Raw genomic sequence first — 144179 nt, 5'->3', positions numbered from 1 at the left:
AGAGAACATATCATAGTGTATCAAAATGTGTGCCCTTGCTGCCTATCTTTTCCTGGGAATAGTTCAAAGTGCTGTCAGCCCCTTAGTGACTTAGGACTAGAAGACCTGAAGGAGCACCTTGTTCTCTCATATCTAATCTGCTAGCTGAAATCCTCTTCTCAGGTCCTGCTCTCTGGGCACCTACCTGCAGATGTGAGGCAGGTGGCAACCAGGTAACAAAAATAACTGGGAGTCACAATAATGGAATAAACAATAAATGTACAAAGAAACTGTGTCTGGCTGGATTTGTCAATAAAGAAGCAGAACTTCTTGCTTGTAGCCTTTTTTTGCATTTATTTTACGTGAAGTGAACACAAAATGTTTCAGTGTGGAATCTCTTTCGCAACTAACAACAACGCATTCCTTGCTGTGACGAGGGGGCGAGCTAGCCTGTTGCAGAGGCACCACGATGGGTCTCCTTCCTCAGTTGTGTTTACTCAAAAGCACATGGGTGTATCTATGAGCAATGGAAACCCTATTAATAACCCTTTTCACAGTGACAGTACTAGTTCTTTTCACAGGTTCCATGAGAACAGTTGTTCTCAATTAACCTGTGGAAGGAACTGGAAGTATTGTCTCTGTAAAAAGAGTTATTTACAGGGTTTCCATTATCCATAGATACATGCATATGCTTTTGAGTGAACCCAGCTGAGGAAGGTGATTCCATATTGAAGCATTTTGTGTTCACTTCAAGCAAAATAAATGTAAAGAAAAGGAGACTACAAACAAGAGGTTCTGTATCTTTATTAATAAATCCAGCCAGACACAGGTGGCAACCCGAGACAGGACTTTTTCAGTGGCAATCCTTTGCTGGGAGAGTGCCCACTCCCTTGGTCAACTTTCTTTTAGGCAAAATTCCCAAATATTTCTTTATACACAGGTGTTGAATTTAAAAGTTGATATTTTAACATTGCTTTTCAGTCCACTTTCTAGAAGGTGCCTAGCATCTGGCAGCCCTAGTTCCTAGCCTGAGAAGCTTGATCAGTATCAGTAAATGTATTATGACGATTTAAGGAACTGGCTGAGTTTTTTAATAATTTGTTTATTTGATTCGTTTAGGGTTTTATCATGTTTAACTTTTTAAACACCCAGACACAGGGTCTGTGGAAAGGTAATATATACCTTTTCTTTTAAATAAATAATAAATAAATTTTCTGTTAAATAAATAAATAATTTTAGTAGCTACTTATCTCTGGCAAAAAAAATGAATAATCTGAACATGGCTACTGTTTATAAAGTCCATTTCATATAATGCAGAAAATTTCCATTACACTGTCTGCCCTGTTTTGCCTATTGATGGATAATGATGTTCTATCCCTTTCCTTTATTCTTTTGCTCAAAATGCAGCTGCTCCAAGTGCTCAGAAGTCAAATGTCAGGGTTTTGCAGTTCCCTTTTAATGCTAGTGCACTTTCTGAGGCCCTCCTGCTATTCAAATATTCATGTTCCGAGGCTTTAAAAAAATGCTGCTGTTGCTGACAGTGTTTATTTTAGAAAAGATTTATTGAACAATAACTTCTACACATGCAAATAATAAATCACTGAAAGGATTACATTTCAGGAGCTAATATGCAAACAGCTAAATCACACATGGCAGAGGCCTACTGGATTAGCATATATTGCTCCTTTTACTAACAAGGCCAAATTCAGCACTCTTGTGAGTTTGGCAGGACTGAGTCCAAATTGAATCTCAGGCAAGGATCCAGTTAGGGCAAGTGGGAAAAAAGAGAAAGAGAGACTAGCTAAATAACACAAAGAGCCTCCTTCCATCCTTCATCCAGAGCAGCTCAAGTTATCTACATCCTGGCCCTTATAAAGGTCAATCTTGCTTGCTACTGTAAGCAAGGAGATCTTGTTTGAAATGGACCACCTTCTTACGTTCTCCTTACTGCCTCAGTAAATGCAGGGGCTGGGTGGGGGTGAAATTTGAGGAAGATGTGATGTCATGTCCAGATAATGCTGTAGGCTTCCTCCCCTAGGCCCATTCCACACACAGAGGATAATGCACTTTCAATGTGCTTTGGCAGCTGGATTTTCCTGTGCGGAACAGGAAAATCTACTTCAAAAGTGCATTGAAAGTGCATTATCCAATGTGTGCAGAATAGGTCCTAGTCTCTATGGAATTTACTATAGAGGAGACTATAGAGGAGACATTAGAGATATGGATCTGATCCAGAGTACCAGTTTAACAAGCAGCCCCAGTTCCTGTGGTTCTGCTAATTTGCAAATTGCTCTCCTAGCCAGAAAAAGCAGAAAAAAGGCACTTCCAGGCAAAGGGGAAAGCTTGTAATGAAAGTGAATGGAATGTGCCCAGAGGAAATGCACTCACCTAATGCTGGAATCAGGGGATCTGCTAGTATCCTGGCTACCCTGCCACACTGTAGGCTTCATAGTTAAGCAGCTTTCTGGAAGATGAGAACCTGACTGCTGTTCATAAATTTGTAACAAAACAAAATACATTTTGAGTGGGGTTTCCCTTGGAAAGTATTCAAGACAAGCTGTGGTGAATGCAGAATGAGTCAGTCCATCTCTTGATGGAAGTGAACTGGGGCAAAGCTCTGTTTTGAATAAACTCTATGAACTTCCAAGATAAATTCAGAGGAGAGGACCCTTTAAAGCCCTAGCTGAGGGACTTATATATCTTAAGGACTGCCTTTTCTACCTGAACCTGCCTGGCTGATTAGATTCTCTATTTCACAGTTCATTGTTGTTCTAGCAATAGATCAAAAACAACATGGGACAGAGTTTCATTTGTGTCTTTCTTCTGCACCTCATCTTCTCTCCCCTCCCCTCCATGAAGCCTGCCAATCTATATCACCTCACAGTGCAACTTCTGCATAGTTAACTCCAGTCTAAGATTGTTTATTTCAATGTACTTAGACATGTTGTTAGGTATGGCAGGACCCTGTCTTATGGTATGGCATGCTGTCCCCAACAACCAGTGTCACCCCTAACAGTCTAGGCTTGTGTCCGAGCCAGGCACTGTTAAAAAGTCTGCTAAGCCCCTGTTGGGCCAGACTCCATCTTCTTCTCAGCCACAGATTCAACATGACAGTTGCAGTCTGAGACACATATCACTTTCTTCTTTCCCCCATGCCACCCCAGTGTATTGTGTTTGCCTAGGGGCTCCTAGGCAATCTCCTTTGTCTAACACCTATGACTCACTCTTGGCCAATCTGCCCAGGGAAATTGCTCCCCCCACCTCCACAGACAGACCCATTGACATGATGTTTCCTTTGTATAGACCCATTAATGCCCATCTCTGGACCTGGCTAGGCCATTTCCCAACTTCCTAGCCATGGAAAATTCCATCATGTGCTCACCATGCCCCCATCAAGCCCCCATCATAAGCTCAGCATAACCCCCTTTCCCCAAAAAACTATAAAAAATCTGGCTTTGACATGTCAAAGCATGCTTCTGATTCAGGACCCATTCAGATCATGCTGCCTGCTGGCCATGTTGATTTGTTCTCTGACCTCTCTGCTCTACAAGACCGGTAAATATACCTACTGCAAGTCTCTTCCCCCTTTATTTTCCTATCCACTCGAATGCTTGTGTGCTAGACATATTTTTATTTTCCTTCCAATGAAGATTGTCATTATTTTACTATATAACTATCTGTTGTTTGCCTTGTCTTCTAAACTGTGTAATCACCTCAAAAACATTGGCAAATGATCCGAAATACTACGTTACCACACTTCTCACAAAGCAATTCCCCATTGCTAGATCTACATGAGTCTTGGGACACGTGTGTGAGTGTTTCTGGTAACAGTATTTGCACCACAAAGATTGTTTTAGGCAAACAAAACCATTCTTTACTGCAACAGATTTGACCCCTTGATTGGGACTTGCATCAATTTGTATTAGTGCATGAAGCTTTATTTGTCTATTATGGAAGGAAAGGTATGAGTGATGGAAAGACACAGCTGGCTTAAGGTGACCTCGTAGAGTTTTCAAAGCAAGAAGCAAACAGATGTGGATTGCAATTGACTGCCTCTGTGTGGTGACTGCAGTCTTCCTTGATATTCTCCCAGCTGAGCTCTAATCAGGGCTAAATACTTCTGAAATACTTCTGAAACAAGATCAGGCTAACTTGGGACATCAATTTATTAATGCATAATGCTTTAATTTTATATTATGCAAGGAGAGGTATTACATTAAAAATTTTTTTTCATGACAATCTGACTCTCAGAGAGTATGTGGGACACATACCTGCTCTGGAGCTACCTGATCAGGGCCCCCTCCCTCCCTCGGAAACACACATACACATAAACACACACAGACTGCCCTTACCTGTTGGTACCCCAAACCTCCTCCTTGGTTCCTCCCCCTCCCTCCCTCCCTCCCGAGCAAACACACACACACAGACATACAAGTCACCCTTCCCTTTCCCCCCATTTCCCCCCTTACCTGTTGGTTTCCCAACCTCTTCCTTGCTTCCTCCCCCTTCCCTCATACAGAAACACACACACACATAGACGTCCTCTCCTTCCCCCTCCTGTTTCCCCCGTTGGTTTCCCAACCTCCCCCTCTTTCTCCCTCCCAAGCAAACACACACACACACACACACAAATACATAGTCCCTTCCCCCCTCCTGCTTACCTGCTCCTCCGCAACTGCCTCAGCCCCTGTGGGTCATGCAGTGGCTACCTAGGCCCCTGGGGCCTATACGGCCACTGTGAAGGGTGAGGGTGGGCAGGGCAGCTGTCTTCTCAGCCCCTGCAGGTCATGCAGTGGTTATCTAGCCCCCTGGGGCTGGTGTGGCCACTGGTTGGGTCCGTCTGGCACACTTTGTGGACAGGAAGGACTACAGACGTCATGTCCATCTACGTTTCCATTTTACGAAGCATGCCAGAAGATGTGTCCCACATCAATAAAGGTATGAGAAGACATGGCAGCCAACATTCCTTGGTAGGAAATGAACACTTCTTTATATCTAGCACATGCCCCAATAAAAAAATACACACTAAAACACCCTTTGAATATTATTATTCATATATCTAATAGTGAAGTAGATCAAAAAATCACAAGGCAGGATCACCTTGGGTAAATTTTTCTGCAACCTTGGAGTACCATATCAATATAAAAAAACTATTTACTAAATTTTGGAGGTCAAAGTTTGCCCACTAGACCCTCAACTCCCCCAACAATGGGCTGATTTTCTGAGTTTTCATAGATTTCATGGAGGCTTTTCACTGAAGGAAGGGGTGTGATCAGTTTCACTGGATTATACCTTGATATTTTTGGGGTTCACAACCTGCTCCTAAGGATTTCAGATAAAAGAACTAATGCCAGCACAGCAGACCATCATGCTATGCTACCATTTTTAAAGACACAAGAATGATGTTACACACAGAAGTGGCAATAAAAATGTTTACAATTACATTAAGCACAGAATTTTCAAAATGAATAGAAGAGATGAGAAATTCTAGTAAATGGGATACACTGAAAATCTCAGAAAGGTTCACAGTCCTACCCTTACATACATTCAAGTTTAAATTGCAGAAATATTTCTGAGAAAGAAATAATATTGTAAGAGCCTGTGTGTTAGTTACTTTATCAACAGTGCTGTCCTAAATAGTTCCTAAATAGTTTCACCCCTCTAAACTCATTGCCTCAATTGGACTTTGAAGGGAATAACTCTTATTAGGACTGCAAAGTAAATCCAGGGGTTAATCTATGATATAAGTCAAACTTATTAGTTACCCCAAAAGCAGTGGTTCATAGAATATCATTTCTATTTCTCATTTTTTTCTTTTTGTCAGAGACATGAAAAGGAGACCAGCTAACCCAGGGGAGAAAAAAAACGTGAAGAGCTAGAAGAGACCACAATCCTTCAGATTTTCTTTGATGATGATGTCTGTCACAGCATCAAAGACAAACTTAACATTCTGTGTGTCTGTAGCACAGGTCATGTGAGCATATACCTCCTTATCATCTTTTCTTATGTTCAGATTTAGGAACTGGTTCTTGATGTAATTTCCTGCATCTTCAAAGGTATTTGATCCTAGTTGGGTAAAAAAAGGGGGGAATGTCCATAAAGTATGTCATATTTCTTGAAACCTCCTCCTTAGTCACAGACTCTATCTAGGTGTGCTCTTCAGATGGCCAGGTGTGGCTGATTCCCATGAAAGGCCCAGGTTTATCCTATAAAATTTCAGAAACTATTAGGGAAGCCAGTTTCAAGCTGGGAAATATCTAGCGATTTGGGAGTGGAGCCAAGAGAGGGCAGGCAGAATCTGGGGATGGGAGAGGAAGAGTATAATACCATACAGTTCATCCTTCAGAACAACCATTTTCCTTGGGGGAATTGATTTAGCCTGAAGGTCAGTTGTAATTTGGGGCGATAGGTTCTACCTGGAGGTTGGCAACACTGGAAACTACTCTAAAACCCCAGAGAAGTGGGATGCTTACACTTACCATTATATTCTGGAAAACAGACACTGAGATGCACTTTCGCTATCTTCTCTTGGAAGAGATCTTTCTTGTTTAGAAACAGCACGATAGAAGTGGTTGCAAAGTACTTGTGATTGCAGATGCTATTGAACAAGTGGAGGCTTTCATGCATTCTGTTCTGTGGAAGTGGGAGGGGGAAAGCACAGTGTATTGCCCTCTTTCATTCTCACTTTAATGCACTTCCCCCATCAAGGCAGCAGTCATTCATGGGGTCAACCTGGCCAGGTTATCAGAACAGGGGCTATGAACACTGCTCAAATACCATCAAAGGCTATACTAAATCCCTTTCAGAAAAGCGAGTCTTTATCCCGGCTCTTCACTTACCACTTCTTCATCTTCCACGAGGACCATGTCATAGGCACTGAGGGCAGCACAGAAGATGATGCAAGTCACCCCTTCAAAGCAGTGTATCCACTTCTTCCTCTCCGATCTTTGCCCTCCCACATCAAACATCCTAGGAAACAAAGGCCTGGCTTTTTTCATTGCACACCAGAAGGAGAACAACTAAAACCACAGCACTGGAGTATTACAAATGGATTTGGGCCTATTAACATAATATATCACTGATTTCAAAAAATGAGCATCATGTCTAGTTTGGTCCAGAATGCTAACCTGCGCAGTGTTACACTTTTCTAACTGGAAGTCAATGTGCTTTGGTGTAACTCTTCCTCAGACTATAGTCAATTTGGCAACTTATTAGACTGCCATTTACAGTGAAGGAAATTTCCCAACTTCCCTCAATTGCCTTTCCCTTTAAATGGCCAAAGATATCCTTTTTAAACATATGAAATCTGGCAATTTAGAGAATTTAGTAGTTTGCTTGTCATAAAGTTACTGAGCCATAGTGGAATAGCAATTATAGATTAAAAAAAAAAACTGCCAGGGGTCTTCAGAAGAGGGTGGGCATAGGAAGCTGAAAAAAAGGAAAAGCATGCCAACGTGGGTGGGATCTTTACAGATGCATACCTTCCCATCCTGATGGCTTGCTGACATACTTGGACTGTGCTCATTCTATAAAGATTGTAACAACTTATATTTGAAAAAGAATATATTGATGGTAGGAAGGTTTCTAATGAATTATTAGAGGATGACATAATGTGGATGCCTTGTCCATGTAAAAGCCTACTACGGTTTGGAAGACAAGGAGCGATAGCCCGGTTTGGATGCAGCCAGTGCTACCATAATAATATTTGGATATGGTTTACTCAGCTCCTTCGTACATCTCTAATGTAATTTCATTCACATTAGTTACTTTTCTGATCTTAACAAACATAATATGTTCAGATGAGACTTTGATAGCTTCTAAATGCAGTTTCTCAAACATGCTCTGCAATATTTAGCATCTTGGTATGCAAATATACATGAGACAGGGAGAGAGAGAGCAGCAAGGTGGCATTTAGAAGCAAGAAAGATCCATTTTAATCCTTGAGCTAGTCATGTGATTTTTAAAAGCAAAAAGGGTGTTTGGGAAAGCATAATTGTCCTATATGCTACCATGTCTAATGGTTCCAAAAGGTCACTAGCTGCAGAACGTAAAATGCCAAGCTGCGTATTAAATGTATGGAGGTGAGTAGGCCTTTGCTATGAATGCCATTCTTCACTCAGACATTAACTGCTCTAGTTCCAAGATTTGCTGTTGAATACTTGACAAGAGCAATTATCATGACTTTATGCACACCCAGAAGAAAACTGTTTGAACCTAACCTCAGAAAGCCCAGATAGTAACAGTGGCTGTTATCAGTATCAGAAAACAAGGAGTCTCTCTGGAATATGGGGATGTTAACGGCAGTACATTTGGGGAGTTAGCTGGTTAGATGAGGTCTTTTAATCAAGGCTCCAAAGATGTTCAACTTGCACATAAACTTAAACAATTGAATTGTTATTAGGGATGTGCTTTCAGATATATCTGAACTGGTTATAAATGTGAAAAATACCTTATTGATATTTTTCTAATAAATTCTGATCCTGATACCTGGGATTTTCTGGGATATCAATGAATGGGTCTCCCCAAATCCCAGGGCCTTTCCACATATCATAAATTTCACATCATACTCATTCCCTGCAGACATTATATTCTGGGTGCTCCGCATAACGTTGCCAACCTTCTTCATCTGGCCAGCAAACTACTCATGATATCCACCATTTTAAAGCGCAAGTTGGTGAATCCCCAAAAGTGGATTTACCAACCTAAAAAAGTGCTTCCCTCCAGTGGACAACCAGCAAACTACATGCAAAATAAATGTATGGAGATTAAGAAGTACTATCTTCCAGGGATGGGATTTTTTTTTTTAAGGTGAACTGCCTGGAGCAACGCATAGGCATACAAGTATGCAGGCAAAGCCAAAAATATTTTTTCCCAAAAGTTAAAATACAAAGCATGGGATTAACTGGGTGAATCAGAAATCTGCGTTTGGAGGTTCCCAAAACTTTTTGTTTTTCTCTCCCCCCCACACACACAGTCTGTATCTTCCTGAGCTTGGCACTAGCTTATCAGGTTGACTTATCTTAGATTATGCCATTTTTTAAATTGTGCTCATTACCTTTGCAAATTTGCATTCTTTGCTTGAATAGCTTTGTGTCAGGTTTGTTTCCCCCCTCCTTTTTTTTTTTTTTGCTGTAGATTCTTGGGTTAGACATTGGTTGTAGATTTTTGAGTTGTCCATTGTGTAGATTCTTTTGGTTGTACAGTACACATCAAATGGTACATTCTTTGATTTTACATTTGCTAGTCTTGTAAAAGTATTCCTGTTTGGTTTGGCTTGATTGATTCTTGAGTTATACATTGTCATGGATTAGAGGATTTGAGGAATCAAGGGAGGATGGTTGGAAGCACCTTGTTCAGAGGACCATCAGGCCCATAGGCCCAAAAGTCTCCATCACTTGAAATCTGGTGTTATTTAAAGGGCAGACACCAGTAGCAATTTGGGTGCCAGTAGTTTCAAAAACAGCCCCTGCATCCCCCATGGAAAGATTCCTCAGAGGAAATAATGGTGCCAAAAAACAACCCTGGATTTGAATACAAAACCAGTATTTAGAAGCCAAGAAACCTGGAGTGCTTATTTTTTTTGGCTCCCTCATAGTCTGGTTTGGAAAAATACAGACTTTTTTTTTTTTTGAGCTTCACTTTTCTAATTGGCATCAGTTGAAAGTCTGGCTGACCATTCTTTCCTTTCTTATAATGAGGACTAAGAAAAGTGGGCTGAGGTTTCTTTCATGGCTGCTAATTGTTAGGAGACAAACAACTGCTGTGAAAGAAGATCTGAGTCATCTTGGAAAATCTGAGTCATGAACCCAATATTTGGTTTAAAGGGAAATGCACTGCTGTCAGCCTGGGATTTTCTATCCATCTAAATAGTTTGTTGTCATCTGCAAACATTGCTGTCAAGTTGTTTCATTTTGTTCCAGACTATTTGCAGAAACTAAAACTGCACTGTTTCCAGTGCAAATATTTAGGCTTATCCTATTTACTTTTCTTCACTGTGAAAACTGTTGTTTATACTCTTCCTCTGCTTCTGATTTGTAACAGCTTCCTGTTCATTGCAAATCTTAGATACCTTTGATAAAGGAGATTTTGACTTCACCTTCGCTATTTTTTCAGAATTCTTAGAACAGTTAGGAAGTAGATATGTACTGATACTTATTCAGAAAACTGGGGTTAAAATTGCTCTTAAAATCATCATCCCATGGCCTAAAGTAAGCTTTCTCAAGCAGAATTTTTTTTTAATGGTCCTAGAAGGGTTTCTGAATGGGTGGGATTAATTAATTTATATATATATATGTGTGTGTGTGTGTGTCATACATTTAGCGGGTGATATGATCATATATGTCATGTTGCCCCTCCCTCTCCCAAAATGGCCTAGAGGGGATGGGAAGGGGAGGGACCCCAAGTAAGCGTGTTCACAGGTGGCATGTGAGCACAGTTGATAAGGAGGCTCAGGTTGGAAAAGGAGCCCTGACCTCTGGGAGGACCAGGTGAGACTATCATAGGAGACAGCAAGTTCAATCCATGGCTGGAGCCAGCAGATATAAGGAAATATCTTTCCAGTATTGTGGCAGGGAAAAATAGATTCCTGCCACACAAGTGAACCCTAAAATAGACAACAATGTAGAAGTCCTTGCATCCCTAAATGGGCACTGTTGGAACATCAGTGAGATAAATTCATGCTCTCTGTATGGCAGGGTATCATTTCCTTGGTAATTTGCTAACCTAATTCTATAAATCACATGCAAAGCAGTTTACAAATACTCATCTCCCTCAGCTTCCAAAATAAAGCAAAGGAAAAAAACCCCCACTTTTTAAATACGTATCTGTCCTTCTACCTAAAAGTCAATATGTCTCATGTTACTGTTGATACTACAGGCAAAACTGAGTTGCTCTCTTTGCTTTTCAGCATATGTCAACTGAGTGATGGAGAGTTCAAAGGTATTTGGACTTTCAAACTGATCTTGTTGCCTAAGCCCAAACCATGGTTTTATCCACGTTTCAATTTTTCCTGTATCAGTATGATGTTAGGTAAAGGTAAAGGTAAAGGTATCCCCTGTGCAAGCACCAGGTCATTTCTGACCCTTGGGGTGACGCCCTCCAGTGTTTTCATGGCAGACTCAATACGGGGTGGTTTGCCAGTGCCTTCCCCAGTCATTACCGTTTACCCCCCAGCAAGCTGGATACTCATTTTACCAACCTCGGAAGGATGGAAGGCTGAGTCAACCTTGAGCCGGCTGCTGGGATTGAACTCCCAGCCTCATGGGCAGAGCTTCAGACTGCATGTCTGCTGCCTTACCAGTCTGCGCCACAAGAATATGATGTTAGCACTTGCCAAAAACTCAGTTTCCTGCATCCAACAGCCTAACCTGTGTGCTGAGCAGCTTCTTCCATGACACTGAAAGTCCCACCCCCTCCCTCAATCTGTTTACAATAAAAAATGTTCTGAGATTACTTAAACTCAAATATATCAGGAGCCAAAACACGGGTATATGCTCCCCTGGGCATAATTAATGGGAGAAGGATCCTCCAGGAAACACCTGAGTGTATAGCTGACGTATATCTATAGGTGATTCTCTACACTTTGAAAAAAATTGATATTGGGTTCAAGTGAATGTTGAAGTTTAGAGAGGGAAAAGCCACAGAGGAAAATGTTTTTACCTTGAAAACGGGCAAATCATAAGCTGGTTCCTGTATTGCCTTGAATTTCATAAGATAATAAACTGTTTTTCTCCTCACACCACTTTCTTATTTTCTTGTTGGCATTTGTGGAAAGTGGTCAGCCACCCCCCCCCCCTTTTTTTGTATTGCCCTCCCTCTATCTGGCAGTAGTAGAAGAAGAAGAGTAAGAGTTGGTTTTTATACCCTGCTAAACCCTAAAGGAGAAAGCAGCTTACAACTAGGGTTGTGTGCTTCAGCCGCTGAAGAGGCTGTTCATGCCCAAAGCAGCAAGTGCCATGATGTGGAGGGGAGAGGTGGCAGTGGCAGCGCATGACCCAGTACCCACAAGCAGGTGCAGAGCTTTGCACCTGCATGTGTGTGCTGACTGGCGTGCCGGCGCCACCCCCCCCCCCATCATGTCACAGTGCTGGCTGCTTCGGGCATGAACGGCCCCTTTGGCGGCCGAAGCACACAACCCTACCACACCTACCTTCCCTTCCTTTCACTACAACAGTGAGCTGGTGAGGCTAAGAGAGCTCTGAGAGAACTGTGATTGGCCCAAGGCCACCTAGTTGGCTGCATGTGGAGAAGTGGGGAATCAAACCTGGCTCTCCAGATTAGAAGCTGCTGCTCTTAACCACTACACCATGCTGGTTCACCATCTGCTAGCAGGCTGAGCTGCTGTAGGGAAATGGCTCACTTGAAGGGCTTCAAGGAAACTGTTGATTTAGCTGTTTATAAAAACAGCTGACTTTATAAACCAGAACTCAGTTGGATTATGCAATACAAATAGTTCTTAAAAAAACAAACGTACAATATTGTATTAATATTTGGTATTTCCAGTTCTCCTTATAAGTCTTTTGGATGTTGACCATCTGAAAGGTAGTTCCACTGGGATCCTTTCCCAAGGCACATGTTGTACTGGGAGGCCTCCATGATTTCCCCAGCAGCACTGGCCCTGGGGAATCTCAACTTGCTGCATGTGATCACAGGTATAACAAAGCTATCTATGCTTTGCAAGCAGTGTCTGGGCTTCAGTCCCAGTTGTCTGAATTAGCCTGAAAATTCATTGAGGGGGGGAGGGAGGGGGAAGAACCAAGAAAAAGCTTTCAGTACCGGAAGTGTAAGTCCTTGAAAGAAAATTGAGTCTCAATAATCCCAGTCGTCTTGACTCGTGAACGAAGAACATCCTGCTCATTTGGTACGTAGTCAGGGGCAGTTAGTCTGTCCAAATCATTGAGATAACTGCAGAAATCAGACAGAGATGAATAAGAAACACTTTAGCAGGGAGGAAGTATCTAATTCTGGTTTGCATCTGTGGCAGAATAGGCCTGCTCTGGCCTGCAGGCCATATTCCATCCTGTCCTCCAAGGTTTTCCCAGCACCTGGGGTAGCTTTTCTTTCTCTCTCAGACAACTCACCACCACCACATGATTCTTGTAAGGAATTGACTACTGGGAGGGTCAGAACTCCCAGTTTCTCTCCTGAGATCTGAGGCCTTGCCTCTGTGCCTTCTGCTGTCCAGCACCTGGTTATCAAGGGTCTGTTTACTTCCTTGTGTACCCCTCAAGGAATAGCTTTTTGCCAGTTGTCTTGCCTCCCCCCTTGTGCTCCTTTTATAATAGATGCTGGAAGTCTATGTAGCACAGAGAACCACTAGCAACATCAAAAGTTATAAAGTATTTGTTAAAAAGAAAATGTTCACAAGCATATTTTCAAGTACAGCACTAGACTGAGCGATGGATTAAAAAAAACAGGTAAAATGTAATTTCTCTATCCCTTTCTCTATATGTGCCCCATCAGATGTTAAAATATAGGAAGGCTCCTTAGCTTAGAAAACTCAGATCCCTGCAGAATTTCCATTACTATGAATCTTTCTTCAGCTGTCGAGGTGAGCACATGGTCCATAGCTGCCTCCTTTAGACCTCAGTTAAGAGTTCTGTCTGCTCTGATGGATTCAACACAAATGAGCCCTTCGTCCTTACACCCCTGAGTTTTATCTCCTCTCTTTTCCCCATCTACTAACCATGTCAGGATGGGTCAGAGAAAATTTTCCTGGGGATTCTTTAAAAATTTCCTCCCTGAAGTCTCTATAGAATTGTATTCCTCCAAATCTCTGATCCCTGCTTGGATGGAGGAGGGAACTGTACCCTGAAAAGGTAAATAGCATTTTAGCTAACTACTTATCTTAAGAGACAATGCATTAACCAGAAATATGCACTGTTATGCAGGATCTTAATTTTAAATTGATGTCCATCTATAATTGCCCCTCTATTTTCAAATAAAGAAGTTGCAAAAATTAAAGTGCAAGTATATCATAATAGCAAATAACTAGTATTTTATATATATACAGTTTGAGAGTGAAGAAAACTGTTGTGAAAGCATTACAGAAAGCCAGCCTACTACTTACTAGGCAGCTGAATCATTGAGCTGGTATTCTGATGCCCTTTCAAAACAGGCCTGGATCCCTGGATCCTTCCACAGGCGCTTGATTATTCCAGCCAGTTCTGGAGACATGGTGCCATCCTCCATGGAATCTGCCATCGCAAAAAGCTGCTTTTCATCTTCCTGAAATTAGAACTGTAAAGCTGAGTCTTTCCTTTCATTTGCTTCAAAAATAATATGTAGTATTTGAATGAGCAAAGAAACTTGCATCTATCAAATTCGCCTAGTTACTTATGCATCTTGACTGCAATTAGCCATTCTTGGCAACTAACCTTCCCCCACCCCCTGCCTCTCTCTCTCTTTCTCTCTCTGTTTCTCTGTGTAATGGCTGAGGAAGTCTTGTTTCAATGTATCTGTCAAAGTGTTCATGCACATGGAAGCTTGTACTCAGAATTAAACTTCATTGGTCTTAAAGATGCCACTGGATTCACACTTTCTTCCACTGCTTCAGATCTGAATTGATTTCACTCAGTTCTTCAGGCTCCATTCTTCCTGAAAATAGTGGCTGCGGCAGGGAGGGTACATGCCTTACACTTTGTCCAATGAATTCAGAAACAAAAGAATTAATTGTGCTTCTGTGCTATCTCCCCATCTTTCTTTAGCAATCCCTTTAGTTATTATTCAAAGGTCCCATTGCTTCTCTGGCTGATTTCCTGTTCCAGATATATATTTAAAAAATGTGTGGGTCTTCTATGCTCATGGCATTATATTGACTTGATCTATGGGGAGGGCATTATTTGCTCATTTGGAGACATCCAAGGAGCCACATAGCCCTCACAATTCACTTTTGGTCAGCAAAACAGCATTTTTTTTGGGGGGGGGGGTAAGCCTTTTCTCCATGTGCATTACAGCTGTGATCTGAATCAGGCACTGCATATGCCAGAACTGAGAACAGCAAACAAGTGATATGTGACTGCTATACAGAATGTGGAACTCAACCTGTAGGAATCCTTTCCTTCACATCAGTCTAATGGGCAGCTTCCATGCCAATGCTAACAGCATCCATGGCTACACCTCAGCCATGGCTACACCCCTTCTTCCCTGACCAAGCTGTTCTTTATGGCAGTGCAGTGCTGGATTACATACTTACTTTCCTTTCTGCATTTCCATACTTGATCCCAAGGGTGCACATTGCCTTCACAATTGCCAGCATAGACTGCAGAGTATTGCTGTAAACCACAGATCGATACTCTCGGCATTCCTGGTCTGTGTAGCCATTTTTGTGGATGATCCTAGAGAGGGAGGGAGGTGAATTTCCCTTTGCTCCATTAATTATTATTTTATTTAAATTGATATATAAACCACTCTTCCAGATGCCCTCCCATAAGGCCTTCCTTGAAGGCCCCAGAGCCTCTCCCCATTTCCTACCTCCTTCCTACCCACCAGCTATCCTCTCCCCATCTTCAGTATTCTGCTCCACCCTACCACTAGCATCCTGTACCCAGGAAACCCATGGCCCAGATGTACAGTGCCAGTTGCCACGAGAGACCGAGTCACACAGTAAGGACCATAAATATTTTTCCATTGTAAAGATGCAACAAATAGCTGTGATTTATGGGAGCAAAAATTCTGTATTTGTAATTGCTTGGAATGTCCCAGTTGCAAAAGTAGATTTCCAAAACATTACAGGACATTTGGGGAGGGTATACTGAGGCACCTACTTCATTTGTTTCACAATTGTGCTTTTCCCTGATTCCCCAGCACCTGCAAACAAACAAAAAATGCATGTACATAAGAGACATATATACTGGTCACTTCTAGTGCCCTGGCAAACTCCCACCATTTTACTGGGAAAAGAAGAATGTAATAGTTCTGGGTCCCCTTGACAGAATGAAGAATTGCTTGAAATAACTATATTACAAACAGCAACCAAAGCATTTTGTACCACAGTTTTTAAGCCTTGTTCTAGAAATTCAGGCAGTATTAAAGCAATTCTTCAGCCCCCCTGTTTAGCATAAGGGGATGTCTCTAAATTCTCAGTTCTGCCTTCAAGGCACAAAAACAAGAGGTTTGCAGTAAAAGCTTGCAAAGGACAAGGAAAACCTTTGACAACTGCTGAATTTCTCATATTATGTTTTTCTCTGGAACCCAATTCCACCAAATTAGCGATCCCCAACCTGTGGGCCGCGGACCACATGTGGTCCTTCAACTAATTGGAGGTGGGCCCCGAAGGACGCCTTCTCCCCCCCCCCCCGGCCCTTTACAACACACTTCATTGTTGTGGTGTGTCTGTATCTTATTTTGAAGGGATGTTTAAACATTACCATAGCGATCAGAGAGCGTTAGGGCAGTGGTTGAGAGTAGAGGAGTAAACTACCCCCCCCCGGGCCTCAGTAAAAGGCGTTGAGTGGTCCCCGGCGTTGAGTGGTCCCTGGTGATAAAAAGGTTGGGGACCACTGGACCAAATGGCTACAATATAGAAGCTTATTGTTTTCTTTTATAACTCTAAACCTCATTCAAAAGAAATTCTCACTCCAAAGTCTTCCTCCTTGAAATAGTACTTCCCTGCCTAGCTGTTATTCCCCCTACTCCACAGTCAACCAATTAGGTTTAAACTTTTGGTTCTGGTCCAGTTCTGTTTATTTCCATTTTTTCTACACAGCCATTATAAAGGTAGCTAGACAGTAAGCAATATCCACAGTAGAAATAGTGAAGCTTCAAAAGTTTCCCATTGGTCCCCAATTACTGCCCCTGAGAACCAGAACAGGCATATTTAGAGATTGTGAGCTGGTTCCAATCCCACCCCTATCACCTCTTTCATCGAACCTTCCTGGACTTCATCCTCCAGACAGGTTCCTTCCTATATTGACTCCCCACCTTTATACTACTAGATGAGACTTGCATGGGTTAAAATCTAGCAGAAATTAAGATCATTTGTTCAATAGTTTATGTGTACTCTGACCTGGATGGCCCTGACTAGCCCAATCTCATAAGCTATCAGAAACTAAGCAGGGTTGGTTCTGGTTGGTATTTGGAAGGGAGACCAACAAGGAAGTCCAGGGCCTCTATATGACCGTTTACACACTGGGAACTTCACTGCCCCAGCTCCCATGCAGTAGCACAAATCAGTGGTGGATGAGGTGCACCAGGCCAAATGCTCCCCCATGTGGGTGCAGGAAAAGGTGGGGCAACCTGCCACGACTAAATCTCCAGCCTGCAGTCTGGCATGAAACCTCCAGTGTGTAAATGGTCTAAGAGGGCAGATTATGGCAAACTACCCCTGGATGTTTTTTACCTCTTGAAAACCTTACATGGTCACCACAAAAAGAAGAATTGATTTTTAATCCCATGTTTTTCACTACTCAAAGGAGTTGTGAAGCTGTTTATAAACAGCTTTCATTCATCTCCTCTCAAAAGATACCTTACGAGGTAGGTGGGTCCAAGAGAACTGTAACAGACTGCTATGTGAGAACAGCCCTAGAAGAACAGTGATTGGCTCAAGGTCACCCAGATGGCTGCATCCGGTAAAGTGGGAAATCAAATCCAATTGGAGTCTACTGCTCTTAACCCCTGCACCAAACTGGCTCTCTCTAAATCAACTTGACAGCACTTTCCACCATATAAATGGAGGCTCCTTGTACCTTCTGTTCCTCTTACTAATCCCTTGTGCAATTAGGTTTCTCAATAAAGGTACAATATCCAACCTCTGCCTGTTTATTTTTGGGGATCTTCCCAAATTAACATACAGTGCTGCCCAAATACAGGATCCTGGTACACACCTGGCAATAGATCCCTACTAAGAATTGCCCAGGGTACATCTGCAGGTGTGCATAACATGAAAGAGGGATGATCCTATAATTGAAATATACTCACATATAAACCATTCAGTTAACATAACCCTCTCATATATATATATAACAAAGGGTTGCCAAATTTTAATAAACCTTTTTGCACAGCTTGTCCCACTTCTCACATGTATCTGTATGCAGCTATTTTCTTCACAAGAATAACAAACCATACTTAGTTGATACAAATTTCTGGACTTGACTGTGTATCCTGTTTACAGTATTGTGTTAACAACATATGTGCTTCTACATGCATGGTGTTAGTCAAAGAATTCTAGAAATTGTTTTGGGTTATTTTGGAAAGAGATACAACTCTCAATTGAGTGTGTGAATTGCCTCTACTGAAAAATTCTGGGTTTGCCAAACGAAGATGTAGAGGATTAGATTGGGTTAGCTTTATAACCATTTAGGCTTTCAAAATCATCCTCAGGCACTACCACCCAGTCCCAGAATTCAACTTGTGTGTTGAATGTCCATCAGTAACACCTTGAGGAGATTTGGAAAGAGCAGAACAGCTGGTGCAAAAAGCATTGGCACCCTTTTTCCACTTCACCGTTCTTTCACTCAAAATCTCAGCTCAAGAATTCTTTCATTATATCCATTTGAACATGATGTGCAGTTTGCTCCTAATCGAAGCAAATAAAGACAAACATATGGAAAACACACCTTTAAACTCACAAAGACACAGAAAGCCAGAGATAAATTCAATGAACATGCAAATTTGGTTCAAGTGTCTATCTGCTGCTTCTCATGGATGATACCAATGCTGTCAACAATGAGCTTGTGCACCTGGAACTTGCAAATTTACAGCTGGTTTCTGGTATCTCTGAAATGCATTTTTGAATCTACAATAGGCTCTCTCTAATTCTTCTTTGCGGCAGAATACTTTTACTATGCCATATCCAGAACCCATGGAACCATATTCATGCAAAGTACAGGGAAGGCTGTGGGACCATATGAAAAATTATAAGCAAATGAAACCCTGCTTGCCACATCTGGAAAACAAAGCTAAACTACAGCAAGGGTTAGGCCCATAACTCACAAATTGTATACTTTGTTGCTTTATGAGAAATAAACGATGAAATTACTTAAATTCCTGTGAGCTGCAAATTTTCACATAGGTGCTTAGTCTCTTCTTAATTCAGTACTTTAGCCATGCAAACCAACCCTCTATTTATTTTATTTATTATTTAGAAGAAGATTTCTATGCTGCCCTTTCTCGCAAGCTGGCTCAGGGTGGTTGACAACATAATAACTAAAACATAATAGTTAAAATAACAATAAAAGAAAATAACATGTTTAGTTAAAAGCCAATAAAACTTGGCTTATGTCCAACTTGCTAATTCAAGTTGGGAACCAATAATTCAAGAAGCTATTTGGATGCAATCAAATGAATTTGTCTGTGTTCATATGCATGATTAAACTGCTGTCTTGTATACTTGGACAGCATATTTGCAGCTTGCACTTCCAGCCACTAATCTGTCACCAACTCCAATTTTAAAAGACAAATGCCATAAAGAAACAAAAATGTGATTTTTGAGTTGAAACCTTCTACTTAGGTGTCTCAGTGTGCCTTCAATGTTTGCCCATTGACCCATGTTTACTTCTTCATGCTGTTTATTGTGCCAATGCAAAAATACAGGCAATGTATTCTTTCTGATTTGGGTCTTTTCAAAGGCAGGTACCCAGGTTCAAAGGAGATAGATTGTAAAAGATTCCATGCTTTATACAAATTGGTCAATTTAATGACTTTACAACAATGCTGTGCATGGTTTTCCCCAGTCAATTAGATGATTCAGTTCTTGGATTACATGAAAGCAGCTACTATGAAAAAGCAAAAGCACAATGTTAAACTTGAGATAAACTACCAGGGAATAAGGCTCACCTTGCATGTGACTATGGAAGCTTGAACAAAATCTATTTACCTAACAAAAATATTGTGCAGGAGTGAAAGAAGAAGAGGTAGTTTTTATACCCCACTGTTCACTACTCAAGGGAGTCTCTATGTGGCTTACAACTGCCTTCCCTTCCTCTCCCCAGAACAGACACCTGGTGAGGTAGGTGGGACTGAGAGAGCTCTGAGAAATGTGACTGGTCTGAGGTCACCCAGCTGACTGCATGTGAAGCCTCCTTGGGGGAATCAACCTCTATTCTCTAGATCAGAGATTGCCACTCTTAACCGCCATGCTAGCTGGAAGATTACCTGGGGGAAACTGCCCCAAAAGTGAACCTCTCCCTTACCTCTTCAGGGAAGCTATTCCACAGAGCTGGAGCTATAAGGGGGAAAAGGCCTTGACTGTGGTTGATATCAGACTAGCCCAAGGACTCCCAGCTGGCTGCATGTAGAAGAGCAGGGAATCAAACCCGGCTCACCAGATTAGAAGCCACCACTCTTAACCACCACACCAAGCTGATGTAGTTTTTCCTCCACAGGGAGAAAAAAAACCCTAAGCCTTTTCAAATTTCTCCAATGATTTTTTTTTCTGGACTTTGTATACAAAGAATGTAGTGTGGAAGATCCTAGGGAACTAAGGCTTCACAAATACAAAAACAGGTAGCAGTCAGTATTTATGTATGGAGATTATCTAGAATGACTGAAGGCATAGCTTGATACCTTAAAGCAGTTAAAGATTAGGGCACCAAGTTTCATCTAAAGCAAACTATCAAGACAAGTGTGGAATTTCCTCCTTTGGCACCCCTTAAAAGGAATCTGAAGATAAGTCAAAACAATCGCAGTGAGATCGGTGGATTTTGTTAGGGGCCTTCCACACATCCTTAGCATGTATATCTACACACACATTGGAAAGCGCACACCAGTTTTTTAAAAATGTAAGCAGTCACACATATCTAGAAGCTGGTATGTCATGGCAGGATCTAAGGAACTGGGGGTGAACTGCAGCAAACTGAGCTGAGTGTCCCCTGCACAGCTACAAGGGCCACTCAGCTCGGACTTGGGCTGTGGTGGTGATGTTGACGGGTGTGGGCTCACCTGCAGAGCTACCATTTCCATGGCCCAGGTCTAATACAAGGGGTCCCTGTAGTAGCAACAGCCCTTCAGGAGACATTTGGCTCCACTTTGTTAGCTAATCTCCACCAGGAGCTGATTGGAGCAGCGGCTGATTCAGACCCTTCTGGCCACCCCATTTGCTTGCCCAAGCCTCACTGCAATGTAAGACCCTGCTCTCATTTATTGCAATTTGGCTTATGTAAGAAAGCTTCCAGGCGGCATCCTGAGAATTGATTAGATCAGTGATCCCCGACCTTTTTATCACCGGGGACCGGTCAATGCTTGACAATTTTACTGAGGCCTGGGGGGGTGGGGCGTAGTCTTTTGACGAGGAATGTCGCCACCACCTGAGCCCCAGCTCCACTTGCTTTCCTGCTGGCGCCCCTGACTTCCCACCGCCTGCTGGGGGGGGGTGGTGGTGGTGCCAGCAGCAGCGGTGCAGACCTGCACCAAGGGGGAGCCCCAGCCATGGCGGGCACTGGAGAGCACCAAAGGTGAGCCGGCAGCAGAGTGGCAGGGCAGCTCCCTAGGCAGCAGCCGGGGCCTGGTACCAACTGATCCACGGACCACTACCAGTTCCTGGACTGGAGGTTGGAGACTGCTGGATTATATGATTTGCACCTAGTAAATTCTTGACTAAATATTGTACCAAAGACTGTAACGCTGTGCTCCTTGATTTACAAATGGAATCGGTTTTCCTCTGTTCCGACCGGAATCATCTGCTAAGTGCTTGTTTCAGCACAGAGCAACAGCTAAGAAAATATTATAAATTTGGCCAACAGCAGCATCTGGTAATTAATTAACCAGAGAAACCCATTAAGCATTCACAGTCATTAGCTATTAACATAGTGTTTTAATATTTTTAGTTTCTGCACGATGTATGCCAAAATAGAATGGTTCTTATCATTAACCAAACAATACATTCCTGTCTCAAATTCAGTTCTTTTTCAACTCAGGAAAACAGATATTAACATCTTTAGTCTGGAGCATTTGATACTCAAGCTAATTAGTCCCTTTGGTTCTGGTAATATATAATTTATATATATTTATTATTATTATTAGTAATCATGCCCGTAGCAGGTATGTGCATGCAAAAGCTTCTAATGATCTATGTGCATGGGCTGGTAGCAAGCATTCCTTACCATCAAAGAGCTTGAGTAGCATTTATGTTCCACAGGTATCTGGCCCATAAGGAGCCCCAAGTTGCTATGGGTTGCAGCATATATATACAACAATTGGGATTCATGTAGTACAGTACTACTGCAGTCTACCAGTCACTCCAGAGCAATCTCACGCAGAGTACTGTATTCCATGACCCTGATCCAGATAGAATCATGTATTATGAGCTGAGCTCATAATCATATGGATCACAGCTGCCACATAGGATATGAGTCACAAGAATGATGCATGGCTTGGGAACTGCAGCTCATGAAGACGCACATGTTTTCCTTCCCCAAATATATATGCCTTGGTTTCACTCAGTCATTCATATCAGCAGTAATATAAGTGGCATGCACAAAAGTAAAATCTACTTTACAGATTTACAGATCTTTTAATAGCTAAATCCCTGTAAATAATTTCAAGATTTATGTAGTGGTTTCCTTTGTTAAAAGCTCACATATTTAAAATATTTACCTAGTAAGAGCAACTTGACTGTCCTGGCATCTCTCACAGCATCTTCCTGGAGCTTTTTTTCAAGTTCCCTTGACCTTTTGGCTGATTCTTTCGACTCAGAGCTGACTCCACTGCCCATGTTGTCAAATTCAGAGGGATTTGCTTATGGGCACAGCAAGTCGGGTGCTAATAGAAAAAAAGCGATCGTGGCAGAAATATTACTTATTAAGCTGAATAATTTCTTTTCCTCTCTGCAGGCTGCCTTTACACTCAGCTGTTGCTTTTTGCTCTGTCACATGTCCCAGGAGACAGGAATGGAGGGATTTTGTAGGTGCCTGTAAAGTTACCTGGCAATGATGTCAGACATGTAAATATCCCAAGCTGCTGTATTACTGTTTGGAAATCATGCTTCTGAAAACATTGCTCCCCCCCCCCCTTGACATTCACACTGGCAGTCTGGCACACTTTCTTTGAGAGGGCAAAAATGATTCAAAGTTGAGCACTTCTGTTCTCCCAGTGAGTAAAATGGAAAGAGTGAAGTGCCTTCTTCATCCAAAGGGTGTCAGGTACTGTCCAGCCAAATACGTGTAATTTTATTGCTTTGTAGTCATTTATGGTCTGTTGTCTTAATCCTGATCTCCACCCCAATATCTGGTCTTGATTTAACCGCATGGGGCTTTCTGCATGGGGCTCTGGGCAATTAATATGGGCTAGAAACCACTGGATTGTTTCTGTGAACACAAGGATTTTGTCTGCAGGTTGTGACTTTCTTATATGAGCTTGAGAGCCCTGTTGAATCAGACCAATGGTCCATCTAGTCCAGCATCCTGTCTCACACCGCTGCCATCCAGTCACTGTAGAGGGACAGGACATAGAGGCTGAGACCTTCCTTTTATGTGGCATTCTGGCACTGTGATTCAGAGGTTTACTGCCTCTGAAGGTGGAGGTTCACCTTTGGTCACTATGGTGAGTAGACACTGACAGACCTATCTTCCATTAATTGTACTAATCCCCTTAAAGCTGTCTATGCCTGTGGCCATCACTACATCCTCTGGCAGCAACTCCACATTTTATTCACTTGCCGTGTAAAGAAGTATTTCTTTTTGTTCATTCAGAAACTATTATCCATCAGCTTCATAGGATGGCCTTGAGTTCCTGGTACGTATTAAAGCTCTATTATATCTCCCCCCTCCCCCAGTCATTATTTTTCTAAACCTGCCTCCCCTTTCTTGCTGCTGGCCAAAATTATGCACCCTCCCCCGCCAATTCTGAACTTTGAGCTGCAGCGGAGCAAAGAAAGTCATTTTTCATGGGCAGGAAGCCTTCTGTCCCTTCTGGGGGATTCGAAGTCATGGTTTCCCTCCCCATTTCTCCTCACAGATGCCCCACAAAGGAGGTTAGGCTGAAAAAGAGTGGAGCAAAGGTGGGTCCCTGTGCAGTCTTTGGCTATGCCCAACACTCTGGCCATGCTGTCAACACTAGTTTTTCAAGTAAAGTCTTCTGGGTTGGGAAATCTTATGTTTGCTTACTTGACCAATTCAGATGCTGATACCTCAAGAATTATTAAAATAACACATACTAGAGGCATGTAGAGAACCGCCATGGGGGCATGCAGCTGCGATACTATATGAATGCAGCCCAAAGGCCTTCGGTCTTGAGCTACTGCTGACTGTCAAATAAGGGTAGCAATTGAGTCATGTGACCCAGGACAAAGACTTTCTCACCCTAGCCTACATAGTCCATTATTTCTTACCTAGAGCTGGCTTTTCCTGTTTGCTTCTGTGGTATTTTGGTGTAGATATAAACAAAGTATATCAAATAGGATGCGATTTATGATGCTGCTAAAGATTCTGCCCCCTGTTTCATATGAATTTGAGCATTAAAAATCTGCACTCTTCTTTGCTTTCTGTATCAGAGTTAGATAATGACTCTGGAGAGCTGGGTTTGATTCCCTGCTGGGTGACCTTGGGCTAGTCATAGCCCTGTTAGAGTTGTTCTCACAGAGCAATGCTGTCCCACCTACCTCATGAAGCATCTGTTGTGGGGGGATAAAGGGAAGGTGATTGTAACAAACAAACCCAAATACAGAGCCTTTATTGGTGTAACAGGAATGAAGAGTAAAACAAGAATAAAATACAGTAACAGTGCAGAACCAGGTTTGTAAAACAAAACAGTTACAGACAATCATTACAGCAGTTGTAGTGTTCATCCATTCCAAGTTGGCAACTAAAATCTGAATTAAGATCAGTGCGATTGCATGCATCTTACGGGGTCCTTCTCATTCAGTGCTATCCCAATCGGTGTTTGCCATCCAGATGGATATTACCTTTGCATAAGGAAACCCTCCAAAGTGGCCGACAATTCTCAAAACTAGGAGGGTCTAAGATGAAATCATCCAGTGTATCTGGAGTGGGACACCCATGCAGGCACTGCCTCTGGGAAACAGGAATTTTATTAAACCTGCCTTTTGTTAAGTTAGATGGAAAGATATTCACTCTGGCTAGCAAAAATGCTCTTCATGAAAGTTAATTGTCTAGTGCAAAAAGATAGGGATGTATTTCTCTATAGTCTGCTATTATTCCCCAGTGCTTTGGTGAACAGAAACTAACTGCCTCAGCTCTCAAAAATTGAATTTCCAATCTACGAATAACCTGCAGCAAGGCGATTATAAGCCATTAAGGGTAGTGAAAAAGTGGGGTATAAAAACCAACTCTTCTGCTTCCCCCATCTTCTACCTCCAAATCTCCCTTAACTCAGTGTTATTTTGATGGTTTGGTAAGGAGAGCTGCACCAAGCAGCTAGCCTGCAGATGGGTGGGAAGAAGCTTCCTTCCTCATTCTGTCTGCTTTTGGTAACACTAACGGTGTCCTGGCAGCAGTGTCCGATGTGTTGCTGAGTTTATCCTGGGAAATATTGCCTGTTTCTCCATGTAGCACCACATGGGATGATGCCAAAAGAGTTCTCATGGTGCCAGAAAGGAGGGGGCGGGGCAGCCTTCCATTCACCCACGGTAAAAGGCTATTGGCAGGGAGCCCAGCCTGCATACTGGGGCTCCCTGAGGTCGGGGGTCTCATTAAAGGAGACTGGCTGTGATCGAGCGTGGCTTACCCAGCTGGGTGGCCAGGGGCTTGTAGCTGAGCAACACACGAGACACTAAAGTGGTGGGCCTGGTGGGCCTCTAGGGTTGCTCCCCAGTGAAGTATTCCAAATGCAGAGGATCTGCTCTCCCAGCTGGGATGGAGGGGTTCCATGGTGTCCAAGGACCCTCGGGTGAAGCAGCCTGATAGCTAAGGGTTCAGGCTACTTACTGTGTCAGACCAACCCTTTTGGGAGGGTGGCATAATAAAGGCTGCGGCCATATTTGCGCCAAAAAACGAGTCGTATCTTCCTTGGCAGAAGTGCCACCCTGCTAATCAAATGACTCAGTGACAAATGAGCTGAAAAATAATTACATTTTTCAGTTCTCCCCCCTCCCCGGATTTGCATGTTCATTCATTATCTTGTTTTCTTATGCATCCTCCAAGAAAATTCCAGCTTGTTGTTCATTCCTATCTAGATGGAAGATGATGAAATCAGAGGCAAATTACTACGTGCTATCCTAAGCGGAGTTACAGCCTTCTAAGTTCATTGACTTCAAGCAGGGTGAAGCTGTTTAATTACATACTACAATACTCTCACACAGTGAAGTACTGTCACGTAGCAGCCAATTTATGGTAGCCTGTAAGGTTTTCAGTTGTGGACTTTCTTGGTGGTCTCCCATCGAAGGACTAACCAGCCTGTTCTGAGATCTGATGAGATTGGACAAGTCCTAGGCATACAATTATTGTACTAAATATTAGACCAGTGGTCCCCAACCCCCGGTCCGGGGACCGGTACCGAGTCGTGGATCAGTCGGTACCGGGCCGCAGCTCCTCCTCATCCTCCTCCCCAGCTGCTGCCTTGGGGGCTGCCCTGCCACTCTGCCACTGGCTCACCTTTGGTGCTCTCCTGCAGCCGCGATGGCTGGGGCTCCCCCTCCGCCTGGCACTGTGCAGCTGCTGTGCAGTGCCCCCCAGCAGGTGGCGGGAAGTCAGGGGCGCCGGTTGGAAAGTAAGTGGAGCAGGGGCTCAGGCGGTGGCGGCGACGTCCCTCAGCAAAAGACTACCCCCCCGGGCCTCAGTAAAATTGTCAAGCGTTGACCGGTCCCCAGTGATAAAAAAGTTGGGGACCACTGGGGACCACTGAACTAGACGGTTCATGTTTGTATCTCTCAGATTCAAAGCAGCAAATCAAGCAATAATCTCGGACCCACAAGAGGGGAGGGGGGGTGGCAATCCTGGTCCGGGAGGCTTTCGCCTACAGGGCTCTCCCGGGGCAAGAAATCGGGGGAGTGGAGTGTGTCGGTATTGAGTTGGGCTCGGTCGAGAGCTTGGCTATCTGGCTCGTATACCGTCCGCCCAACGCCCAGCCAGATGCCCTGCCCCGCCTGCTGGAGGCGGCGGCCGCCTGGGCGCTGCAGTTTCCCAGGCTTTTAATCCTGGGTGACTTCAATGTTCATGCGGACGCGCCGTCCTCAGGACTTGGCGGAGACCTGGTGTCTTCCATGGCAACGCTGGGGCTCTCACAATTTGTTACCGGCCCTACCCATCACGCCGGCCACACACTCGATCTGATTTTTGGTGCTGGGATAGAGGTGGTTCTGGATGCAGCCTTGGCTGTGCCGTGGTCAGACCACTACGCCCTGTGGGCTCGGCTCAGGATACCACCCCCTCCCCAGTTGGGCGGCGGGCGGATTTTTGCCCGCCCGCGGAGACTTATGGATCCGATTGGATTCCGGAATGCTCTGCGGGACCCGATGCCTCCTGGCGACTCACTAGCGGCTATGGTGGAGGACTGGCAGTCCCGCCTGACGGCTGCCATAGATGAGATCGCCCCTAAACGTCCTCTCTGCCCTCGACTCAAACGGGCCCCCTGGTACACAGGGGCGCTCCGGGAGAAGAAAAGGGAGGTGAGACGACTGGAGCGAGTGTGGCGGAAGACTCGTGACGAGGTTACAAGAACATCTTATCGCACGCTTATGAGGGCGTATGAGATGGCGGTGAAAGTGGCTAAACGAGAGTTTTTTGCCACGGAAATTGCGTCCGCAAGCTCTCGCCCGGCCCAATTATTCAGGGTAGTTAGATCACTCACCGCCCTTGAGGGGCGCCAAAATACTAGACAATTGGCACTTGGCTGCGAGGCATTTGCGAGCCATTTTGCGGATAAAGTCTTGTCACTCCGTTGCGACCTTCCCGCCACAATTAATACAGTAAATGAACTGGAGACCTGTTGGCCGCCTTTGGTAGTGAGGTTTGATGGCTTCAGGCAGCTCTCTCTTCCCGAAGTGGACAAGTTGCTGAGTTCGGTCAGGGCGACCACTTGCCCCCTTGATCCCTGCCCTTCCTGGCTCCTCAAGGGAGGCGGCCAGGGGATAGGAGGCCAGCTCAGAGACATCATCAACTCCTCCCTAAGTTCAGGGGAGTTTCCTGAGCGGCTAAAGGGGGCAGTGGTTCGCCCTCTTTAAAAAAATCAACGCTGGACCCGCAGGACCCTGCCAACTACCGCCCAGTGTCGCATCTGGCGTTCCTGGGCAAGGTGGTGGAGAGGGCTGCGGCTGACCAGCTCTCGGCATTCTTGGAGGAAACTTCGGCACTCGATCCATATCAGTCGGGCTTCCGTCCTGGCCACGGGGTGGAGACGGTGTTGGTCGCCCTTTTGGATGATCTCCGTCGCCAGCTGGACAGAGGCGGGTCGGCCGTGTTGGTCCTTTTGGATCTATCGGCGGCCTTTGACATCGTGGATCACGACCTCCTGATCCACCGCCTCGCCGGCACGGGGATACGGAGCACAGCCTTGCGCTGGATACGCTCCTTTCTCCAGAACCGGACCCAGAGGGTTGCGGTGGGGGAAGAGTTCTCGCGTCCCTACGGACTCCCCTGTGGGGTACCGCAGGGCGCAGTCCTCTCCCCCACGTTATTCAACATCTTTCTGCGCCCTCTGGCCCAGCTGGTACGGAGCTTTGGGCTGGGTTGCCACCAGTACGCTGATGACACCCAGCTCTATCTCCTCATGGACGGCCGCCCAGACTCCCCCCCGGAACCATTCGCCAGATGTTTGGAAGCAGTGACTGAATGGTTCGAGCAGAGTCGCCTGAAACTCAACCCCTCCAAGACGGAGGTCCTGTGGCTGGGAGGCAGAGGGCAGGACCAGGCAGCGCGCTTACCCACCCTGGCAGGAACGCAACTTACTATCGCGCTCCAGGCCAGGAATTTGGGGGTGACCATTGATACCTCCCTGACTATGGAGGCTCAGGTCAAGAGAGTAGCGGGTCAGGCGTTTTTCTATCTCCGCCAGGCCCGACTACTAGCGCCCTACCTGTCCCCTGACCACTTGGCTACAGTGATCCATGCGACAGTCACCTCCAGAATAGATTTCTGTAACTCGCTCTACGCCGGCCTACCCTTGTCTCTGATCCGGGAACTCCAGCTAGTGCAAAACGCAGCTGCTCGGGTCCTCACTGGCACACCTTGGAGGGCCCATATCCAGCCTGTGCTGAAGCAGCTGCATTGGTTGCCAATTGCTGCCCGGATCAGGTTCAAGGTTCTGGTTTTGACCTTTAAGGCTATACGCGGGTTGGGACCCACATACCTGAGGGACCGCCTACCGCCCTACATCCCCCGCAGGGCCTTACGCTCAGCGGGGGAGAATCTCCTGATCGTTCCTGGCCCTAGAGAAGCGCGCCTGGCCTCGACCAGGGCCAGGGCCTTTTTGGTCCTGGCCCCTACCTGGTGGAACGAGCTCCCGGGTGAGCTGCGGGCCCTGCAGGATTTACCAGCTTTCCGCAGGGCCTGCAAGATGGAGCTCTTCCGCCAGGTTTTTGGTTGAGGCCGGGGTCAGCGAATGAGTGCCAACATTCCCCCCCCCCAGACTTAGCATCTCCTCCCCACCCTCCCTGCCGCTCTGATAGCAGGGGTGGGAATAATAAGTTCCACCATGTTGGGATTGTTTAAAGTCTTTTAATGGGTATTTTAATGGGGATAGGACTGCTGTGACCCGCCACGAGCCTACGGGGAGTGGCGGGATATAAATCCAAATAATAATAATAATAATAATAATAATAAGTGGCAAACTCATAGACAATAGAGAATAATGAACAAATTAAAACAATACAACTGATCAAACAATATTAATATGCAAATATTCCAAGCATGGTATAGTGATTAAGAGTAGAGATGTGCGAAATACTTCAGATTTGGGTATTTTGGGGATTTATCTGTGCCAAATCAATAATCCCATCAGATTAAATCAGATAGATCACAGAAGCCCAGAACAATTCAGACCTGATTCAACTGATTCAATTTAGCTTTGAAAAGGATTCCACCAAATAGCTGATTCAGATGATCAGTTGTTTGTTGGGGTCTTTAAATGCCTCCTGGGAAGATGGAGCAAAAAGCTGCCAAACAGTTGATCCTCAGGATCAGCTGTTGGGGGACTATTTAAATGTCTCCCCCTCCTACCCAGACACTTCCCAGGCAGTAGAGGGTTGATCTTGACTTCTTGGGAAGGGTCTGGGGGGAGAACAGCTGCCAAATAGTTGATCCTGATAGATCAGCTGCTGAGACCCTTTAAATATTTCCCCCACCCTTCCCAGACAGCAGAGATCATGACTGCACTGTCTGGGAAAGGTCTACATGGGAAGAATGCATTCAAGGGGCCTCCAAACAGCTAATCAGTCAGGAACAGCTGTTTGGCAGCTCTCCTCCCCACAGACCCTTCCCAGGCAGTGGAAATTGAGCCTCTGCTATCTGGGAAGGGTCTGTGGGAGGGAACAGTCACTCTCCCGGAGCCTTTAGAAGAAGAAGAAGAAGAAGAAGAAGAAGAAGAAGAAGAAGAAGAAGAAGAAGAAGAAGAAGAAGAAGAAGAAGAAGAAGAAGAAGAAGAATTGGTTCTTATATGCTGCTTTTCCCTACCTGAAGGAGGCTCAAAGCGGCTTGCAGTCACCTTCCTTTTCCTCTCCCCACAACAGACACCCTGTGGGGTGGATGAGGCTGAGAGAGCACTGATATCACTGCTCGGTCAGAACAGTTACATGTGGGGGAGCGCAGAATCGAACCCAGCATGCCAGATTAGAAGTCCACACTCCTAACAACTACACCAAACTGGCTTTAAGAGCTGACCTGCAGTCTTTTGATGGGGAACCCCATCATCCCTGGTTTAACTACAGTATTTGCTGGCATATAAGACTACTTTCCCCCCCTGAAAAACATGCTTCCAAGTGGGGGGGGGGGTCGTCCTATACGCCGGGTGCACTTCAGTACTGTAATGTAATGTAACAAACTCTATATTTAGAGTGGAAATGTTGGGGGGTCGTCTTATACACCCAGTCATCTTATATGCCGGCAAATACGGTAACTTATTCATGTTGGAGTTTGAAAAGAAATGGCTATGTAACACCAATATTAAACCTTTTCATCATTTTATTATGGATAACTTTTTGGATGACTTTTTGTTTTGTTTTTAGGGATGTTACTTTACTGGACCAATTTGTGACTTGGGCTGACACTGTACATCTGTCCATTAAATTTGTTCATAATATGGATCCTATTTGAATAGCTTTTTTGGACATGTGGGTTAAACTTAACCTGGGCTGATTCTGCACTTACTTTGTTTATTCCATTGTCAATCCTGTTGAATTCAGATTGATTTGAACGTGGGTCTTCCTCTTCCCCCCCCCTCATTGAAACAGAAACGTGTCCTGCACATGGTTAGGGTAGTTCAGAAGGGGGGGGGGGAGCCAAGCACAGCCTCTTTCTTTTCTTGAAGGGGGGGAGGAGCCAAGCAGAGTGGGAGCCTCTTTCTTTTCTTGGGGGGGGGGGAGAGGATCGAAGAAGGCGGAGGAGGGAGAAAAAAATCCAAGACCGACAGAAGTTGAGAGAAATTAGGGGCTTCTCCTTTAAGGCAATCTTGTCATATGGGCAGCTTTGGCCAATCAGGAAATCTCTTCCACAGAGCAGAGCCCAGATTCAAAACAGCCTACTTTCTCAATCTGATTCTCAAAATATTGAGGGTTAAAAGCACTCTAAGATATCACACGATAAAGGTAGGGTCATGCCGGATCAATCCTGCTTATTGTAGAAGGAAAATTTAAATCGCCCAAAATCAAAATGGAAATCGCATTCTGTGTAGATGGCAGGGACTGAATCAACCTGGGATTGGAATAAAAGCTCCATGCAGTTTACACCCTGGATGGGTCATTGTCAGTTTCTGCTTTTAGAAAATCTACAGAACACAACATGTTATTGCATTTTAAATCTTTTCATTCCATCCAACCCTATGGGCAATTTCTAAGGTAGGGCCGTTCCCGGCCCTAGGGAAGCACGCCTAGCCTCGACCAGGGCCAGGGCCTTTTCGGTCCTGGCCCCCACCTGGTGGAATGAGCTCCCGGGTGAGCTGCGGGCCCTGCGGGACCCTTTAACGTTCCGCAGGGCCTGCAAGACGGAGCTCTTCCGCCAGGTCTATGGTTGAGGCTGGGGCTGCCGGGGTACATCGACTGCTCTCCCTCGGGCTTCCTGAACATCGTTGACCTCCTTCTCCTCCACCCCCCCTTCTTTAGGAATGGGGGTAGGAAGGGGATCTTATTATTGTGCTGCCATGTTGTGACATTTTAAAGTCTTTTAATGGGAGTTTTAATGGGTTTTTTAAGACATTGTAACCCGCCGCGAGCCATTTGGGAGTGGCGGGAAATAAATCGAAATAATAATAATAATAATAATAATAATAACAAAGCCATCAATACAAATAAGGAGGATTTTGAACATGCTTGCCAATTTTTAAAGAGGTCACAATTGTCCAGTGGAGGTTATACTACATACCAAAAAGAGAGCTAGCACTGTTTTCAGGGACTCACTTATGCAATATGGGAGCAAACTGCCACTTGACAGGATTGTTTGTTCTTTGGAATATTTTCCTTATGCCCACAGAGTAAAGAATGTTAGTCTATGTCATTGGCATTTGATTGCACATATTAAGGGATGTGATTAAAAGTCTTTATTTATGTAGAGAAGGATCAGAAGTACTAAGGAGTATTCCTCCTGGTAACATGGCTCTTGCATGTGACAATAGGTTACCTTCAGGTAGTTTTAAATGTGGTACGTGTCTAGTTTGTAATTACATGGTGGAGACTAAGGAATTTCAACATCCCACGAGGACTGATATACATATTGTTAGATCATTTAACAATTGTAATACAACTAGTGTGATTTATTGTATCTGGTGCCTATGTAAACTGTTGTATATAGGCATTTTAACTCACCCTTTAAAGAAGAGGATCTTTGAGCATGTTTTCAGTACCACAACCATATTTTGGATGCTCCTCTAATGGGACTTTTTATGTGCTGTCATCATTCATTGGATTAATTAAGATTCTGTGGACTGGAAAGCCTGAAGGAAGTGGGACTGTTTAAATTTAATTGTCAAAGAACACTTTGGCAAAAAGAGTCATGATTCAATTTCTTTTAGGACACATTATTTCCACACAGAAAACCTGTGATTTGTCTTACTTTTTGCAAAGTCTGTACATTTGATTATTTTTGTGAAGTCTATGAATCAGGTGTTTTTATGGTTTTTGTAAATGTTTTGATTATAAGGTTTAAGGGGTTGTACCTCTTTAAGGTGATTTATTAGATTTAGCTTGGGTTTCTATTTAATGAGGGCGCTATGCATGAAAAATTTTGGGGAACAGAATCAGAGGTAGCATTTGCTATGGAATCCCCCATTAACATTAATAATATTTCTAAGTTGAATGAAACTTTGATCTATTGGATAATTTAAGGTTATAGTATTTATTGACAGGTGTGTTACTCATTTGGGGTTGGAATATTATGGATGTGACATTAATAAGAGGTTACATTTTCAGATTAAAATATAGAAGAGTCACAGTGATATTAAGGTAGGAGCCATAAATAGAAATTGACTAATGGTTGACGCCATGGATTTTATGGTGGATTTTAGCTTTTATGTTTTATTCTTCTACTAGAATTAAAGCCCATTTTATTTGTGAATAAAATGGGTGCTAAGAGCCGGTCTTCTCTCGGCCCTGGGAGCGGCCTCACCGCAGCGAGGCAGCTCCCGGGGGCGAGAGAAGGGCGGCTCTGGCCCCCCCACCCTCCCCAAAGGGCAAAACGGCATTCTCTCGGCCCCGGGAGCGGCCTCGCCATGGCGAGGGCGCTCCCAGGGCCGAGAGAAGGCCGGGCTGGCCCCCCACCCTCCCTGAAGTGAAGAACGGCGTTCTCTCGGCCCCGGGAACAGCCTGACCGCAGCGAGGCCACTCCCGGGGCCGAGAGAAGGGCGGCTCTGGCTCCCCCACCCTCTGTGAAGCCCCAAACGGCGTTCTCTTGCCCCTGGGAGCGCTCCCGGGGGGGAGAGAAGGCCAGCTCCCACCCCCCCACCCTCGGCCAAGCCCCAAACAGCATTCTCTTGCCCCCGGGAGCGGCCTCGCTGTGGTGAGGCCGCTCCCGGGGCCGAGAGAAGGCCAGCTCCCACCCCCCCCCACTGTCAGCCAAGCCTGGGGCTTCGGGGGCGCTAGTCGTTAGAGGCGGTGGTCGCGAGTGGGGAAGACTCACCGTCGCCATGGTGGGAGGGAGAGGGAGCATTAGCGGCATGTCGGGGCAAGTGTGGCGATCCATGAGGTTTGCGGCCATGTGCTGGGTGTGTGAGCGTCGTGGGACGGCGTCAAGGAGGTCGGCGGCGTGGCGGGGGGTGAGGCCGCCATCTTGGGTGGAGTGACAGGGCCGAGTGGGTGGGTCATGTGGGTGGTGGAGTGGCTCGGCGTCGGAGAGGCTGCGCGGGGATCGGCCCTTTGGCATTGGTGACGTGGCGGATCGAGTCGCCGGCAGAGGAGGTCAGTGGCGGGCCACGGAGATCGGGGGAAGCAGCTTAGCATGGCGGCGGTCGGGGCGGCAGCAGGGCGGCGGGGCCATCTGTATCTGAGGCCGCGGGGAAGGAAGGGCAATGGTTCGTCAGCGGGAAAGGAGCAGGTCCTGCTCCTTTCCCGGCAGCGAACCATATGGGGACAGAGTGTGGGCAGGGAGTCCAGGGCGGGCCAAGTGGCCACTTGGCCCCTGAGTGGCTCTCGGAGAGGGCCAATCAGGAGCCGCTTTGCGGCTCCTGATTGGCCCTTTCCGAGTTTTTATCCCAGACGGGTCCCGCCCTAACTCCTCCCCACAAGCCCTTATTGCTTTATTTAGTCCGCGGCGCCCCGCACCGCGGGACATTTAAAGATTTTGGAATTACAGCCACTGATGAAGGTATCATCCTAAAAAATGAATATTTAATATTGGGCATTTTTGGAATTTTGGCATTTGCTACTACAATAAATAAGATTTGTAATTTGCACATTGTTTCTTTACTAGCTTTTTTCTTCATTTCCAGGTTCTTCAGCTAATGGGTCTTTCTGCCTTGAGGATCAGCTATTTGGCAGCTCGCCCCTGCACAGACTCTTCCCAGGCAGTGGAGATTGAGCCTCTACTACTAGGGAAAGGTCTGTGGGTGGGAAAAGTCACTCTCCCTGAGCCTTTAAGAGCTGACTGCCAGCTGAGATTGGGTGGGGTATGTGCAATGTGGACATGTCCATCTCATGTCTGTTCTCCCAACCCTTTAGGAGCTGGCTACCGGCTGATATTGGGCAGGGTTGGTGCAGGATGGACAGCCTGCCTGGGGCGAGGTTTAAAGACCCTGCCAAACAGCTGACCCTCTTAGTAAGGTGCTTGGTGAAGTGTTTTTTTCCTACTGTCCAGGAATGGCTGGCTGGAGGCATTTAAAGGGACCTATGTCCCTTTAACAGCTGATCCCCAGGGAGACTTCTCTCTACTATATGATAAGCTGTTTGGTGACTGATTCAGCTGAAGCAGTTTGGGTTTTTACAAATTGGATAAACATGAACTGATCAACTGAATCAGTGAGTTCAAGCTGTACTGAATCAGGAGAACCAAAATTCAAAAAGTACCATTTCCACCACCACCCCCCCCCCCAGTGGATATCCCTAGTTAATAGTGGCAGACTCTAATCTGGAGAACCAGGTTTGAGTCCTCATTCATCCACATGCAGCCAGCTGAATGCCCTTTGACATAGTTCTTGTAGGGCTGTTCTTGCAGAGTAGTTCTGTTAGAGCTCTCTCAGCCCCACCTACCTCACAGGGTGTCAGTTATGAGGAGAGGAAGGGAAAGGTATTTGTAAGGTGTTTGGGACTCCTTCAGATAGTGAGAAGTTGGATATAACACTTTTTCAAACATCTCCACCCACTCCCACACACATAGGTTAACATGTATCACTCAAGAAGATGAGTCAAGAGGAAGAACATAAAGCAGGGGATGATTGCTATCTTTCTTAGCAGGCTCTAAGCAGAGATTCAGATCCTCAGGAAAGGGTTCCAAATAACTGATCGAGGAACAATGTCAAATGATGAACTCCAAGGAGAGGCAAAATTCATAGGACCTAGCCGCACATGGCAATCTAAGCTGCTGCAGAAATACGGAGAGGATTTGGGGTTAGTTCAGAAATGCACTTTGGGGGCAGATTCTGGGTCTTATCATATCTCTGGTCTGATTAGATCAGTGTGGGTGTACCTCTGACCCTGCCTGTTCCCTCTGAGCTTTCAGCCTTCTTTTGGAGATGTCCCAAATCTCCTTTGGGAATACCCATGTGACAGGAAAAGAAGAGCTAGCCTTAGTGCCAGCACAGACAAAAGCTGGCAAAGTGGAAGTCTGAGGCAATAAAGGCTCATTAACAGCACAGACCTACGTGGTGTTAAATTAAGTCCACTGAATGTGCAGCTGTGTTTTGGGTGGCAGTAGTAGTTTATAAATATTTTTACTTTGTTTGCACGCTAGGTGGTGCTGGTGCCAGCAGGAGAAGGATGCTGGAAAGGGCTAACCAAAATGTACCTGCAAGACAATGAAATTTTGCCTGAACAAACTCTGTCTCCCTGAAACAGGTCAGGCTGTTCAACATCTATACACTTTGCAAAAATAATTCCATTTTAAAATGTAAATTCACCTGAAATCAAAGCTTTTTAAAATGGCAACAAAACAGCAAACCCTTGTCTATTGAAACAGTATTTGGGTGGCACTGTTTCCCCAAACAAGTGAAAAGATACCGGAAAGAAGGAATGCTTTTATAAATAAATGAGTAAATACATATTTTATTTCTATACTGCCCAATCCTTAGCTCAGGGATGTTAACAACAATTTTAAAAGACCCATAATAAACAACAGGTCCTTCTTAAAAACCATCTCCCATTATTTGACTTCGCGTGGGGATTGATCAGTTTTTGGAGGGGTTCCTGTCAGTGAATGTTTCCAGCGGGGAGGCCAGCATCTCATGATGCTATTGCCCAGTCCAAGCCTGGCAGGACAGCTTAGTTTTTCAGGCACTCTGGAACTATTTAAAATCACAGAGGGGCTGGAACTCTTCAGGCAGAATGTTCCCCCAGGCTGGGACCAAGGCTGAAAAAAACCCTGGCCCTTGGTTGGAGACAGTGTTATCTCTCTGGGGCTGGAGACCCTAAGTAGATTTAGACTGTTCTTTGGTTAGTCCTGATAAAACAGGGGTCCCAGTTCATTTAGGGCCTTGAACCCACAATCCAGATCCTTGAATCTGATTCAGTTTCCAATCTGGAGCCAGTGCAGCTAGGAGGTATGATATTTGCTCTCCATGGGGTTCTTGTTAGGAACTGAGCTGCTGCGTTCTGAACCAGTTGGAGTGTCTGGAGCAGACACCTCTAGGTAAGGGGACCTCATCTCGCCCTATGCCCCCCGCAGGGTTTTACGCTCTGCGGGTAAAATCTGCTTGTCATACCCGGCCCCCAGGAAGTACGTCTGGCCTCTATCTGGTGGAATGAGCCCCTCTACCTGGTCCTGGCCCCTACCTGGTAGAATGAGCTCCCGGAAGAGCTATGGGCCCTGCAGGAGCTTTCGGCATTTCACAGGGCCTGTAAGACGGAGCTCTTCCACCGGGTTTATGGTTGAGGCTGGTGCGCCAGGAAAGAGCTGAAACCCTCTGGGTCAGTCTTGGGCGGGTTAATGGTCAATGACCCCTTGCCCCCTTGGTGGAGAGTGGGGTGAGTTTTGTTATTTTTAGTCCGCCTTTTTGGATATCTTGGGAACTGTTGTAATTATATATTGTGTGATTTTACTGGGGCATTTTATTGGGGTTTTATGTGTGTTGTAACCTGCCATGAGCCTTTGGGGGTGGCGGGCTAGAAATCTAAAGATAATAATAATAATGATAATAATCAAAACAAGGAAGAGCTGGTTGGATTCGGAGCAACTTAGGTAGAGATAGTCTCAATTGCTTGAGATAATGCTTGTGAGTTAAAACCAGAATGATTCTTATAGCTGGAATGTTTTTATCTTTTATAATATTTAAGTTATCAATGATAATAATGATAATAATGATAATAATAAGGTGCAGGCATAATGGAAGAGTGCTTGATGAACAACATCTGTGACCTGGGCCTCCATGGATAGGGAGGTACCCAGATTCTTGCTGGTTGTTAAAGGTGTTAGATGGACCCCATCAAGGGTCACGAGCTCTCCAGATGTCAACCCAGCCTCAGGCCTCCATCTTAGCTGGATTCAACTTCAGCCGACTCCACTGAAGCCAAGCCACCCAGCCACAGCATGTAGATGTTGACAAATGGCCACCCATCAGCAGAAATAGCCGGGTGTCATCAGCGTAATGATGGCAGCACAGCCTAAAACTCTGGGCCAGCTGGGCAAGGGGGCATATGTAGATGTTAAATAGTATCAGGGAGAGAATAGCTCCCTGCAGGATCCTGTATATCAGAACCTGACGTTGAGCAATATTTTGGGATAAAATGAAGTATTTTAACTGAAAAGTATAGGGAAGAGCGTGCTGGTGGATGTTTCTTGTTCTATCTGGAGTTTTGTTGTTACATTTGAGAATTTGGGGGAAACATTAATCCCATATATAACGGCAGTGCAGGTAGTGTAGACACTCTGTATAAATATTTTTCTTTGTTCCATCCGAATAAAAACTTGAAGAAAGACATTGTGCAGTCATTTGAACATGATCACAGGCAGCAGCCCACCAGTGTTAACAGAACTGGGTTGCAAAACCAGTGCTTGCCAGTCATCAAGGTTGTGATCATAGAAGTCTCTATACATACTCCCATTTCCTCCCTTTGTGGTGCTTGGGGAGGGGGGGAGTCTCACCAAATTTCACCATTCACCAATGGCCATCATGGTATTGCTCCCTTTTTTGGTCACCAAAAGCCCCTCTTTCTTGAAAAGGAGATTTGGTGAACTGACACCTGAACCTTTCCTTTTCGGGGGGCCATGTTTGGCAGAACCCCTTCAAAGGCTGCTGGGGACTTCCTGGATTTTGGGATGAGAAGATGGGAGTGGGCAGGATTTGGATTCCTCAGCTGGGTATGGTATATGTCCTCCAAAAGTCTACTCACCCAAACAGCTTGTCACTTTGAGCGCTAGGGAGTTTTGACAGCCAACGCAGGCAGCTCACCACTATGGAGGTTAGGTTTTGCTGTGTGAGTTTGGATCACCCTTTGTCCCAATGCTTGGCTCAAGTTTCTCTCCAAACCAAATCACCCACATCACAACAGGGATGTATGCTTTTGTTTTGTTTTGTTTTGTTTTGCATAGTGTGGGCACCTCTTGATCCCCCCTCCAATTATGCTGGCATCAGGGAAAGTGGCTACTTAAGAGAATGGGCAAGATTTATAGAAGCACCCCCTGCCTTCCACCATTAATGCCCACTTGAAGAACACCATCTAATGAGTACTGACGCAGTTCATAAAGTTGAGGGCTCGTTGGAAAAAAAACTATACTGGTGCAAGTTTACCACATTAACTGTAAATGCAGCACACTAACGCTAGCTTGCTGCAGTATTACAGAATGCTACCCTTGGTCACTTCCAGGTTAGACCCAGAAGAACACAATTAAAAAGAAAACAACAACAACAAAAAACGATTTCTCTTGCTTCCTTTCCAAGGAGCTGCAGGTAGTGGAGCTTGCAACAAGAGGGCCCTTTCTGCACACATAGGATAATACACTTTCAATGTGCTTTGGCAGCTGGATGCTGGGGGAAGATGCCTTGTGTTTTGCCCTTCATGGGACACAATTTGTTAACTCTGTAGTTTAGCAACATTGCAAGTGTGCTGTCTGAGGCCTCATTCCATGAGATCTAAGAAGACACAAAGGGCAGGCCAATGAAAGAATGGTTGACCTTCTGCAGTAATTTTTTCAGCACTAGGTCTAATTATTATAATCTGAAAAAAAGAAGATTCTTCTGGGATTAGCTGACCTTTATTCTAGTTCCCCCCTAAACCATTGTATTTCCTTTGTATTTGTAGAAACAGGGTGTGCATGTGAGCCTTCAGTCAGGAAGTGTGTTAGGAGGTTTATAATAAATGAAAGCACATGATGCTCTCATCTGGAACATTCAATTCCCAACAGAGCAGCAAGGCAGTACAATCTCTCAGTTTCCACAGTGCTTTGTGGTACATAAAATGAGACATGAAAAATATAGCTTTGCTCGTACCTTTCCCTCAAATTACACAGTAACTTGACAAGAAACAGGAACAATTTCTTTGACTATACACTAAGGCTTAATTCACTCATCTCTCTGGAGTTTTGTCTCAGTTTCTACATTTTTGAAAAAATATTTTCCAATCATATTTAGCTAGTTTTGTGTGAACCAAATTTTGCTAGATACTCCAGATGATGAGCTTCATTCCACAGGAAATAAACCATTTCCATCACCTCCCCTGGGAAAAAGGGACCCTGCCTGCCAGAGCTGCAGGGGACAGCTGAGGCTGGCTGACCAAGCAATTCTTGGGTGTCAGCCTCCAGGTGAGAACTGGAGACACACTGAAGTCCACTCAGGGCTCACCTGGGTTCCCCTGGAGAGCACGGGAGTGTGTGGGATGCCAGCAACACTAGTGGTCTTGGGATGCCAGCCTCCAGGGGGGAGGCACCCCAAACACTATATCGGGGGGGGGGCAAATCCATGCCCTGGGGAAGCCTCTGAAAGCAAGGGGGTACAGTCACATGGACACCTTCCTCCCCCTCAGCAGGATTATCACAAGCACCAACCCTACTGTCCTCCAGTGGAGGTGCTCAGGGTGGCCTAAGTGCTTAATCCATGCTCCCATTATCACAGGCTTCTTGCCACAATATTCAGTGAACCCCTGCATTCACTTAGATATCATCCTACTGGGCTGGGATGTATTTTCTTCTCTGGAAAATGAACAATCTCAAGAGGAATTCCAGGGTGCCTTAATTAAGTTTCCTTATTGTTACTGTTCAAGACACTTCACACCCAGGCCCCAAGTGCCAATCCTTGTTTGCAGGACTATATTTTAACCTTACAGTGGAGGAAAATCACAGTTCCCATTTACCTAAGATTTATTTATTTATGTTTTGAAGGGAGATGGCACATCTCCAGATCCATGTGGTTGAACATAAGACAGAAGCACCTTGGGAGATTCATTGCAGCCTCCCCTCTTACAAGAGAAAAATTCAAACTCTCCAATAGTAGTGCAGATCTTGAAAATGGTCCAGTAGTGTGGAGGATCCTAAAGGTTCCTTCAAAGGCATGAAGACCCCAATGGCCTCCAGTGCAAATCCTACTAATTGCACTAATCATAATTAACTTGCAAGGAATTTCAGCCCCAAACATTCCATCACCAGTCCTCATTTATCCCATTCTACCTTCCATCTTGAAAGTGTTCTTCCACATGCTGTTTCTCTTTCCTGTGCTTTAGTCTCATTTACCTAAATTTCTTGCTGGCCTACTATACCGCTTACTGATTCCCATAGCATCCCCACCAAACTAGGGAATCCTTCCCTTTGACCCTCAAATCCCTTCACTATTCATATTTTCTGATCCCTACCAGGCAACACCAGTCTCTGCTCTGGTGGTGTTTCTCTGGCCTAGCCACACAGGGGGAACCCAGTGTTTTTGGTTTAAGATTACTACAATTGGACACTAGAATTATTGTACTGGTTGTTACAATATTGATCCATGAACTGTTCCATTATTTCATAATTCGGCCTTTTTGTACTGGGCATTTATTTATTTATTTTATTTGTTTATCACAGGGCATGTAAGTAAGTAATATAGCCAGGAGATACTAAGATTATCTGGCTGCCAGACAAGAGACATTTGGAGGTGGTTTGCCATTGCCTGCCCCATGTTATGACCCTGGTTTGACTTGGAGCTCACCCTTCCAAGTGCTAACCAAGGCCAACCCTAATTAGCTTCCAAGATCAAATGGGATTGGGCTCCTCAGGGAAGGTGGAAAATTTATGATGGTTCCTTGTCATGGACAGAGTGCAATGCTGACAGCTGCTTCAAGGTCAGCAATGAAGTGGATGGTTTGTCCTTGCACTCTGGAGAGCTTTTCCTTGACCAGTGCAACTGTGGAGCCATGCATGGTGGGCAACATTCAGTGGTTTATGGTCCACTGTGGGGAGATCGAGTACCAGAGAGCTATGTGGTGGAGCAACCAGTGAAAGAATATGTCTTTCTTGAGGGAAAAGGGTTGACCATCATCTCACAAATGAGGAGTGTGAGTTCTTCCTGAATCCTCCCCATTTGTCCTTTTGGGCGGTACTGGGACCATGGAAGCATGACTTCTTTGAGGCTGGTTTGCCTTAGTGCCCCAATCACTGTCTCAGAGCATGGGGAGCCTTTCTTGTAGGGGTCCCCTGCCACTTGTCTCTGCAGAGTGGGAATGGTTTCCCACAGCCTGCCACCCCTTCCTCTGGTGGCAACAAAGTACGGTGCATCCTTGGCAAGTGCCGCAGAATCTACTCCATACCCAAACTCCAGCAGCAGAGATCAAATCACAAGCAAGAGTAGTAGTGTATATAAACATGGGTCCTCTGGGAAAGCACTCAGCATGAGAACAGAGCTCTGAGTCCACTCCACTCCACATTCTAGTCTTAGTAGCAGAGAGAAGATCACAAGCAGAATACAAAACAATGAGTCTGCTGTGATAACTTTATGACTCTCTCTCTCTCAATTCATCAGCCAATAAAGAAGCAAAGCTGACAAATATATAGCCTTCTGGGCCCATAGAACACAATGAGAATGCTGTGATTGGTGACTGACAGTGCCTGTTAAAGTTTGGATGGTCCTTATTTGTGTTTCCAAGGCTAGAGAATTCTGCCTTCAAGTTTTGTAAACAGTTTAATTGATCAGCACCCATCTTCCTCTGCTTACAAACCACCACAAACAATGCTGAAATTTAGTGAAACGTGAACTGAACAGGGCCTGCAAGACAGCTCTTCTGCCAGGTATTCAGTGAGGATGGGACAATTAATATCGGAATAGCTAGAAAATTAGGCTAACTCCCCACTACATCTCCCCCAAGGCACAGGTGTGTGTGTGTGTGTGTGGAGGGAGGGCTTTATTGAGCTGAGGGGAGGGGAAGGAGGGGAGGGGGCCTACAGTATATTTTCATTGCCAGAGGGATCGTAATGATTGGAGATTAATGTGATTTTGTTGTGGGGTTTTTATTTTGTAACCTACCACGAGCCAGCTAGTCTGGGAGTGGCAGGCAATAAATCTAGTAATAACAATGATGATAATAAATTTTATATTGTGAATAGGGATAGGCATTGAGCAATTCACAACCTCATATTCATCAAGAATATGGCTGGTTCATGCCCCCTCAAACCTAGGTTCAGAAGAGGTGCCCCTCCCAAAATTTCCCAGGCCTTTGGTTTGATAAAGTTTGGGGTCCAGATAATTTAAACCTAGTCACTAAGTAGAGCAATCTGCCCCTCAGCTGTTAGTTAGAAATGACTCTGAACCATTAAAGCAGGCTGTTTCATTCTCCCCCTTTCCAGGGTAAACCTGACAGGCCAGTCAGACATTTCAGCCTGACAGCAGATGGGTGTGCATGCTCTGCATACCCTGTAATGCCTGTAATTTATTTCAGGCTGACAGTGGGGCATGCGCTTCTTCTCTGTGAGCCTGAAATGACTGCAAGAGATTTCAGTTTGTCAGTTCCAAGCCAGTCAGTTTAATGCTGGTCTTCTCAACCAGGGTTTTGTGAAACCCCGGGATTTCTCGATGGTCTGGAAGGGTTTCCCAAATTGGTGGAAGCTTAATGTGGTTTTGTTGTGGGATTTTTATTTTGTAACCTACCACGAGCCAGCTAGTCTGGGAGTGGCAGGCAATAAATCTAGTAATAACAATGATGATAATAAATTTTATATTGTGAATAGGGATGGGCATTGAGCAATTCACAACCTCATATTCATCAAGAATATGGCTGGTTCATGCCCCCTCAAACCTAGGTTCAGAGGAGGTGTTAGTAAACATTTATTGGGTGATATGACCATCTATTATCCTGTTGTCCCTGGGCAATGATTGGCCTGGAGGGGGTGGGAAGGGGGTGGATCCCGGGTGGGCATGAACACAGCTATATTCTGCATGGCATCATCATGAAGGCTCTGGAGTTTCTCAAAGCCTAAAGAATATTTCAGGTGTTTCTCAATGGTAAAAAAGTTGAGAAAGGCTGTCCCAAGGCAAACTACTAGCAACTATAATCACAGGATTATTATTAGGCACATAGAGGGGGGAAAACAGAATCAATATCAAAGTAGGGAATCCAAGCCAAACCAACCCTGTGGTGGTTAAAATCCCTAAGCTGCGGCTAAAATAGTGCGGCTAAAATAGAACCAGAATTTTTATTCTGACCCTGGTGCAATAATTATATTTTTAAAAATCCACAGAACAATCCCCAAACTTCAACATTCCACAAAACCAAATCAAGGGAAATTATTTTTTAAAGAATCAGACAGTAAAATACCTGAAGACTCTCATTACTACAACTTTCTCCCTGGCAGAACACGTGCACACAGAAAATAGACTTGATGTAATATTTTGAAACAAATGTTATCTGTCCTGAAGATGTCTGGTAGATAGAAAAGAAGATGGTCAAGTTTCCCAGGCAGGCAGCAGGCAGTAGAAATCTGAGGCAAACCAGGGCAGCAGAAATAGCAAGCAGTAACACATTCCAAAATCTAGCTCTGAAATGGAGCCAAGCCCCTTTTATCTACTTTTGTTAAAGCACAGAATAGTCTCGATGGAGCAGTCATATTGGGGTGATACTCCCCCCATGCCTTGTTGGCAGGGGAAAACAGCTTGGGGAGAGTAAGGAGACTTTCCGCTCCCCACCCCAATGTTTCATTTTTAAAATGCCATTCTCTGAAGCTGCTGTGGAGAACCTGTGTTCTCCAGACCCATTGAAATGTGTAGTTGGCCCTCCTAGAGGGATGTGAGGATTGTCATGGTTGGTCAGGCAGTGCAAGTGCTCCGTCTAATATCGGAAGCTATTGCCTGGGGCAGCTTCACTCTACTTGTGTTTCCAGAGTGCCTGAGAAATGGAAGGAAACAGTCCTGTCAGCCTCAAAATGGTAGCCCTGGATATTCTCAGATATTTGTAGGACTTTGGGGGAATCAGTGTTTGGTATTCTGGAATCCCAAATATCATTTTGACTGAGTGGAATAAGCCTGAAGAGGACTGATAAGCTATTTTTTGTTCATCCCTAATCTGTTCCTCTTTTAGCTATTGTTTAAATAAGGCTTTATCTGCCTTGAATTTTGTTTTAGCTGGTTGCTTGTGCAACTACGTGCCTATTCTGTTTTTCCCAGGCCCTGAGCTCAGCGAACAATTCCCTGCATGCAATTCCATCTCAGTCAATGTATTATCTGGAACAGCCCTTAATGCTGAAGTATTTCCTCTGCCAGGAGATCTCTGCCTCCAAGTGTTGTGTTCCTGTTTATGATTAAATTTACAGGTTTTCCACCTTTCCCTGAAACCAATTAGCACTGGTCTATGCCCCACTGGATACACTGAGAAAGAAGAATGAACAGTTTCTGTCCAAAAATCCTAAACCCTTCAGCCAAGGAATCTAAAATGGAAATAAAATAATAGAATGGAGGCTTGGAGCTGGGTGTAGTAGAGTCACTAGATGTGTCTATTGTATCTCATATAAGTATTTTTAGAACATCCAGGGCTGTTGTAAAAGTCATAATATATATGAAAAACATCTTGAGCACTTAGAAAGCATGGTGAAAAGTCAAACTGTTGCTGTAAAATAATAAACCTACAAAGCTGACAAATCTTTAGTATCACCAATAGCACATTATAATAGACCACTTTAGTGAGCAGTTTTTAAAATGTTAATTTTGTCAACCATACAGCATGTTTGAATGTAGCTGTAAAATTATAATTGCATATTTTTACTTGTAATGCATAAATATATATCATAATTAGACTGTAAAACATATATCTGAGATGTGCTACATATCAACTCATATGGTCCTGGATGTATGCAGTACATCTACTGAAGATATTGCCTTATGTTTTCACCAATCAATAAATATATTCCATACCTCTACCATCAATCCTGAGACCTTTCCAGGGAATATCTTTGGCAAGTGAGCTTGCCATTTTCAGCAGCTGTAATCACCTGGGATTTGAGCCATCTTCTTTGAGCAGTGTGTCGAATAGTCTCTCAGCTGAGCCATAACTGTGTTTGTGAGAGTTTCATTTCCTTCTGTCTTGTGGCTGGATTTGCACTTACATAGTAGGTGAAACCAATTTTCCTCTAGTGTAATGAATGGTTGGTTCAGGTAAATAAATGAATCTTTGGGGATGGAACTTTGGCTTCCATGGCAGGCATTGACAATGATCAGATAGACACTGAGGAACATCAAATTACAAGACTCTATTCAAAATAGGCACATGATATATGACTGTGTTCTTTCTTCATCTAAGTAAGTTGCATGCAAGAAGTGGGAATGACCTACCAAACAATCGTCCACTTGTTTGTCATGAGTGAGTAGGACATGAGCAGAAGCCAAGGCTGCTCAAGCAGTCCTAATTTTCTATAAGTCAAATTGCCTTTTGTTTACCTGCTTTTATAAATGCTTACCCACCCCTACCTGAGGAACTTGGTTTCTCTAGTTGTGATCTGGCCATGGCTTGTTCATTCTCATTCATTGAGACCATTAAATTAATAGCAGCTTTTGGTCTAGATTGAGGAGTCCATTGATGAATGTTCAGTGAAGTCTCCCTGTTAGAGACCAGGACATTGGAAGTTCATTTCAGCTCGTTATTGACCCCAGCTCCAAGGTACGGAGGATTGAAACTGAACTGAGAAACCCCTTCGAAAACACCAACATATATGCAAGGTAGAACAATAGCAATTTCCCACTAGTGTGCGCTATTGACCTATTTCAGTGCAAACTCACTGGATCCAGCAGTTGGGATCCAGCGTGCATTGGCCAGTCGTGATAGCAGGATTATGATCCTGCCTTGGACTTCAAGTTCATGTCCTTGGCAAGTCTATAAACACAACATCCCCCATTGGTCCAGATATTAGGATGGGGTTTCCCCACTTTCTTAGTTATTCTAACCCAATCCCCTTCCTCATTACACCCTTTGCCTTATATGGTGTTTTCCCATTCATGTCCCATGATCAAAGCATTGCCATTTTGTTGGTCAAAGCCGATCTTCATGCCTTCTTCTCCAGGATAATAGCTCGCTTGATCTAATCCAGCAACAAGCTAAACCACTACTCAACCCATCTTGTAAGGTTTACATGGAAATGTCAAACAATAGGAGCCCATATTAAATCCTACACATTGTGCATACCAGTCCATCTGTAACCACCAGAATCACAGTATTATCCAAAGAAGTCTGTAAGACAATTAATTTTCCTATTTTGGGGTCTATTTTATGTTTCTGATTGGTGTCAACTTTGCCATAAAATCACAGATACTAAAAAAAAAAGCCCATGAAATGCTGTTATGGGTAAACTATAGACCTCAGAATAAAACTGAGTAATTTATTCACGGAAAGCACATGAAAATGTTTGAGACTATATTAGTGAGCTCCCTTTGGACATCTAAAAGGAAGTGAGGATAAGGAAAACATTTAGTTAAATGCTTGTGAAACTTCTTGGGATCTACCATTAAATGGTAGAAAGTGATCTCATCCATGGATTGATAGGGATCATTCCTGGTATATATTGTTCAATGTTGACATTTTGGATTTTTTGAAAATTATTATTATAAGAAACTATATCTAACATTGAGTGGACTGGTCCCAAATGAAGGCCACCAAATGCAGTCTACCCAAGGAAAAGTTAGGGTCTCTTCAGACTCTGGAGAATTCACCAGTAATGCAGGACCTCTTCCCCCGCCCCCGCCCCCGCAGCAGTATGCTGAAGACTGAAAATACTCCAGAAGGGAGAGAATATTGAAAGCAGCTGTGTCAAGTTAAAAGAGAAATGAGTAAATCCTGCAGGAAGAGATTTTGAATAAAGGGAGGGTTTCACAAATTGTTTTCCTCTGCTGAGATTCCTTGTACCTGCCCCAGCACATAGTTTTTTGATGAAGCGCCCAAAGTTGCTTAAAGATACGGTGAACCTAAGGCTTTCAGGTCTCCCACTACAGCAGGGGATCTCCCAGTGGCAGCTGCCAATCTCTGCTACCACTTGGTGGGAGGGAAATTAATCTAAAACGGCTTTAACATTGACAGCATGATGCCATTGCTGGCTTGTGTGTTGGTAACCATCAGCTTCTTCACTGTTGTGTTACTATTACAAGCCTCTAGAATAATTGCCCTGGAAAACCCACAAACCTGTCCTTGTTTCTGAAGGGAGTGGTTCTTGGCCTTCTAGCACATACAGATCCCTTCTCTGGAACTAGGGTGCAGTCTGCACTGGGTTTTTTACCCAGTCCCAGATCGGCTAAATCCCTGCAGTCCACACTGAATTCTCTGAGCACTATCTCCTGTAATTGAGTCACTACAATAAGCCTGGAACCACTCCCTCTTTGAAAAGGGCATTAATCACCTCCTGAGACAAGCCAGTCATCCTTCTGTCCATTATAAAGCATGAAAAGCAAGGACTGAAAAAGCAGGTATAAGGCTGCACTTCAACAAACATCCTGCCTACATAATTTGGTAGCAAGAACTGAAAAATTATGAAAACGATGCAGACCAGAGAAATCTCTGATAATATCTTTTTTATTGTTATGTCAGATAACCACCCACTCCAGAAAAAGTATTTTTTTAAAAATCTAGATGGGCTATTGAAAGTTCTAAAAGGTCATCACCACACAAGAACTAGCTTGAAGAAAACTTCATACAACTCCAATAAACATGTTGCATAGACAGTGGGAAACTGCTATATAGGAAGCTGTATAATGAGTTCTCCAATATGCCTCAGTTGGGTGCAGTCCAAGTTTTTATCTACTTGAGTGGATGAGTACTTCATTACCTTTGCCTTCTCAGAATTCCAGAAAGCTAATTAGACTCTATTCCGTAAGACAGGATGCTACAGTCCAACCTGTCTCCATAGTCTACGTTTCTTCATCAAGAGCTCATTCCATGTTCAAATAACACTTACCAAAGACTTCCAGGAGCTCATCTACATCCACTAGCCTTTCATCACCAATCCAGCACCATCCCTTTAATGCAGGCATTACAGAAACCTGGTGGGATAATTCTCACAACTGGACTAATAGGATTGAGGGGTACAACTTATTTAAAAGGGAGAGACAAATGAAGAAGGGGGAGAAGTAGCACTATATGTTAAGAATATATATAATAATGAGGAAATATATGTGCATGAGATCCAAGACTTTGTGGATCCGGGGGAAAGGTAAAGGACCTAGGAGTGCAGGTTGTGTTTTCATCAGTTCTTCCTGTAAGTGGCTGTGACATAGGAAGGGAGAGAAAAATAATGCAAGTAAATGACTGGATAGGTCACGGGTGTTGTTGGGAAAGGTTTGGATTTCTGGATCATGGTTTAAGATGTCAATATGAGGGGCTACTATCAGGAGGGATGGAAAAAGTATTTTGGGAGAAGCCTTGCACACCTTGTGAAGAGGGCTTTAAACTAAATCCAAAGGGGGAGTGCGATGTACATTCAGAACCTACTGTGATGGCAAGAACTGAAGATTGCAAATCTACAGGGAATAGCACATAAGCAGGGAGCTACTAACTTACAAGGAAGTTCAAAACCCCAAAACATGGGGTACACAAAGGATGTTTTATGATGTACTAATGTACAGAGTATGGGATGTACTAATGCACAGAGTATGGGAAACGAGCAGAAGGAACTAGTAGTCCTAATAGATTCCTATGACCTAATAGGAATCACAGAAACTTAATGGGATAATACAATTTGGAATACTAGAATGGAGGGGTACAATCTATTCAAAAAGGACAGACAAGTAAAGAAGGGGGGGGGAGGTCTAGCAATATATGTTAAGAATCTTTATACTTGTGAAGAAATACAGGTACCTGAGCATGAAAGTTCAATTCAGTGCATTTGGGTAAATATAAAAGGAGTAGGAAATGAGAATGGTATTAGTGTGGGGGTCTGCTATAGACTACCAAGTCAGTCAGAGGATTTGGATGAGAAACTCCTAGACCAGATTACTAAATTCTCAAAGAGGAGAGAAACAGTGGTTGTGGGTGGCTTCAATTACCCAGATATCTGTTGGAAGACCAACTCTGCTAATAATGCAAACTCCATTAATTTCTTGACTTCTCTTGCCAACAGCTTCATTTCCTAGAAAGTAGCGAGTGCAGCCAGGGGGCCTGCTATTTTAGACTTGATTCTTATCAATAGGGATGAACAAGTAGATGAGATGGAAGTAGTGGGCACCCTTGGTAGTAGTGACCATTTGATTTTGGAATTTACAATTGTGGGAAAGAGAAAACCTTTACATAGTCAGACGTGTAGACTGGACTTTAGGAAAGCAAATTTTAACAGACTTAGAGGTATGTTGGGTAGAGTCCTGTAGTAAGAAAGACTTAAGGAGATGGGAGTCCAGGAGGGCTGGGAGTTTCTTAAAAGTGGAATACTGAAGGCTCAATCACAAACAATTATCTTAAGAAGAAAAGATGGAAGGAGTCTAAGGAAGCCAAGGTGGCTCCATAAGCAACTGTCAAATGATTTGAGGAATAAAAAAGAGTCATTTAGGAAATGGAAGGAAGGCCTTACTACTTACTAAGGGAATTTTAACAGACTTTAAGGTATGCTGGGTAGAGTTCCGTAGTCAGAAAAACCTAAAGAGATGGAAGTCCAAGGAGGTTGGTAGTTTTATGGATAATTATAATACAATTGATATAATAATAACAACTCTGTAATCATGATAATAATTATTATGGGGGAAGTACAGACATTTCTTAGTAGGCCACAGTTAAAATCAAAGATGCAATAGGCATATCAGAAAATCGCAAATACCTTCCAAAGACTCCTCCTCAGCTAGGATAGGGCAAAACATAGAGCAGCTAGCCTCTATCAGGTCATTTTCAGACCAGACCATCGTGTAGAACCAAGTAGGTAGAAAAGCAAGGGCAGTGAAGAATTCCACAACAGAATGGTGCTTGAGTCATATTATTGCCAAACAGCACTGGAGAATTATGCTTAATTTGTGGAATATGAATTTCAGCAATTTTTCAGAGCAGGGTTGTCAACTCTGGGTTGGGAAATTTGTGAAGATTTAGGGATGGAGCTAGGGGACGGGGAAGCGGGTTTCAGGACAGGATCGACTGAATCCCATGGCAGAGGGGTACTCAAGTTGTCAGGGTTGTCTTCCTGAAGACCGGGACTCATTGGGTGGAATGTGATGATGTTTGGGCTTGGTAGTGTCCCAATGAATAGTGGTAATAATAATAATATTCCACAAATTCCACAGGTATCGCATGGCATCTGTGTGTAGTCTCAATCATGTGGCTTTGAAGACAGAAGGGCCATTTAACAGACTATTCCCCTCAAAAAATACTATTATTTTATTACATTTCTATACTTCCCTTCTGAACTGGCTCATGGTAACTATGTGTTAAATGTAAAATATAACTGAGTTTTTTTATAAATTATTATTGCCCCAGTCTCAGCAAGCAGGCATGTGTAGAAGTCTTCAAAGAAGCCATAGATCTGCAAATTGAAGAATTATGTATTTTGGATATTTTGAAACACCCTATACGCTTCCAGTGTAGCCTACTTTCTCTTGCCTATCTACTCTACAGGAAAGGGAATTCTTAGGGGCTTTTTGCACGCCTTCAAAATAGCACAATGGTTGCCAATTGAAAACGCTACTGATTTGCTGTTTTGCACAACGTCGTCGACAATCTGCCACACACCTGAAACCAATCTGCAAAAAGCGCTTCCTTGTAGCGCTTTCAGGGAAATCCCCAAAAGTGGATTCACCCTCCGGAAAGCGATACACTCCTGCAACCAATCTGCAACACTAGCGAAAAAGACCTGTGCGTTAACATTGTTGTGGTTTCTACAAAGTCCCTCCCCCTGGCTCTCTTCTCTGATCTTCCGGCGAAGCGATCGCCATTTTTTTTTCTCCGAGCGAGCGGGGATAAACGCATCAGCGAGCCTCTTTCTGTTTAGAGGCTTCCCTGGCTTCAGTCCCTCCCCTTTAGTCACTAAGCACAAACCACAGAAAAGCCCGTTTGCTGATGTATTTTCCCTTTATTTTTTACACATTCATTCAGCCGAAAATCGGGCCCGTGAGGGGGGGGGGATTTTTTTTTTTCACTCGGAGGAAGCGTGGCAACGATCAAACGATCAAACGACAGCTCAAACACACTAGGCAGCTGGATGGGTCTCTCCGTTGCAACGAATCTACACAGATTCGTTGCAATGGGTCTGTTTTTTTTTTAAAAAAACCTTTCTTAAAGGGAAAGGGGCTGTTTGGGAGCATGCTAACGGCTGCCCATTGGCTGCTTGACGGCCAGGGGCGGGACGAGCTTGGCAATAGCGCTTCCTTTCTAGCGATTTCTGCCGAGACCGGAAGCCTGTGGGAAACGCTACAAAACGCAACTGGATTCCACTACAAAGGCAGGTATGCATAACGACGAATTCCACTATTTTAAATGACGATTTTTCATTCAGTGACCAATTTGCTACAAAGATCCCGGTGCGTAAAGCCCCCTAGTCTGAGGAAGAGTGCTTGCACTCGAAAGCTCACACCTTGAATAAATCTTTGTTGGTCTTAAAGGTGATACTGGACTCTGATTTTATTGTGCTAATTAAGATCAACATGGCTACCCATTTGAATCTTGACTCAAGCTAGTGATGGTGAGAAAAACTGTTTATTCCAATTTTAACAACATCCTCAATATTTCCAAAGTAAAGGTCACAAAATTAAGGTCTTCATCAATGACACTATTAAATACATAAACATAAATATAAACCATAATAAGTTCATATATAGCAGCATTCTTTCTCCATGCAGAACAAAAATATTTATAAAGAAATGTATTTAAAATACTAGAAATATAAGGAATATCGGAATCAGTTATTTATTGAACAATAAATCAACTCTATTCTGATACGGAAATATCTCAAAATGGTACTAACCTTAAAAATAAAAATGTATAAATGTCTATTTTATACAACAATGTATTTTGCATTAATATTAATGAATTTTAATAAATTGAATGTAATATCTACCTGAGTATTTAATATTTTAATATAAAACTTAAGGGTATTTCCTGAAATCTAATAAAGGTATGCAATTAAAATCCAAAACATATATTTATTATTCAATTATATACCCATAAACATAGATATGTGAAAGTGTACCTGGTTAGGCATTCTCCATACAGTGATGTTAGATTTTCCCAAACCGTGTTGTTATACATGTTCTATACCAGTAAATTTTAGCTGATCCCAAGAATGATTGGCATCCAGTAAATATTGTATTGATGCCTCAATAACAGAATTTTTTTATTTGGACAAGTGTTCTAATGTCCATGTCTTTAAAGCAGTGGTCCCCAACCTGCGGGCCGCGGCCCGGTGCCGGGCTGCAAAGGCCATGGCGCCGGGCCGCGGCTCCCTCTCCCCCCCCCCCCGCAGTAAAAAACTTCCCAGGCCGCAAGCTTGCGGCCCGGGAAGCTTCTTACTGCGGGAGGGCGGGGAGAGGGAATCAGGCCCGGCCGCGCCCGTGCGGGCACGGCCCGATGCATGGGTGCAGCCCGTGGGCATGGCCTGCGAGTGCGGCCCGATGCGTGGGTGCGGCCCGATGCGTGGGCGCGGCCCGCGGGTACGGCCCGATGCATGGGTGCGGCCCGCGAGTGCGGCCCGATGCGTGGGTGCAGCCCGCAGGCGTGGCCGATGCGTGGGCATGGCCCGCGCGGGCCGCGGGCCACGCACCAATGCCCTGCCGGTCCCCAACCTCAGAAAGGTTGGGGACCACTGCTTTAAAGGACATACGTTGTTGTTGTTAGGTGCGAAGTCATGTCCGACCCATTGCGACCCCATGGACAATGGACAATGGACAATGGATCGCTGCCTTGCCGTGGCAAGGGGGCTTGCGTAGTTCAGTGAAGTTATGAGCTATGCCGTGCAGGGCCACCCAAGACGGACAGGTCATAGTGAGAGCTCTGACAAAAGGTGATCCACTGGAGAAGGAACTGGCAAACCACTTCAATATCTTTGCCATGAAAACCCAATTAACAAGTTTAGACATGCCAATATACATATAGACATGCCAATATACACCTTTGGACAGGAACATCTGATTAAATAAATTATGTGTGATGTGATGCAATTTATGTATTTATCAAAATATTATGATTAATCAATAAATTGAGTCCCTTAGCCTCTTCCATGAATTTACAAGCCTGACATGTCGAGTATTTAAAGCAACCAGCCGGTAAATGATCCTCCCCAGTGGTTGTGGATTGGGAAATTAACTCTTTAATATTCTTCCTTCGCTTCCACATGAAAATGGGTTTAGATTCACAGCCTTTTAAATGGGAGATCATGTGTCAATGTTTTAAGATTGTATTTTTAATTTGATGTGAATATGCTGAAAAATCCAGTGCAAATACCATCTATTCAAAGTTGGGCATTCTTTAAAATTAGCAGTGTGTCTTGAATAGCTGATATAGCTCTAAACCTAGCTCTGGTAATGGCTTGTGAAGGATAATTACCTTATCTTAAGGAGGCACTGAGCTTCTCAGCAGCTAATTCAAAATCTTTGTTAGACTCATAGAATCATAGAGTTGGAAGGTACCTGCTGGGTCATCTAGTCCAACCCCCTGCACTATGCAGGATACTCACAACCCTATCGCTCATCCACTGTAACCTGCCACACCCTTGAACCTTCACAGAATCAGCCTCTCTGTCAGATGGCTACCTAACATCTGTTTAAAAATTTCTAAAGATGGAAAATCCACCACCTCCCAAGGTGTTCCACTGAGAAACCGCTCTAACTGTCAGGAATTTCTCCCAGATGTTTAGATGGAATTTCTTTAGCATTAATTTCATCCCATTGGTTCTGCTCCATTCCTCCGGGACAAGAAAGAACAACTCTGCTCCATCTTCTATATCAGTGGTCCCCAACCTTTTTACCACTGGGGACCGGGGGGGGGTAGTCTTTTGCCAAGGGACGTCGCCACTGCCTGAGCCCCTGCTCCACTTGATTTCTCACTGATGCACCTGACTTTCCGCCACCCACTGGGCAGCGCTGCTAGGAACAGCTGCGCAGTGCTACGCCGAGGGGGAAGCCCAGCCATGGCGGCCACCGGAGAGCACCAAATGTGAGCCGGCAGCAGAGTGGCAGGGCAGCGCCAGAGGCAGCAGCCGGGAAAGTGGACGAGGAGGAGCCGTGGCCCGGTACCACCTGATCTACGGACCGGTACCAGTCCTCAGACCAGGGGTTGGGGACCACTGCTCTATATGGCAGCCTTATAAATACTTGACAATCGTTATCAGATCCCCTCTCAGTCATCTCCTCTCCAGGCTAAACAGACCAAGCTTCCCCAACCTTTCTTCATATGTATTGATCTCCAAACCCCTCACCATCTTTGTTGCCCTCCTCTGGACATGCTCCAGTTTGTCTACATCCCTCCTCAACTGTGGTGCCCAAAACTGAACACAGTACTCCAAGTGAGGCCGAACCAGAGCAGAGTAAAGTGGTACCATCACCTTCCGTGATCTGGACACGATACTCCATTTGATACAGCCCAAATCCCATTTGCCTTTTTAGCCACCGAGTCACACTGTTGACTCATATTCAATGTGTGGTCTACTAAGACTCCTAGAGCTTTTCTGTACATATTACTACCAAGACAAATCTCCCCCATCCTATATTGGTATATATGGTTTTTCCTACCTAAATGCAGAACTTTACATTTGTCCCTATGGAATTTCATTTTATTCTGTTTAGACCAGTTCTCAAGCCTATTAAGATCATCCTGTATTCTGATTCTGTCTTCTGTTGTGTTTGCTACCCCTCCCAGTTTAATATCATCTCCCTCATCCAAATCATTTATAATATGTTGAACACATGCCCAGGACAGATCCCTCACTCTTCTCCAAGAGGATGCTGAATCATGTACAAGAATCCTTTGGGTATGATCTGTTAACTAGTTACCGATCCACCTGACAGAATTAGGATCCATACCGCATTTTAATAACTTGTCAACAAGAATATCATGTGGAACCTTATCAAAAGCTTTACTGAAATCCAGATAAACTGTGTCTACAGCATTCCCCTGATCCAGCAAGACAGTTACTTTCTCGAAAAAATAGATAATGTTGGTCTGACATGACTTGTTCTTGTGAAACCCATGCTGAGTCATATAAATCACAGCTCTCTGTTCCAGCTGCTCAAGGACTGAGTGTCTGATGATTTGTTCCAAAATTTTGCCAGCTACAGATGTCAAACTGATGGGTTGATAGTTCTCCGGATCCTCCTTTTTCCCTTTCTTGAAGATGTGGACAACATTTGCCTGCCTCCAATCATCTGGCATCTCATCTGTTCTCCAAGAAGTGTCAAAAAGAATGGACAGAGTTTCAGAGATTGCATCTGCAAGTTATTTTAGTATCCTTTTACCCTTTATTACATCTGCAAGTTCTTTTAGTACCCTAGTTAAAGGTACTTATTCAGCAATGCCTTAAAAATTGTTCTATCAGGAGGTTTTCTTTTAACTGTCTAGGATGATATGAATTAAACTCCAATAGGGTGTTACAATCTGTAGCTTTTTGATGAGTGGAAACATATAATTGGTTATCATGATTTTAATGTACATATATGTCAAAAATGTAATAGTAGTAGGGTGAGAACTGCATTCAAATTTGATAGTGTCATGTATAGAATTTGCTCATAAAATGAATTCTTGTAATATATCTGGATCCTTATAAAAATAAAAATGTCATCTAAAATGTAGTGGAAAACATAATATTGGCAAAATAAGGATTAGTATTTTCATGTTTAAGCAAGTTTGGTTTAAATTCATACATGAACAATGTCACCAAATTTGGGGAAAGGGTGGAGCCCATGGAAGCGCCATGTATCTTTAAATAAAGTTGTTCTGCAAACTGAAAGAATTTTTTTCTAGAATGATATCCAGAAGGTCTAATAGAAAATAAGTCGAAAGTTTTAATGTCCCTCTAATGTCCAAATATTTTCTGGCTACCTCCCTTGTTCATCCAATGGGATACTAGTGCATAGTGCCTTTAGATCCCAAGTAACCAGTAATGCCTGTTTTTCCACTTTTACATTCTTCATAAGTTTAATAAAATGTATGGACTCCTTCAAAATAATAGGTGTTTATGGAAAAAAGTTTTAAAATAAAGTCAATAAATTTAGAAAGTGGTTCTAATGCTGATCCTATCTCTGCAATGATAGGGCAGCCAGGGGGCATTTCCAAACTTTTATGATTTTTCAGTAACATGTAAAAATATGGGATCGCTGGAGATTTATTAATTAGATCATCAGCTTCCTGTTTAGAAATAAAATTTTAACCCATGCATGGCAATATGTATCAATTTAGTGAGTTCCTCTTAAAAATCAAGTGGTACCCTTTAATAAAATTTGTATCAGATGGTTGTCTTAAAGCTTCCTGCTCATAATCAGTAGTATTATCACTATGTCCCCTCCCTTATCTGCTGTCTTTATGGTAATAGAAGAGTAACTCCTTGATTTGGATGATGGCCTAAATTCCCCTAAAAAGAGGGATGCTAACTTGCATTTCTTTTCCCTGAGTTCAATATCCCTTTTAACTACCTTTTCAAATGTACTAATTTCTGGTATTTCTGTGTTGGGATTATATGTTGATCTAATTTAAATTTCTCCATATTCATGGTATTATTGTCATTGGAAAACATGTCCCTCGGCTTTAAAATCCTAGAAATTTAAATTTTTTAAATTCAAAATCCTGAATTTTGTTATGTTGGGGGTTTTAATGGGGGTTTAATGGGTTTTATCTGTTTAATTGTATGTTGAATTTTCTTTGAATTTTTATGTAACCCACCGCAAACCAGTTCTGGGAGTAGCGGACTAAAAATTGAATAAATAAACAAATAGTGATTTTAAAATAAATCTATTCTAGTTCTAAAAGCATTATACCTGTACATGTGTACAAAACTTAAACCTTTGGAGAGAACAGACTCTTCAGAAAAGGGAAGAGGTCTGAAAAATTGTAAATTTTTTTGGGGGTGGGCAGAAATGAAACAAAATCTGGACAATATTTGTCTAGTTGCTGGAGCATTCTTATAGGTTAAGGAGGGCATAGCATGTAAGTTTCATCTCCTTAAGAGCTGGGCATCTCAGTGTTGCTGCTGGTTAAAGTGACAGGATCCAAGCTAACACTTTTAGATTTGAATTTTGAATTTTTGTCTTTTATCCAAGGATATACATTGTCAGTCTGATAGTCGTGTAACTTGTGATTAAATTTGAGTTTTTTATCTTATTTTAAACTATCCACAAACTATTTCAATTTCTTATCTAAATTTTCAATTTTTTCCACAAAATTCTCTGGGGTCTCACTCTTAAGCAACCTGGCTGAGGGGCCTTCACCAGTTGATAGATCTGCAAAATGACACATCATCATGTCAGCAGGAGAATATAGTTTATTCTCATCATAGGAGGTTTTTTTTGTTCTTGATTTAATCAGTGTTGCATTCTGAACACAAAAGATAAGACTAGAGATAGGATTCAAAATACTGTTGGGAAAGTTGAGGGTGGGATAGGGTGATAATACTTATCCATGTATTAATTACTGGAATGGGAGGTACCTGAATTACACATACTTGAAAATCATTTTCACCTGCCTAGAAATTATCTCCTAATACCAAGTAGGTAGGTATTTGTTATTACTCTGTAGTGAAAGGAATGTACTCCGCACATTGTTTACACTCTCAGCATATAGATGATTTATCATTTTCTGTCGCAAAGGTTATGAGGCTTAAGGTTCTCCGGGTATTTTGGGCCATAATGTCTTTGGGTATCTGCAGTATTCCTTTTCTGAAGTGAAAACTTCTGGAGTTTAAACCTGACTGAACATTATGCCTTTGTTCCTCTAACTGAATCCTAGATTTTGGGGAAGTGAGAACAATAATTTGATAATGATTATTCACTGGAAATCATTCTGTACATGCTCAGAGGCATGAACCCCTTTATAGAGGTGAGTTATAGCAAGGTGGTTTACAGCTAATGATTAAAACTAGACACAGGACTAAATGAAACTGGGCATTCATTTTTCTGCCCTCTCTCCTTCTGATGGCCTCCTCTGTTGTCAATTGCCACCCCTTTAACAGAGGCATTATGGGATACTATTTATCTCCATGCTGTGAAGAGCTTCCACTGTTTATTTCTGCATATTAATTTATTACAAGGAGAAGTCATTTTTCCAGGCATCTTTGCAACCCAGGATACCCACAACAAATTGATGAGGAAACACCCAAGTACATAATAATAAGCTCACTCCAGTGTTCTCCCCAATATTCTCTCTTGATGCTGTGAGTAGTATGTAAGGAGTAAAGTTAAAGGTAAAGGGGTCACCGGGTCATGTCTGACCCTTGGGGTGACACCCTCTAGCGCTGTCAGGGTTCGAAGGGTCCGCTCCTCTTCTTTGCTCAGCCACGGTGTCGGCAGACAGGAAGGCAGGTCAGAATAACACTTGAGGCAGATAGTCGACGTCTCAGAATGGAGTCCACCGGGAAACCCGGGCTGAAACTCCCGGGTTCGTGATAGTTTCTTGCACTATCCCGAACCCCCCCTCCTCACTGATGCCGACCTCTCCCATTAAGTAGCTTTCCTCCCTCGCATCCCCCGCCCACCGAACCCTTAAAGGAGAAGCTCCGGCATCTTGCATCCGTCGTTTCAATCTTGGGCGGCTCCTTGCCCGGCCAAGACCGCTCCTCACTCCTCTCCGGTCCTCCAAGCGCAAACACTGCTCCTCGTTGGGGACTCCCCCCGCCGAGAACTCCCCCAGACCCGACTTTGCAGGGTTGGATAAAGGTCCAGGTGATACGCCTCTCGTTGGTGAGTCCCCGGGTAGGAGCGGCGAAGTCGGAGAAACCCCGACAAGCGCTTTCATGGCAGACTCAATATGGGATGGTTTGCCATTCCCTTCTCCAGTCATTACCATTTACCGCCCAGCAAGTTGGGTACTCATTTTACTGACCTCGGAAGGATGGAAGGCTGAGTCAACCTTGAGCCGGCTGCTGGGATTGAACTCCCAGCCTCATGGGCAGAGCTTCAGACTGCATGCCTGCTGCCTTACCACTCTGCCCCACAAGAGGCTCTTATGTAAGGAGTACATTCCATCAAAGTGAAAGCTCCCTCTTGCCCCACCTGCCAACTCTCCCCCAGAAGTAGGCATGTTGTGAATTTCCTGCAATATCTTGTATTGTGCAAGGGGATTGAGTTAGATGATCCTGGAGGTCCCTTTCAACTCTCTGATTCTAGGAGCTCTGTGAACTCATCCCAGCTTTCCATAGCATACAGCAAATGTGGCTTTCCAAATGTGTCAATGGGGCAGGAGGGCCTGCTCTCTAAATGAGAGAGGGGACTCCCTGCAGGCCTATGATGTGTGTTTTCTGTTGCTGCTAGGCCTTTTGTGAAATGGAGAACACCCCCTGAACAGAGGAAGCACCAGTGGTGCTGAGATGGAAGGCAGTCAAACGGCAGTACGGGAAGAAGATGCTGTGTTCCTTCCCCCATGGTAAAAAAACTTTTCACCACATCATGTGGAGAAGAGGAGGACAATTCTGCTGTTGCAAATGGACCCCCATTTTATCAATTAACTAAGCCTTTATGAGCTTTTTTTAGTTTGTTCAATACTGGGCATTGTGGTCTCTAGAAACACATAAAGATATACATAAAACTCTCAATTATGAATTTACCATGAACCTTGAGAAGGAAAGTCTCTTCTGCATTTAAAAAAGAAGAAGAATCCTATAATAGATTGTTTGCAATAGAGAGTGATTCAAATGCAGGCCTGAACTTGGCTTGGAAATCCCACCACTTCCTCAGCCAGAACCCTTAAGGATGAGACGTGCTGACATAAAAGACAGAATAGATAACAGACCAGCCCCTATGGAAGAATGTTTTCCGTAGCTGGTACAAGCCACAGAATAGACACTCAGTAATGTGGCTCTCTTAAAACGATGGGCTTTAGTATAGAACATTATAGTGTCACAGATTTTGATTATAGCTGCTCCTCAGCCAGATTTTGACTGGGCTTTTCAATAAAAGAATTCCTTTGGTCTCACATTGAACAAAACAATACATGGACATACAAAGCTGCCTTATGAGACCTTCTGCAGCCCAAGCAGATGCTCTACTACTGACCTGTGGCTTCTTCCCTACTCACAGTAGAGTTATCATTGTTCCTTCCAATGCAAAGTTTCTTCCATCTAACTCTACAGAAATCATTAGAGTGACTCTGCATAGGATAGCCCTGCCACCAAGCAAGCTTACGGAGTAAGTTTCATTGAATAAAATGAAAATACTTAGGATTTCACTATTCCTATGTCAGGCACCACAGGGCAAGTCAGCTGTATTTCTAGCAGAGCGACTGTAGCCCTGACACAGTTTTGCAAAAGCTGGCTGGAGAACAGGAATACACACGGGCATGTTCTTCATGCATACCCTTTATAAATGCAATACAAGGATGGTTGACTCCATTTTTAGATGGCATGGCCTTACGATTTTAATCATGGGTATCAACACACACACACAACACACACACCCAAACCAGGAGTCATTTTCCTCCTGGCAGGAGAAAAACTATCTTGTCTGCTAATTTCTGCAGTTTCAAGCTTCTAGCAGACATACATGAGTAGGAGCCAGCCCCCCCCCCCCAATTATGACTAGGTGAGATGGTACGGGTGTGTAGGCTCAGGAATGTAGCTGTGTTGGTCTGAAACAACAGAATAAAGTTTGAGTCCAGTGTCACCTCTAAAGGCAACAACATTTTGTTTTGAGTATTAGAGGCAAAGGAACACAGTGGGCACTAGCCCATAGGACTATGTGAGCTGAGGGGAGTGAAGTTTGGCAATGTGTCCATGATGGCATTTTCTGCCTGCCACTTGTGGGGGGGGGAGGAGGGAAGCATCCTGGTGAGGAAGGTGCATGGTGCCCCCCACCCCATTCAGTCAAGCAAAGTCAGGGCCATTCCGCACCGGGATCCATGTAGCAAATTGTTTGCTGAACGAAAAATCGCCATTTTAAATAGTGGAATTCGGCGTAACGCATACCTGCCTTTGTAGTGGAATCCAGTTGCATTTCTATCGTTTCCCACAATGTTCCGGTCTCGGTAAAAATCGCTAGAAAGGAAGCGCTATTGCTGAGCTGTGTCCCGCCCCTGGCCGTCAAGCAGCCAATGGGTGGCCGTTATCATGCTCCCAAACAGCCCCTTTCCCTTTAAGGAAAGTTTTTTTTTTAAACACACCCGTTGCAACGAATATGTGTTGATTCGTTGCAACGGAGAGACCCATCCAGCTAGCAGGTGATGTTTGAGCTGCCGTTTCATCGTTGCCACGCTCCCCCCGAGTGAAACCCCCCCCCTCACGGGCGCGATTTTCGGCTGAAAACAGTGTGAAAAATAAAGTGAAAATAAACCAGCAAACGGGCCTCTGCGATGCTTGTGCTTGGTGACTTTAAACAGAGGGGCTGCAGCCAGGGAAGCCTCGCTGGGTAAATGAACCCTCGCCGGTGCGTTTATCTCCGCTCGCTCGGAGAAAAAAAAATGGCGATCACTTCGCCGGAAGATCAGAGGAGAGAGCCAGGGGGAGGGACTTTGCAGAAACCGCAACAATGGTAACACACAGAACTTTCCCGCTAGTGATGTAGATTGGTTGCAGGAGTGTAGCGCTTTCCAGAGGGTGAATCCACTTTTTGGGATTTCCCTGAAAGCGCTACAACAAAGTGATTTTTGCGGATTGGTTTCAGGAGTGTTGCAGATTGTCAACGACGTTGTACATAATGGCAAAACTGTAGCGATTTCAATTAGTAACCTTTGTGCTATTTTGGACGAATGCGGAACGGCCCTCAGTATTGCCTACTCAGATGGGCAGCTGATTGCTAGGCTCTCAGCAGAGGTTTCAGAGATCCAAAAACCTGTTCCTTTTAATTGGGCATGGCATGAATTGAACCTGGGAGCTTCTGCCTGCTAGGCAGAGGCTGTTCTACAGAGGCAAGGGCCGTCCCCTAAATAGGGACCCTATCCACTGAGGCAGCATTGTGCAGGTGAGCTGGGCCACCCTTCTCCCCCCACACTGTTTGGAGGTGGGGAGTGTATCCAGCTCTCTGCTCTGCTGTTGGGAGGCTGGGAAGGTGCCCAGTTTCCTCCCACATGGTTTGGAGGCCGGGAGTGTGGAGACTGGGAGGAGACAGGAGCAGACACACAGCCAGGTGAGAAGTGGTTCTGTATCGAGCCCTCCAGCCTCAGAGGAAGCCAGTGGGTCCAGTTCTCCCTCCCCTGCTGCTTGGAGTTTGGGAGGGCAATGGAAGGGGGTCCATCCAGGTGAGGAGGAATGCCACCGCACGCCCTCCAGCCAGGAAGACTTACCATCAGTGGGCTCTTTTCCTGCCCTGTTCACTGCCCAGAAGTGGCAATCAGGAGGAGGAGGAGGAGGAAGGTGGGGTAAGCCTCTTGATTGTGCATGTGAAGGTGCCTAGTGTGTTCCTTGTTTGTTTGTTTGTTTATTTATACATAATATTTGATTTATAGACCACCCCTCTCTGCAAGTGGGCTTGGGGTGGTTTACATCCTAAAAAATCCCAAAGTGCCAACTATTAAAAAAAATCCTGCCATTCTAAAAATGAAAAACGACCATCTCCCATCCCATCTATCTCCTGCATGGCTTGCAGGAATTGGCTGTAGGCCAGGTACATATGCCCAGCCACAAAGAGGGGGGGGACCCCTGACAGGTTCTTAGGCTGTCATGGCCTCAGCCAGAGGTCTGTGAACCCTAATCTAGGACAGCAACTCATTCCACCAGGCTGGAGTCAGAGCTGAAGAAACCCTGGCTCTTGTTGAGGCCAGATGACTTGAGGGCCAAGAATCACCAACAGATTAGCACTTGATGAACAAATTGCTTTTGAGGGGGGGGCATACTGGGAGAGTTGATCCCTCAGATCTTGCATATAAATCAGTCCATACCAGGACTTGGCTCTGAGAGACCCAGGTTAGCATCCCCATGGAAGCTTGCTAGGTGATCGTAGGCCAGTCACATACCTCCTGACAGAGTTGTTGCTGTGAGGGTAAAAGGGATAAAGGGAGAAATGGTGGTTGGCATCTGGTTGGGATCACTATCAGGGAGAAAAGCTGGGCACAAATATCTAAAGAAAGGAAGAACTTGAGACCTGAAAGGAGGATGCCAGAGCCATGCACTGAGAACAATGCCTGCAAGAGGCATAATCAACCATTGATCAGGTCCTGAACTCAAATAAGACTCTGCAAGGCCTGGAACTGATATGGCAGCAGCTGTGCATTGCCTCATGATGTCAACTCCCAGGCCAAGAAAGACAGTGGGGTTCTGACCCTCCACAAGAGACATTGTTCAGTAGTTATCACTTTAAAGACTTCTCACGGTTTTAAAAGTACAGCTTTATTTTTATCAGGCCACAGTCCAACCCGGTGTTTCTCCAGTTTTCTCAGCCGCTGTGTTAGCCTGTTTTGGAGTGCAGGTCCATTCTGCTCTGTTTTGGCCAGGCTCCTGGAATCAACATTCAGAGGATGTTTTTCGTGCAGCCTCTGTCCTACAGAACCTTTGTCATATATTCCTGGTGGAAAGAACTTTTGTTCTATAAACTGAAAAGCTGTTTCCTCAGCTCACCCCGGAATGCATATGTCTCCTATTGTGATGCAATGCACAAGCTATTAATCTCACATAATTGCTCGGCAATTGTCATCCCTTCCTTTTGGACAGAAACTGTATTCATACCAAAAGAACATGGGTAATAAACTAAACAATGATACAAAAAGCAGGTGGACAGTTGTTCATATGCAGGTCAGTGGCTGCACAAAAAAGCCATTTGGTCTAACGTACCAGGGATACCCTTGGATTATACCACCCTTGTGGCTATAGTTTTCATTAGTATGTTGGGGAGGAGGAATCAATGTAACCTTCTCCCTTGCCTGCTACATCAGGGGATGCTTTCTTGAATATGCACCCTCTGAATATGTGCCCTCCCACCGAAAAGCACTCTGCTCAGCAAATTCCAATTTGCAGGTCATCCACAGCCCCAGAGAGGTGTGCTTGGCCTCAGAGGATCAGCCCAGTGGAATAAGCCACCAACAGAGACCCAGGTCTTTATGGAACTTCCCAAGTTCCAAAGAGCCTGCAAAATGACACTCATCCGCCAGGCATTAAGAGCTGAAGCCCCGCCCCCCAACTCCTACTCCCACCATTCTGTGCCTGGCTGATACTGGGATACAACTGGAATATGGTCACAGGTGCAACAGGGGTTGATATTTTGATGGACTGTGCTTTTATTTTGGTTTTCTTGAACTGTTTTAAATTGATGAATTTTAAAATTTTAGCTAGGTTATTTATTGTATGGCATTTTTTACTGTCAAATTGTTGTAAGGCACCATGAGACTGTTTGGAGAGGGGCAGCCTAGCAGCTCGACAAACAAACAAACAGTAAAATTGTTTTCACCTTTGACAACAGAGCTGATCAAGCTAGCTTGTGGTGATAACTGGTTGCAGGAAAGTGACCTTGAAGATCTTATCACTTAATTTTGGTGGGTAGTGCTACTCCAAGGCTGCAAAACCGCGGTGGTGTCGTGTTTAAGAGCGGCAGCTTCTAATTTGGAGAGAAGGCTTTGATTCCCCACATGCAGCCAGCTGAGTGACCTTGGGCTCATCACAGTCCTTTTACAGCTGTTCTCACAGAACAGTTCTGTCAGAGCTCTCTCAGCCTTACCTGCCTCACTGGATGCCTGACAAGAAGAAGAAGAAGAGTTGGTTCTTATATGCCGCTTTTCTCTACCCGAAGGAGGCTCAAAGCGGCTTATGGTCGCCTTCCCTTTCCTCTCCCCACAACAGACACCCTGTGGGGTGGGCGAGGCTGAGAGAGCCCTGATGTCACTGCTAGGTCAGAACAGCTTTATCAATGCCATGGCAAGCCCAAGGTCACCCAGCTGGCTGCATGTGGGGGGGGGGGTGCAGAATTGAACCCGGCATGCCAGATTAGAAGTCCACACTCCTAACCACTACACCAAACATGCTTGAACCTTCTGCATAGAAACTGAGCCATGACCCTCCAGAAAAGCAACTGCAGTGAGTTTTGTTGGTAAAATTAGAGTTGTTTTGCTATTATCACCAGCTAGGTTTGCTAGGGTTTTTTTGCTGACCAAGTTCCTGCACCTTCCAAATAGGGTTTCCAGCACTGCTTCAGCAAATGCCAGGAAATTTGGGGATGGATGCCTGGGGAGAATGGAGTTTGGGAAGGATGTGGATACGATGTCACTTCTCAGTGATGCTCTAGGCCAGGGGTAGTCAACCTGTGGTCCTCCAAATGTTCATGAACTACAATTCCCATGAGTCCCTGCCAGTGTTTGCCCTTGTAGAGCATTTGGAAACTAAAACTGGTAGAAAACTGGCTGGTGTGAGTTGTAGAGACCATATTGATGGAGTAGGGGTTGAACTTTTCACTTTTGCTATGCTATGAAATGCTGCCATTCCTAAAGTGCCCATTCAATGATTAAACATTGTTTGTGACAATGCAAAGTTCTGTAATACCTTGTCTCTGTAACTCAGCGTCTGGAACTATGTCTTAATCAGAAGGCCTTGTGAGGAGGGTGTACTTGACCATCTCTTGAAATGCTGCCAAATAGTCCCAATGTTGATGTACCGGGCTGGCCCATTTCCAAGGCCAGTGGAAGTAGCTAGAATTGTTGATACTAAACCATTGGAGTTGGGTGGAGGGCTGGAGGAATGGAAAATTGCCTTTTTGGGCCTTTCCAGTGACTTTGCAAAATGGCAAAATGTGGTCCAGGGGGATGTACAAAGGGTGGAGACCTTAGGTTATTGGTTTGACCTGTAAAACTTCTCCTGCCTCCAATGAGAAGTTATATAATTTTATGTTACTCTATTGTTCTACACACAGGCTCTTTTGGGACCAACCCACCCATGTTATTTTGTTCTTCTGCAGTTAAATAAAATCATAAAAGATTTTCCAGTCTAGTGGTCATTCTATTCAGGTACTGCGCACTAAGCAAACGATCCCAAAAGGCCCAGACCAGGCCCTGGGCCATCAATATCATACCAATCTTGTTTTACCTAACCTGGTTTCCAATATGTTTCATGGTGCTGATATATCTAAAGTCATAGATGGCTTTGGGTCAGCAGGTTTTAAGGTTTACTTTCTTCCATCAGAAACTACCGAACCATTATGGTCATCTTTGGGACCTTGCTTTGTGTCTCCTACCACCCCTCATTTGAGGCAATATAGGTAACCTTTGTGGTGCCAAAATTATGGGATTTTCTCCCCAGGGAGATTAGTCCCCCCCCCTTTATTGTTAGCAAATGAAGACTTTTTTGTTCTTTTTGTTTTTTGTCTATATGTAGTATTTAAAAGTTGATTTTTAAGTTTCTGCTATCTTGAGGACATAAATTAGGTAGACAGGTGGTATAAAAACATTTTAAATAAATAAAGGATGTCACTCTTATACATGTGCTTTTCAAGCTGCTCAAAACATTGGTGAGACAGAACTTCCCTTTCAGAGGCCATGGCTATTTTCCTCTTAGCAGACTTCATACTAACAGATGTTCGGCTGACGGACCTATCACTCCTTGGCAGCTGAAATCAACCCACTATCATTGTTATCATGGTTTGTATACAAAGTAAACAGACTGTGTCTGTCTAGTGAATTTTGATTCTGTCATTCTTTCAAAGAGCTCAGAGAGGCACCTATACCCTTGAAACAACTCCATGAGGCAAGTAAGGCTGAGAGAGGGTGCTAGGGCTGCTAATTGTTTGGAGGGAAAATGTCTTGTATTTAATTGACGTGTAAAGATGTGTGATTTATCAAGCAATATTCTCCCTTCAGACCATAAACAGTTTAGGCTACTCATTTTCACACATTAAACCATTTAAGATGCTTTGGGCTAATCCTGCGTTGAGCAGGGGGTTGGACTAGATGGCCTGTATGGCCCCTTCCAACTCTATGATTTTATGACTCTATGATATTATATTATTAAAGGGAAGGGGCTTTCCCCCCTCCTTGTCCATTGGCAAACCTTGTGTGTGTGTCATCCAGTAAATTTCCTGGTAGCAAATGAAGATGAACTCCCAGATCCTAGTACAGTACCTAACCCATTAGTCACTGGCCCTCCAAGGCAGGAGCTCACTGTGAACTTTCCAAGAAAATTGAAAGGCCAGTCTGCCACTGATTTATGTAAAGACTTCCCTACCACTTACAAGGTAACAAAACCGGTAGGACTACGAATTGCTTGGAGAAAACATGTCCTGGCCCTTTAATAAAGGAATCTTCTAGGATGGTGTGACTTGCCTTCATGCCATGAAATGCCTCAGCTGCTCAATTCCATGCATTAAGCCTCTGTTAAAGGGAAATGATGTTTTTCTACAGGCACATTAGCAAGATTAACAATGCACATGTAAATTAAATATGATTGGGATGACCATCAAAGAGTTGCTGGGGGAAATGTTCTCCAGGTCACCTTGGAATTACTTTACTGCATTTGATCTGCCTCTGAACTTTAACATATTAACAGTTCCTAAGTGGAGACAGTCATATATGATTGCGTGCTGCAATGCATAACCAACAGTTCATGTTAAGGGTTGTTTTCTTCATATAGCTTCAAACCAACACTACTGTGATTGCCAAATGGGGGAACTTGATTCATCATCCCATGTTCTCTTTGACTGTCCAAAATATGAAGCAAAAAGATAAATTCCTGAAAAAATTGATTTTGAAACAGTCATCCTTTTCTAATAATGTAAGACTAAGATTGTTTTTGTGTAGTTTATGTCAACATAGTGTTGTTGAAACAGTGAGAACTGAACATGGAATCACTGACTGGTTCAAAATTGAGAAAGGAGTTCGGCAAGGCTGTATACTGTCGCCTTGCCTATTTAACTTGTATGCAGAGCACATCATGAGAAATGCAGGATTAGAGGAGTCACAAATTGGGATCAAGATTGCAGGGAGAAATATCAACAACCTCAGATATGCAGATGATACCACTCTAATGGCAGAAAGTGAAGAGGAACTAAAGAGCCTGTTGATGCGGGTGAAGGAGGAGAGTGCAAAAGTTGGCTTGAAACTCAACATCAAGAAAACAAAGATCATGGCATCCGCCCTCTCAATTCCTGGCAAATAGATGGGGAAGAAATGGAGATAGTGACAGATTTTATTTTCCTGGGCTCCAAGATCACTGCAGATGGGGACTGCAGCAAAGAAATTAAAAGACGCTTGCTCCTGGGGAGGAAAGCTATGGCAAATCTAGACAGCATCCTAAAAAGCAGAGACATCACCCTGCCAACAAAAGTGCGTTTAGTCAAGGCTATGGTCTTCCCAGTTGCAATGTATGGCTGCGAAAGTTGGACCATAAGGAAGGCCGAGCGTCAAAGAATTGAGGCTTTTGAACTCTGGTGCTGGAGAAGACTCTTGCGAGTCCCTTGGACTGCAAGGCGAACAAACCGGTCAGTCCTAGAGGAGATCAACCCTGACTGCTCTTTAAAGGCCAGATCCTGAAGATGAAACTCAAATACTTTGGCCACCTCATGAGAAGGAAGGACTCCCTGGAGAAGAGCCTAATGCTGGGAGCGATCGAGGGCAAAAGAAGAAGGGGACGACAGAGAATGAGGTGGCTGGATGGAGTCACTGAAGCAGTAGGTGCAAACTTAAATGGACTCCGGGGAATGGTAGAGGACAGGAAGGCCTGGAGGATCATTGTCCATGGAGTCGCGATGGGTCGGACACGACTTCGCACATAACAACAACAACAAGTGTTGTTGATGTAGCAAACCTGTTTTACTGGGTATTTTTATTTCTTGAATTTCTTTTGTGTTATTAAACCATAATAAAGCTATACAAACTGTACTGCATATTACACTCATACAATCCAATCTGATGAATGTTTACCCACTATAGTCAATGGGGTTTACTCTCAAGTAACTGTATCGGCTTGCTACCTAAATCATCTTTAAACACGGAATTGGATTTACTTCTATTATTTGTTCAGCACTGTCCTTTGCAATTCTACAATCCAAGTTTCAATAGAAATACTTCCACCTTGCCATCATATATGTACATTGCATCCAGATTCAAACCCTCAGTGGGCTTTTGCATCTTGAAAAAGTTACAGAGATAGGTAAAATGGCTTCTTCTACATGTATACAAGAGCCTCTTGTGGCGCAGAGTGGTAAGGCAGCAGACATACAGCCTGAAAGCTCTGCCTATGAAGCTGGGAGTTCAATCCCAGCAGCTGGCTCAAAGTTGACTCAGCCTTCCATCCTTCCGAGGTCAGTAAACTGAGCACCCAGCTTGTTGGGGGGGGGGGGGTAAATGGTAATGACTGGGGAAGGCACTGGCAAACCACCCCGTATTGAGTCTACTATGAAAACGCTAGAGGGTGTCACCCCAAGGGTCAGACATGACCCGGTGCTTGCACAGGGGATACCTTTACCTTTTTACATGTATACATGAAGCTGCTTGCATCAGACTACTGGTTTATGAATGTCAATACTGTCTACTTTGAATGGCAGCATCTCTACAGGGTCTCAGGTCAAGGTCTTTCAAATCACTTACTGTTTGATCTCTTTTACTGAATGTGCCAGGGATAAAATCTGGGACCTTTTCAATGGGGGGCTCCTGTACTACTGAGTCACATTTTGTTTTGGGGTTTTTTGCCCTAGGCCTTTGACTCTCTTCAGATTCTGAACACAACACCCCTACATGGAATGATAGTTGCTGGATTAATACTTTTGATAATGTTTTACACATTGTTGTGGTTAAGTTGCTACAGTGCTGGAACTTTATGAAGCCACCAGTTTGCTATTCTGAGTAATTGTAGATAAGCTTCTGGTAAGTTAATTAGCATTTTACTCAGCTGGGTAGGATAAATACATGAGAGGCAGCTCCTGGAGGAGATCATAATGAGGAAGATCTGGGTGTAAGATGTAAAGCGGCTGACTTAAAAACAGGTTAGAAGCAAGGTAAGTAAAAAATACAGGATCTGAAAGAGTAGTAAGTTACTTAATTAGAGGTGCCAAGACTTATATATCGTAGGCATTGTTGCATAAACACATGCTTTTGGGATCAGTTAGTTTCTCTCTTAATGGGGTTCTGGTGATGCTAAAATGGGAAAGAGAGAGCATGCTGTATAGATCTGACATTCTGTTTCACAATGGGAGAGATGATTTTGAAATGGGGGATATGGGAGTGAAACCTTTTCCCACCTGTGCTTTCCCTGTTCCAAATTTGCTTATGGCAAGGGATGTTCTCCCTTAGTCTTTCAGGTTCAAGGAATCCCTGTTGTAATCTATTGTTAAGGGCAGCAGCTTAGAACTGAACTCTCGTAGCCAAACAAAGATGGATGTGTTCCTTTCCATTGCTCCCGTCTTGGCTCTGCACTTCTTTCTCTTGAAACTGCTCATTATGCCTGAGTGCTCTTGCCTTCACATATGCGTATAATGCAAATAGTTTCTCCCTTGGGATGTCCAGTTGATCCTTCTTGAGAAATGCTTATCACACATGATGATCTGCAAACATGAAAAGAATCTCTGCTCTTGGTGTCATCAGGAATTTGTAGAGCTAATGTGGAAGGAAGAATATGATGTTTGAACTCTGCTTTAATTTGGGCAGTGCTACTTACTGATACATATCATGAGAGGCTAACTGCTTTGTCTTGGAGGATGCTTAATAAAAAGCCCTTATGTAATGTTTCTGTTGACCTTTTGTGGTATATGCTGGCCACCACTGTAATCTATAATCTATAACCATTAAAAAGCTGGTAAAGGGTGCTGGGAGGAGCTTTCACATTCCTGATTGGGCATCCATCCAACAAACGGCCAACCAGGAAGGATGTCCTACTCCTGGTAGCATTCCCCCCAACTTCTTCCATTTGAAAGAAGTTCCAGCTGGGTATGCAGGAGCTGGGAAGGAGGGCAGAGGGCCTAGAACTGTGGGATGAGGAGGGAGGATGGCTCTTGCTGCCCTAAGGAGCTCCAGCCATGGCCTTGCTGCTGGGGCAGTGAAAGGAGGGCTGGACTGTCTGCCAATTCCTGCTTGAAGACAAATAGTTTATTATTATTCTTCAGCTTGTATACTGCCCCTCTCTGTAAATGGGCTTGGGAAGTTTCACAACTGTAAGCTAAAACAATTAAAACAGCATAAAATACTAAAATGAACAAATAACTGTCAGCAACTAACAAGGGTCATTATTTCATATTCTGTTGCAAAATCTGCTTTCTTTTCTGCAGGAAATGGGAGAGCTTTGAATAAGGAATGTACCAGCTGAGTTATGTGTTTAATTGTGTTTGCTGGAATGTCAACGTTAGTCTTTTCATAAATGTTCATATTTTCTTCTTTCTCTTTTTTTGTATTTTATGGTAGTCTAAGACTGTAAGAAATCAATTAAAAAGTCAAGTTCTAAGACAATGAAGAGACAAAATTCAAGAAAAGTACAATCGCCTTGAATGTCTCTTTAACTCTACATTCTGGGCTTCCAATCTTTGGCATGAGGCCAAGTTTTCATTCCTCAGATACTATCTGAAAGGTGAGAGCTGGTTGTTTTGTTGTGTTGTAATTAAGGCTGTAAATGGCCTATTGCATCATTACATTCAATGAGGTGCCCAGTTGAGCATTATGACCTCCTGAATATAACAATGCCTTGGTATGCCCCTGGTGCACCCAATAAATGAGCTGACACAGCTCTTTAAGTGAGCTTCTTAAATGGGAGTGAAATTTAGGCCAGTGAATACGCACATGGCATATCTGACATCTTAACTTTCTTTTGGCCACTCAGACTTGTACAATGCCAAGAATATGGCACTCCATTACTTAACTACCAGATGATTACTGTGAGCCGCTTTGTCAAGTGCAACTTATGTGCAAGTTGCATCACAGCTCACAGTCTGGAGACTAGTCTGGAGACCATCTAATCTCTCTGTTGTGTGAGTGTAACTTTAGTTGTGGGATTTCTTGCTGCAGCATCTGTGAGTAAGGCAATGTCAAGGCTTCATTAGTACTGATTTGCCCCACTGTGGTTTCTACCCTGTGAGTGTGAGAAGAACCTGGATTAGAATCTTGTCTATTTTGTCCAAAGGTCAAGGAGCAGCCTATGTCATATATACAGCATATGACACTGAGGACATAAAGTGACCAACCAGATGATCTGGAAGACCAATGAACAGTGAACAGAGGCCATAATGCTGGAGGTTGAATTTTAGTGCTGGCCTCTGAATGGAGGATAGTCACCATGGCTAGTAGCTACTGGCAGATTTCTCCGTGAATCTGTCTAGTATCTATCTCTAATTCTACTGGCAGTGAATTCCACAATATAATTTAATTCAGTGAAAAGGTTTTCCTTTTCTTTATCCTGGTAAGTTCTGTGAGATGCAAAAGCCTGCACATGGCTAAGTGTTGCTGGGTTGGTCCTTTTTAAGGGCCTTACTTAGCTGTTGTGTTTCAGTAGTCTTTAGCTGGTGGATCCAGAGTGCTGCTTTTTATACTGATGGTAAAAGAACCAATGCAATGGGTAGGGTCGCAGACTAGGATCTGGGAGACAGAGGTTCGAATTCTCACTTGGCCACAGAAGCTTGCTGGGTGACCTTGGACCAGTAATGCACTCTCAGCCAAACCTTCCTCACTGGATGCTGAACAGATTTAGAGTCTAGTGGCACCTTTAACACCAACAAAGTTCTATTCAAGGTATGAGCTTTTGTGTGCACACAGACTTCCTCGGATGAATTCTTGTATGCAAGTGTGTGGGTAAATTAACATACAGCATAATGAAAAGAGTTGACAGATTCCAGATACAAATGGGGAAAACAGCAATTTGGATTTGTTTGTATTTGCTTGTGATTGAATTCCATGGGAAACGTCTTGGGTTCAATAAATATCTCTACATTAAGAGAATCTAGTTGCCCATTATTCTATTAATGTAGACGTATTCATTGAGTCTGTTAACTATTTTCATTATGCTTTATGTTAATTTAGAAGAAGAGTTGGTTCTTATATGCCTCTTTTCTCTACCCAAAGGAGTCTCAAAGCAGCTTACATTCACCTTCCCTTTCCTCTCCCCACAACAGACATCCTGTGAGGTAGGCAAGACTGGGAGCTCTCTAATATTACTGCTCGGTCAGAACAGCTCTACCAGTGCTGTGAGGAGCCCAAGGTCATCCTACTGGCTGCATGTGGGGAAGTGGGGAATCAAACCTGGCTCACCAGAGTAGAAGCCTGCACTCCTAACCACTGCACCAAACTATCTCTCTCACTTGCCTATAAGTATGAGCTGATTACTTCTGAGGAAGTGTGCATGCACATGAAAGCTCATATATACCTTGAATAAAACTTTGTTAGTCTTAAAGGTGCCACTAGACTCTAAATGTGTCCTGCTGCTTCAGACCAACATGGCTGCTCACTGGAATCTCACAGGATGCTTGTGAGGCTAAAAGAGAGAAGAAAAATGATGTAAGCCATTTTGAGTTCCCATTAGGGAAAATTTGGGGTATAAATGAAATAAAATGTAAGCAATTGGTATAGCCAAGTTCCAGGAATCCTTGACTTCTTGGAAGCATGTATATAATAAAGTATTTATATGTTCTTTTCCTTGCAGCTCAGAGTAGTTTACAGATCATAACTTAAAATACCCCAATTTAAAATTTAAACCTTACAGATTGAAAACCCCAAATAACCCCCTCCAGATACCTGCAGGTTAAACCCCATTAGAACCCTGGTAAATAAGTTGGCCTTCTAGCACCTCTGAAAAATATCTAAAGGTGGTCTTCTTCCCCCACCCTGCCTTTCTCCTCACTTCTTCCACTAATGTGCTATTGCATGGGAGGGTTTTTGGTGTTCTTTAGCTTCATGCAAGTAAAGTTCAACAGGCCTGCAGAAACTGAACTATCCCTAGAACATGACCTTGGGACCACCTGAAATTGTTAAGGCTTCTTGATACAACAAATGCTTCCAAGTGAAGGATTCCCTGAAGAGGGAAGGTTTTTGAAAATCATTGACTTGCTGAACACCTACTGTCTATGCATGAGAAACTCTGCCATGGGTTAGATGGCAATAAGACAGTAACAACTTTGTTCCAAAAAAGGTCCTATCATGGTTCAAGGTCACATAAACCTACCTGTGGCCTTCTATCAGAGTCCTTCATTCAATGATTAAGGTCCATTCCGCACAAGTTTAATGTAGCAGAAGGGTTGCAAATTGTAATCGCTATTAACATGCAGTTATGCACGACGTCGTACACAATCTGCCACACTCCTGAAACTCCTGAAATCCCAAAAAGTGGATTCACCCTCCGCAACACTAGCAAAAAAGACCTGTGCGTTAACATTGTTGCGGTTTCAATATTGACAGAAACAAGCAAACAAAAAACGGAGTGGGAATGATTTTTCACCACAACTTGGGGTGGGGCTGGGGTGGGGGTAGAGCTCTTATGACCTTGGCACCAGAAGATTACTGGGCAGAAGATGTTGGGCAGAAGATTACTGGGTATGATAGTTTTTCCAGCATGACTATGACCCAAGCATCTCAGCTATTGAGTATAACGCACATTAGTGCCAAGTCTTACAGATTAAAATCAATATGATATGACTAAATTCCCAACATCTGTCAAGCTGCACATTTTGATCTTAATTATAATTATAAAATAATGTTGTGGCAGATGTCCTTATATATACCTTTTCAGTTTATTACTTTTTATAATGAGTGTGACACTCTTCCCTAATACTTTCATCCCCAGGCTTTATTATGTGACTGCTGTCTAATTCATGTGATACTTTTTAATCATGTCCTTCCTCCATGAAGCCCTGTGAGGAAGGTTAAGCTGAGACAATGTGGGCTGGAGCATCTGGATAGGGTCTGCCACAGTGACACTTTTATCTGATACCAGGTGCCTTGCACGCCAACAAAAAAAAAGCCTTTTTCATTGGGGAGGGGGTAGGTGAGGAATGCCATGATTAGCCAATTGGATCCATCAGATCCAACCCACTGAACTTCATGGCAGAGTTGGGGAAGTGATCTTAGATTACTCTGTTCCAGCACTCCAGACACTGGACAATACTGGTTATGAAACGGTCAAAGAATGGAGCCAGCGTGGTATAGTGGTTTAACAGCAGCGGCTTCTAATCTGGTAAACTGGGTTTGACTCCCCAGCTGGCTGAACTTGGACTCCTCACAGCCCTGATAGTGCTCCTCTGACCGAGCAGCAATATCGGGGCTCTTTCAGCCCCACCTACTTCACAGGGTGCCTGTTGTGGGGAAAGGAAGGGAAGGCAATCTGTAAACCACTTTGAGACTCCTTTGGGCAGTGAAAAGCAGGGTATAAAAACCAACTCTCCTCCTCTTGATCTTTTTTTTTAAAAACTGTTCCTTCTCCATCAACAAATATCAGTCCAATTAAGCACGTGAAGCTTCTCCTGGCATGGAGGGCAGCTAGTAGGAAAATGTTGATCTCTATCAGGCTCTGGTAAAGCCACAGAAATACAACTGGTTAACAAGCAGGATATTCATATAAGGCAAAATAAGCACTCTGTCCTTGGGCATATTTAGGTGGCTGGTGGAAGTGGAGTAACTGAGGTCCAGTCAGCGCCCTGAGAGTCTGATATGAGTTTTGATTAGAACCATTTAAGTTTACAGGTGGCTTTTTTGGGCTGGGGGTATCTCTGGTATCTCATTAAAAAGAGGTGTGCAACTCTAAAGCAAGGATTGGCTTAGAAACCTTCAGGCATACTTTAGCTCTTCCCATCCCAGAGTCTTTAGCCCTGAGACTTTCTGCTAAACAAGCATATTCAGTTTCTATATAATTTAAGTATTTTGTTGCCATAAATCTTTAAAATACTACCCAGCTACTGCCAAATCTGTCTTCTCTCAGGCCTCTCAACTGTTTGAGAGTGAAATGGCCAAGCTCAGTTAAAAACTAATATAGTGAAGTCCCTATGTTTTGTATTAGGGCAGTTTTCAAAATTACTGTGCAAAAGAAGGCCCTTTGAGGGAAATTGTCAACTTCTACTTAACATCTGGAGAGTTTCCCGAAGGGCTTAAGGAGGCAGTGGTACATCCCCCTACTGAAAAAAAAACTGCTGGACCTGCGGGACCCCACAAACTACTGCCCAGTCTCACATCTTGTGTTTCTAAGGAAGGTAGTGGAACGGGCTGTGGTAGACCAGCTCCTAGCATTCTTGGAAGAAGCTTTGGCCCTTGACCCATACCAGTCTGGCTTCCATCCGGGCCATGGATCGGCGACTGCACTGGTCACCTTGATGGATGATATCATGTGCCATTTGGATCGGGGTGGTTCAGCCATTCTCATTCATTTTAGGTCTGTTGTCTGCATTTGATATGCTCGACCATGAGTTATTGGCCCAATTTATTTATTTTAGTGACCCTAACTTTCTCTCTAGTTTGAGGATGTGAATTGCATTGTGCTAGGCTCTTGTTTTTCATTTTCTTTCACAGTATGCCCCTTGTAGAGCATTATGTTCTGCGAATCAGAACAGATTGGTGGTTCCTGGCCCACAGGAAGTATGCCTGGCCTGCTTATGAGGCTTATCTGTTTTGGATCACTGAAACTAGCCTGCCAATTGAACAGAGCTTCTGCTGTACCTCAGAGGGGTCTTGCTACTGCCATTCAGGAATGGGATACAATTTTAAAAGACAGCAACTTTGGTTGTCTTGTCCCCTCAAAATAAAAATACAGGGGAGAGGAAATGGAAAGACATCCGTCCATTAAATACCCTTTCATCACCTCTGTCTTATTTTTTGCCATTGTTGTTAATTTTAATATTGGGAAACTACTAAGAAAATCTATTTGTTTTACATATTTGTTAAAGGCATTTGGGGGGGGGGTTATGTGTCAGTGCTGTCTAGAGGGCAGCATGTATTGCAGACAGCCAAATTTCCCGGGCAAAATTAAAGTGGGCAGAAAGGTGCCACTTGGCTGCACTCAGCAAGTGCTCTTCTCTTCCTCTCTGTAATTGATGGGACCTCAGATTTGTGTTGCAATGCAGTGCTGAGCAATGTTGTTTTGTATATTTGGTTTCTTCTTCCCTTTGGAGTTATCAGAGTCACAGCCCTTCTGGGAATTTATTTCCACCAGGTCGACTGCTGACAAAGAGCACTTTGTATTGGACAGTGAGTTCTGTCTGGAGTTGGCTTATGTTGTGAACAAAGATTTATGTATCAGCAACCTTTGTGAATTCTCCAGTCCAAACCTACATGCTTGCAGCCCATTTGAGTCACTCCCAACAGGAGGTGGAGGACATGACCCTTAACCTGGATATGTGGAGAGTGGTATTGTTCTGAGAAAAGCTCCCCCTCCCCTCCTCAATTTGATGAACATTACTAGATGGAGAACACAATCCCACCGATAATTGTAGGGAATGACAATTCAAGTTCCTTAAAATGTGTGACATTAAAGTTGAAGGACTGCCAAGTGGAAACAGAGGAAGAGGAGTGTAGTGTGCTGAGAACTTTGCAGAAAGCATGCTCACAGGGCAAACAGTGATTCCGACAACATATTCATGTTTTGAGCCTTAGAGTGGATTATCATATTTAAGTTTGGCTCAATGTTTGGGCTAAGTGTTGAGCAAAGCAGCAACCATGGTAGATCCAGTTGTGCCTTTGTGTCTTGGGGCTACTTTTCTTCTTGTGCAGTAGGTATGAGCAGCATTTGTTTAGGGCATTTGAAGTGACTTTAAAATTTAGGTTCCAGTATGGATTCTTCACACAAGGCACCTCTTTCTTACTTTATATCCTACAGATAACTGTGATGCGGGTTTATTTCAGTAACTAGGGGTCAAGCCCATTGCATTCAGGAATACACTGGGTGCTAGATTGGGGGTGGGGGTGGAGTGGAGGAAGTCTGTGGATGGCCTCCCCCTCCCCCTAAAACCTCAAAAGGCTACAGGCACCTGTTAGGGCACTGTGTCCGCAGCCACAGCTGAGTGACTCTGTTGTCTAGGGGTGAGGCACCCTCCCAGGGAGCCCCAAGGCCCAGGGGCTGGAGGCCCCAGGCAGGGAACTCACTGGCAGGGGCAGCTCTCACACAGGGATCTACAGCCTCTGAGCCTTGGAGGGAAGTGGGAGTAGGGGGTTGTCAGTGCTGGGGGACAGAATGCTATTGGCTGGCCGCTGGATAGACTGGCAAGTTAGTTGGAAGAGGAGGCACTCTGGTGGGACAGGCGTCCTGAGTGGGTGTTAAGCATTGAGTGGCACTTAAGCCATGAGACATGCTCCTCCTCCAAGCCCTTACCAGAAATATTAAGTGGAGTGAGAAATAAGCATGGCTCCCATGAAGCATTGCGAGAATACACATACATGATCTCCTCTATTTCTATTCTTAGCAACTCGTAGAAACACCAGGAAAAAAACATACTATGAAATTATAGTTATTTTTTTGTTTTTATTTTACAGTTATATTTCACCATTCTGCCACTGAGGCATCTAAATTAAGATATACATTTTAAAACCAAACAACAACAGCACATCATTAAAACAGTTAAAGTTAATAACAGAGCTAAAAACATACAAAGACATTAAAACAACAATTTAAGTAATTAAAATGTTGGCCGGAAAGAGGGATCACTGAGGGAGTGCCAAACACTGCTGGTGGAAGATGGCAACAGAAAGGCCAGACTAATTTCCCTGAGGAGAGAGTTGTAGACTTTTGGTGTCACAGCTGCGAAGGCCTTATTCCAGGTGGCCTCCTGGTCTCCTGAAGCAGGGCCTCCAGAGATGACCACAGTATTCAATATGTTCATAAATGGCAGCTTGTGGGGGGGGGGTGGCAGGGGAGAAGGTTCATGGATTGATGTGTAAGTGTACAGGTGGCATTTCTGTGACAGATATTACTTCTCTGTTCCAAGACAATGAAAACTGCTCATTAAATTGTCCCCTCAGGTGATTACCTTGACACACAAGCATGATCCAAGCTGAACTGGTGTGGTCTCAAGCATGTCTGATAATTAGGGGAATTTAACTAATTTGGAATCCCCTCTGCTTGGTAAGTTCTGTATGTCAAGTTCATGTCTGGCAGGAGAAAAAAGTGATCTGGATCCACTTAAAAACTGATTGGATATCACAGCAGTCCTTCAAAGTTCCTGAGACCCGTGTTGTCATATGATTGCATTTGCTTGCAAGAGTCTGCATCCATTTCTGTTGGAGAGAGGGATTTATGGCCAAAGGATTTCTGTAATCAGCCATGAAATTTCATCTGAGATAAATTTGTTGCAGTGGGATGGATAGTTTCTTTCACAAGCTTGGAAATCTATGAGCAAAGGTCAGCCCTGAACAAAACAACCTTCTCTTTCCACCCCCCATCCCCCTGCTACTTCCCTGAAAGCTAACAAACTTTGGAACAAACACTATGGAATGGACTGCTCTAAACTGGCTGCAGATATTTATCTATTTAAAGACTTTCTATGCGAGTTTTCCATCCAGTTCAGGGTCCCTGGGGGATTTTAGAAAAGACATTTAAGAGCATTTTAAATGTGCATGAACCCACACTACCCACATTTTTTTAATACACTAACATCAAGATTGCTGTTTGGTGGTGTATTCATATGTGTTATTATACACTGGGAGAAGGGGGACATGGGAACTGTGACAAGCCCTGTACAAGCGGGCCTGTGGTCTGTTGAGAATTTGAAGTACTTCATTGTTCTGCTTCTCTCCTCCCCTTCTGTATGAACTGGTAGTGAATCTAAAGCTAAGCTAAGTTGTTTGGAATCTCAGAATCTGGAGATAAATTTAAATGAAGAGGACTTGGGGAGAATTCTTAAATTAAAGATGGTAAGGAATGCCCACCCTTTCTTGGTCACAGATAATAAAATCAATGGGATAAAGTGGTTAGAGTGTTCAGCTAGAATTTGGAAAGGTCAGATTCAAATTCCCACACTGCCAATATGTTTGCAGATTAATTTGGGGGAAGGGAGTCACTATGTCTCAGGTTTCTGCCTAACTGATAGGACTGCTGTGAGATTCTGAGTGGGGAAAAGAACTGAGCTTCTTGGATAAATGGCAGGCTAAAACAAATGCTATTATTATTTATTTAATTTATATTCTGCCCTCCTGGGGAAGCTAGCTCAGGGTGGTGTACACCATTTAAAACATAATAATACAGTCAAATTCAGTTAAAGCTGAATTTTCTTGGAGTGGTTTGGAGTGCGGACTTCTAATCTGGCATGGGAGGTTTGATTCTGCACTTCTCCACATACAACCAGCTGGGAGACCTTGGGCTCACCACGGCAGTGATAAAACTGTTCTGACAGAGCAGTAAAATCAAAGCCATTTCTGCAAGGATGGCCAAATTGTGCATTGTCTCCTGCCTGCAATTGGGGGATATTAAATTGCTCTTTTTTGCTCCTCCATACTGTGCCAGGAAAGGGGCAAGAGGTCTCCCATATAAAATCCCCCTCCCGACCTGCAGGCACATGAGCCAGTGGTTGGGGCTGATGCCTCTCCCCGAGACTTGGTCTCACTTGGAAGAGACCATCTGCCATCTCATTTCTCTCCATCCACACTCTCTCCCCCCCCCCCCCACCCTGTACATTGAAAAGACAGCAGTGCTCCCTGGCTGGTAGCCACTCCCAGCAAAGCTGGAGGGGTACAGAAAGTGAGGGTAGGTGGGTGGGTGGGTGAGGGGGGCACAGGAGCAGTAGGATGAGGTGGCACAGGAAGGGAAGAGGGTGATGGTGGCAGCCAGTGGTGCTCCAGCCATCCCTTATAAGAGAGACAATCTAGGGACCTGTTTGGCACAAGACGCTTTGCAGAACAGAATGCTCACACGTGAGCCTCCTTTGGGTCCAAAGGAAAGGGAGGAGGAGGAAGAGGAGGAGGAAGGAAAGCCAGCTGAGCTAGCCCGTTCACCCACTGGCCATCTCAGTGAGCCACCTATCTTCCCTCTCAGGGCCGAAAACCAGCAGCAGCCTCAAGCCCTGCCATGCCTTTTCCTCCCTCGCATGGCTGCCAAATGGCCCGTGACAGCCACGCCAAGATGAACAGCAGCACCCGCCAGTCACTGTGACCATGTCCCATGCCAGTAATGAGGCATGAATGAGCGTATACTCTGCTTATGCTCTGCTTATGGCACCATTTTCAAAACAATTCTTAGAGGAGGAAATGGGGGGGGTGCGAGGGCAAGGGCGAGACAATGCTAAAGAGACTATTCTGCATTTCCCCCTCCATATGGTCTTATCCCTGATTGTTCACTGGTTGCTTACAGATGGGACGCATTATGTTGTTGTTGATGTTGTTGTTGTTGTTGTTAGGTGCGAAGTCGTGTCCGACCCATCGCGACCCCATGGACAATGATCCTCCAGGCCTTCCTGTCCTCTACCATTCCCCGGAGTCCATTTAAGTTTGCACCTGCTGCTTCAGTGACTCCATCCAGCCACCTCATTCTCTGTTGTCCCCTTCTTCCTTTGCCCTCAATTGCTCCCAGCATTAGGCTCTTCTCCAGGGCGTCCTTCCTTCTCATGAGGTGGCCAAAGTATTTGAGTTTCATCTTCAGGATCTGGCCTTCTAAGGCGCAGTCAGGGCTGATCTCCTCTAGGACTGACCGGTTTGTTGGCCTTGCAGTCCAAGGGACTCGTAAGAGTCTTCTCCAGCACCAGATTTCAAAAGCCTCAATTCTTTGACGCTCGGCCTTCCTTATGGTCCAACTTCCACAGCCATACATTGCAACTGGGAAGACCATAGCCTTGACTAAACACACTTTTGTTGGCAGGGTGATGTCTCTGCTTTTTAGGATGCTGTTTTTTTTTTTTTAGGACGCATGATAGAGGGTGGTAAATCCACTTTCCTGGATTTATCGCATCATGCTTTAAAAATGGACGAATCTCGATTTGGCCATTGGACAGCCTTGGGATGTTGATGACATCATGTGGAGAGGACTTAGTATGCCATATCCGAAGACTGTGCAGGAACATTTTCCTCATACAGAAATGGCCTAAATAACAGCAATTCTAGCACTGAATTGCCTTCCGATCACCTGGAACTAGTCTTCAGTCAGGGGGCATCTTCAATAGGGAAGGGGCTAGTAGATGTTGTTTCACGGGCCTCAACCAAAAATGCCTGTCAGAAGAGCTATTCCTTACAGACCCTGCAGAACTGTGCCAAATACAATAAGCAGAATGGCTGTAATTTCAGTACATCTCATTAAGCAAAACTTGAGGATGGGGGGGGGGGGCACAGCTCTTACCTGAGCCAAACTGGCTATGAAATTGGGGAAAATCTGAAATGATGGTCTCCCAGCTTTGGCAATTTTAGCGTTTGACACCAGTTTCATAGATCTACTGAAGTTGGCTGTGCTTTTGTGAAGCTTTTAGTTCCGGGGGGGCGAGGGAGAGTGGCATAAGAGGTTCCTGTCCTCCCCTCACCCTGGAGCTTGGGAGAGCAATTTTTAATTGCCTTCCATGCTACTTTCCTTGCTAAGTGCAAGTGTTTTGGAGGGATGACCTGACCATGTAGGGGAACTAGGTAGTTAGCTATAACACACGGCTTTAAAGTGCACCAAATTCGAGGGAAGTAAGCCTACCTCTAGGGTTAATAACAAAGTAGAGCAATCACAAAGTATCTATTTTTAAGTGTATGTTTGTTTTGAAGGCCAGCCAAATAAAGGCAAAAGGCCATTCCCAACTTTTCGTTTTTCATTGAATGTGGAGGGGGTAAAGTCATAATTCACCTTTTGCACCAACATCCCATGTTCGGGTCCTGCATAGGAACCATTATGAATGCTCCTTTTACTTCCACCCGCAGATAGGATTACCTGCCCTGGGCTGGGCTGGGGAATTCCTGGATTTTTATTGGTGGGGAGTTCGGTTTGGGGAAGAAAGGGACACCAGCAGGCAAATAACGCCAATAGACTCTACCCTCCAAAGCAGCTATTTTCTCCTGGGGGACTGATGCCCGTAGTCTGGAGATCAGTTATCATTCTGAGAGATCACCACATCCCACCTGGAGGTTGGCAACCCTTGGCTAACTGCTTGAGGAGAAGGTGTGCAATTGAAAATGTCCCCCTGTACACCCCCAGGTCAAATGAGTGGTTCTGTGTGTGTACATGCACTCCTTATGGGTCAGCCTGCTTACAGGTCTTCCATTCCACAACCACTGGTCTCTGCTGAAACTCTTGAGGCTTTACATTCCTATCACATGCAAAACAGTTTCTGAGCTGCTGTTGCTGATAGGATCTGTGCCTCACCTCCTCCTTTCATTTTGCCTTATTGTTGTCCCTTGAGAAATTGCACCTTGTGGAGGCAGGACTTGCCTGTTTGTATTCAGTGTCCTCTTAATATAATTGGTTTTAGTACTTAAACAAAGTAGCCTCCCTACTTTTGGTTGGTTGGCCGCCTTAATATAATCAGCTTGAGCACATTAACAAAGTGGCCACCCTACTTTTGCTTGGTGCTGACTGTTTCTGTGGCTACTTAGGGCATGAGACTGACCAGCTGAGGACAAATAAAAAATGTTGCCAGTTTCTCTTAGAAGGTTGTGCAATAGAAGATTCCAGACAGAGGTAAGCTGCAGTTCTTCTATTTCTACCTACTGCCTTCAGCAGTATGCGTGTGTATAGGAGAAATTCTTTTTAAAAAGTTTTTCTTTCTTATATTTCCACTTGGAACTTGGTTTATAACTTATGTATTTTAAATGGAGCTGTATGTTTTTAGGTGTGCATGTTAAAACTGCATTGTATAAATGTATTGGTCATGCAGTTCATGGTTAGAGTTGCCAACCTCCAGGTGGTGGCTGGAGATCTCTTGGAATTACTACTGGTCTCCAGGTTACAGAGATAGGTTCTCCAGGAGCAAATACTTGCTTTAGAAGTTGGATTCTATATGATTATACTCTCCAAACTAGGATCTGCCCCCCCCCCCAAATCTTCAGGGTTTATCCAACACAGAGCTGGCAACAATATTCAAGATCCATATGTATTTTGTGAGTACCCATGCCAGAGATTTCGGCTTGATGTCAGTGCATTTTGTGGGCACTCATGGTCCACGTGCATTTTACGGGTGTCAATAGGGTTGCCAGCTGTGGATCTAGGAATGGGCAAGTTTTGGAGCAGGGAGGAACCTCAGAGTCCACTCTCCAAAGCAGCTATTTTCTCCAGGGGAACTGATCTCTGTCACCTGGAGATGAGCTGTAGTTCCTGGGGATCCCCAGGTCCTACCTGAAGACTGGCAACCCTAAAGGGCCTGGTCTAATTTCTGAACAGTGCATGCTTTTTGTTAGCCTGTTTCCTACTGGCTGCCTGGAGCATGGACCAGCCCATAATAGCAGAGATGAAATAAGGTAGCGTGCAACGAAGTTTGATTGTGTTCCAGCCAAATGTTGTGCAAGTCAATATAGTTGTGATCAGCTGTGTGAGAGAATTGTATGTAATCCCCCCCCTTGAAATGACTTCTAAACTGGTTTTCTGTAGTGGTGTGACAGAAAAGGATTTGTTTCTGTCCCTTCTTGCTTTCCAGCTTGCCCCATGTTGCTAGATATAGAGATCTTTGGGCAAGCAGGCTAGGGACTAGTGACTTTTGGAAAGTCTAGTTGAGTGGGCTAACTTAATGGCTCAAACTGCTTGGGCCACTTACACTGCTGGGAATTCAGCATTTGGCCTCAAAGGGGATTTTATACTTATACACCTTTAAAAGAATGAAATAATTAGTATTCTGAGTCTAAATCTTCTTTAGAAGCTGTTATTCCATTTCAGTCCCACTGTATTTATTCCAGCCTGATTTTGCTCTTCTCCCCTTTTGAGACTTTGAACAGTTTCATCTCTCTCCAGTGGTTCTCTTGTTCATGTTTGGCACCTGATAATTAAGAAACTAAAATGGGAACTGGGGAAGGGGGTGGGTGGGTTGAAATGAAGAAACCCATTGAGGGGCTAACCTCCTCCTCAATAATAGAAACAGTTGTAGCTTTAATAAATACCCTCTGAGGATGTTGCTTGGTAACCACAACAGTAGTACCAGTGGAAGCCTTGTTTTCCATCTATAAAAGGCAGGGGGAAGGCATAAGGTCCTTTCCAGGGATGAATTTTGAGGAAGACTTTTCAAGGCTGTGTCAAGGAGCAAGACCAGGCTCCTTGCTACCACCAGACTCACATGATTTACCTAGGTCTGGCTGCTTGACACTATTCAACATCAGCCACCCCATAAATGCCAGTGTGGTTTAGTGCTTAGAGTTTCAGACTAGGATCTGGGTGACACAAGTTAGATCCCCGTCGTGCCATGGAAGCTGACTCAGTGACCTTGGGCAGTCGCACTCTCAGCCTAACCTAGTTTACAGAGGTATTGTGAGGTTAAAACTGAGAAAGGAAGCAGGAAAAGATGAGATACGATGGGAGGCTTCCAGGGAAAGGAAACAGGTAATAAAGGAAGTAGTACTTGCAGGTCCTCTTGCTTAAACTGGAGGTGCAGCCTGGGGCTCATGACCTGCAACCTGTGAAAATCAGTATGCCAGATGAACCTGTTGTTTTTCTTTGCCAGTGAAGGGCTTTCCCATGCACCTGACAACATGCATATTCAGGTGGGGTTGAAAGAGTTCCCTATTCAAGCACTTGGAACTGGCAAACCTGGTTTTCCAGATTAGAGGCTGCTGTTTTTAACCATTATACCAACTGCCCCTGAACAGTAGCTCCATGCAGTAATTTCAGGTTGTGGCAGTGCCTTGGAAATTATTATTATTATTGTTGTTGTTGTTGTTATTATTATTATTGTATTTATACCCCGCCTCCCCCCGAAGGCTCGAGGCGGCTTACACAACCCCATCCCCTAAAAACCATAAAATAATAAGTTCCAATAAATTTACAATAGTGGCAACAATGATGGCTTAATCTTACTCATTTAGTCTCCGCATCCTCAACTACAGGAGGGGGGATGACACTCTCTACCACCAGTTTGTGAGGGGGGGGGGTGATCTTCTTACCGCCTGGCCTCAGCTATAAGCCTGGCGGAAGAGCTCCGTCTTACAGGCCCTGTGGAATGCTGGTAATTCCCACAGGGCCCTCAGCTCTTCCAGGAGCTCATTCCACCAGGTTGGGGCCAGGACCGAGAAGGCCCTGGCCATGGTCGAGGCCAGGTGGGCTTCCTTGGGGCCGGGAATGACCAATAGGTTAGCCCCCGCAGAGCTTTACGCTCTTTATATGGCGAAAGGCGGTCCCTCATATATGCTGGGCCTAAACCACAGATGGCCTTGAAGGTCAAAACCAAAATCTTGAACCTGATCCGGAAGGCAACCGGTAACCAGTGCAGCTGCCTCAGAGCTGGCTGGATGTGAGCCCTCCACAGTGTAGCTGTGAGGACTCTAGCAGCCGCATTCTGGACGAGTTGCAGTTTCCGGATCAAGCCCAGAGGCAGGCCAGTGTAAAGCAAGTTACAGAAATCTAGTCTGGAGGTGACCGTCGCATGGATCACTGTGGCCAGGTGTTCGGAGGACAGATAGGGCGCTAGTAGCCGAGCCTGGCGAAGATAGAAAAATGCCCGGCTAGCTACCTGTTTAACCTGTGCCTCGAGTGTTAGTGAGGCATCAATGGTCACCCCTAAATTCCTGGCCTGAGATGCGATATTAAGTTGCGTCCCGGCCAGAAAGGGTAAGCGCGCTTCCTGATCTGCCCCCTACGGCCCAACCACAGGACCTCCGTCTTGGAGGGGTTGAGTTTCAGGCGACTCTGCTCGAGCCATCCAGCTACGGCTGTCCGTAGTGCATGGTCCAGATTCACAGCTGCCTCATGTGTCCCTAGGAGTTCAGTTTCTCGCATGAAACATAGGGGGATTTTGCTGTGTTTTAGTAATATCTCACTTAAGGGAGTTAGATGAACTGAAGAAAACTATAGCAAAAGGCTCATGCTTTTAGAATCAGAATTCTGTGTGGAGCACAGGGCAGCAAAGATGTCAGGGTACACCTTGAGCAATAAAGGGATGGAGAGGGGCACCTCTCCATATGGATGCATGCAAGGGAACCAGAACATTAAATGGGCCAAGAGCAAGGCTGGACCAAGTAGCCCATATACAGCACCCATTTAGCCCAAGCAGTTCATCCAGTACAGCAAGACTGAGGCAGGGGAGAGAAGGCAGATACTACTCCCCAGTATCATTTTAGCTATGGGAAAATGGTCTACAGGGAAGGCAGTCCTAACCAAAATTAGAGTGCACAGTCCTTTCAGACGGAGCTCTCTGCAGAGACCAGCAGCTGCCATACAGTTGCCAGTCCCGGTTGAGAACCTGTTCTTTTTCTGTGTATGCACATTAGCCCACAGGCATCCCCAAATGGCAGCTCTGTAGTTGCTTGTGAGCCAGAAAATGAGGCTCCATGAGCTGTGTAGGGGTCCTGATCCATGAGATAAAGACCATAGTTAGTGAAATCTATTGGAAGTGATGAGCACTCTTGAGAAACTTGTTTCTGCATGTTTCTGTGTTATGTTATGTGCTGTAAAGTTGCTTTAGACTTATGGTGACCATATGAATTAATGTCCTCTAAAATATCCTGCCGTTAACAGCCTTGCTCAGTCTTGCAAACTGAGGGCTATGGCTTCCTTTGTTAAATAAAAAAAAAAACAAAAAAACCCAGCAGCCTCTAATCTGGAAAACCAGGTTTGTTGCCTTCAGCTTTTCCTAGCATGATTGTTTTTCCAAGTGACTCTTACCTTCATATCATGTGACCAAACTACAATAACCTCATCTTGGTCATTTAAGCTTCGAGGGAGAGTTCAGACTTGATTAGATCTAGAATTTACTTATTTCTTTTTGGTGGTCCACTATATCTATATAACTCTCCTTCAACACCACCTTTCAAACAAATCCACTGTATATTCCCCTTCCTTGCGACTCTAGAGTGTTTATAGCAAATGTGAAATGAGTAACAGTGTGCAGAATAATATATCATGCTCAGGTAACTATATCAACAGTTTTAGCATCATCAACTGACATAGCATGACATAACAGGTTCAGGTGGCATTCATCCACAATCTCATAGAGTGCGCTTGTCTGGATAGGAGGGTGGTGCCCAATAGATGTTGCCCCTGGCTTTGATCGAATACCTGGTGGAAGAGCTATTTTGCAGGCCCTGCAGAACTGGGATAGCACAGAGGGCCCGGATCTCCTCTGGGAGGTTAATTTACCAGGTGGGGGCCAGGACAGAGAATGACCTGGCCCTGGTCAAGGCCAAATGTGCTTCCTTGGGGCCAGGGATCACTAGCTAGTTGGTATTGGCTGAGTGTAGCGCTCTTTGGGGGCTTTAGGCAGACAGATGGTCTCTCGGGTATGCTGGACACAGACCATGTATGGCCTTAAAGGTAATTACCAAGACCTTAAGCTTTATCCAGGATTCATCTGGTAACTATTGCAGCTGTTAGAGTATGGGCTCAATGCGGGCCCTTCATAGTGTTGCTGTGAGGACACTGACCGCTGCATGCTGGACCAGCTATAGTTTCCAGATCAGGAATAAGGGTAGGCCTGTATAAAGCGAGTTGCAGAAATTCAGTCTAGAGGTGACCATCTCATGGATCACTGTGGCTAGGTGTTCCGGGGCAAGTAGATCACTCGTAGTTTGTCTTGGCATAGGTGGAAAAATTCTAGCCACACTAGCGGGAGGTGTCTAGGATCATATCTAGTTTTCTGATGGAGAAAGCTACTGACAGCTATACCCTGTCCAGGTTGGGCAACTGTGTTTCCTGGCTTGGACGTTTCCTGCCCAGCCATAGGACCTCTGACTTTGGAAGGTTGAACTTCAGATGACTGTGCTTGAGCCATCTCATGACTGCTTCCAGGCATCTGGCTAAAGATTCTGGGGGTGAATCTGGGTGGCCATCCATCAGGAGGAAGAGCTTGGTGTCATCAGCATACTGATGGCACCCTCCACAACTAACTAATCATAGAGCATCTTGGTTTGTGCATTCTTCTGGTGTTCTGCCTGCTGATCCTAGGATAATGTCAACCCTGCTGGCTGTTTGGAAAGACTTCCACACCAGCAGCTATGCAGTTCTTGCATCAGAAGTTCAAAGGCTTGGCCAGATATCCTTATCCTGTGCAAAAATGAATGCAGAGTGTACTAGGAATTTTGGAGGAGACTGATTGGAAGGGAGGTTAAAATGCATAAAATGTACACTGCAATTGGCCAAAGAATCTGATACCATATTTTCAATCAATAAATAAACTTTTAATGGCATGAATTATAAAAATGGGGTATGCCATATTTTTTAAAAGCCGTACTCGAGTTAAGAGAGTTTGAAGCATGGTGTCTTGAAAACAAATATGACACTGTTGTGGCCAGCGACTACATCTGAGCTGTCTTGGCCAGGCCCTCTCCAGAGCTTCATGAAGCAGGTTTCTAACTACCACTTCCTGCAAGGGAGAGGACACTATGTGGGATAGGGGGGGGGTAATTACAGGGAGTGGCTGTTCTGTGACTCCAGAGGCAGGCCATGTGACCTCATCTGGAACAGCCAGTTTATAATATATTCCCCTTTCTCTTTCCTGCCTTGTTTAATTTCTAAAATGCTCGACTTGAATAATAAAAAGGATGCTTTTAAGAAGGATGGTGTGTTCCTGCCCAGGGGCAACCTCTGAACTTTTCTGTTCAGTTAGTCTCACCTCCAAATGAACTGCTCTTACCATCCTCTTTTTGTATGGACTTGTTCCTCTGGCACCTACAGGCAGGTGAGTGGCTAGCAAGTTTTGTTACTTCTGCCTTTTCCAGCTCATCCTGGTTCCCTCCAGCAGCCCCAATGCAGCCATGTAGAGCAACTGGCAGACAAGTAATAGCCCAGTTCCTACACTGGAGTAACTTTGCATAAGCCAATTGATTTCAGTGGCTTTAGACTGGTGTAATTCTGCACAGGATTGCACCGTGGGTCTGAGGGAAGCAGCACCCACGTTCTCCTTAGAAAAAGGAATAGGATTGCATGCAGTTTTGCTGATCGGTTATTAAATGACCAGTGAGGGAGGTTAAAGAAGGGCAAGGGGTCATGCATGACATTAAAGGTCCTAAGAGAAGATGTTTGGGGTACCAGGGGGTGATGAAACAAAACCCAGCTAATGATTGAAGGGACAGGTTAGAGTGGACTGTACCTTTCAATATACTGTTGACCTTCATATCCTTAGTCCCTTGTGTACCTGGAGGGAATGTACAAGGAAAGTGCAGAGGAATCTGTGCTCCAAACCAAGCAGAACTGGTCAGTTGTTTTGATACTATGTTAGCATCTAATCCTAAAATACTTACAGGGAAGCTGTTGTGTAATTTTGTGTAAGTGGTTTGAAAATGAAAATAAGTATTTGGATACAGAGAACTTGGCAGCTGTGAGCAAATTCATCACATAAAATGTTACACTTCAAAGCTGAAGTGCTTCCCTCTCCCTAAAAACAAAACCCTGAAATTTTACCAGAATGTGTTTAATTCATACTGGCTGAAGGCATTCGGAAATACTTCAGTAAAAATTGAGGGCTTCTCCACCCAGTCTCCCCCACACTTTGTGTACTTATTGTAATTAGATCAACTGCTGCAATTAGATCACTGAATTAGATCACTGGTCCATCAAGATTAGTACTTTCTACTGAGACTGGCAGTGGCTGTCCAAGGTTTCAAGATGAGGTCTTTTACAACACCTAATACCAGATCAATTTATCTGGAGATATTGGAGATGCCAGGGATAATATCTGGGACCTTCTGCATGCCAAGCAGGGGCCTGACCACTATGATTCACTCCTTCCCAGTCTCCTGTAAGAGTGGTCCTTTAACATAACAAATGGTGGGTCATTGCTTTGGAAGACCTCTGGTGGCCAAGAACATGCTGAACCAAGTGGCAAGCCTTCACTCATTGTCTTTGGGACACAATTCCCAGAACTGAGCTTCTGGGAAGCAGAGGGAGAAGCAGGGGCTCTATCAGAACCTCTGTTGCACCTCAAGTGTCTTGATAGCCAAATGACCAAATCAGAGTTCTTTTGCCCATCCCCAGTGAATCACACTGAGAGAAAAACCTTTTTATATTTTTACTGCAGAAGAAATATAGACACAGGGGAGTACCCAAATCTGTGTGGAGAACAATACAATTACATATGATTAAATAACTTCCCATATGTGGTAGGGAAAGCTGATGCCCTTATGGGTCAAGCCAGTAACCTGGGGTCTCCACCCACCTCGGACATCCCACAGGACCACCCTGCAGCCACTAAGCCAGCCCCCCAAAAAAGTTGCTGACAAGTTCTGAAAAAGCTGCTTCCATTATCTCCCCCTCCTGCCCAATTGTTTACATAAACGGTAGTGACTCACTCACTCTTTAACCTTGAGGAGGGCTATCTCAGCTATAAGATAAATTTTGGTCTTGTGGGAGAGCTTATCAGAAACTAAATTCCAGAGAGGAACAGGCCATTTTCTCTGCCTGGTCAGAACCAAAGATTTGAACCAGGACAGGATGTAGAATGATAGCCAATCTCTAATAACTATATGATCAATCAGAAGGTTGCAACCATTTTCTTTATGACCATCCCATCAATCCCTCCACTTGGGACTTTCCCAAAGTCTTCAGCTTGCTTAGATGCAGGGAAAAGTCCCAATTTGCCCCCTCCAAGGGGCCCAAATGATTGCAACCTTCCTGTGTGATGGTGGGGATAGAAACCACCACCTAAATCAAATTTAACAATCAATTGCTTGGCCAGCCAAATCTTGTAGTAGTTACACTTGGAGGCCTATTTCTGAAAAGTTCTATTAAAGAACACCACTTTAGCCAAATTATTCCAGGGAATGTTTTAACTGTTTTCGAATCTACTTTCAATACTCATTCCCAATTTGTATGAAGTCAATTACTATTTCAGCACACCAACAAAGACCAAGTCAGCTCTGTGGGCCAGATAATGATCCAAATGGGTCCAATCTGGATCACGAGCACCTCTGGTTCAACACACTTTCCCCAAAGCTCCAACTAAGAGGGTGAAGACCAAATCTAAAGATAAATGCAAAACAGCATCTCAGCAGGGTGTTCCTATACTGACTCCCACTCCAAAATTCCAGGGGACACCCAGGATTATGTCACTGGGCTTGAGATTCTTTCCAGTTTTGGTTTCAGGTGGGGAATTGGAATGGTCTTACCAATTAGCTAAATTCCACACAGATCTGAAGTGGAACAAATATGGTTCCAAATGCAGACTCTGATGCAATTGCCTTCATATCCATATTTGATGTCTCCAGATTATCTGGAAGAATGTGGTAAAAATAGTTTTCAGTCCAGAGAGATGAATTTGTCCCCTTACTCTCATCAGGTGTCTTTGTATTCACCATCAGCCACAGTTTTATTTCTCCTATAATGGATCTCCACATGTATGGGTAACAGATGACCCATATAGCACAGTCTCTTGAAACAGAGGTCATCATTGGATTCAGGGTCATTCTTTGGTCTAACCTTAAGTTTCTGCCTAAAATACTTTCCAAGTTTGACATCTCAGAATATTATTTTGCCAACCAAAAGGCAGTTCTGCATTCACTGTTCAGGTGAGGAGAGCATGCCCTGCTGCTTGGTGGGTAGCTTGCTAGGTTCCCCACATAGGATTGCAGGGAAGATTAATAATGAAAACAAAGTTGCACTTACAGGTATCTTCTGTATAAGTACGCATCCCTTCCCTCCTGCCCCACTGCATGCTCTACTTTGGCAGCACTAGTGGTACTGTGGGTAGGGAATGCTGCTGCATTGGAGCACATGGGTCCCTGGGTGGGAACACATTTTGGCTCTGGCACACTACACCCCATGTAGGCTCCTAGCTGTATAGACTGCTCCAATGGTAGGTCTGCTCATGCACAGTCTCGATGTGTGCCTGCACAGAAGATACTCGATGAACAGTCATTACAGCTAAATGCAACTTTGTTTTGATGGCTTCCTCACTTTGAGATGTAAGGCAATATCTGTTGTTTCACTATTAATAATAATAATAATAATAATAATAATAATAATAATAATAATAATAATAATAATAATAATAATAATAATAATACATCCCTTCAGTGCTTTCTGGGACTCATGGCTCTTAGAATGCCTGTCATTATTGATAACAGTCTAGAGTCTAAACTTATCAAAGTGTGCACCCCCACTCCAATATTTTATTTCCCTTATTCTGTCCATCTGGGATGAGGTAGTGGTATCTGCATTCCTTCATCTACAGGAGTTTCTGGCTGGTGTGAGTTTTGCTGAGAAATGTCTGGCTGAAAATTGGCCAGGCCAAGGAGTGAAATTCTGGGTGACTGTCTGAAGTTCTCAGACTCGAGAGCCAGAATCAGTTAGGCCTTTCAGCACTGCACTAATCCTCCTCTGTATGGCCTGATGGCCTCTCAGCATGGGAGCCTCACCAGGCTCTTACAGTATTGTTACAAATGTGTGATATAACCTTGTACCTTTCATTGTTGTAGGACAGCAATGTACATTGGTACGGATTTATTAAGCATGCAGCTTAGTTATTTATCAAGATCAGAAACGCCACTTAATTGCTACATTTGATTAGTAAAGTTTCCCCACACTTTCAAACCTGTTCTCCTGGATTGTAGGATAAATACCTGATACTTTAGCCTCCTACCAGTTCCCTGCTACTGTACTGGATTGATAAAATTGTTTTAGTCTCCTCCTTGGGCTGGCACTGCTTACGAAGAGAAAGTAGGGAAAAGGGTTGGCTGTCTTGGACTGTGGCAGTTCATCCTTATCTCTTGAGGCCATTAAGGCACAGAGGCATTGGTCGGCATCTACAGCTGGCCTCTTTTTCCCTTCTGAGGCTGATGAAAGACCAACAGCCTCTTGGAGGACAGGGGCAGATTGCACTGCCCTGAGTTGCTATAGGGTTGCTACAGCAACCTCATTTTCTTTGTAAATAAGGATACAACTTTGTCAGCTTTCTGCAACTCTCCTGAAATCAGGTTGGTAGGACTACAAAGACCAGGTTTGTAGCACTTTCAGACATTGATGACAGGCCTCCTATCTGTGTGGCAGCTTCAATTGATGTTGCCTCTCAGTGGGCTGTCTTGATTGGGGAATGCATAAAAAGCTGTTTAAAGCCCCATTTCTAATGTAAGTGGTAGAATTTTGGATGTCTTCCAAACCAGATACTAATTGTAGCACTACAGATTTTAATGCTGCTTTACAACAGGCTTTCTAATAACGTCAATAGGTGCATTTGGTGTTAAAATTTGCTTGGATGGGATCTATATTCCACTTAGTTACTACTGTATATTGGGAAAGAAGTAGATATTATATACTAACTGTAGGAAGGGAGGTAGCTTTTTTACCTGTGAAGATTATATTTATATTCATTGTTTTTTAAATGTGCCTGCATGACAAGGTTGGCCAACTTTCTTAATCTAAGTTTTGCATCATGGTGTTTTGTAAAGTCAACAGGCATGTGATGATGGATGGCACTATTTTGTCTGTTGTCATTGTGGGAGTTAATTATTTTCCCTATTGCAACATTAGACACCTTTTTCTAAGGTAGGGTCCCTTTTGAACTCTGTGTGACTTCCTTCTGAATGGAGATGTTCAGGATAGTGCTCTATAAAGTTTTATCCCTGATTGGTTTCTATCTGTCCCCTCCATCTGCTTTGAAATATATGACTGGCTTACCAGCTGGGATGAAAACAGCATAGCTCTCCAAATGAATCGATATTTGCTAAATTTCTAGTCTTACATGGCAAAGACTGTCAAGGGGGGTGTTCATCAAAGGCTCTCTGGGGTGGGCAATCCCCAGCACAGGACCAAAACATTGGCAGAGCAGACTCCTTTACTGGTTCTCTGCCCAGTGACCAGGAGCTGAGCCCCTGTTGATGTGGGTGGAGGAAAGCAATGGGCATAGCTTTTCCCTGCTGTTGCCTCCCAGACTTGGGTCGCAGCTAGATCCAAGGATAGAAGGGAGTGCCTGGGTTCTCCTTTCTCCCAGTGTCCCTGGCAAGTATAGCCCTTCTCTCTGCCTGCCCCCACCCCAACACCACCATTGCTGCCTTTACTTTACAGGCACCCCAAAAAATAGGTAGGTTTTTTCTTCTGCTCAGAAAATCTACCTTTCCTGGTGTAACTTATATTCTGATCTCTTACAGGGGACAGGCTGTTGCATAAAAGGGCTGGTTTAGAATAGAGGGGAGAACCTGGGTCTGGATATTGTGTGGGGAAAATGTAAAAGGAATTTTCAAAAAAGTAAGAGCTTGATTAGAGGGGAATTAATAGGGGGAAATGGTTTCCGGAATCTCCCTGAATTACTTTGTTCAGACTTAAAGGACTCATCCTCTAGCTTCTGCAAAACCCCTTGGAGTTTGAATGTATTTTTCAATTCCATCATCATGCTTTGAAACTACAATAGTGAGGATAACATCTGGCAGCTCAAAAGGTTTTTAGGGTCACCATTTCCTATTTTTTCCTCTGCAACAGCAAGTACAACAAAATGCTGCATGTCTTTTAAATCCATTTTAAAGGTATAAAGCTTACTAGGATCCTAAAATACTGAGCTGGCAATAGCTAGTTTGGTTGCTGTGAAAGGGAAGAATCAGGTTCCCCTTCAATATATCCTAGGAAGAAGAAGAAGAGTTGGTTCTTATAATGCCGCTTTTCTCTACCTGAAGGAGGCTCAAAGCGGCTTACAGTCGCCTTCCCATTCCTCTCCCCACAACAGACACCCTGTGAGGTGGGTGAGGCTGAGAGAGACCTGATATCTCTGCTCGGTCTGAACTGCTTTATCAGTGCTGTGGTGAGCCCAAGGCCACCCAGCTGGCTGCATGTGGGGGAGTGCAAAATTGAATCTGGCTTGCCATAGTAGAAGTCCGCACTCCTAACCACTACACCAAACTGGACCTTTCAACTTCTCAAAGCATATCTCTATTACTTTATTGATAGCAGTTTTTCTTGGGCAAAGCAAAAACCAAACCACCACTACAAAACACCACCTCGTAATCTGAATGGTTCTATCAATCGTCCTTTCAGTTTTCTGTCCATGGTCTCACAGAATAGTCTTTCTGTGTGTTAAGTGCTCTTTTTTTCAGTGTGTCTACTCTATTCCACTATTTTGGAAGTACCTTAAATGTCATGGGAAGCATGGTGATACTGAGGGACACATAGGGACAAGAGTTCATTTCCTGTTTTATGATCATTTCAAGGCCTGGAAAGAGGTGTGCTTATATTTGAATAGGCACTTCCAAAGTGGTCAGGGAGAATAAAGAACTAGGACACCCTGTTCAGGTAGCATAACAATGGCCCTAAAAAGTATGTTTACAAAGATACTGCCTCTTTGCATGCCACCAGGAGCATCTTGATTTGTGTTGCTTGTTTGTTGTGATTTTGGAGGGTTGGTTGAGTAATTATCCAGAGCTGGCTGTGCCTCTGTGTTAAAGGGCATCTAGCATCTAGTTTCCCTTTGTTTCCCTAACACTTGCCTTAGTTGGATCAGAAACTGGACCCCCACCACAAACACATACACAAAGCAACTCTTCGTAAGAAGGGTGTTTAGTTTTTTTATATATAAAAAAGCAGTGTAAAAATAGTCATGGAACAGCAATAACTGGTCAGCATTTTTTCTGGCAATAAATGGAGAAGTGAAGTACATAAGGTCATTTATCCCCTGACTGTCAAAAAAAGAGGATGCAGTTGCTTTGAAAACATAGTAAATGAATCCTGTTTTATCTGTTGAGGTAAGACATTCCAAATTATTTTCTTTAATTTTGTCCCCCAACATACAGTGGTCGGGAAACAGAAAGGCTTCTGGGATTGTGGGTGCCCTGGAATATATTATGGCAAAGAGAATGAATATATTTCTAATCCTCTTTAAGAATTGTTTTTGGCTACTTAAGTATGCTTACTCCTTAAATTAAGTGTTTGGGAAAAATTAGATTCATTTGCAAGGAAAATTGAACTTATTTCCAAAAATAATCCTCTCATAACTGATGAGTGATGTTTTTTCTGAATACTCAAATACTTGCTTAATCTTTAAGGCCAGGATACCTGCATTTTAACATGAGGACATTAGAGTCCAATGCTGGCTTATTTGTTATCGTGGAGGGAATCTGAAAATGGAGGTGTTTCATTTTGTGCCCCTGCCAAAGTCTGGAAGCTGAGTAGTGGAATGGCAAATTTTGTCTGGAAGCTGAGTAGTGGAATGGCTAATTTTGGTGAAAAATCAGCATATTTATGAATGGCTTTGGTCCTGGCATCGTTTTAGAAGCCACAATGTTAATGCAGAAAGAGGAGATCAGGCTATTTAAACTTCAACTAGAGAAGAATTTGGATAGATTATTGCAGAGGTGTAAGGATTAATATTGCAGCTCAGGATTAATAGTACCCCCTCCCAACCCTATAAAAAGATCTCCATCTGGGACCCTGGAGAACTGCAACCAATCTGAGTAACCAATACTGACCCTGAGACACTAATTTTTTTATTATTTGTTGTACGGCACATATAGCCAGGAGAGCTGAGGATTGTCTTGCAGCCAGGCAAGGAACGTTCATTGCCTGCCTTGGCATTCTGGCCCCAAGTGTTCCTCAGAGGAACTCCATTCAAATCCTTGGAGGTCTCCCATCCCAGTCCTAGCCAGGATTGGCCCTGCTTAGCTTCTGAGAGCTGATAGGAAGGGTCTTACCTGGGATACTCAGGCTGAGACCTAACTATATAATTCAGCACGAAGCAGATTTATACATTCACAAGATGGTTGTGAAGGAAAATGCATGGAAATGGGTGTCAGGCATGCTCCAAAGTTCTTTGGATGGGAGGGGATGAAATGAAACAGATTATTAGGATTAAGTGTGTTTTCTAGATGTAATGAGATCTAGTGTGACGTGTAAGAAACTCCCTGGTTAGAGTTTCATTTCTCATACATTACTGAGATGGCTTTAAAGCAGGTCACACACTCCAGGCCCACCTACACTATTATGGACCTATATTGCAGGGTGGTTGCAAAGGTTACCATAAGAGAATGTACTATGTGAAGTGCCGTTTTCTCTAGACTGCCATGTCCATACTGAATATGCTCTCAGGGGACTCAACATTTTCTGAAAGAGCTTCTGCAGGACTTCTTTTTGTTGCATACTTCAATGGTCTGTGATTTCTGGATCTGGCTGTGTTTTGAGTTCTTGCTCTCGTGTCCCTGATGGCAATCAGCTTTCAATGTACAATCGCAAAGTGACCTTTGACAACAGTTATCAATAACCTTGTTGCTATCTGAACAGATAGGATGGACTATTCTTGCGTAAGAGGTGGTTGTATTACTTGAGTAGAAGTGATTGTAGGGACTTGCTTATAACTGCATAAGCAGCAGAAGATTGGCTTTAACAGAGTTATTCTTTGTTGCAAGAATCAACTGTTGAAGAAGACTTGGATTAAGACTTGGACTTGGGGTTGTGCTAATATTGTTTACTAGATAATGACATGAACCGCTGGTGACCTCAGTTGTGAAGCAAACCTGCCTGCTTTTGCTGACAGCTTAGTAAGGTAGTTTGGGCGATAAAGGAGTTGACTCTGATCAGATTCAGATCAGATTTCTTTAGAAACAGAAACACACAAGGACTTGTGGGGAACATCTAACCCCCCCCCCCCACTATTGCCTCTTTCCTTTCCATGAAAGCCCCCATAGTTTCTTCCCTGTTCATGCTACTTTCTCTCCTTCCCACCAAAGAGCCAACATAACTTTCTCTATTCCTCTCTCTGCCTGACTTGAGTTCCCCCTCCCAGCTTCTACAAAGGGAAAACTATGGCCCAGATGTGAGGTGCCAGCCGCTTGCTTGGTAGGTAGCTCTGAAGTACATCACTTTCCCTGTATCCCCTTCCCCACATTAGTTCCCCCTTCCCTCTGACTTGTGATTCCTGTATTCTCTCATCTTTCCCTGCATCATTTTCTCCTTCTCTGCCATTTACCAACCTATCTTTTAGCTGCCTCTCCTCTTCATTTATATTAACTTATTTTGTGATTTATATATTGCCCATCTTGGAGCAGTTTACATAGTCGTAAAACTCAATAAAACAATAATTCACAAAGATAAAACCAGATTAAAATTATGTAAAACCACAATTTAGCACTGTTGCATCAGACGTAATTACTGAGATCAAGTAGCAAGATAGCTAGGAAGATGTTAGCTTATTGGGAGGAGATGGAGGAGGAAAGGAGGGCAGAAGGGGCAAGAGGGAGACACAGTATTTGCTATAGCTGTGATCTGGCTATTATCTATTTATTTACTTTATGTATATACCATCTTTCTAAGTGGGGACCAAAGCAACCTATATAATTTTATGTTCTTTTTTGATCTTCATAATTTATTCTGTAATAATTCTGTACTAATGATTTCCATGCATGTAGTCTGCATGTAGTCTGTATAGTTTTACAGTTGCTTATTGTAAGGCTTGCAATGGCCATTATATGCAGTATAATTTGAACTTAACTGATGTGTAAATACTCAGATAGTAGCTGGACATGGGGGGGGGGTGTCTTCCATTCTGCATAAACTGAATGTCTTCACAATAACCCTTTGAGGTAGGGTAGGCCGAAAGTGTTTGACTGACCCAACATCTAGTGTGTTTTTCTGGCAGGCTGTTGAAGTTTGGTCTCCTGGACACTACTCTGAAACTCTATAACTGCTACACCGAACTGGCTTTCATGGGGTGGCTGCTGTTGAATGGTAGCAGGCAGCTAGACTTAGACCATTTCCGCACAAGAAATCTGCCCCTGGGCATCCTCTGGTTGCTAGTGGGTTTTAGAGCCCACTCAACATGACATCACCTGTATCCCAAGGCTGTCCAGGGACTGGCTTGAATTTTGCCCAGATTTGCCCAGGATGAAGGAAATTGCAAAAAGTGGATTTGCCACTTTTGATCTCGCATCCCATCAGTGAGCAACCAGGGGCAAGCCTGTGTGGAGGGGAAAAGGCACACAGTCTCAGTAGCGTTGTCCTGCCCTCGCACCCACCCTCCCTTCTCCATTTCCTGCTCTGAGTTTTTTTTTTTAATGGCATAGTCCACGTTGATTGCAAAGCTGCATTTCAAAGGTAAAATGAAATCTTCAAAGGGTCCATGGTCTTTTGGGGATCAGCCAGGCAAGACACAGTCCTGTTTGTGCTTTTTGGAGGTGGGGAATGAAAGGGGAAAGGGGGGTGACCAAGCAGCCTGGTCTCAATCATCCAGGCATGCATATTCCTCATTTTAAAACCTACCCGTACACACACAAGCACTCTTGGAGCTTCGGTTACCATTTCCAATGTCTCGCAAATCCACCCATACATAGAGTTCCAAACACCTAGAATCCCAAAAAGGCATTTCTCCATAGCAACACGGAAGTCTTACTTACTTAAAAATGCATCTGTGTTGCTGCATTACCACATAGCCACATGGAAGTGCCTTAAAAAAATTAATTTCGGGGCTCGGAGGGGGGGGCAGAGAAAATTTCAGTCCACAAGAGAACTGCTGTGCTGTGATTGGTAGTTTGCTGTGATTGACAAGCCAAGGAGTGGGGAGAAGAGTTTGTTTTGCTTTCCCTTGCAGCCTTGTTGGGAGGCAAAAAGCTGTGACGGGGCAGAGGGAAAATGTGCGAGAGGTCTCCCATGAGGAGAGCTGCAAATGTGAGGTTTACTATCCCATGATTGCAAGCAGGTGGTACACTCACATTTTAGCCCTCCGTGTGGAAACGGTCTTAGCTGAGTCATTCAAGCTGGATAGTATCTCGTCACCCAGTGGTTGTTATCAGGCCTGGTCCTGATGAATCGTCCCTGAAAGTGCAAAAGAGTCTAGCTCCCTCTCTCTGCCATTTACTGAGACACACTAAGCCTCTAAGTGTAGGTTGCCTAGCAACTAAGGATTCTGTTAAAGCTATAAGCATTCTTTTTATTATTTTTTAAACCTCAAATATTTTGGTGGTTTTTTAAAAAAAGGTTTTTTTCAGCAAACCTGGAGCTCTTTTTACATTTATAGAAAGCTCCATTTTGCCCATTCACAGCTCCAGTAACAGAATTTTTAGAGTTGGCTGAATTGTCTATGACAATATTCAAGTAGGAACTTGCAGTCCTTGCAGGAGACCTCATTCTTCCTCTCTCCCCATTTCTTCTTTCCCTTTCCTAAAAGCCCTCCTAGCCTCTTTCCTTTTCCTGCTTTCTCTCCTTCTTGGGTTGCCAACCTCCAGATGGGTCCTGGAGATCTTCTGGAACTATAAGAGATCTCTCCACAGAGACCAGTTCCCACTTAGGGTTGCCAGCCCTAGGTTGGGAGATTCCTATTGATTAGGGAGTGCGGCCTTAGGAATGTGAGGTTTGGGGAGGGAAGTGACCTCAGCAGAGTATAATCTCATTGAGTCTCCCATCAAAAACAGCCATTTTCTCCATGGGAACTGTCATCTGGGTAGCAATTGTAATTTCAGGAGATCTCCAGGTCCCACCTGGAGTTGGCAGCTACAGTTCCCTTGGAGGAAATGGCCAGTAGGTGACAACTGTTTTGTTTGGCATTCCCTTAATGATTCCATTTTCTAACCAATGTTTTATGTTTTGTATGTATTTTAACAAAAAAAAATTCTTCAAAAAGTTACTTTAAAGAGGCATGTTTGGGAAGGAGCTATTTTAATGGGTGGTATGCTGTGTGGTTAAGAGTGGTGGACTTTAATCCTTAAATAACCAGTTTTGATTCCCCACTCCTCATGCAGCCAAGCTGGGTAACCTCGGGATAGTCACAGCTCTCACAGCTGTCTCAGTCTTACCTACCTCTCAAGGTGTCTGTTGGAAGAAGAGGGAGGCAGGGCGATTGTATACCACTTTGAGACTTCTTTGAGTAGTACAAATGAGGGTATAAAACCCAACTATTCTTATTCTATTTCATTATAGATGTTTTAAACCATTTGCCTCCTTGTTGGCCCCTGTAAGTGCAGAAATATGGGATATAAATTTTGTTCATAATTTATTTTCTTCTGCACAACCCTGTAAGGTAGGCTAGGATGACAATAGCTGTCATGGTTTCCCAATGGATGTTTTATCCATTGACTACTACAGGACTCTCCAGTTCTTGTTATGCCCTAATGGATGAAGTCAGTAGATGCTAGATAAAGGAAGCTGTGCTTCAGTAGGCAAAGGCCCTTTTACTTGTCCAGAGCTGAATGACAACAGTATGTTGATTCACACCCAGAGAATCTCCATAAGTCAATTGGGGGGGAGGGGTATTTTACCTTGTTGGACTCCGCCATTATATATGAGAAACCTTCTTAGGGCATTTGCTTTAGCTTGCCCTAATGTTATCCCCTCCAAAGCATTAGAGGGGGATTTCATTGTATTCTATATTCAGATTGTTTCTGCCCTTGCAGTCACGGTAGAATTGACACTCTGTTTCATAAAACTGGTAGCTTATTCAGGATATGGGGGCGCGGGTGTATGCCCTGGGTGCTGCTTGGTGGCGTGACACAGGAGGACTGTGGCAGGCTGTCCAGCAGCCCTCTCTCAGGAACTTTGGTGGCAGGCTGGCCAGTGGAGGAGGGGCTGAAAGAAGAGATATGCTGAGATGGTGGGCTGGGGAGGGGGTGGCATCAACTGGTGCTGGAACAGGCTGCTGGGAGACCATGGTGAAGCAGAACCCAGAGCTAGTTGGGGAAATCTTTAATTTTGACAACTCAGCACCCTTGCCCCTCCCCCACACCCCTGTATCTCTATGCACCTGCCCTGTGCACCAAATAGGCTAGGTACACCCCTGCACAAAACATTGCAATATTATTTTTTACCAGTTTTAGGAACCGTTGGATTGGGCCACTTTTAAGAAACTTCAAGGGGATAATAACTAGACAGTGGCCAGAACACAACTTCCTTGGGTTGCCAAATTTCTGTCTTAACATGTTTTTTTTTCTTTAGTTAATACTGTATTATTCCTTTAGTCATTATTCAAGATTATCTGATCATAGGAGCTCTGAAAAGGAAACAAAAGTTACACTGGAGTTGTTACACCTTACTGGTTCGTGAAGCAGCTAGGGTCTTGCAGCCCACCCCCTGCACCCACAAAAGGGTGGGTCTCATTTCCCAGATCTGCTTCCTGGTGGTAGCATTTTTAGAAACTTCCTAAGCTGAACTGAGAGTCTCTTCAATGGCCTGTTAGAGGAAGCACATATTTAATGCTGCTTCCTGTTGATGTGGTTTAAGAGTCACATGAGGATGAAAGGGAAAAAACAATTCATCACAAGAATGCCTGGATGACATGTCATCTGACAAAGCCTGTAAGAACTAAGGTATGGCCATGGATACATTCTTCAGCACAGTATAGTAGCTTGAAGATCTTCAATTTTGCAAGATTCCCCAGCTCTTTTCAATATATTTGGAGTATTTTAAATTATCCTTTGACTAGCTCCATTTGAAAAAAAAATCTTGCCCAGATTTTTTTTTATGTAGTTTTTTCACAGACTGGGTTATTCTACTGCTTATTGCATGACTTCCTGTAAACTAAAAAAAGAACAGCAATGAATTTGTGGGTAAGTTTGTGACCAAAAGCTAAGTTTGTCTTGAATGATTCCTTGTAGCATTTCTAACAGTCCTGCTCAGCAGTATCCTGCACCACTGCTGTACAAACCCTGAGTTGTATTTGTCTGGCAATTACTTCAGCAAAAATGTATTTCTATTTTGAAATGCAGCTTGAAAACTTGGCATGTGCACGCCCATGAGTACATACACACTCAGAAATACACACTCAAATACTTCTCTTCCAGAGCCTGAGAGCAGTTTCTGAGATCAGTTCAAGCATGTGTTAAAAGTAGGATGTTTACCGAAGATGGATTCTTGCAGGAAGGTCCATGACTTTGATCTTCAAGACCTGCTAGCTACGCAGTTTTCAAAGGGGAATGGGATATTCTTAAAGGGCATATATGAATATTTTGGGGACTCTCACATCTATGAGGCAGATAGGAAGGAGAATCAGTCTGCCTGTCATGAGCTATACCCAGAGGCAGAAATCAAGGAAGGCCCAGTTTAGTTGGTACCTGGGGCTCATTTTCCCTTTTGTGCTCATTTCTCAATATTTCACTTTTTTTTTTACTTTTAATAGAAATCCATTTAAATATTGAGGTAATTAAATATTGAAGTAATTAAATTTCAGTGGGGTAGGGGGGCCCCCACCCCACCCCTATCCAGACAAGCATACTCTATGGCAGGGGTAGTCAACCTGTGGTCCTCCAGATGTCCATGGACTACTATACCCAGCAAACGCTGGCAGGGGCTCATGGGAATTGTAGTCCATGAACATCTGGAGAACCACAGGTTGACTACCCCTGCTCTATGGGACTGCAGAGGAAGAACCCTACCCAATACAGGTTATTCCAATCCATGCTATGGCTGTTGATGTAGTTACAGAACTTGCCTTATGTCTGCTGTTACAAGTGTTGCTAAATTTGATGTTAGCTGTTGACAATCACCAACTTTACCTGTACTCTGTTACCCATCTAACGTTCTCTGTAAACTGGCCTGAGCCACAGGGAAGGGCAGTAAATAAATGCAAATAAATAAAAATCTTATGAGTATGCTGTAATATTATTCTTGTGCAATGCTCAAGGCCATCAGGATCCACACAATGTTCATGTGGCTCTCCTGTGTCTAATTGAAAAAGATTCAAAATAGGCTGAATTATCTGGGATGTCTATCACCACAGAGCCAAACATGCAGCTCTTCAGGGCAATGCTTAAAATGCAAGCTCCAAAGCCAAATGTGGAGTTAATACAGCACTTTTTGTGTACTTCATATTGCTCCTTGTCTACATTTGTTGATTCCTTATATGGGACAATCACCGATTGTTAAGTGAGAGTGTTTATCCTCTTCTTCACTTTTCTTCACTTTTCATGGAACTTCATTTTGTCTGATTATTGTGGAGTTCATATTGTTGATATTGAGACTTTGATTATCACACCTGAATTTGTACCCTCACTACTGTTTTTGTGGTACTGTTATTCTCTGGAGTGTGTCCTCTGTATTGTTTTCTAATACTGGCAGATTGGTGGAATGTGGGGTGGGGCTGCCTTCCCCTAGAATTCTACCCTTGTCCATAGCTTTTAACCTAGAGGTTTCAACTTGGGTTCCTTCAGTCTCCAATGCTGGAGATTCATGTCTCCTATGAGCCGGGTCCCGTGTGGTGCAGCTATCGGTGAACAGAAGACTGTAGCACCAGGCAAACAACTTGCACATGAGACTTGGCCATCAGGGCTTGGACACTGTGCAGAACCTGCACAATGATCTTCAGAGGTGCTCACTCATTCTGCCATCAGCCAACCCAAGCATTAGTGCATGTGTGAACTTAGCCCTGAGGCTAACATTGTTTGGATTAGATTTCTGTATGTTTTGGGGACCCAAATGGTAATACGGAACAATGAGCATTTAATCAACTGGAAAGGAACCTAGTCCTGCGTGGTTAAGGGTCTGCCTTTTGTTTTCTCGGTATGCTGTGCCTGGCAGTCCCTGAAAGTATTTTATTTGCCATGACACTTGGTTTTGTTTCATACAAAAAAAGGGGGGAAAGAGGTCTGTGAGCTGTGAAATGATCTAGCTACTGCCAAAGATACAGATATGTTTATGTGCCTTTTTAAGGTCTTGCCTGTGCTGAGCTCATACTGTTATATTGTACTTTGATCTCTCTGGGAAGCGTGCTTAGGTCTCCCGTTTGAGAATCTCTGGCCCGCTCTGGTGGTGTCCGTGCATCAAGGCAAGACAGCTCAGACTGAATCCCTGGGAGCAGAAGAGGCTTTGCCTTTGACCTTGGCCTGCTTTTGAGCAAGAAAATGGGCTGCAACCAGAACTGGGCCCTGTTGGCGACTGCTGTCATTGGTGCGATTATGGCTATGCTTGGAGGTGCCCTGATACCAGTTGGAAACTATTTCATTGAGAAGACGATAAAAAAGGTATTTAAAAAAAATAAATTCCATTGTTTGTAACTAACAAACACTTCAGATCTTTCTGTTTAATGATGAGGATAATGCCTATCTTTTTAAAAGCAGTACAATAACTTTAAAAAAATCCTTCTGTTCCAAAGTTTCACATGTTTTACCCTTTACCTATTAAGCTGAATGGCATGCATGATTATTAGAAGGGTTCTCAGGTGGGACAGTAGAATTTTAACTGTTTATAATCCTTCGAAGAAAACATGGGGGGGGGATGAAAAAAAGGGATAGCATGACCAGCACATCAACTATAGTCTTCTGTCTGCCACTGCCTAGTTCTTCAATCTAGGCAACCAATCCCCTTCCTCCATGTTTTGAAGAAGCATAAAGGTGCCTGCTCCCTTCTCCTCCCCACCCCCCCAGACTGCATCTGTCTCCGTTTAAGGTATTTTATTTCTGGCATCACCTACACACATGTCCACCTATTCGTTGCTCCAGGCACATCACCATTTTTTTTTAATTCCCAGGAAAGGGAGGCAGTTGTGAGGGTGGGACAAGGCAGGTGCCTTTAGTGTGTTTGAGCCTCCATACCTTCCTTCTGCTGGTTGCATGCTGGTTGCTCTCCGTAAGCTAGTGGTTTTTAGGATGGTGAATCTACTTTCTGCGATTAAGCGTTTTAAAATGGAGGATGTAGCAAGCTGTCAGCAGGCCAGATGCTGGATGTGGGCGACATCATGTGAAGGGACCGGAATATAATGCCTACACTTGACTGGCATGATGCTGCGTTTAACGAGTGTGGAAATCCCCTAAGTTTTTTAAATGGCAACATATAGCTGCTGATAATATAATCAGCTTAGTATTTCTATGGTAGGTGACTGGTGAGGAATCACAGGGGCCTGCCTGCTTTCATCTCTTGCTTGTTGTTCTTGCCATCTTCTTCCTTCTTCTGGTGCACATCACAAGGATACGTTGTCATCTGGCCAGGTTGATACCATAGCCCAGAATGGCACCCGAGCTCTTGCAAAGTTGTCTTGTGAGATTTTGCCATACCAAATTTGGTTTATCACATCAAGCTGACAGATAGTTTTGTTTGGATTTAAATGCAACCATAGAGCTTATCAGTACAAAATTTGAGTCCAATGGCACCAATGATTTGGTCCCAGTGTATCTGAGAGACCACCTCCCTGCTTATACCCCCAGAAGAGCTCTATGCTCTGCCACCTCCTACTGACTACGGATCCCTGGACCTAAAGAGGCACGTCGGACCTCAACAAGGGCCAGGGCCTTTTCAGTCCTGGCCCCCACCTGGTGGAATGAGCTCCCCGAAGAGATCAGGGCCTTGCCGGAACTTCCACAATTCCGCAGGGCCTGCAAAAAGGAGCTCTTCCACCAGGCATTTGGTGGGGCTGACTGACCCATAACATCTACAAGTCCCCCTCCAGACTGAGAGGTCGAACCTGCTGAGGGAGTGTCAAAATTATTGATGAAGTGCTGTTCTAATTGTTCCAGTTGGTGTGTTGTTGTTATTGTTATACTGTTATATTGATTTTGATAGTGTTCTAGTAAATGTTCCAAAATGTTTTATGTAAACCGCCCAGAGCTGTAGGGAAGGGTGGTATAAAAATCTAAATAAATAAAATAAAATAAATTTAAGTTCAAGGAAGTTATTTTCAAAGTGTGAGCTTTCATGTGTATGCACACTTCCTCAGTTGATGAAATAGGAATCATCAGAGTATAGATATAAGGAGAAAATAAATTAGCAGTTAATTAGTAAACAGCAATTATGTGGTCAGCTCAAAGGTGCTGTAGAAATAGGGCAGTTACAACCTTGAATTGTGTGTGTATAGACTAAGTTAAACATTGATCTGCTTCATTTGGTTACAGTTTGTCTAAACAGGCTGGTGTGGACACCATTGATTCTGCTAGTGCTGTAATCTAGCTGTGTATTTCCAATACAGCCCTTGATTTCCCAGTAGGATTTTTTAAAAAATGAGAGAGTCCTAATTTGTGGGAAAAGGGAGGAGGCTATGTGGGCAGTGGCATGCAGACAGTTCTAGGCTTAAGAGGTACTCTGGGAGGGAAAAAAGGAGTCTTGGATGTCAGGTGGTGTGCAGACAGTGCCTGGCAGCGTCCGGCTTAAGAGGTACTTGGGAAGAGAGAGGAGGGGTCTGGGGCAACTGTGGAATGGCATGAAATGTCTGAGCAGCGGAGAGGGGGAAAGAGAGAATCATAGAATCATAGAGTTGGAAGGGGCCATACAGGCCATCTAGTCCAACCTCCTGCTCAACGCAGGATCAGCCCAAAGCATCCTTAAGCATCCATGAAGCATCCTAAAGCATCCAAGAGGAGAAGAAGGAATGGGAGTATGAGAACCTAAGAGGAAGGGAAGGATGCACTTAGTTAAAAACAACTAAAGAGAGACTTAATGCCATTTTAAATGACATTAAATGACATTAAATGCCTCCTTTGCTGGGCAGGAAATGGAGAGGCGAGGGCAGGACAAAGCTGAGCAGGCTATAGCATGTTTCACCTTCAAACTGCCTTTCTGCTGGTTCCAGGCTGGTTGTGGGCTTGGGGGATTGTACACTTTAGGGTGGTGAATCCACTTTTTGGGAGTGGATTAAAATGAAGGAAATTGCAGCTCAATGATGTCATGTGGAAGGGCCAGAATATGCCACCTACCTTCATAGGTTGTACAGGTACTTTTCTTGCATATGGAAATAACCTTAGTGTAGAAATGGACAAAAAAGTCAACCCTTTAAAAATGCAAATCAGAACAATATCGCTAGTGCAGAAACAGCCCCTGTGATAGTATTAACTCTCTCTTCTACCTGTCAAGCTTTCTCCCTGGCCCTTGGCATGTGTGCTTTTTGGCGTACTCTATACAGAGCCACTTTCAAAGTGACTTAAGTGGCCGGTTCCTTTGCCTTCTGATTCTGCACCCAGTTGCATCTGTATATTCCCTGCACCCCTAAAGCTGGCAAGCTTTCCATTCAAGTAATTACTGGATCAGGTTAGCATAGGATGACATTGCAAGATATATTTTGCCAGACCTTACAAAACTGTTGCTAGACAGTTGGCACTGGGGACTATTGTGTAATGTTGGCTAGTCTGTATTGAACATTTTGATCTCCCTGTGGAGAAGCCTTTTACTGTCACCTCCTTGCCAAAGGAAACTCTGGGCTTGCTTTCTGAGAGAGCCAATGTGGCATAATGGTGAAGAGCAGCAGTTGAATTTCTTCCCCAAATCTAGTTCCTCCTCCCTACCTTCCTCCCTACCCTCCTTTCTCTCCTTATTCTGGGGAATAGCATGTGCACGCTAAGCTGTAGTGATTCTTTAGATGTTGTGACATAGTGTGAGTAGGTTCAGGCAGCATTAACTGTTTATGCACTGGAGGTTTCATGCGGGGCTGCAGGCTAGAGTTTTAGTCGTGGCAGGTAGCCCCACCTCTTCCTACACCCACATGGGGGAGCATCTGGCTTGGTCACCTCATCCGCCCCCTATTTGTGCTCCTGCATGGGAGCTGGGGCAGTGACGTTCCTAGTGCATAAATGGTCATTGAGAGGTAATGTTCAAGAACATTGGGAAACTCTGGAAGGAAGAATAAAAGTCTCAGGAAACTGAAGAAAAAGTGTTGGTTTTTTAATACTCCGCTTTTCACTACTGGAAGGAATCACAAAGTGGCTCGTGATCACCCAGCTTGGTGTAGTGGTTAAGAGCAGAAGCCTCAAATCTGGAGAACTGGGTTTGATTCCCCACTCCTCCACAGGCAGCCACCTGGGTGACCTTGGGCCAGTCACATTTCTGTCAGTTCTCCCCACAGTTCTCACTTACCGCACACCCTTACAATAAGGTGACCAGAATTGAAGGGAGGGAAGGTGAGATGTGCCGCTGCTGTGGCTACAGTGGCAGCGGTGATGGCAGCACCCCCTCCCTCTGACTGGGTGGCAGTGGCCCCCCTCCCTCTGACTGGGTGGCAGTGGCCCCCCTCCCTCTGACTGGGTGGCAGCGGGTGCGGGGTGGGGAGAGTGAGCGGCAGGGAGCAAAGAGGGGGGAGCAGAACCTGCCAGATACCCACCTGCCAGGCACCTAGAGCCTCAACTGGAGAGGAAGACGTGGATGCTCATCTGGAGGGAAGGAAAGAGCTGGCTGGCCGGCTGGCTGGCCTTCTCTCTTTCCCTGATGGAAGCGTGGATATTCGATGCCTCTGGCCATGCTCGGGGGCACTTATTTTGGTTCGTCTGCCATCAGTGTGCCCGAGGGAGGAGGCATGGTCAACCTGGCAAGCCAGTCCTTCTGCCCACATGCAAGGAGGACATTAAGACTGGCTCACCTTGAATTAAACAAAGCGGTGCCGCGCCTGCCAGCCCAGAAGCACCACCAGGAAGTCACCGAGGCAGCTGCCAGGAAGCCCCTGCTCGCCTGCCCACCCGCCCACCTGCTTCTTGCTGATAAGCCGCAGGGCCCACAATCGCACCAGCATGCAGACCCCAGATGGCACCATGGCGGGATGCGTGGGCTCGGGAGATGGGGGGGGGCAAAGAAAGGCTGCTAGCATGAAAGAGCATGGTGATGCACCTGCTGCATTGGACTCAGTGTCTAAGTGGGACTTTAAAAAAAGGTTTAGGGACCCGGGGCAAATTCTTTTAAAGTGGGGTGGTCCTGCCATATGCGGGACATCTGGGCAGCTTACCTTACAATCATCTTTCCTTCCTCACAGGGTGTCTGTTGTGGGGAGAGGAAGGAAAGATGATGGTAAGCCACTTTGAGACTCCTCCAACTCTTCTTCCTTTATTACAAAAAGAAAATAAATAAATGAAACTGCTAATTGCCGGAAATACCTTCAGGAACATTTGAGCTACTGATGCGGCCTCCTCCTCCTCTCTTTCTGACTTGGCCTTTCCACTGTACAGCCTCAGCTTGTTATGTTCTGGCTGGTATTCCTGGCCTACAGGGGATTGTGTAATATTGAAAGAGCTGCAGATAATAACTGCTGAGTCAAGGCCTTCATTTCAAGAAAGCAAGCTGCCAGCAACAAAATTCACCTTCTCCTGCATTTTTACTGTTGCACAGATGGCCACATGCAAAGCACTTGCTTGGACAGCCCTGGTGAGCCCCTGTGGCAAAGGTCTCAGGTGTTAAAATACAATTGCTTGCCATGTTTCATGTTAAACTGGCTATTTACATAAGGATGAGTCCCTCCTCCCTAGCCTCAAGGGAGTTCTCCTTTCTTTCCTCATTGTTGGGATTAGCATGTGCACACTGAGCTGCAGTGATTCATGTTCTTCAGACATTGTGATGTAGGCTGAGTAGGTTATGGCAGCATTGAGAAGCAATGACAAAGAATTCTGGAAAACTCTGGAAGGAAAAATAAAAGTTCCCAGGAACTGATGAAGAAGAAGGTTTTTTTATGAAGAAGAAGCTTTTTGCTGCCCAAGGGAGTCTCAAAGAGGCTTAAGAGCACCTTCCCTACCTCTCCCCCAACACACACCCAGTGAGGTAGGTGGGGCTGAGAAAGCCTTGATATTGCTGCTCGGTCAGAACGGGTCTAACAGGACTCTGGGTAGCCCAAAGTCACCCAGATAGCTGCATGTGGAAGAAGTGTGGGGAATCAAACATGGCTCTCCAGATTAGAATCCACCATTCTTAATTGCTGCACCAACCGGGCTGATGCCAATAATTGTTTTATTTTAATTTTTATTATTGCTAATTTTGCAGAGTGCCAAATGGATATAATTCAGCCATATGTGTGTAGTAGTGATGCTAGTCCCAGGTAGGACCTGGGTATCCCCTGCAATGACAGCTCATCTCCAGAATTATAGCTCATCTGTTCTCCAGTTCACCTGGAAGAAATGGCTCCTTTGGAAGGCAGACATCATAGAGGCCCCAAATCCTACCCACTCCCAGCTCTACCCCCAAACTCTCCAGGTATTTCCCAACCCAAAGCTGGCAACCCTAGTCTGTGGGCATAGTTGACACTTGACCTGGTCAATGATGCTTCTGTTGTGCCAGATGTACTCCATGCAGAGGAACTTTCCTGAGAAAGCAGGGCACGTGTGCTGAATGTTTCTGCCGCAGCTTGTGTGATAGTTGTGTGAGACTAAAATATTCATATTGAGGCGTGGTCCGTTGTTCTATTACATGCAAGAAGATGTGAGGACTTCTAAATAAAGACTTGGTACCTTATGTGAAAACTTGGTGTTCCGGGGACCTTAATTTGAACTTCCTTGAATTGCAAGGGAAATGTGGTTGCAGAATATTCCATTTATTCAAATGGCATTCCTAAATAAATGCTGTGAAAGAAGTCAGGATCCATCACGGCCTCCCTTATGGTTGAACCAGAGCTTCTAGTCTTGTCTTACTTCAAATGCATAGCATCTGCTTCCTTGTAGATCATAAACATACTTCTACACAAACCGTGTGGCTCTGAACTGACTAGCTTCACCAATGTATTCTTGGAAGGCATTGATTCTTTAAAAAAATCTTTTTAAAAAAATGAATCCACTTCTGAATTCATTTTGCCCCAGGATCCAGTTCCACAGCAATGAGGATCTGTGGGACCATGGGCATAGTCCATACTCATCTCCCAGAATTACAACTGATTTCCAGAGCATGGATATCAGTCCTCCTGAGGAAAATCACAGCTTTGGAGGTAGACTACATGCTATTATGTCCTACTAGGATCCCTCCAGCCCAGGTGCAACTCCCAGATCTTCTGGAATTTTGCAAGCAGGAGTTTGAAACCCTAAACTGAGAAGAAAAAGGGAGGCAGTGCCATTGAAGGGCATAAGGCCCATCCATGCTCTCACCTCCTTTCTCTCTATGAGAAGGGGTCTCCCCTTCAACTTCTCTATCAACTCAAGGATTCAAACTTTGCTTGGAAGAAAGCTACCAATTCCGATCACTTCTAGGGTCATGATTCAGTATTTTAGAACCATTGGACTTATGACCTCTGCAGAGACTTGGCAGCTCCAAGACTATTTCTGTTAGCTTGTGAAGGATCAGAATTATGTATCTGGTCTCTTACATCCTGTTCCCACACTACCAATATTGTTTGGATTTGCATTTTTAAAGGGCTGACTTTTTTGTCCACAGAATAACAGTTGGAAGGGACTTCCTGGGTCATCCAGTCCACCCCCCCACCGCACAATGCAGGACACTCAGGACCCTATCGCTCATCCACTGTAACCTGCCACCCCTTTGAACCTTGACAGAATCAGCCTCTCCGTCAGATGGCTATCCAGCCTGTTTAAAAAAGTCCAAAGATGGAGAACCTACCACCTCCCGAGGAAGCTTGTTCCACTGAGCCTGTCCATTTCCACACTAAAATTTGCTTCTACAGGCACAGTCCCAAATGGCCCCCTCACATGCCCCGCAGCAAAGGATTTCCCAAAAAACATTTCATCTTTTCAAGCAGAGTTTAAAGGGGTCTAATTGGGGGCTGCCGATTGCAGAAATGTATGCAATCAGGTTTTAATCCATGCCTGACATTTTGAGTCATTTGGAACGCCCCTTTCCTTGTCACTGTCCTCCCTCCCCTCTCCCTCCCTCCATTCTGAAAAACCATTCTGAAAATAAATGAATAAATAAATAAATAAATAAATAAATAAATAAAGGGGTGATCGCATTATTGCTAGAGTGGTACCACTGAGATGCCTTGACTCCATTTGCATCTCCTGGAGTCACACAATCATTCATTGAAACCTAGCTGGCACCTCAGCTTAGAGGGTTTTTCATTATTTACAAACAATATGACATCAGAAAGGGCCCCTACCCTTCCTTTCCACCTCCCTATCATCTGAATGATATATCAATGCCAGCATTTCTCTGGTCTATGTGGCCCGAATTGGAGCTCTTTATTGGGTTTTTAAGCTAAATGTTACTGCTGTTTTGCAAATATTTTTATATCTACTTTGTACATGTTTCCTGTTGTTAGCTGCCCTGAGCCTGGGTTCAGGGAGGAGCAGCCAATAAATCTTAATAGTAAGAATAACATGTTCTAAAGGCTTTTGTGATCCATTTCTACTGTTATGGTTTTTCTGTAGATGTATTGATGGACCTTTTCTTATTGTGTTACAACTGCAAACCTTTCTTTTTCAAATAAAGCCTAATCCTTTTCTGGATTAGGCTTTATGGTACACATCAATCTGCATCTTTGGGGGGCTTAATTTCAGATTCTTTTTAGTGCATCTTTCCAATAAGTGCTTAATATTATGTTCCTTTCTCATAGAATCATGTACTAATGTCACCAGTAGTTGCTTCCACACCTTTTAATTCTTCCACTACTTCATGGATTTAAAACAGAATTCTTGAGCAGAAAAAATCCCAAAAGGCATTCTGGTAAAGTACCAACATCCAAATACTGAATTGGAAATAGCCAGTTTGCTGCTATCCTCATCTAGCTTTAGTTGCCAGTGTCCAGTTTGTGCATTCAGTACATGGACATTATTGTCTCTTAAAAGGTTTTGTGTTATGGGAAGTCTGTGGTGTTCTGTCACGGCAACTTGGTTTAAATTTCTAGGGTTTGGACAAATGTGTAATTGTTTGGAGTTTTGCTTCTCTGTGGCAACCACAGAGCTGACTCATTCTATGGCTTCATGTACTTTTATCAGAACTCCAGTTGGTTCCATTTGCTTGACATTTTTCTCATTTTTCTCCTTAAGAGCAATTGGTCCTCTTCTTGGTGCCTGATTTAATAGGTTAGGCATCTGTTTTGTATGGTTCACTCCTAGTAAACAACCTAGTCCTATAAACACATCTGAGAATTGGGTTCCCATCACCATAGTTTTTGCTCAGATACCTCTGTGTCTTCTGCATTTCCTAGTCTTGCATTTCCTAGTTCAGTTGTTTAATTCCAAACCCATACTGGCTTTCCTTTTTTTTACCCTCTACAATGCAAACTGTAATGATAATATCATTGTGCCTGCACTATAGGGTACATTTTCCAAACACCTTTAATAGTCATTCTGCATATCCTGTCAAGGTTGGTAAAGCATTCTCCCCGCCTCCCAATTTTTTTTAACCTCTGATAGCAACATGATATGTTTTAGTTTAGATGCAGTTAACATCATCTCTGTAAAACAAAGCACCCTGTTTCCTCTCAGGGTTTAATGTGACTATTAGTCAACCTTCTCCAACTTTGCAGGTATCTATAGTGAATCCGTGTTGTCCCCAGGCTCTTATTTCTTTCAAAGCTAGAGCCAAGAATGTGGAAATTCGTACTTCCTGAAAACCTGGGAGGGGAGCAAGTATCAATATCTATGTAGGAGAAATTGGAAAGAAAATTAACTGCAGAAATTGCTGTAGTTCTGTGAAGGCACAGGGGTATGGTGAAATTCTAGCAGGACTGGGAATATCCAGATTCTCATCTGTGATCCTGGGATAATCTTAGACTAGGCTTTCCCCAACAACCCACCTTGTGGCTCCCCTGACAGGATGAAATGCTTGAAGGGATACTCCCAGGGGAAAAAAAACAGGATTAACATTTGATAGGCAGGTGTGAGAAATTCCTTTCAAGCAACAGCTGTTTGAGATGGGTGCACAAACGTTCCATAACAGCACACATGAGCCCTGCTAGGAGCATGTTGGGCCTATGTGCAATATGTCAATTTTTTAGAGAAATGCAGGATATGGTTGGTTGTATCAAGGGTTGCTCGTTTCCAGAGAGCTCCTGAAATTACCGTTGGTGTTTTGGTTATAGAGATCAGTTCCCCTGGTGGACTCCGCGCCATTAAAACCACTGAGGTCCCTTCCCCTTCCCAAACCCCACCCTCCTCAATCTCCAACCCCCAAATCTCCAGGAATTGCAACCCTAATGGTATCCGTTGTTCCATCTTCACAGTACGTGATTGAGACAAGTATGTGGGAACTCTAACAAGTTTCATGTCAGTATTAGCTCTATTTTTTTTTTTTTTTGCCTTTATGGAATTATTTAGTGCTGCTGAGAAATTCCATCTTCTTCTTCTCCTCATAGCCCCAGGAGGGTATTTTATGTTGGCCATTTTAGTTACTGGAGGAAATATAGTTTATCTGAAACCATCTCTTGTTGAGAACACTGAACAATTATCAAAGGGAAGAATTTCTCCTTTTCTTTTTCTTTAAAAAGGATGATATTCCCTAAAATGGAGGTCCGAAACATGGTGCTTGTGGGCCCCATAGTGCCCACAGACATCTTTCCCAATGCCTGCCAAGTATTTTTAGAGAGCAGATGGAACCAGGCTCCTGGCCATTGGAGATTGGAGTGACGTTGCAGGTTTAAAATGGCACTGTTTGGGTGGCAACTGCCATTACAATATTGGCTTTATTCTCTTGTTCTGCACTAGTGTATTAAATTTTCCCCTCCCCAGGTCCCGTGAATTTAGGCTTCCTCTGTGTGTGTGTGTGGGGGGGGGGGGGGCTCGCTCTGCCTACTATGCTAGCCATTTTGGGGCAGTGGCCACCACCTTGTGTCATAATTCCAAAGGTGCCCACAGGTTCAAAAAGACTGGTGAGTCCTGCTCTAAAGCACCTTTCGTAACACCCAGTCTGATGAAGCTTTCTAGTACTATTTTGGGATGCTTTGGCTAGTGTTAGTAAAAGTGAGTACAGATTCTTCCTAGCTCTCAAAAATATCTTGTAGATGTTTGAGATGGTCAGTTCTTAGATGTCAAAATAGAGAACAGGAGCCTTCCCAAGTGCCTGTAAGGAACACATGTAGTTGGATGGAATTTTCTTCTGACATGTCATAGCTGACTTCTGACAACCCTTTGAGGCAAGAGAGGTGGTTTGCCATTGGCTGCTTCTGTGTCAGCCTTGCTTAGCTTCGGAGATCTGATGAGATCAGGCTGTTCCAGACCTATCCAGGTCAGAGCTGGGCTCAGAACAAGGTGACTGGCCTAAGGTCACCCAGCCAGCTTCCGTGGCATGAGTGAGGATTCCAGCCTGCATTTCCCAGATCCTAGTATGACATTTAATCATTACACCATACTGACTCTTGTGATGGAGTAGTATGTTGGAGGGCTGATTGGTTTTTTTTTCTTCACTTGCATGGTTACATATACAAAGCTAAATAAGATATATTTTTTCAGTGTCTGTATTTCTTCTCTAACCATTGAAAAAAAGTTTTGGGCCAGTGGCACTTGAAATACTATACTTGGTTCTGCTGCTTCAGACTAGCATGGCTGAATTGATCCATTTCGTTCATGATGATTATTGAAAATAATTTTGTCATGTAGAGGAGGGGCCCTGACCTGGATAGCCCCAGCTTAACCTGATCTCAGAAGCTGAGCAGGGCCAAAGCAGAGGCTGCAATGGCAAATCATCCCCAAACATTTCCTGTGAGGTTATAAGTCACCTGAGACTTGATGGCCAAAAAAGAAAAAAAAAGAGGAGGGGTGTGTTACAAATTATCCTTCCTGGACTCAAAGTAGGCTAGGTTCACCAGTGAAGACATGTTAAGGTTCATGCTTTCGTTAGCTGTGTTTTAATGGTTCATCGGCCTGGGGAAAAATAAACACTTAACAGTGGGATGTTTCCCTCCCCCCCCCTTTTTCCCCCCTTTACAGGAAGGAGTAATTGAAAATGGCACAATTGCATATGACAACTGGATTGTACCTGGAAGTGCTATCTACAGACAGTTTTGGATCTTTAATGTGGAGAACCCATCAGCGGTGATGGAAAATGGCTCGCGCCCAATTCTGAAACAGAAGGGCCCTTACACGTACAGGTAGGCATGGTCTGCTGAGAAGAGAGAAGCATTCAAGTTAGAATCATAGAATAATAGAGTTGGAAGGGGTCTCCTGGGTCATCTAGTCCAACCCCCTGCACTATGCAGGACACTCACATCCCAATCGCTCATCTACTGTAACCTGCCACCCTCTTAAACCTTCACAGAATCTGTCAGATGGCTATCCAGCCTCTGTTTAAAAATTTCCAAAGATGGAGAACCCACCACTTCCCGAGGAAGCTTGTTCCACTGAGAAACTGCTCTAACTGTCAGGAACTTCTTCCAGATGTTTAGACGGAATTTCTTTTGCATTAATTTCATCCCATTGGTTCTGGTCCATCCCTCTGGGGACAGAGAGAACAACTTTGCTCGGTCTTCTATATGGCACCCTTTTAAATACTTGAAGATGGTTATCAGATCCCCTCTCAGTTGTCTCCTCACCAGGCTAAACAGACCAAGCTCCCCCAACCTTTCTTCATACGTCTTGGTCTCCAAACCCCTCACCATCTTTGTTGCTCTCCTCTGGACATGCTCCAGTTTGTCTACATCCCTCTTCAACTGTGGTGCCCAAAACTGAGCACAGTACTCCAAGTGAGGCCGAACCAGAGCAGAGTAAAGTTGGCCAGCTAAGTTTTTAGTGCTCGAGTCTGGTTTTCTTCTCTGCCAAGGGCCTAGATCCAGGCTCTGAGGAAAACCTGGCAAGTGGCTGTGTGTTTTCTTTAGTGCTGATTTGCTGATGCTTCTGATGCTGTGAGATGCCAGCTAGCCAGAGCATTCTGGAAGAGTTTTGCATCCTACAAAGCAAGAGGTAGAATAATTCATTTGAAAACCTCTCCCTCACCTTCACAGCATACATTTTGCAGATGGGGCATGACAAAGCTTGTGTCGGATCTCTCTTTATCGAATCTCATTACATACAATTTGATTTTGATATTTGGTTGGGTGGGATCATGTTCCCATTGTATTTTATTGAAATGAAAAAGATGCTTACCTTGGATGCTTTAGGCTGGTCCTGTCTTGAGCACGGGGTTGGACTAGAAGGCCTATAATCCCTTTCATCTCTATGACTGTATGATAAGAAGGTCATTAATAAAATCTAGGGTGGTTTTTAGAGCTTCTTGTGGCACAGAGTGACAAGGCAGCTGACATGCTGTCTGAGGCTGGGAGTTGGCTCAGCCTTCCATCCTTCTGAGGTCGGTAAAATAAGTACCCAGCTTGCTGGGGGGTAAACGGTAATGACTGGGGAAGTGAATGGCAAGGCCACCCTGTATTGAGTCTGCCATGAAAACGCTAGAGGGCGTCACCCCAAGGGTCAGACATGACCTGGTGCTTGCACAGGGGATACCTTTACCTTTAGGGTGGTTTTTAACGTGATATTTTGGCTTTTTCTCTCTGCATCATTTTCTGTGTTTGCCAAGATGTAGAGAGGGGATGGCACTACCGCTTTCATTTACAGATTTAAAAAATCATGTTATCAAGTTTCGATAACATCCTTTTTGTGCTGGGAGCACTGTGGAAAGAGAGAAGAAGCTCGTGGATTCTTAAGTCCCTCAACAAGCCAGCCAGCTTCATGTATGGTGTTTGGGTGAAGATGTCTGTGGATGGCTGCTCTCTAGTGGGATAGCTGTCCTCCATTGAATAGCCTTTCCACCCCACCCCCACAAGAAAGCACAGTGTATCTTTCAGTCTTTTACTAGTACACAGCCTGAAAACTCTACAGTAAAATCTAGAAGCTGTGCTACAGGTGAGTGAAACATGTCCGCAACCAATTTTCTGGGAGCTTAACTGCAAGGAAAGCTGTTACATTCATGTCCTGTTTTGTGGGTTTCCTGGGAAACATCAGGTGCCTCAATGTGGAAAGCTTCTGGTCTCGCGCTAGACCACATGGATCCTTGATCTGCTCTAGCAGTGCATTTTTTATACATAACTTGAAGGATGAATGCAGTTCGGTTGTCAAGTTTTTAAATTAAAAAAAAAATTATGCCAAACTTCACACTGGTGAGGCAAACCGTTTTGATTTTGTGCAGAATAGAACGTCTGGGCTGTATAGTTGTGAAAGGCAGAAAAAATTTCCTTGAAAACAATGCTTGTGGAGATTTTTAAGGAATCCTGTTCATGCTTTTTGGACAAAGGTATATCATGTGAACAGCTATTCCCCATTATTTCAGGGAATTTGGTTATCTGGCTATGGTGCTATCTATTTAAAGCCTATTCCTGCACAAACATTTTACTCTACCTTGACCCCCTTATGGGAACACCTACATGATGTCTATTCATCCTGTTTCTGTGTCCCTCCCCAGCTTCCTTCAGTCTTTCTCCAACAGGGTTAGTTGAGGTCTTCTTAGAAACATAGTAGCACAAATATCTTTGAATGTCATGTACAAAAGAAGGTGCATCTTGTTTTAGATCCTGGCCACACTGGTACCGTTTTCTTTTCCTCTAGGTCTGCAGGGGGTAATTTCCTCTCCTCTGCTAGAGGACTTGGATGGGGAAGGGAGTTGCTTTAAAAATCAATAATGGCTATATAACTTTAATGTAATGATCTATCATGGCAATGTACTAATTCCACACTTTAGCTTTAAAAGCTGGTCTTTCCCCCTTTTTGTTGCCCAGCTGTAAGAGGAAAGATAGAGGCTGCACATATTTCTCTATAATCTAGCAACCAAACATGCTGGAGAACTAGCACACTGTTGCAAAAGACTGCTTTAACACTACAGCTATTATCATTGTTTGTTTGTTTTTTAACCCCTAAAAACAGTGACAAGGGGAGATGGTTGAAGTGAGGAAACTGCAGTGTGGATGTTCCATTGCCACTATAAATTTAGACTTTATTTGCACTATTACATGGTTTTCCTTGTCTGGTGTGCTTTTCTCTTTTTTCATACACTGTGAATTCCTCACCATTCACAGTAGCAATGAGAGCTACCCGGAGAACGTTCACTGTGTGGAAGCAGCTTTGATTTCAAATCACATTTTCATGTATGAGTAGATTCATTTATCTTTCTCTTCTAAGGTTTCGGTATTTGCCCAAACAAAACATCACTGAAAATCCAGACTCAACGTTGTCTTACTTCTTGCCAAACATTGCTCGCTTTGAACCTGATCTTTCAATTGGGCCAGAAAATGACACTTTCACCATCATCAACCTTGCTGTTGTGGTAAGTAAGCTGGGCCTGAAATCTTTTTTTTGGGGGGGGGAGGGCCTAATGACCAGATGACCAGATACATTATCAGTGCTGCAGAATGATGTGTCTCATTCCCTCCCCAATTAATCAGTTGGGCAAGAGGACATATAATGTCTTGTCTGTTCTTCATCTGGCTCTGCAGAAAAGTTGTGGACTTTGAATTCAAGCTGCCACAGTCTCCTCTCTGTGCCCCAGCCCATGAGGACAAGCTATCTCAAATCCCTTGACCACCCTATACTTAGGACTACTAACAATGGTGCCAATTAGTGCTGGATTGGTGTCCTCTCTGGAGCCATTTAGCCCCACTGAGACTCCAGTTCTTAAGAAAAGCACATCCCTCTCTGTTATTTATTTTCTTACTTGAACACCTTCCTTTAAAACCTTCAGAATAGAAAGCAACAAGAAGACATCAGATTAATTCATGTTTCCTTTTTGTTTTTCCCAAGGACCTTAGCTGAATCAGTGTAGTGGGAAACAGAAGCAAAACCCTTTTCTGTATCCCCACTGTTTCCCTAAATAAATAAATAGATTTTAAAAAAAAAAGAAAAGCACATTGATAGCTCCCCTGGGATGTGAGCTGTAGAATGATACTAGACTTGTTTACATCCCTTTGCGTTGTTTGTCCATTTATTAGGCATGAGGGATGAGGGATAGTTAGCTTTCTTCGGGGTGTGTGAGATATTTCTCCTCTTGTTCCTGTAGCGTGATTCATTATTTCTGTCAGTCTAGATTGCAGGCAGAGGCAAATCACTGAACATGTCTTGCCTTGAGAGCGTCACGGGTTATTCAAAACCATATGAGGATTAATTTGTCAATCGGTTGTGTGTCCCTCTCACAAAAGAAAACACCTGGACAAAATCTAGTGAATTATTTGTCTTGTTCTTCGTGGGCTGTGATGGACTCATAAATGCAGGTGTAACCCAGTGATAAGCACATAGGCACATTTCCAAGTGTTGACAGCACATTACTTACCTTGGCAGCCAGATAAACCCCATAAATAAGTATTACAGGGCTCTTAATCAGGTATCCAAGGAAGCAAACAACCAATACAATCAGTCATTAAAAATGAAAGTATATAATCAAATCACAATACTAGCATGTTTAACCAACCAGTTTGCTTACCCACCCACCCCATTTTAAAGGAGGTGTACACATGGATACATGCACATGAATAGAAGCAAGATTTATACAGATTGAAAGGTTTGAAGATAATCTTTCCTATTGGGGATCTAGTGTTGCCAGCGGTAACTTTGAAATGTTACACTGTGGAAACTGCACCTGCGGCTATAGCAAGCAGCCTTCGGTGAAATTCAACTTGCAGTCCAATAAAAACTATTCCACTTCACTTATAAATTGGCTTCAGTGTCAAAATTAATCCACTAATTGCCTCTTGGTTATTGGGGATGCTCACAGGGACGCAGTTCACAATCTTTCTAATTATAGGGCTGTCTTTGTGTTCTCAGCCAAACCAAAGACTCATTTTCTGCAGCTGGCTAAGGCTGAAATGACTGGAATCCTGTGATTCTCTGACCTGTGATTTTTTAAAAGCGGAAGCAGGTTGGGAAAAGCTGTCCAGGAGCTCAAGCTGAGCAAACCTGCTCCCTTTCCCCTCCTGGTAACTGCTTGAGTTTAAACTGTGCACAGTTGCTCATGGGTGCTTTGTGTGTCACTGTCTTCCCAGAGTGCACCTGTCCTGTATCCAAATACTTTTGTGCAAGCTATGTTGAATGTTTGGATGAAGTCTTCAAAGTCATTGATGCTTCAGAACAGAACGGTGAACGAATTGCTCTGGGGCTACGAAGATCCTTTTCTGAAGAAGATTCCCTTTCCAATTGAAAGTAAAGTGGGGATTTTCCTTCCAGTAGGTGTCATTTATTTGTTCAAATGATTGGTTTACCGCATCTCCAGCAAACTGCGTGCTATAACTTAAAGCAACATAATGTAATTGGAAAAATATTAATCTGCTGTTCAAGGTGAACCAACGCCTGCCCTTAAGTATCTAAAAACAGCCTAAAGCCAGCATAAGGTACAATAAAAACAGCAAAAGAATTAAGGCACCGTTATAAATATTTTTCTTGTAAAACTGGGCCTGTCAACTAGAACAGCCAGGGAGTTAGAAGAAAAAATAGGATCTGTGAAACAGTGAGCCAAACGGTGGTGGAAATAAGTGCAACTAAAGGATCATTCAGAGAAAATTGCCTTTACCCCACACTTAAAGGAGAGTAAAGAAGGTGGCGGACAAATTGGATACACAAACAAGCCTCCTGGGGATACACAAACAAGCCCCCTTTCCTTCCTCATTGGACAGCACTTGTGCTTGAAGAAGTATATTTAGAAACAGACAGTTTTTGCAGTATTTAAAATGGTGGCTTGTTTGGGTTTAAGGAAGCCGGATGGTGGCTTGTCTAATGACTAAATGTTCCATGTTGGTGTACGACTCTCATTTTTAAACCATATGGTAGCTGAAAATTGTCACCAGCACTCAGACTATACCTCATTGGATTCATTCAGCAAGGCCGATCATATCTGATATGGGCATGTATGTGCTTCCTAAGTCGGAGCACAGTTCAACGAGGTCTCCTTCCACCCATGAATGGTACAATTCAGCACAATGTTACTGCTCGGAATGCATCTTTAGCAAGATTTCAATTCATTTTGTTAGACTGGATTATGGTCAAGTAAGCCACACCCTGTGCTTAGCTCTTAAGTGGCATCCCATTAGTCAGTGGGATGAGAAGTCGCCACATTGATTTTGGTTCAGTTGGGGGTATTAACAGCTTTGGTTGCAACAGGCTTTAAAAGGTGTGAGACTGTAGAGGCTCAAGGCCCTGGAATGCACCATTTTGAAATGGGTCTTGCTGCATTGACTGTCCTTGTGGGCCTTTCCTAATCCAGCAAGATTGCCAATGCAGCAAATAAAAAGAGAGAAATAAATTGACTAGTAAGAACCGGATCTCCCTGACCTGGATGGCCCAGGATAGCCTGATCTTGTTAGAACTCAGAAGCCCTGAGTAGTACTTGGATGGTAGGTCACCAAGGAAGCCCAGGATTGCTATGGAAAATCTGGCAGTGGCAAACCACTTGTGTTTGCCTCTTGCCTTGAAAATAACTGGAAATGCCCCATTTTTCCAAAACATTTTCTGTGTCTGCTTTGTTCAAAGGATGGGGTGGTCTTTCTTCTTCTTTGTACTGAACATCTTCTCCCTTCTGTCTGTAGTTCAATGAAACATTTGACGGCATTTACACTGTCTACAATGGGAAAGATGATATAAAGAAGACTGCACTAATCCACAGCTACAAAAACAAGAGGTATTGTTCAGAAGGGGAGGGGGATGTGTGCACCTTTATCAAGGGTGCCTTCAAAATGGCATTATGGATGGCCCGGCATTTGCTGCTGCAGACCCAATGCGTTCTTGGCATCTTCCTTGTAGGGAGGTGGAAAGTAGCCAGTAGTGGTCTGTGTTGCCATGCAGGGGGGGAACTGTTTGAAAAAACTCTAGATGATATTTCTGCTTCTTATATCAGTTTAAAGTCTGTATTAAACTTCCAATGGTGCGTAGGCTTGGGGAATGCTCTGCTTTCACAGTTCACATTATTATTAATGGGTAATTAATTCAATTTGCTTATTAGTATAACTTCCAGTTTAGTGTGATGAATAAGCTCTTGGACTTGGATGAGAAACATCTGGTTTAAAATATCTCCTATGCCATAATGGTCCCAGCACTTGGCCAAGTTCATAAGGAAGTAGTGAGAATATAAATCATTTTTATTTACTAGTGATTAAAGGCTGTGACCATGTTAACAAAAGAGATAACATGCATTAAAAAATCTAAATGCCACAACTTTGCAGAATGCAAAAATACAAGCAACAAATCCTAAAACATGAAAAGAAGAACAGTGTTATTTCTTTTAAACAAATGAAACGACTGCATGTTAAAACAATTTCCTACCTTGATCAGGCATTTGCTTTGACCAGTATTTTCTTGGCTGCTAATGCATATATAGAAACAATGAGAGATGATACATATGAGTCTATATTAGATAGCTAATAAATTGTTTTTCTAGCTCTGAGATGAAGTTTAAGCAGGTTGAAATATTCCCAAGAAATCCATACTTTGGTTCAGATGAGAGAGGGCAATAGAAAATATAATGTAGGAGGGGAGATAAGATTGTGTCGCCCAAGGATCAATCTCTGAGTTCATGTAAGAAAGGCTGTGATGAATCCTATGCTAGCTCTGCAGAAGTGAAGCCCTGATGCAAGAGCACCAGAGTCAAACTTTTGTGATACATGTTGACCTGCGAGAAATCGGAACATCTCCTCCACCAAAGCAAAATCAGGGTTATTCAAGGATTCTTGTACTTCTCTTGCCTAATTGTTTTCATTAGCTCTAGAAGTCAGGAATTAGGTCCTTGGAGAGGGTCAGGATAAAAGGAAGATCACACTATGGTTTCTATTGTGCCGTTCAGAATCTGTGCATATGCTTGGATGGTTAAGGGCTACCTCTTATTGATAGAGCACTTGCCTGGCATGCAGAAAGTTCCCAGTTCAATCCCTGGTCTCTCTGGCTAAAGGGTCAAGAAGCAGCTGATGTGATGGTACCACCACATGTCTGGATAAATACTTGAGAATAACTACTTGACATTTAACTTCTGGACAAAGATGTATTTTCTGGTAGCTAATCACTGAGGTTTGTGCCTTAGAAATAGCTCTCTCCTGGTCCGAGATTTAAAAAACAAAAACAAAGTTAGGAGCAGAGGTGTAGAATATCTTGATGGGCTGCCTCACAGCCCAGGGGCTGAGCTCATGAGACATAAAGCACCCATTTAAAGGATCTTAGGAATCATATGGCCTATATCTCTGAGTATCTTATCACGCTCTGGTATATACCTAACTTATCTCTACCCACTTATCTCATTGTTTTACTGTTGCCTTATAACTGTGTAAGCTAATAACCTGAAGATACACTCCCATTAATGAGGCTGGTGCTTGTTTCCTCACCTCTATTGTTCAGGGGATGGCATGGAATGAACCTGTAATGCAGAGATCAGCACATGACAAGGAAAGGTGACTAGTAGGCAAAGAGTAATACATTAATAGGGCTGCAGATCTCAGTGTTATTGTTTTACGGTCATGGGCTGATTTTTTAAGTTTTTTAAGTTACTAGAGAAGACCCTGGTTGGTCTATTGCTTTGACTGTTAGGAATAGGCAGCATGGTAGGAGGCAGCAGGTGAGCCAGGACTTGTTGGTTGAGTTTCTGTGGCCTTGGAACCAAGTTGAGAGGACCCGTCAAAGCTTGAAGAAGAAGAAGAGTTGGTTCTTATATGCCGCTTTTCCCTACCTGAAGGAGGCTCAAAGCGGCTTACAGTCGCCTTCCATTCCCCTCCCCACAACAGACACCCTGTGGGGTGGGTGAGGCTGAGAGAGCCCTGATATCACTGCTCGGTCAGAACAGTTTTATCAGTGCCGTGGCGAGCCCAAGGTCACCCAGCTGGCTGCATGTGGGGGAGTGCAGAATCGAACCTGGCACGCCAGATTAGAAGTCCGCACTCCTAACCACTACACCAAACTGGCTCTTGACTTACTCCAGAGCACTTTAACATCCCAGCACACTTCTGATTATAACTTCAGTGGTTTGAATGAATTTTAGAAGAATATTTAACTGTACTGTATTGCCATGGGCTTAGGCCAGCAAAGGTGTTTTGTTTTAAGTATAGTGCCTTACTCAATATTATCTAAGATACCACACCTTTTGCTCAGGGTATGACTTTGAGCCAACAAAGCATTTCCAGGGATGGAAGGCTTCCACCTCTAGAATGCAAGTTTTTCACCTCCCTCCTCATCCTAAAATGCCACTCCTCAAGTGCTGTTCCTGGGAGTTCACTGCTATCTGCCACACCCTGTGAGTGCTGGAGAAGAAAAAAGCAACACACATCCAGGTGTGTTTCCTGAGAATTAACTGCATTGCTGCTGCACATGGGAAGGGTCTGTGCCCTCTTGCCAGCTGTGAATGGATGCTTTGAGAGCCCTGTTTCAGAATCCATTTCCCTTGACTGACGGGCTTATGCCAGCCAATCACACGTGCTCCACAACTTGTTAAGTACTGCCTGTTTTGGATCTTGGCCATCTATGAGGAGGGCAAAAATCCTTCCAGCCCTTGAGCCTTGTTATTGACCCCCAAGAAGAACTGATTGGCCACTAGGGTGTGCTTTTCCCCCACGTTCAGGTTGATTCAGCCCAAATCGATTTGAATATATGCCATATCACCCCAATACCACTTCTGGTACAGGGATTCAGCAAGATTCTTCAGGATTCCCAAATCGATTCTGCTCCATTCTACCCTAAGAAGCCATTAAAGTCAATGGAAAAATCTAACCTGTCCATTCAGTGGTTTGGTGAGGGCAGGGGTCGATGTAGAGGTACCAAATTTGCAGCACAGGTGCTGGAGCCTATCCTCAAAAGAACACTCTAAAGAACTCCCAAGCTGCAAAAATATTAGGTGGTCAAATTCAAGGGGTTCCCACAAATGGTGCCATCACCCTCCATGGTTTCCTGTGAGGGAGAAATAGTTAGGCAGCACTACAAGTCCAGAAGAATGACTCAGGGAACATCTGCAGTGGAAGTGTTCTGATCCTGCTGATTTTGTGCTGCAACCTTGATCAGCTGGAATTTGCCCAAATGGACCAGCGTGTTCTGCTGCTGGGCACTAAGAGACTGACCCTGAGTTCTGCTGCTGGGCACTTTTAGGGTGGCACAGGGTTACTGGTTCTGCAGTCTCTGCAGAAATGCCCCCCCCCCCTCAGTTTCTACTTCAGAGATTCTCTGATGTCAACTTAATCCTGTGGTTTTGGCATTGCAACTCTGGCCCTGCCCCTTGCAAAAATGTCCTCCCTTCACTTTCACTGCAGAGGTTATCTGGGATATTCTGATGGGCTTGGGCTGCCTTGCTATTTCTCCCTTGATGGAAGCAATGGAGGATGGGGGCATCTTTTTTTGAGTGTCCATAAAACTGGGCCCCCTGGTCCCTTTTTTTTTTAAACTTGGGGATTCTTTTGAGAAAAAGACCCATAAGCTATGCCTCTATCCCCAACTACCCCCCACTCACAGACTATGGAATAAATTTAGGCTGGATTTCAACTTTAAAAATACCCCTCACAAAAGTCTGCATCAGCATTGATAAGGGTTTAGTTTTGATATATTAAGCTGAATTGTTTTGATGTACTAAACCAAATTTGGCCACTGTGTGAGAGAGGATAATGGGATACATGGGACATTTCTCTGATCCAGCAGGACTCTTCTTTCAAGCTAGTGTCATGAGTCTTGAGTATAGAGAAAGTGGCCATCTATGGGTTAGACCAGGGGTAGTCAACCTGTGGTCCTCCAGTTGTCCATGGACTACAATTCCCATGAGCCCCTGCCAGAGTCTTCTGGCAGGGGCTCATGGGAATTGTAGTCCATGGACATCTGGAGGACCACAGGATGACTACCCCTGGGTTAGACAACTTTCCAATATCATGTCAGCCTTGCAGTTTTATGGCACTATAACTTGGGGCTGTGATTATTTGGAGACGTGCTGCCATGACAGGAAGAGCTGGGTTCTGGAAGTGAAGGGTCATTCCATGGAAAGTGCATCCTGATATTTTTTTTTAAGAAAAGAACCATGATTTGCTAGTTGGGAACTGCTGAACTGTTCTAGCATACACAGAAAACAAAATCTCCTGGGAACCCACCTTAATAAAACGGGTAGACATTGTTTCTGTCCATCAACACTGTCCTATCAATGTTTAGCGAGGTGCACTAGTCAAGGTGAACTGCAGAGTGTATGGTATGGAGCACGTTCAAATGCTTGAACAAATTATCACTGCCTGCTGATCATTATGATCGAAGTGGAATCATTTTTGTCCCTTCTCTTTATAGCACCTTGTCCTACTGGGAAGGTCCTTGTGACATGGTCAATGGGACAGGTGAGTGTGTATGCAGAATCCTGCACTGGGACCACTTGCAATTTTTTGTGTTTGCTGTCTGGTATTTCTATTTCTTCAGAACATCTGCGGCTCCCTTATTAGAAAACATGTGAATAGTTGAGAAAGCCTTTCTGATCCGATTCCTTCCAGAGGTTTTGATTTTTTTTCAATAAGAAGAGGAAAATAAAGGGGAAGAAATACCATGCAGCATCTCCACCCCTATTGTATGCACCATCATTGGTTTCCCTATAGGTCAGGTGCTTGTGTTTACTAGTCAGCAGATTCTTCTTTCTGTCATATGGTCAATGATTTACTTGGAGGAACACACCCAGCCTTTCAAAGCGGGTGTCCTGCCATTCCCCACACGCTGCTAGGTACTGTAACCGAAGGTGAACCAAAGTCCCAAGAGCCCATGGGGCTGGTTTCTTGCTCTCCTTTGCCCCCCCCCTCTGCTTGGCTTTTGGCCAGCATGTAGCCTGTTCCCAGGAAATGCAGAGGGCCCATTATGATATCTGTAGTTTGCAGCTGTCTTTAACCTTAGGTCTGAGTGCCTTTTGGCCACAAGTTGTGGAAACTGGAACTTTCCTTTGGTTCTAAATGCTCTTTGAAGATAAAACCTTTCTGCTGTGGGAAGTATAAATGGAAAGAGTTTGAAATGCAAATGGGGGCTGAGAAATGCCTATATCTAACCTTGCAGTGGATTAGATAGCTGTTCTTAGCAATAGACTTTCTGTCATAAAGTTTCCAGATTGAATGCAATAAAGCTCTGAACCTTTTTCTAAGAAGCATGTCCCAGCTTTTCTTACCTCCTTCAAAAGAGTAGCCTTAGCTCGTGACAGCAGGTAATCAGGAAAGCAAAAGAGTCCTATTGTCTTGGAATCAGGAGAGGTAACGGGTGAAAGCTTCTGAAGGCGGAGTAGTTATAACTGTGGAACAAGTGGAGCCTGGGCCAGTCAAGCATGAAGTGACTGTCCTGATTTAACAGTATGGGGAAACTGGATTTGCAGATCTAGGAAAGCTCACATAGTGGCTTCCCATCCAAATCCCAGCTCTTTGTCTGGTGGCCATATGCAAATAGATGGGAGGCTGCTTTAGAGCAAAATCCCCAGGAAGATTGTTGCTATAGAAATAGATGCTCTTTATTGTTATAGAACTCTATACAGGGAGGTTATTCTAGTAAGATTTTAATTTTTCTCTGTTTCCAAGGAGCTCAAAGAGTCATGAGTCATTATCCTATAGTATCTTCATGTCAGGCTGTCAAGCCTCTTGCCATGCCACTCCAATCCATTTTTTTTAAAAAGTTGACCTCAGCTACATGCGTCAGTTCCAGGGCAGCACTAGAAATTGTCAGAAACTCTATGGTTCTCTTCCAGAGTTTCTGACATTTCCTAGAGCTACCCTATATTGTTTCCCAGATTTCCATAGAAGTGATGTAAAAATTCAGCCAATGTCTCATGCCCTCCATACTTCCATCCTCCGGCAAGGCTTAGCTGGCAAGCCTGTCCTCACAATGGCTCTCTGAAGTAGACTTAATGGAGAGTGAAAGGACCAAGATTGCCCGGTGTCCTTCACAGCAGGTGAGGATTCTTTGCCTGATGAGGTCATGATTCTGCCTTGCTCTTGCCTTGGATCTTTTTCATGTTTCCTTGACCTGCCCATTTCTTTCTTTGGCACTGGACATAACCCAACACTTTTGCTTACTATTGGATGGGTGAGCATTTGTGTTTGCTTTGAGTCCTACTCCTCCTAGGTCAACTGTATCTATTTCTTTTAAAAATCCGCTGAATGTTTTTGTGACTCCCAAGCAACTCAAGTATGGCCCTTCCATTTTGCTTGTTTGTTGGTGGTGTATGTCCTGCTGCCAAAAGGAACTTCTCTGCCAGTACAATGCCTCTTCTGCCTATAAAATGTGAGCCAGGCTGGGGCAGAGACAGCCCAGTGTGATTGCTGGAGATTTTTATCCTCTTCCCACTTGACATATTTGCTGGGGAAGTTGGAAGGAGGGAAAAAGTTCTCTTCTGTCTTTGGACATATCATTATGGTTGAAACTGGCCTCTGTAGACTATCCAGCACATGTAGACTACTTCTACAGGAATCATCTATTGCTCATGATCTAGTTGTCCATTTTAAGATTACAGCAGTTATATTCTGTTCAGGAGGTGAACTGCTTCACTCAGTAGGGGTTAAAAAAAACAGAAGGAACATTGGGTACTGTTTAATGTTTCTCCAGGCAAACAAAAACTTCCTACATGTAGGAACAAGTATTTCGTGGAGATTTTTTAAACTGTTGGTTGAGTCTTGCAGGCAGTTGCTCGGAGAGCGTTACAAAAATGACACACAAACCATAAAATCAGCCTGAAGTGGCATAACCCACGCTATCACCTTAAGGTTCTCATTCTGTTGTGTAGATCAGATATGGGGCAGAGATGAACTCAGCAATCCAACCTTAAATTAGTGTCTGAAGAAGATCTATGTAAACATAATGGATTGGAAATTAGCCTGAAGCCAGTGGCAATTTACAATTTATGTTGAAAGAACATTACACCACTGTGGTGAGAGGAGTCAAAGAATAAAAGATTCTGGTAATGGACCTCTTAAAATATTACCGCGGGGAGGAGCCCCCCCCCAAAAAACAGCATAGGGGGAGTCAGCTGCAGCAAGGAAGAAAGAAGCAAAACTGCCCCCCTTCTGCTAGTGGAAATATCTCCTGGGTCTGCACCTTTGGTATCCCATCATCCACTGTATTTAGAATAGTTAACAAGCAAGTTAAAATGACACTGAAAGAAGAGCAACAAATAAAAAATGTGCAGACCTGAAATTGGCCTACTCCCATTAGAGAAGCTGATTGCGCCCCAAAATGCCAGAACGTTGAACACAGTAGCATGCTTTGTTATACTAGGATGTGGACAGGCATGCAAGCTTACCATTTGCACAATCCCAGGCTTGGAAAAATTAGATATAGTCCTTGGAGATAAGTATTTCAAATGAGAGATTTGTGTGTATGCGCAAAGCTAAGAGTATCCACAGAAACTGAAGGTTTATGTGATTTTGTAGCCACATTAAGAATACATTGCCTATGAACGGGTGTCTCTGTATTTGGAGGAATGTAGCCTTGACAGATAGAGTCAAAATTTCAAGAGAATGACTGCTACACCAGCAGGATTATTCTTTGTGAAAAGGTCATTCTTTCTGTGGCCCACACTGACATACATTCCTATCTCATTACTGCTATGGATTCTGTGTGGTTTTGAGCAAGTTACTGCACTGGCTTCAGTTCTTCAAACAGACCACTTTCAAATGGCAGTATTTTCCAAATTGAAATGGTTGTGAAAGCCAGCAATGGGGAAAGGAGTTTGCATGCACCTATTTTATATTGGAATTCTAAGAGAGATGCCATGAGTATTTAGCAATGAGGGAGAGAGGTTTTCTTTTGCAGTATTCTGAAATATCAACCCCAGTTCTTAACCCTAGCTGCTAAAGTTCAAATGTGAGTGTGCTAGTGGAATTCCCAGCTAAGTGAATTCCCATTTTACTTTAAAACGGCTTCACGGTAGTCAAATGAAGACCAACGGGCTGTTCCGTGGCTTACACTGTGCTTTGATTGTATCCACAGATGGGGCATCATTCCCTCCTTTTGTCAAGAAGGATGATATGCTGCACTTATTTTCTTCTGACATCTGCAGGTAGGAAGGCAATGCTTTTTGCATTTTTTAAAATTTAGTGACTCCATTGACTAGATCCCTTTCCCAGGTCAAGTCACCACTGACTTGTGGCGATCCCATAGGGTTTTCAAGGAAAGGATGAACAGAGGTGGTTTTCCGTTGCCTATATCTGCATTGTGACGCTAGATTCTTTGGTGGTCTCCCATCCAAGTAACAGCCCAGGCCAACCTTGCTTAGCTTCCAGCCTCTGACAAGATCAGGCTAGCCTACAAGCCATCAGGTTTGCAGGCCCTGGCATGTGTCAGTGCTGTCTGAGGAACGCCTATTTCCAGACAGTACTGGTTTCTCTCGAAGTGAGATGCTCCTTCTCTTATTCTGCAGGTCCATCTATGCAGAATTTGACAGCGATCAGGTTGTGAAGGGAATCCCCCTCTACCGCTTCATAGTGCCTCCAGGAGCTTTCGCTTCGCCCCTCGTCAATCCGGATAACATCTGTTTCTGCCTAGAGAAAACCATTTCAAAGAATTGCACACTAGCTGGGGCGATGGACATCAGCACGTGTAAAGAAGGTACTGAGCTGGAATATGAATTTGGCAAAGAAGTAAAGTTGAGAATCGGAAATGATAGATTCTGAGTAGTCTGGCCTATGCAAACTGAATAGCTGAGGCTGCCACAGGATCCCTGTGTTTCCTCCCTCATACCAGGAACAGCTCCAGAGCTCAAGGATTGAATGCAGTCAGATTAAATCTTAATTCTTGATTGACTCGCTGCCCCCTCCCCCAGTCCAAAGGCCATCTAATGAAGAGTTGGACAGACTCCATATTTTTGTAATCTATTATCTTTCCTCCCAGGCTTCAGAATGAGCATCCACAGGACTCTAAAAATATTTCTAACAGCATTTGGCAGACACCAGGGAACCATATTGAAACTAAGGCTGCAATCTCCTGAAGATCTGTTAAATAGCATGGATTTAAGTGTCAAGAAAAATGTCTGGAAAAGTATTGGAGTCCCACTACAGAATCTTAGAGCCCGTAATCTCTAAGGGGAATGAACTCTCAGGTGGCTTTCATAGAGATCAATTGAAAATGCCCACTTGGGTACAGATGCTCACTGTCACCACTGCCACCCCCATTCGGACTCACCTTCCGATCATCAATGGTGATTGTTCCATGATCTGTTCCTTTGTTTATGCCCGGTTTCGGCAAACATGAAACCTCTCTCTGAGTTGCAGCTTTGTAGGTATTCAGGGGAACACTTGGAGGGGGGGTTGGGACAAGAGAAGCTGACATGATGACAGGCACTAAGTGAAGTGGCCTTTGAAAAGTATTGAGCAAATCCATGTTCCCTTAGCTAAATGAGACTGTCCTGGTTCCAAAACATCTAGGGATAATACAATATGGTCATGGCTGCCATAAGAACTTTGGATCCTACAGTAGCAACTTAGATACAGGACTAAATGCCCCCCTCCCCCCGGCATACCATCAAAAAAGAAGGGGTAGTCTGTCATTTACATACAAATTATAGTTATGTCCAGTAATACAACTTGTTTTGAGGATAACATTATGGGGAGGATAACATTATGGGGCACAGTCTTCCTTTTTAGCCAGTACACTGTATGTGCAGGAAGCTTCCCAGGTGGGCAAGAGTATAATTTGGATTGGAATCTCACCACATTTAGAGGAGCGGCTTCAGGTGTTATTTTACCAACCTGAAGCAGCCCCGGGGGGGGGGGCACTGTTTGCTCCACTGGCCAACATACATGGAATGATGACTGCTATCAGGTTTCCCAGTGGAGCCAGTAGCAGTTTCTCCAAGCCCCTTTTGGGTCAGGAAGACTACGTGGGAGAATGGGCTGAAGCCCCTTCTTCACATGTGATGTGGCTCTGATACATGGTTGGGGTATGGAGGCCAGCTTCTAAGTTGGACCTGAGGGATCCCCCAGAATTACAGCTCATCTCCACACTACAGAGATCAATCCCCTAGGAGAAAATGGCCTCACTGAGGTCCTTGTCCTCTGCAAGCTCCACCCCCCAAATCTCCAGTTTTCCAACCAGGATCTGGCAACACTACCCTCCCATCCCCTGCTGGTGGCTAGGGGGGACCTGGCAACCCTAGGTTGGGGCCCTGTTTGGAACTTGCCACACATGTGCAGTCCAAAGTTCTTGAGTACCTGGCAGTGTGTGGATCATGTCTGATTCTGAGGTCAAGCAACATGAGGAAGTCTTTGGGCTTCAGGTCCTGCTTGGATGTTTCTCAAAGGCATGCGGCTGCTCTCTCTTGGAGGTGGAATGTTGGGCTAGATAATCCATGGTCTGTTTCGGCAGAGCCCTCAGGTTTCACATTGCTGTTTTCTTTGTGCCTTTGGTGTCCTTCCAGCTCTTAGTAAGCCTACATAAAAAAACTGTCTGGAACCTTAATGATGTGTTTTCATTATGGATGCACTTTCCTAATAATTTGTGCAAGCAGCACCCACTGTTTCACCTTGGGGATTATTTTCCTGTGCTGGTAAGATGCTTTTCAACTGAACTACCAACCCTGACAATTAGGATTGGTACCTCTGAGTTGGAAATACCTGGCAATTTGAGGGTCATGGCCTGAGGATGACAGGGTTTGGGCTGGGGAGGGTACAATGCTGTTGAGGCCACTGTCCAAAGCAGCCATTTTCTCCAGGGGAACTGATTGATGTTGTCTGCCAATCAGTTGTCATAGTGTGAGATCTCCAGGCCCTACCTGTAGGCTGGCAACCATACATGCAGTTCTGTTGCTTTAAAGGTAGTAAATATGAAGACCTGGAGTTCCTACAGCCATTTTACTACTTTGAATACAAATGGCTTTTCTGGCTGGCTTCACCTATTCACCAGAATTAGGTGAACGAAGTAGAGTGACTTCAAATTTGGTATTAATGGTTTGTGTTCTTTCTCTTTCCTCTTCTGTAGGCAAGCCGGTGGTGGTTACATTGCCACACTTCTTGTACGCAAGTGAAGAAATACTTGAACATATTGAAGGAATGCATCCAAATAAGCAAGAGCATATGACTTATTTAGATGTTGAGCCTGTAAGTACTTACCTTTGCATTTCTCTCTCTCCCCCCTCCTATAATTAGGCATCCTCTTCAGATTCCCATCTTGGGACCACTTCCTCTTCTGGTTTCTGTAGAAGTAGGAGGAGTGAGTGTTGCTCTTTCGGAAGCAGCTGTTGAGGAACTCATGCTCTCCAGCTATTGACTTTGAAGTCCCTCAGCACATAAAGTCTGAAGTCGTCTTTCAGTCATCAAAGGGACTAATCTCTGGATCACTTTTTCCTAGGCCCATCCTCAGATGTGGCAAATGTGTTGTGGGAATCCATGCCTCCTAGGCAAAGGTGTGCATGATTTGGATCATAACTGGGACACAGGAGATGGCTCTGAAGTCACCCTTTTCCCAATGCAAAATGACTCTGATGAGGGTAAACATGGGCATCCCCACTGCGACAATTTGCCTAAATTTATACCTTATCTTTCTTCAGAACGGAGACCCCAAACAGCTTAGATGGTTCTTTTCTCCTTTTGTTTTGTCCTCACAATAGTTCTCACAATAAGGCTGTGAGTGTATGTGACTGGCCCAAGTCACTCAGCAGAGTGGATAGTCAAACCTGGGTCTCCTGGATCCTTGTCCCACATTCTAGCAACTGCGCTCATCCCCTGGTGCCTTTTCTTGTTGGAGAACAAATTATATGCTGACCCATCTGGGGAAAATGTATTGCACTGTTAGGGTAATGTAGGGAATGGAGAATATCCTCTTTTCTTCCAATCCTAATGGCATTAGAACTGTTCCACCTTCTGTTTTGTGTTGTGAATTCTTTAGATGCCACCCAACTTGAGTGTAGGAAAAGCAGTGTGTAAATATTTAATCCTGTCCATTGGTAGAATTACTCCCACTCTTCTTTCCAAATCACATTGGAGGTTTTGTTTTCTGTTTTAGACCACAGGGTTTACATTGCAATTTGCCAAAAGGTTGCAGATCAACCTAGTGGTGAGGCCGGCTCCAAAAATTACGTAAGTTTGGGGCTCTTATGAGTAGAGCTATTTTCTGTATTTTACTCTGTTATAATTTAAATAATTGGTGAGGGCTTCATAAAAACTGTGCAAATACAAATCTAGCCGGAATCTGGTGTTCATTGTGGATTTGTGGGTATATTTTATTTTAAAATCCTATGGCCAAGACGGAGATGATATTCCAGAATCAAAGAAGTCCCTGATTTAAAAGTTAAGACACTTACAAATTTATCACTGGTCCCAAAATTGCAGACACCTAAAATGAAGCCAGAGTTTAATTTGCAAACCTTATGAACACTAAGTATTCACAGTGTGACTTGCTCTGCTCTCTTCTAAGGGAACTTCCTCCTCTAATTATCTTCTTTGTAGAAGGGACATTTGGATCCCCAGTGCCCAGATCCTCATCAGACAGCCTAACTACTAAACCATGTCGGCAATCCTTCCTCCCATGCTACCCAGAAAGTATGCTTTCATTGTGGGGCAGCATGGCTTGTGTGATAGAAGATACCTTACGTTAATGCTTTCTAAAGCAAAGCATCATATTTCTGAGCACAGAGTTATTGTCTTTAACCTTCTTGATGAGGCAATCATAAAACACAACAAAGAAAATATTTCTCTATGAGATTCTCACCTCGGCTGGTTTTCTGCAAAAAGAGCTGCATCTTGAGCGCTCATGTCCCTAGAAATGTGTTGAAGCCAACTATCTGATCTGAAATAATGTTTATTTATTTTATTATTTACATTTCTATCCCATCACTTTCCATAGACTCATGGTGGGCTACATAAGAACAGATAAAAGACCCAATAAAACCAACAGATCTCCCCTTAAAAAACAGACCGAAGAAGGAGGCATAATCCCTTGACTACCCTCCCCCATTCTCCATCCTCTACCAGCAGCACAGGGTGGGGATCCCTTGATGTTAAACATTGTCCTGAGGAGGGGCCTCAGTTCTTCCTGACTCTGGCCTCAACCAAAGACCTGGCAGAAGAGCTCTGTTTAAAGGCCCTGTGGAACTTAGACAGCTCCATCATGGCCCTCAGCTCTTCAGGGACCTCATTCTACCAGGTTGGGGGCAGGACTGAGAAAGCCCTGGCTCAAGTCAATGCCAGACGTGCTTCCTTAGGGCCAGGGCACATTAGCACCCACAGAGCAAAGGGCCCTATGGGGGACTTAAGGAAATAAGCAGTCCCACAGATAGGCAGGGCCCAAGCCTTAAGGGCCTTAAAGGTTAACATCAGAACCTTGAATCTGATCCAGGCTACAGCTGGTAGCTAATGCAGCCACCTCAGCACATGCTGGATGTGGGCCCTCCAAGTTGTACCTGTGAGGACTCTGAATTTTGCACTAGCTGCAATTTCTGGGTCAAAGACAAGGGGAGGCATGTGTAGAGAAAGTTACGGAAATCTAGAGGTGACTATTGTGTGGATCACTGTATCCGGGTTGCCATCCATGAGGAGGTAGAGCTGGGTGCCATCCGCATACCAATTTGTCAGAGGATGCTTAAAGATGATGAATAGTGTGGAGGAGAGTACTGACCCCTGTGAGACCCCACATGGAAGTCTATAGGGGCACGATAATTCTTCTCCCACAGCCACCCTCTGTGTCTGGTTCCAGAGGAAGGAGCATAGCCATAGAAGGGATGTCCCCTGAATCCTGGCCCCAGTGAGGCAGTGAGCCAGCAACTCATGGTCAACCATCTCAGACATGGCTGACAGGTCAAGCAACACTAGTATAGCTGACTCACCCAGATCCAACTGGCACCAGAGGTCATCCATCAAGGTGACCAATACTGTCTTCACTCCATTGCCAAGACAGAAGCCCGACTGGTATGGGTCGAGCCCCAAATTTTCATCCAAGTATCTAGGAGTTGGTCTGCCACAGCCCTTTCAACTACCTTGCCCAAGAATGTAAGATCCAATACCAGGAGGTAGCTGGCCATGTTCTGTGGGTCCAATGATTTTTTTTTCCAGTAAGGGATGAACTACTGCCTCCTTAAGCACCTCTTGGAACTCCCTGAAGGCCAGGGAGAGTTTGACCATATCCTGCCAGTTTGACAATATCCTGTCAGCATGCTAGTGGGTGCACACATGCAGGTGCCAAGCTCTGCACCTGTATGTGTGCACTGGCCAGCGTGCCAGCACCTCACCTCCCCCCATGCCACGGCACTGGCTCCTTTGGGCATGAACTGGCTGCTTTGGATGCCGAAGAGCCCAACCCTAATTCTAATAAATTTTACCTCAACAATCAATGGTGCCAGGAGAGCCCTGTAGGAGTAAGTCTCCCAGATCAGAATTGCCATCCCTCCCTCCCTACCATGGAGCCGAGACTGGTGAAGGACGGTAAATCTAGGTGGAGCAAGATATTTAAGGGTGACGGTCTCACCCTCTCTCGCCCACGTTTCGGTCACACATGCCAGGTCTACCTCCTGCCCTGAGAAATAATCTTTCAGGGTGGAGGACTTGTTGTTACACAACATCGGTGTTGTCTCCTCCCTAGCCTCCACCACCTTCTGGCTGAGTATGGGATGGAGATTAGAAGGGCAACCAGTGGTGCCAGGCCCGGTGTTTCGATGGCCGTGAGAACTTCATGGCCATGGGCCTATGTTATTGATGTAATGTATTGTTCTGTTTTATTGCAGGGCTTTACAGAAGGTTGAATTTCCTTTCATCTTTCCGATTCTCTGGCTCAATGAGGTCAGTTGTGTATCCTCATATCTGCTTGCCAATAGTTTACTGGTACATGCTTTAGAATTATGAAACAACCGAGACCTATAGTTGAGGCCAGGGCAGCTTAATATCATATCGGCCACTCTCCTTTCTGGTTCTCCCTGCCTTTCTCCCCGTTGCTGGGCATATGTTCTTGGCCTATAGCCAATCTTGCAGGCTAGAATGAAGATGGCTGGGGTACAGTGAAGTGGAGTTTTAATTTTGGGGTTGTTTTAAAATTTGTCTATGTTTTAATCTATGTTGTAAACTGCCTTAAGCCCATTTGCAGAGAAGGGTGGTCTATATATAAAATATGTGGGAGCCATTTTTTCTATTGGACCTTCTGCAGTTTCTGAGAGCTGGGCCGTATGTAACTCAGAATCCTAGTTGCATTGGCAGTGCTCTTGAACTCCTATGTTCTGCAAGACCACTGATCATTTCCAGCTCCATCCATCCCTTTTTTTGTGTGGGGGTGGTAGGTGGGTTTAGTTGCCATGAGCTGGCAGATCAGGCAGAAAACCATAGTCTTCCCAGGCAAACCAGAAACCCACAGCTGTATCATTGCATTTCTGTCTTTTTGCTTGTTGCCATGATCCATGAAGATATGAATAGTTTGTTGATAGAGAAGTTTTTGTCAGGCTAACCAAACTATGGCAGGAAACTGCTTGTGTGCTACTGCCTGGGATGACCTGGCTTTTGAATTCTCTTGCAGACGGCAGTCATTGATGAAACGAAAGCAGAGTTCTTCCGATCCAAGGTGACAAACAAGATCAAATTGCTGCACCTGCTGGAAGCAGTGCTCATCGTCTTTGGTGCTGTGCTCTTCCTGGGATTCCTGGCCTCCTATTTAATTTGCAGAGCGCAAAAAGACAAATAAGTAAGCAGCTGTTTTCTTCATTTCTGCAGCATGGATGACGATTTTGCAATCGATGTCCTGTGATAAACACATGAGTTCAGGCAGTTTTGCTTCCCTTCCTTTTTGAAAAGTGAAGAAATTGAGGCCAAGAGAAGAGGTGTTTCTGAGTGTGGCTGGTAATGCTTGCTGAGTTCAGCTCCCCTGCTGAAAACTGACTGCCCTCCTTGGAAACACCAAGGCTGGAGTGCCTCCTGGGGATGTCACTTGCTACAGCAAACCCCAAAGCTTCAGGCAGGCCAGGATGCTGCGTAGACAGGCATTATCTTTATCACCACCTCTGCCACCGAGATGGGCCTAGTGGATGGGCTGGCTCTGGCCAAGCTCACACAGTCATCCAGAAGGCTACAGGGGCCATCATATAGCAACTATAGCCATCGATATAGAGATTGTAAGAGCCCAGGTGGATCGGAGCATGTGTTCGCATTCACATATTCAGAAAAATTTTCAAACAATGGACAGCCAGTTGCCCTGGAAGGCTAATCAGTAGCAGAGGCCAAAGCCCTCCCAGATGTTGTCTCCAAGCACTGGGTTTCTCCCTTACCCCCCTAGTTCTCATGGTTGTTCTGAGGATCTAGCAGGGGTGGGAGTACCCCCCCCCCCACACACACACACTGCTCTCTGAGCTCTTGAGGGGAAAGATACAGCCAGATGAAGCTGTACATTTAAGGGTCTGAGTGCTGGAGGACTGGCCTCTCAACCTGCTTCTAGGCCAGATCCTCATCCTTACCTATCCTAGCTTAGTGAGCCCGGATACATCACTACATAAATAAACTTATCAGTTAAGATGCCAAACATATGCCGATCTGCCTCTTTGGCTAATTCACTGATGTTGTTTTCCTTGTTCTCTGTTTCCAGGGATCTCCCTGCTGCAGCTGTAGAAAATAGTTGCATTGGCTTTCAAGCAAGGAGGGGGGGGGAGGATGAAACTTCCAGATAACCCCTCCGATGGCATCACTGCACTCTTGTTTTGTAAGTGCAAGTACCCTATGCCTTATGGTAAGGCCTAGACAGTGTCTGCCCCTTGACGATAAGGACCCCTCTGCTGTTCACGAGAGCTATTCCACTGCTGTTGGAGAGACTGCTGAGAAAATGTGAATTCATGGGCGAACTTTAAACTGGAGACGCGGAATCCAGTCCAGGCCAAACCTGTCTCTGTTTTCTCCCCTTTTTATTTCCTCTCTTGGAAATGGAAGCCGACTGGTGCAAATGGGGTGGTGTCTCTGCCCTCAAAGCGATGTGCACCCTCATTTCCCCCTGTCTCCTGTCCTGTGAAGAAAAGAAGCTGTTGACTGTCCTTCACTTACAGAGATGTGATTTTTTTTCTAAATGTAAGCTTATTATATGGATTCACTAACTGTAACATTATTGGAAAGTAACTCTAGTAAAAGAAGTGTTGTCTGTTTTGTTTCTGCTTCAAGTCCATGCACCAGATTTCCACCCCACCCCTGGCAGCTCCTTGAGTTCAGAAGTTCATCTGTAACACACCTCTACACACAATGCCCCCCCCTGCCCTGGCTCAGCTGCCATGCTATGGCTTAGGAATGACCCCACTGCTCCTCCATGGGGTGGGCACATGAGCTGGATGTGTGCTTCGCTCTGCGCAGAGCCTGCAGCGGCTGTGGTCCTTGAGAGGAAAGGTCACAAGGAAATGGAAGCAGTTGCTTTTTGTCGCAAAATCCCCTCTTCGTGGAAGTCCCCTCTTTTTGGAGGTCAGGAAAACCTCATAAGGAGGGCAAAATTCATTGCTGCTTGTTTCAAGGCATTTTGCCAGCTGAATCTCAAGAGATCCCTGCCCTTCACCATGCCCTAAGCATCCTAGGTTATATTTGCTTGTCTTTCTCAAAGCATATCATGCTCATTGTCTTGGAGACCCTTCGACTGCTGTTGTTCATAGATCTGTATTACTCTTCTCATCCAGATGGAGAAAGAATGGCTTGCTTCTAAGCCCCCCCCCCCTGCTTAAGACTTTTAACTGAGCACTGAGGGAGTAGGTTTTGCCCGTCCTTATGACTGGTTCATTGCCTTGTCCAGTGCGTGTGTGATTTTAGGCAATAGCCACTAGGTGGCAATCTTGTGCCAGAAGCCAAGTGTTTGGGGTCAAGTTTAGGAAAGTGATAACTCCCTTCCAAAAGGTCAACTGAAAGCAAGGGCAAAGAAACAGGATCATAAAGTTGGCAGTCCTCATAATTTCCAGTGCAATCTGCCTTTAACCTGGTTTATTTAAATACCATTGCAGCGCTGTCCTTGTACATTGGCTGACACAGTGCAAGTTGCTGTGCAGAATGAAATATGTTTCCTCACAGCAATTTGAGACTCCTTGCTCCTTTCCCTGGAGCATGTGTTGTAACAGTGATTGCCCCTGCCACTTACTTTGCAGTTGGCCCATATCCCAGGCTGGGAGCTCTCTGTCCTGGAAATCACATTCCTTTAAAACAACAGACATATTGTAAAACCAGAATGGCAAGACAAGAACCTCGCAACTTGCCACCAGTCTGAGTTCTGAAATCTTAGTTCCGTGGCTGTTTCAAACTTTGACATGCACCTATTTCAAAACTGCTTAGAAAAATATTTTCAGAAAGCACTGAGGAGGTTGTTGATATTGCTTCATCTAGTTTTTTTGGGGTGGTGGTGGTAGGGGGTGGCTAAAGCTGTGTGTCGTCATCAGTGTCCTAGAAATTCTTGTCAATTTGTCAGGAAAAGCGGACAACACCTGCTAATTCTCATGGATGGTACCAGGGCCTGTGGGAATGGCACTGGCTTCGGATAATTATATTGCACATATTTACTGCCCAGTCTGTAATTAACCAAGGGACCCGTGTTTCATCTGACTTCATCCGGTGGAAGTCGTAGGGACTGGCTGCCTAATCTTATAATGTCTATTTTAGATAGAGCTATACGTCCTGCTTCAATTCCTTTTGGGGGATATCTGTGTGTCATCAACCTCTTTACAATGGCTTCCTGGAAAAGCAGCCAGCAGGCTGCTGTTGTGCTTTGTGCCGAGTTCTCCACAACACTACTAAGATGTCCTTCCTGTTTCTGTGCAATTGGAAATTGATAATGCTGTGTGATTCGGCCATAATGCTGGACTTGGCCCCTAGATAATAATAATGCTGGATCTGGAACCGAATAGGTGAGATCCCTTCCTGAACATGAACACAACAAGGAC

General features: G+C 44.1%; 2 protein-coding genes across 7 annotated transcripts; one reads left to right on the top strand and one right to left on the bottom strand.

Moving 5' to 3' along the window:
• Window positions 1-4591: 4591 nt before the first annotated feature.
• GNAT3 (G protein subunit alpha transducin 3) lies at window positions 4592-46099 on the bottom strand. Its single transcript, XM_077338035.1, has 9 exons — window positions 45958-46099; window positions 22510-22674; window positions 15744-15786; window positions 15173-15314; window positions 14048-14205; window positions 12754-12882; window positions 6819-6948; window positions 6459-6612; window positions 4592-6045 (listed from the first exon to the last, which is right to left on the bottom strand). Exons 2-9 carry the CDS (start codon window positions 22625-22627, stop codon window positions 5855-5857), a joined length of 1065 nt encoding a protein of 354 aa, XP_077194150.1. The 5' UTR covers window positions 22628-22674; window positions 45958-46099; the 3' UTR covers window positions 4592-5854.
• A 24820-nt stretch (window positions 46100-70919) lies between these two features.
• CD36 (CD36 molecule (CD36 blood group)) lies at window positions 70920-142416 on the top strand. 6 transcript variants are annotated; one of them, XM_077338029.1, is made up of 14 exons: window positions 70920-71028; window positions 106609-106864; window positions 118388-118548; window positions 121562-121706; window positions 123415-123594; window positions 124951-125042; window positions 129650-129696; window positions 133310-133379; window positions 133740-133927; window positions 136295-136413; window positions 137318-137391; window positions 140031-140085; window positions 140810-140974; window positions 141869-142416. In XM_077338029.1, the coding sequence occupies exons 2-13, from the start codon at window positions 106745-106747 to the stop codon at window positions 140972-140974; spliced, it is 1416 nt and encodes a 471-aa protein (XP_077194144.1). In that variant the 5' UTR covers window positions 70920-71028; window positions 106609-106744; the 3' UTR covers window positions 141869-142416. The 6 variants fall into 6 exon arrangements, with proteins under 6 accessions (XP_077194144.1, XP_077194146.1, XP_077194143.1 ...); XM_077338031.1 differs by lacking the exon at window positions 70920-71028 and adding an exon at window positions 72428-72590; XM_077338028.1 differs by lacking the exon at window positions 70920-71028 and adding an exon at window positions 84394-84560.
• Window positions 142417-144179: the final 1763 nt, after the last annotated feature.

This window comes from Paroedura picta, chromosome 5, assembly GCF_049243985.1.
Source record: "Paroedura picta isolate Pp20150507F chromosome 5, Ppicta_v3.0, whole genome shotgun sequence".
NCBI lineage: Eukaryota > Metazoa > Chordata > Lepidosauria > Squamata > Gekkonidae > Paroedura > Paroedura picta.
Note: the sequence above shows the minus strand (reverse complement) of the source record. Positions and strands in the feature narration are given on the sequence as shown.

Coding starts and splice junctions, on each gene's coding strand:
- GNAT3 (XM_077338035.1), bottom strand. CDS start 22,627: ATGGGCAGTGGAGTCAGCTCTGAGTCGAAAGAATCAGCCAAAAGGTCA. Junction 15,787..22,509: donor AGTCAAGTTGCTCTTACTAG/GTAAATATTTTA, acceptor GTTTGTTTGCAG/GTGCTGGGGAATCAGGGAAA. Junction 6,613..6,818: donor TCGTGGAAGATGAAGAAGTG/GTAAGTGAAGAG, acceptor CCACTTCCACAG/AACAGAATGCATGAAAGCCT.
- CD36 (XM_077338029.1), top strand. CDS start 106,745: ATGGGCTGCAACCAGAACTGGGCCCTGTTGGCGACTGCTGTCATTGGT. Junction 123,595..124,950: donor AAGTGGGGATTTTCCTTCCA/GTAGGTGTCATT, acceptor TTCTGTCTGTAG/TTCAATGAAACATTTGACGG. Junction 140,086..140,809: donor CGATTCTCTGGCTCAATGAG/GTCAGTTGTGTA, acceptor ATTCTCTTGCAG/ACGGCAGTCATTGATGAAAC.